Here is a 109610-nt window from a genome sequence, read left to right as displayed (position 1 = left end):
AAATAATAGAAATATAGGAGACTAGGAGATTTGTTTGGAAGGTGGTTGAAGTGAAAATGACTTCTTATTGCAGACAGTGCAGGGTAATGAGAGGTGCATGTGTTTTGATTTTCACGACTAGAAGAAAACTTAAAGGAATCATCAAGCGTCTTATGCTACCTTTAGATACTTACCCGGGGCTTCCTCCAGCCACTTGCAGCCGACATGTCCCTCGCAGCAGCTCTGCCCGCAGCCGCCTACACAGGGCCCCCGCCGTTGCAGAGGCCAACCTCCTCTACTGCGACAGCGCCGCTGTCAATCACTCGCACGTGAGCTTGAGTGTTCTGTGCAGGTGCAGAACTACTGCGACTGAGCAGAACACTCAAGCCCACATGCGAGTGATTGACAGCGGCGCTGGCGCAGTAGAGGACGACCTGGAGGTCAGCCTCGGCACCGGCGGGGACCCTGGGCCCTACGACTTCGAGCGGAGCTGCTGTGAGGGACATGTCGGCTGCAAGGTGCTGGAGGACGCCCCAGGTGAGTATATCTAAAGGTAGCATAAAACGTTTGATGATTCCTTTAAAGAGACACTGAAGCGAAAAAAAATATATGATATAATGAATTGGTTGTGTACTATGAATAATTACTAGAAGATTAGCAGCAAAGAAAATATTCTCATATTTTTATTTTCAGGTATATAGTGTTTTTTCTAACATTGCATCATTCTCTAATATGTGCAGATTATACAACACTCTGCATTCAAAATGATTCTTTCAGAGCAGTCTTTGAACTAATGACCTCTCCTCTGCCAGAGGAAAAGTAAAAAATTAACTAACAGTTGAGATAATAAAAGTCAGAAAACAGCCCTCTCCACAACTTTGAAAGTCGTAGAGCTTAATGGCTTTTTTGTATAGAGATAACAACTGGAGTTTCTTAACTCTTCCTGTACTGGAAACAATTAGACTGATGTATCTGATCTTAATGTTTTATTTCTTAGCTGTACTACACATATAAATCATAATATCATAATTTTTTTTTCGCTTCAGTGTCTCTTTAAAGGATACTTGTAGTAAGTTAAAAAAAATAAAAAGTTAGATACAGCATGACCCCCAGTATCCGGCAGAGGCGGGGCTTGCCTGATGCCGGATACATGTGCTTGCCAGTGGCGTAGCTAAGGAGCTGTGGGCCCCGATGCAAGTTTTACAATGGGGCCCCCCAAGCACTCTATAAATAACAATTGATCAATTGATACGGTGCACCAAAACCTGCCAATGGCAGCTACAGTGTCAGAGGTGCAAGCAGGGGATGCGTAACAGTGTGTTAATGATTACTATTACTCAAAGGGCTTGATTCACAAAGCGGTGCTAACCTACTTAGCACGTCTAAAGTCTTTAGGCGCGCTAACCAGGGTGCTAAGTAGGTTAGCACCGGTTTTCTCAATTGAGAAATCCGGTGCTAACCTACTTAGCACCCTGGTTAGCACGTCTAAAGACTTTAGACGTGCTAAGTAGGTTAGCACCGCTTTGTGAATCAAGCCCAAAGTATCTATAGAAGTGATTATTATCAGCACAGGACCAATAGAGAGCTAATACTGTAGTTGAGGGAGGGCCATTCGGGACCCCTCTGACCCAAGGGCCCCAATGCGGTCGCAACCTCTGCAACGCCTATTGCTAAGCCCCTGGTGCTTGCCGCTTGCTTGAACCAGCATTAAAAAGCACTAACCTTCCCCCCCCCAAGCAGGAAATACTCACTGATCGTCCAGGCACCGTTTTTATGCATACTGCTCCTCCCAGCAGCTTTCCGGCGTCCTTAGTGTACAGCTTCCGGCATGTCACCTGACCCGCACCGTAGCATGGACCGGGAGCCAGAGCGGGTACGTGCTACTGCACATTGAGGCCACAATGTTCAGGGGTCTCAGCGCTGGAATGTCCTGGCGGATTACAGCGGGGTGAGCCTCTGGAGGAACCAGAGCCTTCCCTCCTCTGAGGCATCTAAATTTGCTTTAAACTGAATCTCAACACTTCAATAAAATTGGCTAAAATGCATTAAAAATATTCTTGATGTAATTTGTTTGGTTTAAATTAATTAAAAGTAATCTGAAATTGCAGGAATATGGAGTCTGCCTGGCTGTCCTACTGAGGGGTGAAGTCTTTAGTCCAAATGCAGGCTCCAGGCATAGATGGGCAGGAGTTCTCATGCCCACTGCTCCCTCGTTCACCCCCATCCCTCTCTGTTCCCCTGTAAAAGCACCCGTAATGCTAGGCACACACGGGTCGATCTGGCGGCCGATTAGCCGCCGGATCGACTCCTGCCGCTGCCCTGCTTGTCCACGCGTGCGCCCGGATCGATTCCCACTCGTCCCCGCCGGCGCTTATCTTCCGCTCGATTCGCCGCTATTGTCCGCCCGCGGGCAGAGCGTGGAATCGATCCCCGCGGTGATGGGACACGTCGGATATTATCAATCGAGCCATCAGGCTCGATTGATATGCCTCCCTCGACGCCGTGTATGCCCAGCATTAGTGTTCAACACACACAAGCAATAGAACACAGCAGTACATGCATCCAGGTACATTCAAGTGGTCAGCAGATGCTCGTCAGCCAATCAGGATGCACTATCATACACCCTTTACCTGCCATACCACATCTAGCAGCCATTAGCATTCAGGTGGGAGGCTTCAGTTGGACGCCATCGCCAGCATTAGTGTTCCAAGTCGGCCAGGTTACGCACTACTGCTCAAATGCTGACTTGGCGGCGTGTCCTTGATTGCTATGAGTACACTACTAGTTGTTAGGTAGTACACATGAGCAAAGCACTCCCAGCTACGGGAGTGTGATTAAAGGAGAACTGTAGTGAAAGGTATATGGAGGCTACCATATTGATTTCCTTTTAAACAATACCAGTTACCTGGCTATCCTGCAGATCCTCTGCCTCCAATACTTTTAGCCCTAGACCCTGAGCAAGCATGCAGCAGATCTGGTGTTTGACATTTTTGTAAGATCTGACAAGATTAGCTGCATGCTTGTTTCTGGTGTCATTCACACTACTGCAGCCAAATAGATCAGCAGGGCTGCCAGGCAACTGGTATAGCTTAAAAGGAAATCAATATGGCAGCCTCCATATACCTCTCACTACAGTTCTCCTTTAAGGATGCATGCTGGCAGGCCAGCACTTGTGCTGTAGTGCGCGACCTGGCCACAAGTTGCAGGAACCTATACCCCAGAACAGAGGGGAGCGGAAAATGACCGAAGTGAATGGGAGGCATGGAGGGCATGAGAACTCCTGCACATACATGCCTGGAGCCTGCATCTGCCAACAGACTTGGGCAGATTTTCAGGTGGTGCCAGCGCTGGATTGGTGTTCCATAAGAGGACAGGGGAAGCCTCATTAAAGGATACCCGATGTGACATGAGATAGACATGGGTATGTACAGTGGTTAGCACACAAATAACTATGCTGTGTTCCTTTTTTTCTTTCTCTGCCTGAAAGAGTTAAATATCAGGTATGTAAGTGGCTGACTCAGTCCTGACTCAGACAGGAAGTAACTGCAGTGTGACCCTCACTGATAAGAAATACCCCTTTTTATCTCTTTCCTGCACTCAGAAGCCATTTTCTGCTAGGAAAGTGTTTTATAGTTGTAATTTCTTATCAGTGAGGGTCACACTGTAGTCACTTCCTGTCTGAGTCAGGACTGAGTCAGCCACTTGCATACCTTATATTTAACTCTTTCAGGCAGAGAAAGAAAAAAAGGAACACAGCATAGTTATTTGTGTGCTAGGCACTGTACATACACATATCTATATCATTATGTCACATTTCAGTTCGGGTATCCTTTAAGATCCAGAGGCTTTCCCATTCTGATGTAAGCTCCCCAAGGGGCTCTTTTTTTCCTTACAGGTACTCTATAAGGTTGGGTTTACACATAAAAGGTGTCCAGTTCTGTCCTGTCAGTTGGCATCAGTTTTTTATGAGTTTTCTATGTATGGCTCGGTGCACACATAAAAGATGTACCGTTCCAGTCTAGTTAGTTATATATCAGTTTTCTTTGGGTGCGCACACATAAAAGATGTACAGTTCAAATTCCTTCAGGTAAAACTGATCCAAACCGGACTGGACCGCGACCTATAAGATATGCAACTTGCTGTGCAGCACATTCGCGCTGTAAAGACTGTGCATAACGGCACATGCGCGCCTTCTTATTTACAACCGCTGGTGTTTTTCTCCCTCCGGGGAGGATGGGGGGGTGGGATTTAGTTATTAGTTCCCCTCTGGGGGGGGGGGGGTTATTAGTTCCCACCAAGGGGGTGTTATTAGTTCCTTCCAGGAGGAGGGTTATTACTTGTCCACCAAGGGGGTTATTGAGAGTAGGATTAGGCCAGGTTGCATTGTACAAGAGACGACATATAGTAAGATTTATACATACCTGGGGCTTTCTCCAGCCCCCTCGCCAGCATCCAAAGCCTTTTGGATGCTCCCTTAGTAGTCCAGTTATCTTCAGCCAGTTTGCAAAGTGCAGTCAAGCGCGCTGCCGTGGTTGGGAGCATATTTATTTATTTATTTATTGTATTTATAAAGCGCCAACATATTACGCAGCGCTGAACATTAATTTAGGATACAGACAATATTTAGGGGTGACATACAGCAATATGACAATACAGGAATACAAGAAAACCAGATCACACAGCACAGTATGAGTACCAGGTAATGCTTAGTCAGTCACTGGAGGGAAGCATGGAGATTAGCCAAGTTAGGTTCACTCAGATGCATAGCATGGGTTCACAGTAATGGAGGTGCGTGATCAGGTAGGACACAAAAGGAGGAGGACCCTGCCCAAAGGCTTACAATCTATAGGGAGAGGTAGGGACACGAATGGCAGGGGACCAGAGTTCAGCTGTAGGTTTAGAGCACTTGTGAGGGGTAGTAGGCCAGAGTGAAAAGGTGTGGCCTAATGGGTGGAGGTAGGGAGCATACTCCAAGTGCGTGGCAGGGCTGGCACGCGCAGCTGGGCCAATCAGTTCACCCGACTGGCCACAGAGACCGGGGCTGCTACGGTAGATTCCAGGAGGCTTTGGACGCCAGCGAGTGAGGGATCTGCGCGGAGGTAGCTGCAGGAAGCCCCAGGTATGTATAAAACTTTTACTTTCCATCATATCCGGTTTACAGGTTTAGGTCAATGGTTAGGTTGCACTTTCTGATACCTATAAATTGTTGCAACTGGTTGCAAAATCTGATAACAAGTTAAAAAAACTTTTACCACACCGGAAATGTACACATTTATGTGTGAACCGAGCCTACACTGAACCTGAGGTTACTAGCGCTAATTTATACTTACCTAGGGCTTCCTCCAGCCCCATGAGCATCGTGGCCTCCCTGGACCCCTCCGTTAAGCCACTCCGGGCAGGCTCGGCCACACGTGCACCCCTCGTCACGCTCACGTCCCCTTGAGCGTTCTGCATCTGCGCAGGCAGCTCAAGGGATCGTGACACATGGCGGGGGCACGCGCACAACTGAGCCACGCATGCGCAGAAGACCTTGACTGGCGGCGACTGACCGGATTACATGCAGCTGGTGTAATGAAAAATATTGCAACCTGTTTTGCAACTTGAATGGACTGTGCCCAACCAACTGCGCCTGTGCGCCTTTTTTCACATTTCTCTGCTGTCATTATTTGCAACTGCTGGTGTTTAGTTATTAGTTGCCCACCAAAGGGGGGGTTATTACTTCTCCCTCGGGGGGGGGGGGATTAGTTGCCCAGTAGAGGGTTCTGTGTGAGAATAGGGTTAGGTAGAGGAGGGTTCTGTGTGAGAATAGGGTTAGGTAGAGGAGGGTTCTGTGTGAGAATAGGGTTAGGTAGAGGAGGGTTCTGTGTGAGAATAGGGTTAGGTTGGGTTGCATTTTCTGATAGAAATACGTTGAAATCAATGGTTAGTTTGCACTTTCCTGTATAGTTGCTAAAACTTTCACCACATCCCCCCTGCATCTGTACAATCACTCCAGGCAATAGTGTCCACATGCAGCCCCCCCATGTCTATATAGACACACCCAGCCACGGTTTATGTGCTGTCACCACACACAGAGCCCCCCTCTCCCATCACCTCCACGTCACACACACAGAGGGGAACACGCAGCAGCATCACATCATTCACTCCCCCAGTCACGTGGCGCAGCACCTAGCGGCGTGACGTCACTTCCGCCAGCCTGTCAGTGTCACCCAGCAGCGGCGCCGTCACAGCGGAGATTCCGGGCGGCTCAGGTAAGGTGGAGGCTGAGATTGCCGAGCGGAGCGATGTGATCGGCGGTCTGATGGTACAGATCCCCCTCCTCACCCTGCATTGCACACAGCCTGCCTGAGGGGAGGGGCAGTCCTATCCTAAGGAGGGTATGCGAGGGCAGTTGTGGGCGTGGTTATGAAAAGTGGGCGGGGCTACCTGGGATGAAGGGAGAATGCCAATGTATCAGCATCCCCAAGGAGTGAGCCATCCCCCCTCCCTCCCCCATGTGGTAACAGGCTCCCTATTGCCCCCAATAATCACCCTGGAAACAGTCACCCTGCCCTCCATGGATATACAGCACAGGGACCATATTTATTTAAGTATTTAAAGAAAACTTGTAACAAAAAAAAGTGCCCCTGGGGGATACTCACCTCTGGAGGGGTTGGCCTGTGGATCCTATCGAGGCTTCCCCCGTCCTCCTGTGTCCCACGGCGGTCTCACTGTGTCCCTCCGAACAGCGAGCATGTAAATTTTTACCTTCCCGGCTCCAGTGCAGTAGCGGCTCTCAGCTCGGGAATAGCCGATCCCAGTCGGGTCTGCTCTACTACACAGGTGCAAGTCGCATGCGCAGAAAAGCGAACATGGCTGGGATTGGCTATTTCCGCCTGAGCTGAGACCTGCTACTGCGCATGCGCTGGGAAGGTACATATTGCAGGTGCTACTGCGCCACTAATTGTCAGCTGTGGCTTCGGAGGGGCACAGCAACACCACCGCGGGATGGAGGAGGACGGGGTTTCTTTAAGTACTTATCCGTTAGCCGGGCGCATCCTCTAGGTGGCGACAAAACTCCACCAGAGTAACATCTTTCCCTACTATCCATGTCGGCCTGGAGGGGGAATAGTAATTAGCGCCACCTGCCGGATGCGCCCGGCTAACGGATAAGTACCTATTTTATATAGCTCCGACATATTACTCAGCGCTGTACAGAGTATATTGTCTTGCCGCTGACTGTCCCTCAGAGGGGCTCACAATCTAATCCCTACCATTGTCATAAGTATGTATCTTGTAGTATTTGTATCATAGTGTAGGGTGAATTTTAGTGGGAAGCCAATTAACCTATGTGCATGTTTTTGGGATGTGGGAGGAAACCGAAGTGCCCGGATGAAACCCACACAGACACATACAAACTCCTTGCAGATGTTGACCTGGCTGGGATTCGAATCGGGGACCCAGCGCTGTAAGGCGAGAGCGCTAACCACTACGCCACCCTGCTGCCCATATTTCAGTGTTACTGGGTATCTGTAGGGTAAAAAGTGCCCCTTTTAGATACTTACCCCAATAGAGGAAGCGTCTTCATAATACTGAGGCTTCCCCGCCCCCCTCAGCCGATCCAGCGCTGGGCAAACCAGCTAGTTTTGGCGCTGCCATAGGCTGCATAGCGGCACTCAGTGACTAGTTTGGGCGCCCGGTGAAAGCCAGAGGTCAAATTAGAAAAAAAAAAGTAATTCACCCACCAGCAATAGCCTGTGCCCAAATTATGTATCCTCTCCCCCCCAGTCCAGTATGTCTAGTCTGATAACAATTAAGAAACCTGTCGATTTTGAGCTTGGGATCCAATCGCTGGCAATCAGTGAGCTGTATACTTTTATCCCCAGATCCAATCATTTTCTCAATCAGAAATAGGACTTGAAATTAAAATTGCATGGTGTATTCCAGGACAATTTTTTATTCGATTCATTGACTTGATTCGATTCAATCCGACATGTCCGATTGGGATTCGATTCGATTCAATTTGCCATTGAAAAACAATGGCGAATTGATTCCCGATTGGACGTGTCGGATTGAATCGAATCGGACAAAAAATTGTATGGTGTAGATGGGCCTTATACCTGGTACACACCATGCAATTTCCCATCAGACAGGTCAAATCGATTATTTCCGTCAGGTCCGATCTGATTTCCGATTGTTTTTCTGATCTATTTTGTATGGAACTGATCGGAAAATCGATCAGAAAAACGACCGTAAATCAGATCAGACCTTTTGGAAATAATCAATTCTACCCGTCTATCTGATGGGAAGTTGCATGTCGTGTGCCAGGCATAAAAAACACATCCTCATTCCGCCCAGGGAAATAGCATGCCACGTCATGGAGCGTGTTAGGACAAGTACCTCCATCCCACAGAATTCAGCATAAGTGCCTGGAGGGTGATAAATCTCTTCCAACACTTTCTATCCCTCCCCTCCTCTTTTTAGGCCTGACATACAGATCTGCGGCAAGTTTTAGCCCCCCTCCCAAGAGATGACGCTCCCCATTGAGGTAACACACTCCCAGATTCCCATATATAATTATGTAGTCTTTATATAGCAGCAACATCCTCTGCGGCGCTTTCACAGACTACAGGCTGTCTCCTGCTAACACAGAGGTTCCCGAAGGGTGTAAGTTGAATTTGCTTGTAATTGGAGTAATGTGTTGTAGATAGCGAAACGGGGAAAAATGATTTTTCCGGATAGCTGTAGCTGTATAAATTATATTGTTTGGTTGTCTTCAGTCTGCTCGTAATGTGTTTTAGAGCCATTCTCCACTAGGAAATGCGATCAGGCTAAGATGTGATCGGGTTTCCTTCTATTTACAGTACCGCGATTTTCCAACGATTGCAAAGCGATCCTTAGGCCCCATTCACACTTGCGTTCTGTCACGCAAAAAGGACCAGATCCGCATCGGAGCCGGACCTGATACGCATGGGAGCCGTACTGCACCTATCCGCATGCGATGCGGATCCGGTCCGTTTGCATGCGTATTTCTTGCGGTGTGAACACGGCTGCCATGCGGATCCGGGGGAAAAAACAAAAAACAAAAGTACCTAAACTTGTTGGGGTCTGCAGAAGGTGCACCTGGTGCACCTGTAGAATCAGGTCCTCTGCTGTAGGCCTCACCTCCACCTCCGACATACTGCCAAACAGCTCCAGCACGTAAGTCACTGCTGCTCCACTGCTGCCCATGTGTCCCCATCCGAAATGGCCGCTAGAATCCGCATAGGAAGTGGGGTAGAACGTCAGGTGTTTGCATCCTGTGTGTTCTGTGCTTTCCGCTCCCCATAGGTTTCCACATCCGGATGGTGCAGTCAGGATCCGTTCCGGGTGCGTGAGCCGGACCCAAAAAATAGCGCATGTTGGAAAAGCCTCCGGAGTCCGGATCCGATCCGGCTCCGGAGTGTACGGAACGTACGTGTGTGAACGTCCGCATAGCCTTTGCATTGCTATGCGGAACGTACGTTCCGTTTGTACAGTATAAGGTCCGGATCCGATCAGGCGGATCCGGACAGGGAACGCTAATGTGAACCAGGCCTTAGAGTGAACAACACGATTGGGGTGCGTTTGCATTTCCCAACAGGAGGTGTAAAAAAAACTCAGCGGGAAATAGTGTGAAATTCTGAATCACAGGAAAAAAATTGCATAACGGCACGACTGCTATGCGATATTCCTGCGAGCGCAAACGCACCAAAAATGCAGCAGGTGGGCAATTCGGATTCAGAGAATAAGCAATCTCACTAGTGGAAAAACTGCAATGCGATTTACACATTAATCATGGTTCTGAAGCGATTTTCAAAACGATTCCGGATGGAAACTTACCGAGTGGAAAAGGCCTTTTAAAGTGGACCTGAACTCAGAACTTCCTCTCTGCTCTAAAAGATCAGCAACAGCATTATAACCTTAAAAGGAACACATTTCTTTGTTACAGCTGCTACAAATCCTGCAATACATCTGCCTGCTTTCATGGAAGCAAACATAGGGCTAACATCCTGTGCTTTCAAATGAGCCTATCTGCCATGGCAGTCAGCTGACACAGGAAGAGATCAAATTACAACTTGTGATTAGTCACAGATGAGGGGGAATTAAACAGGCTAAACTCTCTAAATACATACAGGGTGCATTTCTCTAGGTTTCCCTTCTATTCTGTTCCGGTCCACTACTAGCTCTGCTTTCAGAGGAAATAATCATTGTAAATGAAGAATAATATTGTCCCTCTGTAGATATTCTGTTTCCATCCCATAGAGAGCAGTAAGTGTAAGTAGTGACTGGTGCGCCCCCACAGTGGAGCGTGTCTGTATGGACTGTGGTGCAGCTGCTGTGCGTGGGAATCGCTCAACTAAAGACATAAAGGGAAGGCAAGCTAATTTTGTGGTTTCTCCAGATGTAGCCACTCTCTCTTTTTTTTTTTTCAAAGCAAACCTGAACTGAAAATAAACTTAGGAGATACTGTAATTAATTGTACGTGTTTTACAAATGGTGAATAGAATACAGTAGAATATTGTTATAGTAAACCTCTGGATATAGTAAATTGAGTCTGGTAGTGGCCTGACCTTATACTACTGCTATCCTATTATGTGTATCATGTGATATTTACAATGTATTTATTATTTTAGCACTTTCTTCACTCCTGACGAAGTTTCTAATTAGTGAAACGAAACATGTAGGGCAGGGGTCCCCAAACGTTTTGGATCGAGGGCCAGGTCAACATACTTGACAGCTGGGGGGCCGGAGTATACATAAAATGATGTAGAAGTCTTTGTGGGCCAGACAGTAAAGCATACCCAGGTGACAACCTGCAGTCCAAATGGACACCTGATGTAGAATTAGATTGGAACCTAGCGAATTACTGCTTTCGGGCTTCCATGTGGATGGGTGGTGCCAGCACTGCTATTCTATATGCGGACAACCAATATTTAAAGATGTAGCTAACCGCATCTATAAGTAAAACATTTTGTATGTGGGGGGCCAGTACAAAAGCCTCAGGGGGCCACATTCGGCCCGCAGGCCTTAGTTTGAGGACCACTGATGTAGGGTATTATGTGGGGGTTTAATAGATATACAATGTGAGTTTTGAGGGTAGTCCTATTTGACTAATGACCTTATACCCCCTACCCATTGTGTCACTTTGAATCACTTAGTGTGGATAGTATTTGTCCTAACATTTTAATATATCCAATGAAAGTTATATTTTAGATTTTTGTCTCCTCCTATAGGGTTATATCTTGTGTTGTTCTATTGTAAAATCAGGTGTGTTGTTTCTAGTTAAATATATATGTATGGCCAATTCCTATACAGTAAACTCGAGGAGGTGAATGCTTCCCTGGACTCCCAAAGGCGGCAAATTTGAACGGGGGAAAGAGGACACGGAGAGAGGATTGAATTCTAAACAGCAGCCAGGACAGTCTGATGTAAAATCTGTTTCAGCTGCAAAACAAACAGAAGTAATGAGTGACCCTTAAACTTTTCAGCACTCAAGGGTCACAACTTCTGTCAGCAGTCTTTTCTCAGCTAGATAAAAGTGTTTTGCCTTCTATTTCCTTTTCAATAATAAAATATTTTGACAAGCTGTTTGACAGCTTCATTTGCGTAGATAATAGCATATTTTTCTTTAACATTTGCATTTTTCACATGTCACTTCAAGTACCCATTAAATAAAAGATCAACAATTTGCTAATAAGAAAAATCATCAACTGAAGTGAGAGGGATAAGGAGGCTGCCATATTTCTTTCCTTTTAAGCAATACCAGTTGCCTGGCAGCCCTGCTGATCCTCTGCCTCTAATACTTAGCCATAGACCCTGAACAAGCATGCAGCAGATCAGGTGTTTCTGACATTATTGTCAGATCTGACAAGAATAGCAGGGCTGCCAGGGAGGGAACTAGTATTGTTTAAGAAGAAATAATTAGGGAAGCCTCCATATTCTTCTCACTACAGTTGCTCTTTAAGTTTATGTATAAATTCAGATTTAAAGAGAAACTCCGACCAAGAATTGAACTTCATCCCAATCAGTAGCTGATACCCCCTTTCCCATGAGAAATCTATTCCTCTTCACAAATGGATCATCAGGGGGCTCTGTATGGCTGATATTGTGGGGAAACCCCTCCCACAGGAAACTGTGAGGACCCTGGTCCTGACAGTTTCCCGTCTATGAACCTCATTGCATTGTGGGAAATAACAGCTTTTTACAGCTGTTTCCAACAGCCAAAAAAGCAAGCAGCATCTCCTTCCGCTGACATCACCTGCCAGCAGTAAAAATGTCACCATGTGATAAATGTTAGAATGTAAATCAGGGAGAGGAAAGATTTTACAATGAGCAAACACTGACTAAATCATTTATACATAATTCTTGTAAAAATGAAGCACTTTTTTTCTTACATTATTTTCACCGGAGTTGCTCTTTAAACACTTTTGCACTTTCAGGCCCTTATCCAATTCACTGGGCCATATGCAATTAACTTTTTCTCCTGTGTTTTCTCCTAGGTGAGATTTTCAGACTTTTCTATAAAATGCCTTTTAAACCACCAATGAGCAAAAAAAAAAAAAAGTACTCAAAATGATTTTGATAGTACTTTTCAACTACTTTTGGTACTTTTTGGCAAAGCAAAATGCTGAAAAGTTTTTCTAAATTGAAGTTGAAAAATTATCTCCTAGGAGAAAACTCAGGTGAAAAAGTTAATTGCATATGGGCCACTTTTTCTTAAAAGTTTTCTCCTAGATCATTTTTTTGTTTAAAATAACTTTTCAGCCCTCTGCAATTGAAAAAGTACCGAAAAGTAGGTGAAAAGGTACAGTTAAAATGATTAGGAGTATTTTTTTTGCTTGCCTAAAAGGCATTTTATTGATAAGGTGTAAAAACATCACCTAGGAGAAAACATGAAAAATAGTGAATTGAATCAGGTCCGCAGTGTTGAATGTGATATATTTTAATAGGATTTGTTTGTTTTCTAGCTGCAACTTAACAGGCCACGCAACAATTGAAACAGAAAATGTCTGATATCCTTCACGCATTGCTGCGCGCTTCAGAAAAAGCTGCCTGTATCGCCCGAGCCTGCCGCCAGGAGGAAACGCTCTTCCAACTCCTCATCGAAGAGAAGAAAGAAGGGGAGAAAAACAAAAAATTCGTAACCGATTTTAAAACTCTAGCCGACGTCCTGGTCCAGGAAGTCATAAAACACGATCTTGGCAAAAAGGTAACTTCCTGTTCTCGGAATGTTGACACCGGGCTGATGCATGTGACTAGAGATAAGTTGTATCCCCGCCCACCTCTTCTGAGAGAAATACAGAAGGGGACGGGAGCCACATCACTGACTGGCCGGAGCTGGGGGGAGGGGGTTGGGTCTTAGGGAAAGATACACTTACTCTTTGTTAGACAGTTTTGGAGGGCGATTTTTATTTCATCATCACACTATGGAAAACTGTAATCAAAGTAAGGCATTTTTGGAAGAAATTAGCATGCCTACCAGGGAGCATGTTTAGTTTTAGGTTACTAGTATGTTGCCGTGCGTTGCAGCTGACACTGTTTATGCACATTGCAGCTCGGTGCAATCCACAGGAAGAACCCTCTGTATCTACTGGACTCATTCTGGTAGAATCGGTTTATTCCAGGCACAATCCTGGCTGTTAATGAGCACATTTGAACTGGGCATGCTTGAGTAAGATCAGCACATGCCCAGTAGAATAAAGTGCTCATGCATAGAAAAAAAAAAGCTATGCACTGGGCATGTGCGAACCTTCCTCACAGGGGCATAACTAGAAACCAACATAACTAGACCCCCAGCAAAACTGAGCTGGTGGGGCCTCCTGCAAAACCCTTAACTCCCACCCCCTGCCCCCTCCGCTGATCAAAAATTAGTCAATGGCCTCCTGTATTACCTTATAACCAATCAGATAAGTGGACGTCTATGTTTTATGATGCACAGAAGAAAACAAGAGATACTGTACGGCGGCAGCTCAATCTAGTTCTCAAAGAGTGGAAACAGCCCTTTGGCCTCGTTCACATTACAGGCGTTACCATCCATATTTCAGCAACGCGTGTAGGAGGCAGACACGCACAGACATCAGAAGTGCATAGACTGCACTATCCGATGCTCACACTGCATACGGAACGTACCAGTGTGGTGCACGAACGCATGCTGCACGCATTTTTTAGCAAAACGTGCGACTGACCCATTCACTACAGTGAATAGACTCAGCCACGCAACGCATGTAAACGCAGATGGCGTGCAATGGTTTGTGTTCCGATCGCACAACCATCTTCGGGCTTGATTCACTAAACATATCACACCTTATCAATTTATAAAGACGCACAAAAACGACAAATTGCAAGTGGAAAGCGCAATTGAAAATGTGATTTCAGTGTGATCTAAAAAATTAAAACTGGACGCGATCTTGTTTTCTCAAGTGTGTACCCATCCTAAAACATACAGGCCTCGTTCACATTATCACACGCAGGGCTTGATTCACTAAACCGTGATAACTCAAATATCACACCTTATCAAAGATATCACACCTTATCAGCGTTAACGTGCCTTATCAGAGTAGCATAGCAAGCGCTTTGAACCCGCAGGGGCTCAGGGCAGGGCGAGTGCCATTGCCAATTAGCAGGCATAAGTTTGTAGCGCTTTGTGTCACACTGAAATCACGTCTTCATTTGCACTTTCCCCTTGCGATTTGTCGTTTTTGTGTCTTTATAAATTGCAACAAAATTCAGTAGTTATACACACTCGCAGTAGGCATAAACTAGATCCACGCAGTCAGCATTATGAACGCGAAGCTGACGCAAAGATAAGAACGCAAACAAATGCAGAATCTTCTGCGGTCCATAGAAAGACATTGCAGGCGCAGCGCTCTGTGTTTGAGTCTGCCGGCGACAGCCCCCCCCCCACCAAAAATATTGGTACACACATCTACATGAATTATTGCAGTGTTCCAATCACCTCCAAGGTCACAGATCTATAGAATGAAAACAATGTATTTCGAGGTGCCGACTAACGGTACAATTTTATTTTTTTTCAGATTCGATCTTTCGGGCACTTTTTGGGATTCAATTGTATAGAAAACTGTGCAATTTATGGCGCAAATCAATGTGATACGATTTTTTTGTCGAACGGAAAAGGAAAAATTATCGAGACAATAAGTTGCATTTTACGATCAAATTGGAATGTAAAACCTTTCCCTTAATGGAAACAACCGATAACTGCCTTCCAATAAGTTACGATCATTGAAATCATGTTGAAAATTGCATGTGATGAAAAAATTGTACCGTTAATGGGGACCTTAACCACTTTCGCCTCTTGGACGTACTAGCTACGTTCAGGAGGCCATATGCGCTCCCGCGTGCTCCCGGCAGCGGATGGTTAGCCCAGGAATCAAGGAATCAGGCTATGGTGCCCGATCACTGATTCCTCTCAGCCCACAGAAAAAGCGACAACTTCTCTCGGAAGCTTCGCTTTTTCTGACTCCAACGTTCCCCTACATCACTCTAAGCGTACATGTTACGCTTAGAGTGACGTCATGTAAACAAATTCATGGCTGCCATCTTGTGGCCAAAAAGTAGAACTACAACTAAAAAAAATACCCAAATAAAATGATTAATTAAAAAAAAATGTAAATATTCACCTAAGGGTCTAAACTTTTTAAATATCAATGTAAAGATGAAATATTTTTTTTTTTTTTTTTTTTTTTTTTTTATTATAAGCTTGTAAATAGTGATGGATGCAAAACGGAAAAAATGCACTTGTATTTCCAAACAAAATATTGTCGCCATACATTGTGATAGGGACATAATTTAAACGGTGTAATAACCGGGACAAATGGGCAAATACAATACGTGAGTTTTAATTATGGAGGCATGTATTATTTTAAAACTATAATGGACGAAAACTGACAAATATACAAATGAATTTTTTCAGTTTTTTTCTTATTCTTCGTGTTAAAATGCATTTACAGTAAAGTGGCTCTTAGCAAAATGTACCACCCATAGAAAAACGAAAAAACAAGATATAGATCAGTTCATTGTGATAAGTAGTGATAAAGTTATGGGCTAATGAATGGGAGGTGAACATTGCTCGGATGCATAAACTGAAAACGACTGAGGTCTGAAGTGGTTAAGATGCATAGGATAGAGGCTTTCTCAAATAAAGAAACTTACATTAAAAAAATGTTTAAAATGTAGTAAAGCTTTGACAGTGTAGTACTGTAGCATGGATAACAGCAAGTGGATTGTATTCTTTAAAAGTTCAGCATAGCAGTGACTGTCTTGCTAGATAAGTTGAGGTTTTCTGCTATAAAGCTGCCCTTTCTGTCTTGTGCTGCCAGTCACTATCACTGTCTTCCTTCTGCCCGACTGTTTTTATCTCTGCTTTGTACGTTGTTTTTTCCTCCATGTTTTATACAGGAGGGCGGGTGGATGTTGATTAAGAATTTTATATGTACGTCTGTGGCTCTGTGCAGTAGTTTAATTTTTTCATGAGAAAGTGGAACTGTAGCGAAAAGGGGGAAAAAAATAAATCAATATATTGAAAAGTGAGCAGTTACAAAGTAGAAGAGAGCTCAAGAAATGATTAATATTCATCATGTAATTTGTTCATATTATTTGACCCTCAATCAGCCTGCACATCATCATCTTTACTACTGGCAGACAAGAAAAAAACAGATAGCTCCAACTGCCATTACCTAAAACCACACCCCCTAATAATGCGATAGGCTAAAAGGTTGTTTTTACATATGCACAGAGGAGGATACTGGTTGCTTGGCCGTTATTTCCCACAATGCAACAAGGTTCACAGACAGCAGACTGTCAGGACCATGGTCCTGACATCACACTGGGAGGGGTTTTGCCACAATATCCGCCATACAGATCCCCCTGATGATCCGTTTGAGAAAAGGTAAATATTTTTCGTGGGAAAGAGGTATCAGCTACTGAGTAGAGTGAAGTTCAATTCTTGGTTATAGTTCCTCTTTAAAGAGGAACTCCAGCCTAAACAAACATACTGTCAATAAGTTACTTTAGTTATGTTAATTAAAATAGATAGGTAATATAATCTCTTACCCACACTGTTTTAAAAGAACAGGCAAATGTTTGATTTCATGATGGCAGCCATCTTTTTGGTTGAAAGGAGGTGACGGGGAGCATGAGACACAGTTCCAACTGTCCTGTGTGCTGAGCACCTCTCCCAGTTGCTAGGCAACGTGAATAACAACATAGGAAATCCCATCATGCTCTGCACAGCATCAGGGGAAAAAAGGCCGAGCTTTTTTTCTTTGATGGGTGGAGCTTAGCTAAAAATTCTCCTAAAAATGATGCTTTGGTAAGAAAAACAAAGTTGTGATGCTGTGAAACTGTTAAAGAAACACCAAGCCTTTTCAGTTCTGCTGAGTAGATTTTTAGTCTGGAGGTTCACTTTAAGGTTATAGCTACATTTTCAGTCTGATTATTTAAATATGTTCTCAGGAATGGAGAAATGAAGGATCTGGCTGTGATTTATTACAAGATGAATGCTCCCATACCAGGACTGCTGGTACAACCACGGCCACCCTCAGTATATTGAGCGCTCGGCTTGGGCTAGCAGTGGGGTAGTGTGATGACGCAGGGGTCTCTGGGGTACAGTGCAGGTGCATGGCAGAGGGGGAGCAGTCAGGACATAGCCAATCAGAGCTAAAGCACTGCCAACTGCCTTGGGCTCTATGGCTGGATGTGTCATGTGACCCTAAACTTGAAGGTCTTTGGAAGAGAGGAATTAAAAATGAAATAAAACCACACAGAATCAAACCAATAGATATGAAATCATGCAAAATCTAATCAATTGATTTATACAATCGAAATTGTGGCCTGATTAGAGACCAGCAGTACCATTGGTTTCCTCCGATATCACTGATTCAACCATCTCTTCTGGCGACTTTCCCCATTCGCTCTTTATACTTCAAACGTCTTTACAGCACCTGCTAAGCAAAAACAAAAACTGTATAAGCTAAGTGGCCTTGACTATTCCCGCTGTATTATTCATCCTTTATCACAGGGATCTGATTGGCTGGGTGATCATAAAGGTTCTGTAAATAAAGGTGGAAAAATATAGGCATCCTTATGCTGGGAATACACAATGGGCCTGATTCATCAAGCTGTGCTGCTTAGCACCAGTTCAGGACCGTAGGCTTACACCCCCCCTAGTGACCAGGCTGTTTTTTATAATGTAGTGCTCTGCAGCTTTAACTGCTTGCTGCAGGGCCGTACAACTAAGCACCCAAGTTAATCCTCCCTTTTCTGCCCACCAACAGAGCTTTTCTTTTTTTTTTTTTTTTTTTTTTTTTTTTTTTATTAATTTTATTTCCTTTTTTTTATAAATTTTTGTTATTTATATTTATTCTTATTTCCCCCGACAGCCAATCACGGCGATCCTATCTCATAGGCATCAGCCTATGAGAGGGGATCGCGATCGGAGCCTCTCCTGGGGAGAGCCGAGTGACACGGCTTTCCCCAGTACAGCGCTGCAGTAGATTGCAGCGCTGTACAATGATAATATACGCCGGTTTCGCCTTCTAACAGTCTGCTAGCGGTGATCGGTCCGCGCATCGCCGTGCAATCCCCTGTAAAACCCCGACCCAGGACTTGATGCCTTTTAGCGTTAGGCGGTCCTGGGGCTGCAACCTTCCCGACGCCTATTGGCGTTAGGCGGACGGGAAAGGGTTAATGTGAAGGAGCGCCCGCTTTGCCTGCCTTACATTGCTATGTAAGGAGCATGCCTTCCTTAGTTACAGCAGTAGGGTATTGCACCGTGTTAGCCATCAGTAAAAGCAAGACGTTTTAAATCAGGATGACACCATTTATTGGCTAACAAAGCTTTCGGCCTTGCAGCCTTCGTCGGGCTTACATCCTGTTAGTTTGCAAACTAACAGGATGTAAGCCCCGTAAAGTCTACAAGGCCGAAAGCTTGCTTATTCTTTTTCATTTTTAGTTAGCCAATAAATGGTATCATCCTGATTTAAAACTTCTTCCTTAGTTACGCGAGTTTAGTATTGTGGTAACGATACTTTACAGGACCGCCCGCAGTTAAAGTTACTGTTGCTATGTAAGCAAATCGCGTAACTAAGAAAGGCACACTCCTAACATAGCAACGCAGGTGCAATGTAAGGCAGGCAAAGCGGGCACTCCTTCACGCTAAGCTAAGCAGTGCAGCTTGATGAAAAAGGCCCAATGAGTTTTTTCGGCAGATAGAGGACTCGATAGATAATTTCCCGACAGGTCCGATTTTTGATCGTTTTACTGATCGATTTGTATAGAAGTTATCAGAAAAACCGATCAAAATCAGATCGGACATGTCGGAAATTATCTACTGAGTCATCTATCTGCCGAAAAAACTCATGGGGTATTCCCAGCATAATCTTTCCGTGTAGAAGTTTTTGGACTTTTTGCAGTTTTTTCTCACATCCTGGTCACCTGTAAGAGATGGCAGTGTTCAGATTTCAGCCGGAGTTTTTGTGTACACAGCAATGTTGTTATTTTTGCATGACTTGTGTTCAGTAATCCTGACTATTCAAACTGCAGTTTCCAGGCTTCGAGAAAAATGTCAGAGGGGAAGAATCCAATGAATTTACCAATGAACTCGGTAAGTCCCGGAAAATATTTGTGTGTTATGTGACTGGGCATTGTACCCCCTCCCCTCTACCTACACATTTATGCAACTATTTCCCTGCTCACTCCCTGTAATGTAATACTGTCTCATGTTTTGTATACTCATTTAAAAATAAATATGTATCTTAAAGCACACCTGTTGTGTGAGAGAGATATGGAGGCTGACCAATTTATTTCCTTTTAAACAATGCACATTGCCTGGCTGTCCTGCTGATCATATACCGCCAATACTTTTGTCCAGAAACCCGGAACAAGCATGCAGCAGATCAGAGGTTTCTGACATTATTGTCAGATCTGAGAAGAATAGCTGCATACTTTGCTCTGGTGTGGCACTACTGCAGTGAAATAGATCAGCAGAACTGCCAGGCAACTGGTATTGTTTAACAGGAAATAAATATGGCAGCCTCCATATCCTTCTCGCTACAGTTGTCCTTTAAGGTAATGCAATGTTAGCTAATGCAGCTTCTGAGGGGAGAGTCTCTGTGGGTGAGGTATGGGTTTAACGTGTCTGGCGTATTCTGAAGTAATAATGACATGTATTTGTTGTCTGTTATTTGTAGGAGAGAAGATCATAGTTGAAGTCCGCCCGACAGAGCAGGAAACGGCGACTCTCCTGCAGAAAGTGCTGGACAGCAACGAGGCTGCAGCCAGGAAGCTGGCCCAGGCCGTTCATCAGGAGGTCACGTTCACTGATGAGTCTGTAGATACTGTTCATGTGGATGTTCCACTGAGCAACCTCGCAGTGTGGGTGGATCCCATCGGTGAGTGGCTGCAGTACAATATAAAGCCCCACTCTAGAGCCACAGTTGTATTTCTAGTCCTGCGCAGCACTGGGTTGTGTTGCTGATGTCCCATAAATCACCACCACGCACTTCCTGCACTGAGGACTGTCTGTGCCATAGACTGCAATCTTCTCTGAGAGATTCAGTCTGAGCCACGCCCCCTTGCACAAGAGCGCAGACACTGCCCACTTCCTGCACTGAGGACTGTCTGTGCCATAGACTGCAATCTTCTCTGAGAGATTCAGTCTGAGCCATGCCCCCTTGCACAAGAGCCCAGACAATGCTCACTTCCTGCACTGAGGACTGTCTGTGCCATAGGCTGCAATCTTCTCTGAGAAATTCAGTCTGAGCCACGCCCCTTTGCACAAGAGCCCAGACACTGCTCACTTCCTGCACTGCGGACTGCCTGTGCCATAGGCTGCAGTCTTCTCTGAGATTCAGTCAAGCCGCTCCATCCACAGAGCCTAAAACTAACTCCCTTCAGCTCAGCTGCTTCTGGTCATATGATAAAAAGTTTGAGACGGGATTCTGACCATTAGACACCAGGGAACTGTATAAGGGAGGGAGGTAGAGCCATTAAACACCCGGGAGGGAGGTGGCCAGTAGTCATTGAGTTAGCCCGCAACTTTGTCCCAGTGTTCAATCTCAGCCCATTTTGTGGTTGAGATTAACACCCCGGATTTAGCCTAATAGGAAGAAGGTGTGGTTTAGGAAAAGCCGGCACATCAGTACTAATCATATGTCCAGAACCTGATGTATACATTGAGCCTCAGAATAAGTGTACAAGCGTGAAACGGTCGTCAGGTCGCCCCGTGCTGCTTCCCATCTACAACTTCACCAACAGCAACTCATCTAGACTGAGCAGGAAGGATCTATGGATGTTTTACAGTCTAACCTAACCGTTTTTGCTTCCTTGGATTCTTCATTGAAAGTAGATATTTTTTGTTTTTTCTGTCTCTTCCCTGATCAGATTCAACCTACCAATACATAAGAGGATCAGCAGATGTTACTCCAAAGAGAGGCATTTACCCAGAGGGCCTTCAGTGCGTGACCGTGCTGATTGGCGCGTACGCCGCAGACACAGGACTGCCGATTATGGGCGTGATCAACCAGCCCTTCGCATCAAAAGATCCCGCAACACACAAGTACGTTGTTCATGAGCCAGTTTTATGTCTCTATAATAATATTGTTTCCGAAAATGTTACCTCTCCATGGTGAAGCCGCCAGAGATGAGATGATTGGTTTATGCTACAGACTTTCTGCTGTAGGAGAAATCCTGGAGAAAGGCTTGCGATTTTCCAAACGCAGACCAGTTCAGTGTCTGTTCCATTCCATTTTTACGTCACGTCCGCAGGCAGATGCATTGAACCATAGGTGGCTATGGGCAACACATCCACTCGTCTGGAAAGACTGTTTGGATTGCTATGCGCCAAACTATCTTTTATTTAGCAAGTCGAAGCAGATCCTATTTTTAGGATCCGCTTTCTGCATTTCTGTGAGCTGCAAAAAAACTTTCCCAACGGGTACAAGTGGGAGCCAATGCCTTACTGCTTTCTGACCAGCAATCGACCTGACAAGAGCCGGCCAGCAAAGTCCCAAATAAACTTTTGTGGAGTTTGGCAGCGGTGCAAACGGCAAAGTTTAGTGGCAGCATCTAAATTCCCCAGCTCCTCCCTCTACCCCTGTAGCCTCCTCTCATGTCTATCGTCAGAGTACAGATGGGCTGGATGGGCTGCCCTGTCTATTTCCTGCCTTGAGACAGGTGTGAGAACAGAACGCTGGGAAGGACTCTAAAGGTGCGTACACACATGCAACTATAGTCGTTTGTAACGATCGTTCCCCGATCTTTACCAACGACGGTCGTTACAAAAAACGAACCACCGACTATTAAGGCAAACGACGAACGAGCCAAAGCGTTACAAAAGAAAGTTCTGTCTCGGCGGATTTTAACCAACGACGATCGTTTGCAAAAGTAGTACATCGTTGGAAACGGTCGTTCGTACTAGACTTGACATGCGCATTTCACTATTTCTCTGTGAAACTTCTCATTTTTATGCGCAGGCGCAATAGTTGCTTTACGTGATGTAACGTTTGTTCTAACGATCAGATCGTTACACACCTTTTAAAACTATCTTTACATAGGTCGTTCTTTCGTCAATTAAAAGTTCGTTCGTCGTTCTCAACAAACGATCATTGTCGCATGTGTGTACGTAGCATAGGAATGCAGATGCTGCTGCTAAAACTTGTGCTGTTCGCCTTTCTTTGCAATTGGCCGGCCAGGTCCTCTCATTTCACATAAGAGAACAGAGGCGCCAGGTGGATAAAAGGTAATAAAAAAAAATGTAAAATTTGCTGAGAGGCAGTGGTGGACTTGCCTCCGGAAAGCAGACTCAAAATACTGTCTGAATTAAACAAATAAATGTATTATTGGTACCCAAAAAGATGCACGTTCTGGTCAGCCAAGGTCCAAGAAAGTTAAATGCAGTTTCTTTGCATATTGGCTGCATCACATAGTGGCTGGGCAGATACCAAAGTGGCCAGACTTGGGGTTTTGGCTGTAACATATCCACAACGCTTGATAACCGCTCGTGTGACCCAGCAAAACATTTTCAGTTCAGTTCCTCCTTTAGTAAGTTGCTCCTATTAGTACAACTTCCCATAGAATAATAACTATGTACATTTGTTTGTGTTTAGGTGGAAGGGCCAGCGGTATTGGGGTTTGTCCTATCAGGGTACCAACATCTGTTCCGCCAGCGGGTCTCGAGCCCCCGGCAAATCAGAACATTCTTCTCCGGAGGAAGCTGGATCTAAGAAGAACTTGTACGGAGTGGTAACAAGCTCCGGTGAAGCTAAGGATGTCCTAAGGTCTCTCTCTGCTCTGTGCCCGAAGAATCTGTATTTTGCCGCCGGGGCGGGTTACAAAAGCCTCTGTGTGATTCAAGGTCTGGTAGACTTCTATGTGTTTTCAGAAGACACCACATTCATGTGGGATAGCTGTGCTCCTCACGCCATTCTGAGGTCTCTAGGAGGTGGAATGGTGGATTTCTCCGAGTGTGTCAGGACTGTAAAGCAGAAGAAGAAGTTACTCGATGCCCCCCATCTCCTGTACAACTCGGAAGTGCCGGGAGCGACTGGAGCCGACAGGTGGGCTAATAAAGGAGGACTTATCGCCTACAGGTCAGAAGAACATCTCCAGAGCTTTGTAGAACTCCTCATACAGCATTTACCGTCATAAACAGTATCAGTACTGTGCCTTTTGCTTGAAGGAGACCTTCAATCAAGCCTTAAAGTGTTGTCATACTTATTAAAGCCAGACTAAACCTCAATTGATCATGGCAAATTCCAACAGCAATCAAAATAAGAGAATATAAACAATGTATGGAGGAAAGAATACTTGTTTATTGGGCTAAATGTGCGCATTCCTCTCCTAAACAAGTGGGCGGGTCCATCAGGTTTGACCACGTTTATCCCAAAGTAGGAAGAGCAACATGTCCATATTAAAATAGAAACCATGTGTCCACATGAGGAGGCGGGACTTGTACTTTACAGGAAGTAGGTGGTGAGCAATTGTAAGACCTCAACTCTGCTAACAGGAAGTTAGCCAGGCAGTAGAGGTCTTAAGCCTGTATGGAATGGGTGCACAGCTGTATTAAAGTGTACCTGTGAGGGTAAAAAATGAAGTCCTCAGATCAGGAAAACCTCCGTATAGTTCCAAGGCTCCCCCCATCCTCCTCAATCCCACCGATTCAGTGCTGGGTTCCTCTAAACATTGGACAAGGGCTTGTCAAATATGTTCTCTTGGCCAGCCATGGTGGGGTCGAATGGGGCACTGCTTCCAAAGGCTCATCACTGCTTGGGTAAATGGCTAACATTACATTTTTAGCAGAGTTACATGAGTAGGTTTTCTATTTGTCAAGCTTAGTTCCATAGCAGGGTAATAATTCACCATTGATCCACATGACTGCTTTCAGAAATCACCTTGTTGAATTGGGGTTTAATTGTGCTTTAAATAGTACTTCCAGCATAAAAGACAGAGGCTGTCATTTAAGGCTCTCTATCGATACTGCGGGATTCGGGGGGTCTTAGGGTTAATTACTTACCTGATCGGCTGTAATTCGTTAGGCACCCAACCTCCTGGGCAAAACAGTCACGGCCATTTTTTTCAAGTCTTCCGAAGCTCTGTGGCCACTCCCACCTGTGTTTCCTCGGCTCTTGTCCACGGCGTGGGAAGTCCTGGGCTCCCTTGCAGCATGGGTGCTCATCACCTCACTGCATATATGCACACAAACGCAGAAAATGCGCAGTTAGGCACCAGACTCAAAATCTGTATTTAAGGGGCCAGGTGAAAGTATTTCAGTGCAGTTGCTTTGTTGCAGTTAGGTGCTAGTTTTTGCTAGAGACGTCCTTGCTGATCGTCTTTACTGATTATTCCTGTTCCTGACCCGGCTAGTTCGACTACTCTCTGATCCGTGCTCCCTGTTGCTGGCCCTGCCTGTTCCTGACTACCGTATTGCCTGCCTCTGCCCCTTGCCTGTTATTCTTCCACGTCTGTCTGCCGCCTGCCTCGACCCCTTGCCTTTTACTTTACCACATTTGTCTGCCGCCTGCCTCGACCCCTTGCCTGTTACTTTACCTCGTTTGTCTGCCGCCTGCCTCGACCACAAGCCTGTTCCTGTTTACTTTTGTCTACTCAACTATGATTACGACCTCCCATATCGGGCTTAGTTCTCTCTGCCTCTGGTGGGGCAATCATGGGGGCCACGACCTGGTGGCTACTAGGTAGCAAAGTTGTCTATTGCCCTCTAGGGGTAGCGGTCCATCATCCCATGGGAGGTGCTCGGGTGAAGACCCGTAGCCACTTAGACTCTGCACCCCCGGAGAGTCTGCGTCAATCACTGGTGTCAGGGTCAACAGCTCACTTGTCCCATAACAATGGCAGCCACCAACTTGGCCTCGGTTTTGAGCTGGGGGGCAGACCATGACAACATAGGATGGGGGTGACCAGTGCTATAGGAAAACTTTTAAACTAAAGCGTCATGGCTGCTTTTCCAAGGGGGGCGAGTAGAGTGCTCACCTGTCTTATGAATTACATGCGATCAGGTATATTATTAACCCTAAGGACCCCTCCCCCAATCCTGGCAGCATTAAGACAAAGCCTTACATGACAGACTGTCTATACACTGACCCTGATCAATGGTCCCTGCATTATTATTTTACCTCCTTTTTAAAATACTGACATGTCACCCCAGTGTGTAGACTATAGAAGTTATTGCTCCGTGCTTATACTGGTGCAGCGTGTGCTGATCTCTGCTACAGTAATGTGCTTTGACATTAATCCTACTGCTTTTATGTTTGTCACTCGACTCTCTTATATCCATCGTCATCTCTGAGTGCTGGAGTACGAGCAGCTGAGTCTTCAGTGACTCATTCTCACAATGTACACAATGACAAAGTAGTATTTTAGGACTGAAGTAAAATGACAAATGCATGCATACTGCACTATTGGTCAAAGCCTTGTTTTAAGTCCTCTTTAGCACCTTTAAATATCAGTATCCCAACACTTTAAAGCTTACTTCCCCCCCAAAACAAATGAATAGGACAGTAAAGCTTCATAAGAGGAACCCTCAGAGTGTCCCGTCACCCCGCCCCTCCTCAACCTGCTTGAGGTGTTAAAAGAAGTAATTTTTGCCAAGTACAGTGAAATTTTTTTTTTAAAAAAAGTTGTTTTTCATGTAATCCTTTGATATTAAATAAAATATTATTTCAGAGCGTACAGGGCTGCACCTACCTCCTCACCCCCAAACATTTTCCCCCTGTCCTTTTTTAGCAAAGTTATATCTACGTGCCTTCCTTGCTACTTATTAATTTCAGTTAGGTCATTAGATTAGGTTTAACCTTCTTGGCGGTAACCCCGAGCTACGGTCGGGGCGGAAACCCGCAGCTCAGAGCGGTAACCCCGATCTGCACTCTGGGTAGCCACCAGAGGCTCTATGCAGAGCAATGCGCACAGCGGGCGTTTCAACTCGCCTCCCTGGGGGATCCCGACGTCAGCCACCATTCTTCTTCCACTCCTCCGAGGCTCTGCTTCCTTCTGGTGAGATCTCCGTCTGTCGTCATGACGACAGTCTGCAATCACACTTTAGGGTTGCAGTGCCACCCGGAGGACGGAGGGAAAACTGCAGCGCTCGAGCCCAGTGAGGTGAGTCTGTGCCAGCACAGACTCACCTCACTGGGCTCGAGCTGCTGCAGACTCTCTGCTGGTATGATTTTTTTTCATGAAAAATGTTCACCGCTTTTAGACCCTAAAAACAGAAGGAATCCTACCACCGGGGGGGTTAAAGGAAACCTAAATTGAAAAAACAAAATGTCCATTTATTTACCTGGGGCTTCTTCCAGCCCCATGAAGTCCTCCTGCTCCCCGACCATCCCCGCGCACTTCACTCTTCCTCTGGTATCCCCCTCCAACGCTGGCTGTGTGGCCCAGTGCCACGCAGCTCCTCAAACGCACTCCCGTGGCTCTAGGGAAGTCGGTATTCAAAGCTGAATGATAAGTTTTAAGGGATCGTTTTATGAAAGAAGTTGCTGAGTTTGGCTGTGAACTCGCACAACTAAGTATCTACTCAAATAAATATTTATAACTATAACCATTACTCTATGCTAAGTTCTTAAAAAAGGCTTACCTATGGATTATAATCGCCAATGCATTTTATGCTTTTATTATTCCTGTTATTATCATTAATGTGAAACTAACATTCATATACCTTTTTATATTGCACCAGTATCATCTCTGCAGGGATTAACAGGTGACTTGTCACATCACTTAGGGCTGGTGCACACCGAGAGCGCTTCTGAGGGCTTTTAAAACCGCTAGCGCTTTGAAAAGCGCTTGACTAATGTATTTGAATGGGATGGAGCACACCAGAGCGATGTCATTTTCTCCCAAATGCAAACGTGGGTCCTGCAGCATTTCTGCTGATTTCTGAGGCGATTCAGCCTCAATGTTAAGTATAGGAAAGTGGAAAATCGCTCTGGAAAGCGCTAGATTGCAGCGATTTTCCAAGCGTTTGTTACAGAAGCTGTTCAGTTCCAGCTCCACTGTAACATAAAATAAAAAAACTACACCAAAACGCTCCAAAAATCGCTAGGTATGATTAGAACATCACTTGGCACATGCCTAGAATCGTTCTGAAAAAATCACTTCAAAAAGCGCAGAGCGTTTGCGATTACACTTGCGCTTTTTGGTGTGCACTGGCCCTAACTGTTGGGGGAAACTCACACAAACATGGGGAGACCGACAAACTCCATGCAGTTAGTGCCCTGGGTGGGACTCCGGCGTGGCGGGGGGAGAGTGCTGGCCACTCAAACCACAAATGCTGACCTTAGTCCTTCCAGACGGGCAGCAGAACTGCATGCCTGCCTACAGCTGCTACCGCCGGGCCGATGTAAGAGAGACAGCTGCCCGCCTGAAAGAGGCCTTGTGTATATTACTACCATATCCATTATCCAGATTACCTATGGATTCAAGAGGTGATCAATGCGATGCTAATAACTCCAATTTGCATGCAAATTGTATGCAGACTGGAACTGGGCCAGCCCATTTGCTTTGGGATTTTGATTGGTTTAGCGCTGAGCTGCCTACAACCGGAATTAAAGGGATACTGAACAGGGTTTAAGAACATAATTCGGACGTATCTCGGCCTTCCTCCAGCCCACCAGCGTCCTCCTGGCTCCTCTCCCTGTCCCGCAGGCGGCTCCGTTAATTGGCGTCTACCACCTGAAGTCGCCAGTACGGGTCCCCGCCACGTACTTTACGCGTCATCACGCCAGCCACTACGCATCATCACATAGCGGCCTGTGCATGCTTGCTGCAAAGTTAGTGAAACGCGCAAGCGCACGTTACGCATCACCATGCAGGCGGTCGGCTTGATGACGCGTAAGGCATGGCAGAAGTCTCCAATTAACGGAACAGCCTGCAGGGCTGGAAGAAGAGCCTGGAGGACGCCGGGGACCTCACGGCCCACGGTGGGCTGGAGGAAGCCCCAGGTAAGTCCAAATTGTATTTTTAAACCCTGCTCAGTATCCCTTTAATTTTTTATGGAAGCAGAATTTTTTTACATCTCATTGACCCATCTCTAATGGATTATAACTGTTATAAACAGAATAGTTTTGGGAGTGTAACGCAGTTTTAGTACTTAAGCTTTATCTTCAGTTCATGTTTAAAGGAATACTTAAGTCATTTAAAAAAATGACTTTTACTCACCTGGGGCTCCCCTCAGCCCCCTGCAGCTGAACGGTGCCCTCGCCGTGTCCCTCCGATGCGGCTGGTCTCGCCGGCGGCCACTTCCGGTTTGGCCGTCACCGGCCGACAGGCTGTGAACGCGTCTGATTATCCACGTCCCCACACGCAATAGCATTGTAGAATGCGCTATTGCGTCCGGGGACGCGGATAATCAGCCGCGTTCACAGCTTGTCGGCCGGTGACGGCCAAACCGGAAGTGGCCGCCGGCGAGACCAGCCGCATCGGAGGGACACGGCGAGGGCACCGTTCAGCTGCAGGGGGCTGAGGGGAGGTGAGTAAAAGTCATTTTTTTAAATGACTTAAGTATTCCTTTAAAGTGAACCAGAGACGAAGCACCCTCCTGTATTTTACCATATATATCAATGGGAACATGACAGTAAACACCAACCCTGCTCTTTGTTTCATTCTACTCTGCTCAGTCTGCCTGCTATCAGCTCTGATAAGAATCCCGACTGAGCATTCAGTCTAGCTTTGCCCTGTAATGAATATAGCTGAGTCAGTCTTCTGTGATGCAGTGTTGCCAACTCATCCCTTTAATTACTGACACATCTAAGTTATACAGGTTCAGGGGCTACTTACACATAATCAGTGCCTTACCTGCGTCTACCTAGCCACGAAACCTGTATAATTCATATGTGTCAGTAATTAAAGGGATGAGTTGGCAACACTGCTGTGATGTCTTTTCAAGCCCGCCCCCTCCTGCCTCTGCTTTCCTGCTAAGAGGATACATAGCAGGAAATCAGAGCCACAAGGGGGCAGACTTGGGCTTGAAAAGACATCACAGAAGACTGACTCAGCCATTCCGGACAAAGCTAGATTGAATGCTCAGTCAGGGATTTTTATCAGAGCTGATAACAAGGAGACTGAGCAGAGAAGAATAAAACAAATAGCAGGGTAGGTGTTTACTGTCATGTTCCCATTGTTATATATGGTAAAATACATGAGGGTGCTTCGTCTCTGGTTCTCTTTAAGGAGTGACTGTGCACCCCGCAGGTACCTTCAGCTGGTGAGATCATATGATCAGAGATGATCAATGAGATGATGAAACTCAACATTTCATATCTGGTCTAAAGCATTAAACACAGCATAAAACTAGTAGGGACAAAAAGAAGATATAAAAGGTGTTGAAGCAACAGGAAGGGTTAAAACTAAAACCTCTACTTCTCTCAGTAGCTAATTGATAAGATTCCCATTGCTGTACCAAAATGATCAGATTGTGTTCAGCTATAGTTAATAGTAAAGCTGGCTATACACATATACAGTAGATTTCCACCCAAGGTTCCAAAACAATCAATTCCTTTCTGAAAGGAATCTATTCCCACCACACACTGCACATCAGTTTTCAATTGATACCAGCAGGGAATCCATTGAACATGGATCGAGCCGCAGCGGTGCCCTGTTCAATGCACTGCAATGCTATGGACCATCGATCTACCACCTGCCCTGCCTCTCATTGGCCTAGATTTTCCACCCAGTCTGATCAGTATTTTCGATTCTCGATTTTTGCTGAAAATCAAAATTCAAACAATCTGACATTTTGGGAATTTGATTCCCAGCAGTTGAAGGCCCCATTCACACTTATAAAACGCAAAACACCGGTGATTTTTGCAGGAGTGATTTTTCCGCGATTTCACGCAGAAAAATCGCTGAACACTGCGGCGATTTTACCGCAATCGCGTTTAGCGCTTCTATAGCACTAAAACGCGATCCCCCGGAAATCACCTGAAAATGGTGCAGGCGACGCGTTTGCCGGCTTTGCCTGTTTTTGGGCAATTTGCGGCGATTAGCGCAAATTGCCCAAGTAAGAACGGGCCCATAGGGTTTCATTACGCTAGCGCTTTTAAAAAGCGCTAGCGTTTGAGCGTTTTGCCGAAATCGCGGCAAAAAGCTCTCGTGTGAATAGGGCCGAAGTGTATGGCCAACTTCAGCTGCGGAAAGTATATAACTTTTTCCACCTTTTTATTGCACAGCAATTACTTAAATATAGGACAATCTGATAGTTAGTCCTGCAACTACGGTTGCCCTTAGAAGCTAAACACACCTCCAGAACTGCTGGAATGCAATGATGTGTCATCTTGTTAATTTGTACAGAGCCAAAATAATCCAACATGCATACAGACTGTTTCGGATTGGTTGATCCTCATTAGTGCATGGCATGGATTAATGTGGCTTTATGGAGTAGGACATTAATCCATGCCATGCACTGATGAAGATCAACCAATCCGAAACAGTCTGTATGCATGTTGGAATATTATAGCTCTGTACAAATAACAAGCTGACACATCATTACTTTCCAGCAGATCTGGAGGTGTGGCTAGCTTACAGGGGCAACAATGGATAATTTGCATATTTCAGCAGTGATGCATTGTGGGAGACATCTCTGAGCTCACTCCAACCTGAATTATCACAAATACGTTCTGTTTTAAGAAAGCACACTTCTGTTTTTCATAGCATTTTAGTATGGGGGCTTTTTGGACCATTGTGTCCCCTTACACACTCCTAGGAGTTCTGGTTCACCATCCGTTTCTGGTTACTCTGTACTCCTGCAACTATCAAGCGTATTAATTAGCTTCAGTGAAGTGTAATTATGCCTTCAAATGACATCAGACCGGTCTCTTTATGTTTTCTATTTAAGAAAAAAAAAATAGCTGAGTTTAATGCTTCAGAGCAGAAATGTAATATTAAGTTTCATAGCGCATGCAAATGCAGTTCTCCCTGATTTGGACAGGCCTGGTTCCAAGCCTACATTTTGTATGCGAGCCAGAGTTCCTGGCATCTCACTGGCCAACAATGCATATGATATCTTCGTCAATCCATCACAATGTTCTCATCTGTATCCTTTTACAAACTTTGCTCTGAATTCCATATTTAAGTTGTGTTTAACCATCTATTATGTATATTCTGTGTATTCTAATATTATTGTTGTATTCAAGAGGTGATGTTTATCAATCATTTTGTACATAGAAATATTTAATTAATAAAGAGCTCCATACTCTGCCGATCGGCCTCCTTTGGGTCTTTATAACCCCATATGAACTACAATCTGTAACCTTTTTAAAGTGGGATTGTCTGCCATAAAATAAAATTCCTATTACTCACTGATCTTGTTTATTAGGTAGTCTGCATCCTGACCCTGCATTGCAAGCATGCCAATATAGTCATAAATGTGTCTGCTGTAATAAATCTAATCACTGTTATACTGGATCCACACGGTGCGTTCCCTCACTCGATTTCCCGCTCGATTCCCGTCGATTCGTTTATTTCCAACATGTCCGATTTGGATTTCGATGGATCGTTAGGTCGATTCGCATGCAAAGTATGCCGAATCGACCTAACGATCCATCGAAATCCAAATCGGACATGTTGGAAATAAACGAATCGACGGGAATCGAGCAGGAAATCGAGTGAGCGAACGCACCGTGTGGATCCAGTATAAGCCTGGCTCTATTCTGGTACATTGCCGGGAAGAGGGAAGCTTGTTATCTCCCCTCCCATATTCCTGCTCTTCACTGATTGGCTGAGGGCAGTTCGGTGTGATACGAGGCTGAGAAGGGAAATACTCCTCAGCCCTCTGCAGAAGCTGCTGAAATACATGCTCATATGTGTTTACAAAGCAAACTAGATATGGCAGTGCTGTTTCTAGTACAGAGCTCAGTGGGGAGGAGGTCTGGCAATGCATACACCATTTCAGGCAGGAAAAAAAAGAGTAAGGGAGGAAATGACATCAGGATTGGCTTAAGTCAGAAGCAGTAAAGATGGAAAATGCCTGTAACTGTTTTCTCTTTATTTACTATATACCATTCACTGAAATAAAAATCTGGACAGTACAATACATATGCCATGTAAGTAGAACACATGTTTATCTACTTTTATATGTGTGTTTTTTTTCCTGGGATAGTATGGCTGACCCTGCTGCTTTAAAGTAAACATGAGTTGAAGGGGGGTGGGGAAATTATACATACCTGGGAACTCCTGCATCTCCTCCGCCTCCTGGTTCTTCTGCATTTGGCCCCAGAAAGTCCTCTGGTCCGGGGCCAACTGCGCATGCACGGCCTGAACGCATGTGTGCTCCCGTGGCTAACCACAGGAGTGCAATGGGGGAGTGTGCATGGCCAGACTGCGGCTGCACATACTTGCCTTGGCCAATTGCGGAAGATCCAGGAGGATGGCGACGGAACGATCTGTCTGGAGGGGGCTTGTGGAAGCCACAGGTATGTATCTTTTTTTTTTCCTCCTGCCCCATACACTTTAATGAAAAAAAATGTTATCTATTCTTTTATGAAGTAATTCTACCTCTGCCATTTGTTTATAGAAATGTAAAGCCTGATTAAAGAGGCACTGTAGTTTTTTTACAATATTCATGTATAGATTATTTAGTCAGTGTTTGCCCATTGTAGAATCTTTCCTCTCCCTGATTTACATTCTGACATTAATCACTAGTGGTGACCTCTTTAGCCTTGCCAGGTGATCTGGGGCTACATACAGGTAGTCCTCAGTTTACGAACGCCCGACATATGAACGACCCGCCGATATGAACGATCCCGTCGCAATGACGTCATTTCCGGCTGAGGAAGTTTGAAGAAATGGCTTCTAACTTCCCCCGAGTGCCGGCGCATGTCCCCAGCAGTGTTGGACTCACCTCCGAACCGAGTCCAACGATGTCTGTCCTCCGCTCTCTGCCTCCTGCTCCCAATAGCCGTGTACAGCACCGCTAGATGCAGAATCCATTTGCTTCAGGTATGTCATTGGACATAAAGGTTCCTGTATGTCACGTGACATACAGGAAGCGGTGCGATGCTGCATCTAGCGGTGCTGTACCCGGCCATTGGGAGGCGGAGAGCGGAGGACAGGCAGCGTTGTCCATAGGGTAGGGGAGACATGGGCACAGAGGTAAAAACAGAGGCAGAAAGTGGACAAATTTAGGCACAGGGGGTGCAAACGGGGTACAGAGGCACAAGGGGTAAAAACCAAGGCACAGGGGGTAAAAATGGAGGTGGGGGAGTGACAGAGGCAGAGGGGGTGCAAAAATCCACAGAGGGTACAAATGGAGGCACAGAGGGTACAAACGGATTGATTTATAAAGCATCAGCATATTCCGGAGCACTGTCCCCGGGCGCTGAAAACCCTAGCTACGCCTCTGAGGACACAGACGCAGGACAGGTGAGAGGGGGAGCAGGTGGCTGCATGTAAGAGGAGACCTGATGCTGGAGCAAGTAGTACACTTTTTGCTGCACTATTCTGCATGGGGGAGGTGGGGGGAGATGACGATCTTGTCTGTTCTTACGGAGGAGGTAGATTATCAGCAGCACTTGTTATGGGGGGGAGGAGGCCAATGGTCACTACAGTGCAGGATCATCCACCACGCAACTGCGTACCAAAGGGGGCGCCAAATCTACTACCTTGCCTAGAAACACTGCCCAAGAATTGAACTTTATCCCAATCAGTAGCTGATACCCCCTTTTTACATGAGAAATCTATTCCTTCTCACACAGACCATCAGGGGGCACTGTATGACTGATATTGTGGTGAAACCCCTCCCACAGGAAACTGTGAGGACCGTGGTACTCCTGGCAGTTTCCTGTCTGTGAACCTTGTTGCATTGTGGGAAATGGCTGTTTCCAGCTGTTTCCAACTGTCAAAAAAGCATGCAGCAGGTACATCACCTGCCAACAGTAAAAATGTCACCATGTAATAAATGTCAGAATGTAAATCAGGGATTTAAAAGATTTTACAATGGGAAAACACTGACTTAATCATTTATACATAATTATTGTAAAAATGAAGCAATTTTCTTATTACATTATTTTCACTGGAGTTCCTGTTTAATCCATCTGTGATAGGTGGCGGGTAGGGGAGGAATACTGAGGGTACTTTTTATGGGAGGCAGAGGAACATGTAAATGACTCCGCTTTGAGAAATATACACAAGGAAGGAGCTGTATATGACAGTGTTACCTTTGCTTACTAGAGAAGTGAACTGTGATCCATATTTCGGTAAGGAAGGCAAGCAGATGCTTAGTCTGCAAACTTCCCATACCCCCTAAACCCAACATGCATAGATCTGTATCTGTTCTCTGACCTGGTAATCCAGCACAGGCAAGTCCGCTGAGCCCAGTCAGTATTGGGGGAATCCCAGAGGTGAGGAGACAATGCGGAAAACGCACACACACAAAAATGTCCCTTTTCTGCCCGTTCAACCATGACTGTCATACCGCCAATTTCCCACACAAAACACAGCGAGCTGTCCTTTAGAATTTCCGCTTGTTGGAATTTCTGGGTTTAATTAAAGAGGAGCTCCAGACTGTTACAAACTCTTCAAGGCTTATTTATGATTCTCCCCTGGTTGCGTTTGATTTTAAAGGGACACTGAAATGAGAAGTATATGGAGGCAGCCATATTTATTTCCCTACAAACAATATGGCCCAGTGCACACCAAACACCTCTAGCAGATCTGCAAAACGCCAGAGGTTTTTGAAGAAGATTTCAGAGCGATTCTAGGCATGTTTTCTAAACATGTCTAGCGTTTTTGGAGCGTTTTTGTGTAGCAGATTGCAAATATTGTTACAGTAAAGCTGTTACTGAACAGCTTCTGTAAGAAAAACGCCTGGAGATCCGCTCTGATCTAGCATTTTTCAAAGCTGTTTTCCACTTTCCTAGGCGTCAGCAGGTCTTAAGTGGGTTACCATGGAAACGGCCACTCGATCGAGCGGCCTTTCCATGTCAGTTCACGGAGGGTGTCTCCGTGAACAGCCGGAGAGCCGCCGATCGCGGCTCGCCGGCAAAATGTAAACGCAGGGAAGAAATCCCCACTGTTTACATCATACGGCGCTGCAGCAAGCCGGCGGCGATCAGACCCCCCCATGAGGACATCCCCCTAGTGGGGAAAAAAGGGGGTAAGTCTGATCGCCCTGGCTCTATCCTGATCTGTGCTGCGGGCTGGAGAGTCCACACAGCACAGATCAGGACAGGCAAACCACCCCTGGTCCTTAAGTGGTTAAACATTGAGGCAGAAACGCCTCAGAAATCTAAAAAATGCTGCAGCCCCCGAGTTTGCGTTTGTGGAAAAAACTAACCTCTCTGGTGTGCACCAGCCCATTCACTTTCATTAGCCAAGCGGTTTCCCCCTGCAGGCGTTTTAAAAAACGCTCCAGAACCGCTCTGGTGTGCACCAGTCCTACCAGTTGCTGGGCAGTCCTGCTGATTTCCTTGGCTGCAGTTCTGAATCACACGCCTGAAACAAGTATGCAGCAAATCCAGTCATACTTCAGTCAGAAACACCTGATCTGCTGCATGCTTGTTCAGGGGCTGTGGCTAAATGCATTAGAGGCAGAGGACCACCAGAACAGCCAGGCAATCTGCATAGTTTAAAAAGGAAACCAATATGGCAGCCTCCATATCCCTCTTGAGGTTCCCTATACATTTTCAAAACTTAAGGTGGCCTAACATGATACAATAAAATTATCCAATTTTACAGCAATTCGATAAAAATGATTGGCTGTAAGGAAAAATTTAAAGCTCTTTTTTTTTTTTTCATTTGGTTCGTGAAATCTGATCGAATCTCCCGTTTTTCTTTTTTTCATAATTGGGGAAAAATTGAACATAGGTGTGTGGTACATTGGTCAGATTTTTAAAATGTTACAATCAGTCAGAAAAAGAGAGCTCGAGGTTTTTTTTTTTTTTATTTTATGTAAAAATGTACGCAGCATTTCCCTCTGATCTTTATTTTCCACAAATCATGGGGCCCCCAGCAAGACTTTGATAGGGCTCCTGTAATGTTCACAACCCTTCCCTTGCGTTTATCTTACAAGGGTCAGAAAACAAGTGTGGCCATTAGGGGCGGGACTAAAGGGGAGGAGCTCCAGAGTTGTTTTGGGCGCCCCAACTACCAACCTTCCCTTCCTCTGATACAGGGGACTATACGTCAGTTCAGGTGCTTTGTGGCTACACTAGTTATGGGTGGGAATATCACGATGACCACACTTGTTTTATGACCCTTGTGAGATGGGCCCCTGGGCTGTGAAGGGTACCAAGGGGAGGCAAGGGAAGGTGTGTGACCATTGGGGGGGTCTATGAATTGTAGTTATACCACTGGAAGCCATCAGGCTCTTCACACCCATAACGTGTGTAGCCAAAAAAGACCTGATCTGGAGTATCACAGAGAAAGGGAAGGTTAGTGGAGATGCTGCTCCCCCTAGTTACACCCCTTTTCAGAATGACATCACTGAACAGTGGCGTAGCTAGAGAATATGGGGCCCCATTAGGGGCGTAACTAAAAATCACTGTGCCCCCCTGCAAAACTTTGGAAGCGGCCCCCTCCCCAACCCCCCCCCCCCCCCCCCGTCAGAGCGCCCCCTCATCTAAAAACAGCATCCTTTCTGGCATACATGAGTTATGGTTGCCTATGTTTTTTGGCTCGGGATATTGCTGATGTTACTTCTTTGGAATTATCTCTTCTTATTCCCTCTCTGTCCTCTTTTCTAACACTAAGCCAAGTGCACCCTACATATATAAATTAAGTACCCATGTTCCCCAGATAAGAGAATTCATCTGCTCTGAAATCTGAGTCACAGGGGCAGGCATAGCGTTGCAGCACAGTGGCAGGCATGGCGCCCTTGATGCTGTGGCGCCCATGGCAAGAGCCATGCCTGCACCCCTCTAGATACACCTCTGGTGGGAATTCAGGGTGTGGACATTCAGAGTGTGGGATTTCAGGGTGTGGGATTTCAGGATGCGGTAATTCAGGATGCGGGAATTGAGGGTGAGGAAATTCAGAGTGTGGCAATTCAGAGTGTGCGATTTCAGGGTGCGGGAATTCAGGATGCGGGAATTGAGGGTGAGGAAATTCAGAGTGTGGCAATTCAGAGTGTGGGATTTCAGGGTGCGGGAATTCAGAGTGTGGCAATTCAGAGTGTGGCAATTCAGAGTGTGGCAATTCAGAGTGTGGCAATTCAGAGTGTGGGAATACGCGCGCACGCGCTGAGAGGCAGAACCTTTATGACAAACAAGGAGAGATCAGCTGACCAGGTTGGTCAGCTGATCTCAAAGCAAGTGGCTATTGGCTGATCGCTGATGGGTGGCGCCGGAGAGCGCCGCGCTATATATAGTCACTGCTGGTCAGTTTCAGGTTGTCTGCCGTTGCGAACACTTACGTGGAAGCACTCAGACCTTAGTCAGATCCTACAGTGTGTTAGAACTAGGAGGACATGGGAATTCACACTGAGCCAGATTACTTCTGTTATCATTGTGTTATACTTCAGACTAGTTCCAGGGTGTCGAGACCACGGACCTCACACCCAAGATTAGGGACTTTGTGTTATTGTGTCATACTTCAGACTAGTTCCAGGGTGTCGAGACCACGGATCTCACACCCAAGATTAGGGACTTTGTGTTATCATTGTGTTATACTTCAGACTAGTTCCAGGGTGTCGAGACCACGGACCTCACACCCAAGACTAGGGATACTGTGTACCATCATATTATATTCCAGACTAGTTCCAGGGTGTAGAGACCACGGACCTCACACACAAGACTAGGCATTGTTTGATATCTGTTATGACCTATTGCTTTTCTGACTATCCCTCTGCTTTCTGATTCGGTACCTACGCATATTTGATTATCTGTTGCCAACCCTGCCTGCCTTTGGATAGTGAATCAGCCTTCTGTCTCTGTACCTTGTCTGTCCGTGTGTTGCCGACCTGGCTTGCCCGACCTGGAGAGCTATCTCTCTCCTTAAGAGATAGTCTCCAGACCTGCTAGTGACATCCACCTTTCAGGTGTCACTCACTCACTCACTGGTCTTTCCTAATTTCAGCCTGGGACTCCACCCCTTTGGAGGTCTCAGGCTGCTGGAAGGTTTTTGCACTTCACAGAAGGCAGTATCGCCCATACTGCCAAAGACCACCTGCTCCTCGGGTGGTCTTACTCAAAGTCATTACTGTTGCACCAAACACTCACATTATAAGGGTGTCCAGAGGTTAGTTATACTTAGATTATCGGTGATTCTGCAGATCATCAATAATCAGGTATAATCTGTATTCTTGGTGATACTGAAGATCACCAATAATCAGATTCTCTCTGTGTGCTGACACCGATCGTTACAGTGGGAATTCAGAGTGTGGGGATTCAGAGTGTGGGAATTCAGGATGTAGGAATTGAGGGTGAAGAAATTCAGCCTGGGGGATTTAAGGGTGTGGGAATTCAGAGTGTGGGAATTCAGAGTGTGGGAACTCAGGATGTGGTAATTCAGGACGCGGGAATTCAGAGTGTGGGAATTCAGAGTGTGGGAATTGAGGGTGAGGAAATTCAGAGTGTGGCAATTCAGGATGTAGGAATTGAGGATGAAGAAATTCAGGCAGGGGGATTTAAGGGTGTGGGAATTCAGAGTGTGGGAATTCAGAGTGTGGGAATTCAGAGTGTGGGAATTCAGAGTGTGGGAATTCAGAATTGAGGGTGAGGAAATTCAGGCTGGGGGATTTAAGAGTGTGGGAATTCAGGGTATGGGAATTCCGAGTGTGGGAATTCAGGGTATGGGAATTCCGAGTGTGGAAATTCAGGGTATGGGAATTCCGAGTGTGGAAATTCAGGGTATGGGAATTCCGAGTGTGGAAATTCAGGGTATGGGAATTCCGAGTGTGGGAATTCAGGGTATGGGAATTCCCAGTGTGGGAATTCAGCGTATGGGAATTCCCAGTGTGGGAATTCAGCGTATGGGAATTCCCAGTGTGGGAATTGAGGGTGAGGAAATTCAGGCTGGGGGATTTAAGGGTGTGGGAATTCAGAGTGTGGGAATTTAGAGTGTGGGAATTCAGGGTGTGGGTTTTAATGACTCTTTAATAGCAACTTCTTCACCTCTAATAATGGTGAGGAGATTCCTGTGCATTTTATTAGTAGATGTTATTAACTAACTACAGCCAACAATCCGTTATGCAGATGTTCATTGTTAATGTTTTTGCTTGAAGGTGTGTAGTCTTCCTAAATTGGCTAGGTATGTATGTTTATTATTATTCTAGGTTTATGAGAAAAATTGTTTAAGGCTTGGTACACACCATGTAATTTTTACTTCAGATCATACTTCCAATCGAGAAAATGATCGGATCGGGATAAAAAATATGCAGCCTACTGAATGCCAGCGACGAATCCAAAGCTGAAAATCAATCCCTTTCTCGATTGTAAGCAGATTGGACATGCTGTAAAATATCGATTGAAATACTGGCTATCAGTCCTTTCATTAGATTTTCAATCACTATCCAATCATAAATCTGATCAGAATCTTATTAAGTTGGATACATGTGTACGCTAGCTTTCTTCTGTATCCAATCAATGTCAAATCTGAATATCGATTTGATAACTGAATCTGAAGTGAGAATTGCATGGTGTGTACCAGACTTAAAGCGGATCTAAACGTCCTCTGTGCTCTGAAAGAAAAGCAACAGCATCATAACCTTTAAACATTTCCTTGTTACTGATACAAATCCTGCAATAAATCTGCAGTTTCTACTTCCTGATTCATGGAAGCAGACATATTGTTTACAGCCTGTGCTTTCATATGAGCTTATCTGCCATCTCTGCCATAGCAGTCATGTGACAAAGGGGAGAGATTAGATTACAATTTGTGATTAGACACAAATGATTGAATAGGCTAAACTCTCTAAATACATACAGGGTACATTTCTCTCTGTTTTCCTTCTATCCTGTGCAAGAGTTCAGGTCCACTTTAAAGAGAACCCGAGGTGGGGATATGGGGGGCAGGTGGGACACAGAGCCATGTTCTCTGCCTAATGACATGGCTCTGTGTCCCCCAACCGCTGCTCTCTGCCCCCCCCCCCCCCCCCCACCGCCATGCTATAGTCCCCCAAGTTTAGCGATAAGATTTGTCGCTAACTCACAGGTAAACAGAGGGGAGAGGATTTCCCTGTTTGAAACGCCCATCAGGGGCGTTCCTGCAGGGTTTCCTGAGATGCCATTGGACAGCTCTCTCCCCTGGCCACGCCTCCTGCCGCTCCCCCGCCTCAGCTGCATGCTGGATGCTGGATGAGAGACACACAGTCTCTCAGCGCAGAGTTGTGGCCCAGAGGTCATGCAAGTGAAAGTGGGCTATTGCAGCCCACGGGAGCGGCGGGCAGCGGTTTTTGCGGCTACCTGATCCGCTCACCTCTGCGGATCAGGTAGCCTACCTTATTTTATTTTAGCCCACCTTGGGCTCTGTTTAAGGCCACCTGCTCTGTTTAAGGCTAGATGTACCAGTCCATGAACATGGTCTTATTTACCCCTTGTGCTCCCGTTTTCAAAAAGGGACACTGTAGGGTGGTCGGGGGAAAAGGAGTTGAAGTTACCCAGGGCTTCTAATGGTCCCCCGCAGACATCCTGCGGCTGCGTTGCCATGTCCTCGCTCCCGCTGATGGCACCAGGAGTGTACTGCACAGGCACAGACCATACTGGTACTGCACAGTACGCTCCTGGTGCCATCGGCGGGAGCGAGGACACGGCAACGCAGGCGCAGTGCTTTTCAGACTTTAAAGTCAGAAATTCCAGAAGTGAACCGGAGGCGGGGCCGGAGCATTGGGGAGTGGCTGCACAGGCACAGGATGTCTGCGGGGGACCATTATAAGCCCCGGGTAACTTCAACTCATTTTCCCCCGACCCCCCCCCCCCCCCCTACAGTATCCCTTTAACTATTATGCCTGGTACACACCATGCAATTTCCCGTCAGACAGATGAGTCAAATAGATAATTTCCGACAAGTCCAATCTGATTTCCTGTTTTTCTGCTTGATTTTGTATAAAAATGATCAGAAAATCAATCAGAAAAAAAGATCGGAAATCAGATCGGCCCTGTCGGAAATGATCTGTTTGACCTTTCTGTCTGACGGGAAATTGCATGGTGTGTGCCAGGCATAAAGGAGTTAACATCTGTGCAATAGTGTTAAATACCCAGACTGTTGATTGGTATAAGTTACGGCAACTACAATATTCGCTGTCAAAAAAAGAGAAAGCTGTGTAGCCCAATAAAGCACTATTAACCAATTAAAGCAATATATGACAATTTTATTCAATAAGGTTCACTATAAACAATGATCAAATCATTTACAATATTCTCCTCGTCACTGAAGCAATATCTGATAAAATCACAGTATTATATTAATCACGCATCAGTGCTTCCCAATGAGAATCAATAAGATAAACATAAACTATCCCCTGGGGTGCTCATGATCTGAGCTACCACTAGTGAGAGAACCCAGGTTCTGTAAGTACTCTGTATATTAAAGGATACCCGAAGTGACATGTGACATGATGAGATAGACATGTGTATGTACAGTGCCTAGCACACAAATAACTATGCTGTGTTCCTTTTGTTCTTTCTCTGCCTGAAAGAGTTAAATATCAGGTATGTAAGTGGCTGACTCAGTCCTGACTCCAGACAGGAAGTGACTACAGTGTGACCCTCACTGATAAGACATTCCAACTATAAAACATTCTCCTAGCAGAAAATGGCTTCTGAGAGCAGGCAAGAGATAAAAAGGCCCAGAAACACAATTGCTAACTTCCAGCTAGAGCAATATCCTGCCTCTATCTGGCCAGCAGACGCTTGTCAGCCAATCAGGTGTACTGTCATACACCCTTTGCCTGCTGTACCAAATCTAGCAAGAATTACATAAATTAGCATTCAGGTGGGAGGCTTCGGTTGGACGCAATCGTGAATTGCATCGTTTACAGGGATGCCCCGTGTAGGCACATCTCCCACACGGTCCCCTCCCTAACCACTCACCTGTCAACCGCATCCTAGAAGCTGCAAAAAAGAAATGTATGTTTGTGAAGAGATAAAAAGGGTCAATAGTTCATAGATTTTAGCTCTGGCATACTTGAATGTGTCATTGAGCAAAAACAATAAAACAGTTAAAACTTAAAAAGTAGATTTAAACATAAAATAAAACTGTGGAATATCTTAAAAAGTCATTTTTAGGAGAAGGAAGATAGATTGTTTATTTAATTTGTTTATTTTCGCTTCGGGTGTCCTTCAAAGTGCATACGTGTTATGATGGCAATACAACAACATACCAATAATGCTAGACCAATGAATCAATCAAAAGTGGAAATACAAAAATAATTAAATCGCAGTTACACTTTACAGGCAGTTTTGGACATTCTTAGCTGGTTGCAGATTGAAATGTAAAGATATTACAAAACAACCTGTGCAGATACACTCTAAGATACAGCGACAACATAAAAAGTTATACAAAGTATGGAATTTCACTTTAAAAGACAACTGAAGTGAGAGGTATGTGGAGGCTGCCATATTTATTTCCTTTAAAACAATACCAGTTGCCTGGCTGTCCCGCTGATCCTCTGCCTGTAATACTGAACAAGCATAGGCAAATCAGGTGTTTCTGACATTATTGTCAGATCTGGCAAGATTATCTGCATGCTTGTTTCTGTTGTGATTCAGACACTACTGCATCCAAATAGATCAGCAGGACTGCCAGGCAACTGGTATTATGGCCACCTCCATATCCCTCTCACTTCAGTTGTCCTTTAAATGAAGAATATAAATAAAATTAAAAGTGCTCATTTTAAGCTGCTTTGTCTGATGACAATAAAGAAAAGATACCCTCCAGTTCATTATATATTGAATTCCACTAAACCTATTAATAATCACAAGGTACCTGACATAAAGAGGAACTGTACTGAAAATAATATAATAAATACATTTGCTTATTTTTTTACAATATTCATTTATAGATAATTTAGTCAGTAGTGTTTGCCCATTGTAATATCTTTCCTCGTTCTACTTTACATTCTGAAATTTATCACAGTCATCTTTAGTCCTGTTGGGTGCACCGCTGCAGAATGTTTTACTGTATGTTCCGAAGCCAGTAGAAATAATACCTGGTCTCCCAGAGGGCACTGGGAAGAGAACTCCGCGTATGTTAACAGTCTAGGCTGTGACATCACTGGAAGGGCATGGATACATAACAATACACTTTAATGTCATCATAGTTTTAATTAGGTATCATAATTCATGAAAGAACAGACTCCTCTTTAAGTTTCTAAATTCTGTTCAAGATTCTCACCCAAGCATCCTCATGAACAGTGAAAGCAGCATGAAGGGGTTCTTTGAAGGTTGCTTCAAAGGTGTGTAAGTGACTGATGGGGTTGCTGAGCTGGTAGAAGGACAACTGTCCCACCTCATAGTCCAGATAGATCAGGAATTTCTGACAGGATGGTTCAACATCAATGAGGGTTTCTGTGTGGTTGTGTTTCATTGAGTAGATCTGTTGTGACTTTTGAAGACACCAGGACTTATCGTTCATCCCAAGGTAGGAGAATGTACTTTTTCTTTCTATGCTTGGATAAGTCATTCCGATCATCCAGTCCCCGGAGGATCCAGCTTGTACCTCCCAGGCAAGTCGTCTTGAGAACTTCTCAACGCTGAGGGCCTGAGAGCAATAAAACGTCTCCGGTCTTTCTTCTCGAAGCTGGTTTACTTTCGATTTACAGGAAGTTATCATGTCTCCCGCAACAAAAACAAAGTCCCCAGCAGTGTTCATGTCCAGAGAGATATTGGGGGTCTCAGCCAATGAGAAGTCTTTCCTCTGACTTAAGCTGTTCACAACAGCTTGCAGGTTCCTCTGCAGAGTCAAAGAAATGAGAACCTCGTCCAGATCCTGTAAATCACATCCCTTGGACTGTTTCCTTACGGTCTCCTGGTCGAGGCTAGCATCCGAGCTGCCACACTTTTGGGCCTGCATGACCGTTAACGGATCAGTTACTTTACAGAGCTTTTCCGCGTAAGTTATCTGTCCAGATAAGACCTTCAGCTTATTCTCCTGTTCTTGGATCTGTTTCATAATGTTTTCTATAAGCTTCTGCTCCTGATCTGAGACCTCCCTTAGGAACTTCTCCTGTAGGGCTTCAAGCTTCTCCTTGAGGTCCATAAATATGGCAGTTACATTGCAAGTTATCTCACTGGCTTTTCTGTGAACGTTGCTTGTCTGCTCCTGCAGCCTCAGGATTCTATTTTGAGTCCTTTCTTTCCTCAAATGGCGTTTCCTCAGAACATTTTCCAGTTTGTTCTTCTTCTTCTCAGAAGCTACAAATAAGGTGTCCACAAAGTGCCCCTTATGTTCTCCAGCAAGAAAGCAAGCTGAACATATGATAGAGGCATCGTTGGAGCAATAGTAGCTCAGGGGGTCTCCGTGGATGGGGCATTTTCTTCTAGAGAGCGAAGACGTTGGTTCAATTAAGATGTGGTCGGGTGAATCTACATGCACCCGTAGGTGTTTCTGGCATAGAGAGGCGTCACAAGTCACACACGTCTTCTCAGCAGGTTCAGAAGAGTGGATGCAGTAAGTGCAGGAAACCGGTTCTTGAAGGGAATCATCAAAGCCTTCACTAAAAGGGTAGTCCACAATTCCCTCCACGTCCTCCTCACCCTCGTTAGGTCCGTTTCTCAGAGATACGGTATCGAAGTAAGAATCCATATGGTTGGAGGATTTACCAGACGCCGTCATGCAACACAGCTGTGAAGAATGAAACAGGCTCTTTTCTGTTGCTATATATACACCTTGCTCTACCAGAGGCATTCAGGAAATTCTCAAGTGTGCAAACCCCTTGAACTTCCCCACTAAGAATTGTATTTTTTTTCTGAGGGTTATTGTGAGACTTATGTAAAAGTTACTGGAACTGGGCTGTTATACAGGTGCATCAGCATGAAGACAAAACAAAGCTAAGGTCAGACAAAGAGAGCAAACTGGTGTTCTGTCTAGTTGTTATACTTTGTTGAGTTCTACTACCCAGTCTAAACTGTTAGGGTCAATCAGGATGTCAAAATATTCTACTTTATTGGGTAGTACTACCAGGTAGGAGGGCTGGCTGGGACTAGTAGTGCTCTAATAAGGGTTGCTACTAGGAACTGTAGTGCCACCATACAGTTTGTTTATAGGAGGGCTGGCTGGGACTTGAAGTGCAGTAATAGGGGCTACTTTTTGCATATGTATGGTTCCAGTGGTGGTGATTTGGACGTAGGGATTAGCTGAGAAACAGCTCTCCCTGCACTAGGCAATGTAGGGGTATATAGCAATATATTTCCCTATTTCTCTACTGATGTATCCATTTGAACACATAATTTGGGGTCCTAGTTACAGTGATTTGACAAGAAATCCCTCCTGCACTGGTATAGCCGTAATTAAAATTACAGTCTATGGCAGAACCCAAGTCAGACGCTACACTGTCATCAAACAAGTGACAGCGCTCCAGGATGCAAACAGAATCGAAATCCAACAGTGGCATGCAGAGCCCCACAGGGGCTAAATACATGCCTTGAATGCAAATCAGATGCATCCTTGGGAGCACATCTGGCTATACTAGGGAGAAACTACCTATGGCCGCGATGGAAGTGGGTCGGGGGGTACAGTGATGGAAGGGGTCGGGGGTTGCTCAGGAGGGCCCCAAGTTACTTTTGCCCCCGGGCCCCACTGGATCTAGGACCGACCCTGTGAATGCAGCTAGCCAAAAAGTATACTTATGTCAATTTTGCACAGCAGGAGAAATTGGCAGCGGTTTCAGTATAAATAATATGTGCACAAATTTTTCCCTGTTTTTATCGTTAGAGTAGCGGTAAGTCTTCCTCCTGAGGGCCCGTCATCGTCGTGGGGAAGTCTAGTAGGGAATAATTCGTGCACATACTGTATTATTTATACTGAAGCTAACGCCCTCCTTTGCTGTACTTGTACTTTGAATGCATGTTGTGTAAAATTGTCCATATTGTGGAGCTCTGCACATCTTTGCGAATAGCTAATTCGGGGACAGCCTCTGTCTGAAAGCGCTGCCGATTTCTCCTACTGTACAAAATAGACGCTACACTGTGCAATGCAGGCGCCGAGATGACCTGACTTGTATTTTTCCCCTAAGAGGCTTCTGTAGTGTGCTGCTCGTGCCCCATAACTGTGTCCATGACCCCCAGTCCTGGCTGGGACTTGTAGTGCAGTAATGCTACACTCTGCTCCAATAAGGGCTTGTTCACACCTAGTGTGTTTTGTGGTTTTTTTTAACGCCGGCGATTAAAAAAAAAACGCCCTAAAATCGATTGTGCAATGAATCCTTATATCTGAGCGGTTCGTCTGCTTTCCGCTCAGCAAAGCGTTGCATGTACCATTTTTAGGGCGTTTTTGCTACAATGGAAGGTATAGGAAAAGCGCAATGCAGCGATTGCGTTCACGTTTAAGAATAAATACATTGTATTTATTATTTTCCGGGTCAAAGAGTTCACTTCCTGACTTGTGTCAGGAAGTGAAAAAACAAATCGCTCTGCAAAAGCGCTTTGAAAAGCGCTTTACAAGAAATCGTAGCACGCAGGTAAGCGCCGAGAGGGGGAAAAAAAATCACTCACAAAATCACAAAACGCTGGCCTCAGCAAATTGCGATTTTAGATTGGAACAAAGCCTAAGTGCAGATTAACAAGTCATGGAGGGATATGAAGTAATTTGCTAGAGATTGAACTGCGCGTGTGCAGAATGGCTATGCACCAGCGCACAACAGTCAGTATGACAGTTCGAGAAGGGGATAGTTTTGACTGGACTCCAGCATAAGAAAAGTGTGAAGTACTTTACTTAAAGAGAATCTGTAACGACAAAACGTCCCCTGGGGGGTACTCACCTCGGATGGGGGAAGCCTCAGGATCCTAATGAGGCTTCCCACGCCGTCTGCCGTCCCTCGGGGGTCTCGCGGTAGCCCTCCGTACAGCGGTGACGTAATATTTACCTTCCTGGCTCCTGCGCAGGCGCTCTGGCGGCTGTCGGCTCCGAAGGAGGCGGAAATACCCGATCGCCGTCGGGTCTAGAGCGGACCCGACTGAGATCGGGTATTTCCGCCTCCTTCGGAGCGAAAGCAGCCACAGCGCCCCCGCTGGAGCCAGCAAAGGTAAATATTAAATCTACAGTCGGGCCTGTCGCCGGCTGTTCAGAGGGCTGCAGCGAGACCTCCGTGGGACAGAGGACGGCGTGGGAAGCCTCATTAGGATCCGGAGGCTTCCCCCACCCAAGGTGAGTACCCCCCAGGGGACGTTTTTGATGTTACAGAGTCTCTTTAAAGAGAACCTGTACTGGGTAAAATTATTTAAAATAAACACAAGAGGTAACTTCAAATGAACATTGCATAGTTACCTTGCCATCAGTTCCTCTCAGAAGCTCACCATTTTCTTCTGACAATAATCCCTTCCAGTTCTGACAATATTTTGTCAGATCTAAAATATATCAGTTGCTGTCAGTTATATATCAGTTGCTGTCAGTTATACCTGAGAGGAAAACTGATGTACCAGGTAATGTCCATGTTCCCCTATGGCTCAAGAGGACGATGTTACAGTTTAACTGTGTGCTGACCAGAAAGCTGTTATGGGGTAATGGCCATTTTCAAAATGGAGGACGGAAAATTCCCTTGATCACAGTGAACAAACAGGACGCGGGACAGGAGAAAGACACTGAGGAGAAGACTACATGGGAGGTAAGTATGACTTGTGTATGCTTATTTTGACTTTTAATGTTCAGTTCAGGTTTTCTTTAAGGATGTAAGCAGAGGTGAGTTGCTAATTAGAATTTATGGTCACTTCCTGTTTATGTTAATCCTTTCAGAAAGGTCTAATGCCTCCCTTGTACAAGGAAAGAAGTAATAAGGAAGCAGTACGGTGGCGTAGTGGTTAGCGCTCTTGCCTTGTGTGGGTTTCCTCGGGGCACTCCGGTTTCCTCCAACATCCCAAAAACATACAGATAAGTTAATTGGCTTCCCCCTAAACTGGCCCTAGATTGCGATACATACACTACACAGTACATACAAAGACATATGACAATAGTAGGGATTAGATTGTGAGCCCCTCTGAGGGACAGTCAAAGTGACAAGAAAAATATTCTCTGGACAGCGCTGAGGAAGATGCCGGCACTATAATAAATGATAATGCGGTGACTGTTCCCAGCAGGCTAAACATGATAACTGTTCTGTGAAAAGGGCTGATGTGACCAGCAAGATGGCCTCTCCCATGCAGGCAATAAAACAGACAGCTGAAGTCAGCTATGGCAGGCCTTCTCAATCTGTGGTACGCTTCCCACTGGTGGTACCTTGCTGTTGGCCAGGTGGTACACATCAGGTTTGCCTGCCACTTTATTTCCCGCCTGCCACTTGTCCTGGTCCCGTACTGCCTCCACAAAGTTCAGCTCCCCCTCGACCACTCCTGGCTGTGCTGTCCTGCAGCCTACTTCAGACCTCAGTGAAGAGACAGCCAGGTGAACATTGCACAGTGATAGAGCATATACAGGAAGTGACATCACTGCTCACTTCCTGTATTTGAAGTATACGCGCCATCACTGGACACTGTTCGCCTGGCTGTCTCTTCACTGCGACCGTGTTACCGCCGATATGAGGTCTGAACCAGAGCTGGGACAAGGTCCTCGAGCACCCAAGGCTGAGACACCAAAGTGCGCCCCTCCATCCCTCCCACCCCAACCGTCACACACTGATTGCTATTAGACTAAGAGGGCCACAGGGCCCACAATGTCCCCAACACCTTAATATCTAGTTATCTGGCTTGCAGTCACTGCTATGTATCCCCTTTTTTTATTTCTTTCTGCTTCATACACAATTAGGAATGACAGCTGAATGAATTGTGCGCCCCCTCCTACACTGCGCCCTGAGGCTGGAGCCTCTCTAGCCTATGCCTTGGCCCGGCCCTGGTCTGAACTATCCAGCAGGGCAGCACAGCGAGCTGCACTTTGTGGTGAGTCACTGCTCAGCTCTCTGGCAGCTGGGGGAGGCAGGGCCAGGCCGAGGCATAGGCTGGAGAGGCTCCAGCCTCAGGGCGCAGTGTAGGAGGGGCGCACAATTCATTCAGCTGTCATTCCTAATTGTATTTGAAGCAGAAATAAATAAGAAAAGGGGATACATGGCAGTGACTGTAAGCCAGATAACTAGAAATTAAAGGGATACTGTACGGGGGTCGCAGGAAAATGAGTTGAATTTACCCGGGGCTTCTAATGGTCCCCCACAAATGTCCTGTGCCCGCGCAGCCGCTCACCGATGCTCCGGCCCGCCTCCGGTTCACTTCTGGAATTTCAGACTTTAAAGTCTGAAATCCACTGCGCCTGCATTGCCGTGTCCACGCTCCCACTGACATCACCAGGAGTGTTTAGCACAAGCCCAGTATGGTCTGTGCCTGCGCAGTACGCTCCTGGTGACATCAGCAGGAGCGAGGACACGGCAACGCAGGCGCAGTGGTTTTCAGACTTAAAAGTCTGAAATTCCAGAGGTGAACCGGAGGCGGGGCCGGAGCATCGGTGAGCGGCTGGGCGGGCACAGGACATCTGTTGGGGACCATTAGAAGCCCCGGGTGAGTTCAACTCATTTTCCCCCAACCCCCCTACAGTATCCCTTTAAGGTGTTGGGGAGGTTGTGGGGCTTCTTAGTCTAATAGCAATCAGTGTGTGACGGCTGGGGTGGAGGGATGGAGGGGCGCACTTTGGTGTCTCAGCCTTGGGTGCTGGAGGACCTTGTCCCAGCTCTGGGGGGAGGCTACCTATATTGAAGCAGAAGGGGGGATGGAGGAACTGGAAAGGCTACCTATAGTAACAATCTGCCTACAGATTGCCAATAATTGCAATCTGTAGGCTAGAAATCTAATTGTAATCCTTTTCCCCACCAGTGCTTCCTTCTATTCCCCTCCCATATGCCCCCCAGAAGCCCATGTGAAGTAGCCCTTGACAGTTTCCAAGCATTCACTACTATTGCTTTTAATTAGTTAAAGGACTACTGTAGGGGGGTCGGAGGAAAATGAGTTGAAGTTACTCGGGGCTTCTAATGGTCCCCCGCAGACATCTTGTGCCCGCACAGCCACTCCCCAATGCTCTGGCCCCGCCTCCGGCTCACTTATGGAATTTCAGACTTTAAGGTCTGAAAACCACTGCGCCTGCGTTGCCATGTCCTCGCTTCCCCTGATGTCACCAGGAGCGCACGGGTGCAGACACAGACCATACTGGGTAACTTCAACTCCTTTTCCCCTGACCCCCTACAGTGTCCCTTTAAAATATTAATTTGGTGTTGTTTATATAGGATTATCATTTTCTAAAACTCTAACGCAGGGGTGCTCATTGTGTAGATTGCGATCTACCGGTAGATCATGAAGGACTTCATGGTAGATCCCAACTGCACTACATTTTCAATTCTGTATATACAATTGTGCTCCTAAAATTGTACATGGCTAGATCATTTTGCCTTGATCATTTTTTAAAGTAGCTCACAAGCGTAAAAAGTGTTGGCATCTCTGCTCTAATGTACCACTGGTTAACCATTTTGGTCTTTTGGACGTTACTGTCACGTTCAAGAGGCTGCTGCCGCGTGCTCCCGTGCCCCCGTCCGTTAGCCAGGAGATCAATAAATGGGAACACAGTTCCCATTCATTGATCTGAGTCTCCGTTAGAAAGACCAACAGCTTCTATGAGAAGCCACAGTCTTTCTGAACAACAACAAAAAAACCATGTTCTCCCTATACTTCCTGTAAGCGAAAGTGCTCGCTTACGGGATGGAATTTAAAACAAATGACTGTGGCCATCTTGTGCCCAAATAGTAAAACTACATGTACATACATTTTTTTTCACACAAACACAATATATTACATTTAAAATTAACTGTTTACCTCCCACACCCAAATAATACCCAAATACAATTTTTTACTAAAAAGAATTTTTAAAAAATTTCAATAAAAAAAAAAACATAAATAGTTACCTAAGGGTCTGAACTTTTTTAATATGCATGTCAAGAGGGTATTTTACTAATATTTTGTAAATTACAAGTTTGTAAATTGTGATGGACACAAAACTGAAAAAATGCACCTTTATTTCCAAATAAATATTGGCGCCATACATTGTGATAGGGACATCATTTAAATGGTGTAATAACGGGGACAAATGAGCAAATACAATATGTGGGTTTTAATTATGGTATCATGTATTATTTTAAAGCTATAATGTTTTTTTCTTAATATTCCTGTTAAAATGCATTTAGAAAAAAATAATTCTTAGCAAAATGTACCACCCAAAGAAAGCCTAATTGGTGGCGGAAAACATAAGATATAGATCAATTAATTGTGATAATTAGTGATAAAGTTATTGGCGAATGAATGGGAGGTGAAAATTGCTTGGATGCATCAGGTGAAAAACGACCAAAGGCTGAAGTGGTTAAGAAACCAGGTACGGCATGCTTCAGTCTAATACTTTTCTGGAATTTCCACCAAGCGGCACCACACAATTCACAGCCGCATAGACGCAAGACTGCGTGTGCACAGCAAAAAGTGAGAGTGAGGGCTGGTGCACACCAGAGCGGTTCTGAAGCGTTTTTTAAAATGCTTGCAGGGAGAAAACCGCTTGGCTAATGAAAGTGAATGGGTTGCTGCACAGCAGAGCGGTTAGTTTTTTCCAGAAACACAAACTCGGGGGCTGCAGCATTTTTTGGATTTCTGAGGCGTTTCTGCCTCAATGTTAAAGAATAGGAAAGTGGAAAACCGCTCTGAAAAACGCTAGATCAGAGCGGTTTTCCAGGCGTTTTTGTTACAGTAGCTGTTCAGTAACAGCTTTACTGTAACAATATATGAAATCTGCTACACAAAAACGCTTCAGACAACGCTAGGCATGTTTATAAAACATGCCTAGAATCGCTCTGAAACCTTCCTCAAAAACCACTAGCGGTTTGCGGATCTGCTAGAGGTTTTTGGTGTGCACTGGGCCTAACTAAGCACTGGTCCACAAGCACTTTCTTTCAGTGCACTTGTGTACTTTGCAGCTGGGGCAACTCTTGTTAAAAAGCGCGTGGGATTTCACCCAACGCATCTCTCACAGTGCTTTTCATTGGCGACGTGTGCATTGGTTTGCGATTTATCCAGACGCAATACGCGCATGTTTAAAAAACGGATCCCCAGCCGCATAAAATCACAAAACATGTACAATGCCCATAGACCGTTAACAGGTGCCGGCAGTCTGTGGTGCGCGTGTGCAACTTCCGGGGGCTGCGGAGAGACAAGGACCAGTTACGGGAAACAGGAGGGACCCCGACGACAACGTGCCGCATCAAGACACTCAAGAAGAGGTAATCTAACTTCATTCAGTATTTTTGCCCCAATACAGGGGTACCTTAACAACCAGCACCAGGGAATTAGTCTTTAGATTGTGGGAACATGGATTAAAAAAACTTTTGAAGGAGGTTGGAGTGATATGTCCATATTTACCCCATTAGAGGAATATTCCCCTTACTTCACAGATGGGGACATAGGACAGCAATAAAATCCAAGAAGAGGTCCTCCTAACCCATTTCCAAATGATAGGTTTCCTTGGAGGCGGGATTGTTAGGAAAAAAAAGGTTTATATTTACTGTAATCTACATCTTCCACCAGACCCTTCAGTTTCTGCTTATTATCAGTTTCTGCTTATTATACTAGCTAGAGACCTGAACCTGAGATGAAAGCCATCTCAGGTTCTATACTTACCTGGGCCTTGCTCAGAGGCCGCTCAGTACCTCACCATCTGCCCGGGTGGCGCCTGTCCCCCTCAATACGGCCCGAGTCACGCTTCTTCGCGCATGTGCGGCCCGCCACGCTTCCCTGCTGCATTTCTGTGGATGGAAGCTTTCTGTGCTTGCGCAGTAGTACTGCACAGGCACAGAACACTCCCAGGGACGTGCGATGGGGGAGCGTGCCTAGCTGTGCATGTGCCACAAAGCATGACTTGGCCAGGCTTTTGGGCCGTATTGCGGAGGACATGAGCCACCGGGGGAGACGGCGAGGTACTGAGCGGCCTCAAGGGGGCTTAAAGGGAAGGTCTGAGCTAATTTAAAAAAAAAGATCTATTTACCCGGGGCTTCCTCCAGCCACATGCAGCCGTCCTGTGCCCTCACCGCAGCTTCGCTTTCAGCAGGTGGCCTTGGGTCCCCTCCGGTGCAGAAGCCGACCTCGCCAGTTTGGCATCTCCTGCCCCTGCGTGAGAGCCGCTCTCGGTCGTGTTTACGTGGTCTGGAGTGTGTTGCACAGGTGCAGTACATTCCAGACCATGTGAGCTCCACCACGAGCGGCTCTCATGCAGGCGCAGGAGATGCCCGTAGGCATCTTGCACCGGAGGGAACCCCGGGCCACCGGCAGGGAACGGAGCTGCGGTGTGGGCACAGGATGGCTGCCAGTGGCTAGAGGAAGCTCCGGGTAAATAGATCTTTTTTTTTTTTTTTTTTTTACGAACAGCTTGGATCGTTCCTTTAAAGCTAGTGGGAACCCATGTGTAAATAAAAAAAAGTCAGATACTCACCTAAGGAGAGGGTAGGCTCGGGTTCTAATGAGCCTTCCCTCTCCTCTCCAGGTGCCCCCGGTGCTGCGTTGGCTCCCCCGTTCACATCCCCCGCCGAAGGGACTTCGGAAGTCTTTGGGAGCCGAGTCCTCCCGGAGACAGGCGGCTCCATACTGCGCACGTGTGAGTGCGTCATAGAGGGCGCTCGTGCGTGCGCAGTGTAGAGCGGCCCGTCTTCGGGAGCACTCACGCTCCCCTGAAGCATTTCCGAGGCCTCCCTTCGGCGGGGAAACATCGGTATTTGACCGCAACGGACGAATACTGCTACAGGGGAGCCAGCGCAACATCGGGGACCGGGAGAGAAGAGGGAATGCTCTATGGGACCCAGAGCCTCCCTTTACTTAGGTGAGTATCCAGTGGCGTAGCTAAGGAGCTGTGGGCCCCGATGCAAGTTTTACAATGGGCCCCCCTCAAGCACTCTACACATAACAATTAATATGGCGCACCAAAACCTACCAATGGCAACTACAGTGTCAGAGGTGCAGGAAGGGGATGGGGAACAGTTTGTTAATGATTACCACAATTCAAAGTATCTATAGAAGTGATTATTATGAGTATAGGAGCAATAGAGAGCTAATACTGCAGTTAAGGGAGGGCCCTTTCGGGGCCCCTCTGGCCCAAGGGCCCCGATACGGTCGCTACCTCTGCACCCCCTATTGCTACGCCCCTGTGAGTATCTGACTTTTTTTTTTTTAAACGGGTTCCCATTCACTTTAAGGAAGCCCCAGGTAAGTATAGAACCTGAGATGGCTTTCATCTCAGGTTCACTATAAAGAGGCCCTGTAGTGACATATAGTAGAATGCAGTAAATTATTCAGGATACCCACTGTTACCATAATTTTTCTGGTTTCAGCATCAGAAACACTTGCTGTATACTGGTATATTACCCCGACCTCCCAGTGATGTTTAGCCTAGGCTGTTTAGGTATGCAGAATTCTCCTTTCAGAGCATTCTTGGAGGTCTTGTGTTATTTCTACTGTCTTTGGAGCACACAACAAACATTCCAGAGAGCTACACCTGCCAGCAGTAAAGATGTCGCCACATGTGATACATTTCAGAATGTAAAACGGAGAGGAAAGCTTTTACAATGGGCAAACACTGACTAAATCATTTATAAATTAATATTGTGGAAAAGAAAAAAAGGAAAAAAACATTTTTATTCATTACGTTATTTTCAGGACACTGCCTCTTTAAATAGAAAAATAACGTAACTAAGAATTGAACTTCATCCCAATCAGTAGCTGATACCCCCCCTTTCCCATGAGAAATCTATTCCTTTTCCCAAACAGATCATCAGGGGGCTCTGTATGGCTGATATTGTGGTGAAACCCCTCCCACAGTGTGATGTCAGGACCATGGTCGTGGCAGTTTCCTGTCTGCGAACCTCATTGCATTGTGGGAAGTAACAGCTGTTTTACTGCTTACAGCTGTTTCCAACTGCCAGCAGTAAAAATGTCACCATGTGATAAATGTCAGAATGTAAATCAGGGAGAGGAAAGATTTTACAATGGGCAAACACTGACTAAATCATTTATACATTATTGTAAAAATGAAGAACTTTTTTATTACATTATTTTCACTGGAGTTCCTCTTTACTCTTTACTCCTTCACTCTCTACATAGACAGATACCGGAGACAGGTGTTCCTGCCAGTCACTCACTGACAGATTCCTATTTTCCATCACGCCCATTAGGTGACGTAATGACAGGGGAAGGTGTAACCGGCATTTTGGCTGCGGATGCCAATGACGCGAAGCCCCGCCCACACGCCTTCTCCTAGACAGCCGTGGTCGCTGTGGAGACGGTAGGGCGGGGTGCCGCACCGCGCGCATGCGCAGTATGCCGGCACTGGGGAGCGTTTCCTGGTTGCTGCGCGCTCCGCCTGCACTGTGCGGCAGGTTCCGCGGCTCGTGCCAAGGAGGGAGTGTTAGCCAATCGCGGCTCTCCGCTAACGGCCAGCAGGTAAGATGTGCCAGCCGCTGCCTCGCCAATGACGAGCCGCGCTATGAGTGACTGGCACCTGCGCTGGCCAATCAGCTCCCGGGGGGATTGCAGGGGTGTAGGTGTGAGGGACTGGCAGTCCCAGCAGGGGAACTTGTATATCCAACCACTGCATAGGTTGCCCATACACTAAAAACAGCCCCCCGAGGGATTGAATTTCTCAAGCAACTCTAACTTATTTTCAGCACTTATCTCGATTTTTTTCTACTGCTTCTCCATTTTTGTGTGTATATGTATCATAGCTCCCAACTGTCCCTCTTTCCTCCTCATTTGTCCCTCTTTCAGGACTTTGTCCCTTTTTCTATGTAATTATATATTTCTCTACTACAAAATGTGTTTGACTCTAAACTTTATTCCCATCCTTTAAATTGATATATTACTAATTTTAAAATGTTATTATGAAGGAAAATGAACCAGGATAGCAAGGACCAGTGTGGTCTGAACTATAAAACAACCTATTTTTCTTATGAAATGTATGGTATGCGTGACTAGGAGTGTGATGGGGCGTGATCAGGGGTGTGGCTTAAGTGTCCTGATTTATCATCTTAAAAAGTTGGGAGGTATGATATATACAGTGGTGATCTAAGTCATGTCCTCTTTCTTTAAAGTGGACCTGAACTCAGAACTTCACTTTGCTGTAAAAGTTAAAGGAGAACTGTAGTGAGAGGTATATGGAGGCTGCCATATTTGTTTCCATTTAAGCAATAACAGTTGCCTGGCAGCCCTGCTGATCCTCTGCTATTAATACTTTCAGCCATAGGCCCTGAACAAGCATACAGCATATCAGGTGTTTCAAACAATTTTTACAGATATGACAAGATTAGCCGCATGCTTGCTCCTGGTGTGATTCAGACACTTCTTCAGCCAAATATACCATCAGGGCTGCCAGGCAACTGGTATTGCTTAAAAGGAAATACATATGGCAGCCTCCATATACCTTTTCACTACAGTTCTCTTTTAAGCAACAGCATAATAACCTTTAAATAAAAACATTTCTTTGTTACAAATCCTGCAGTATGTCTACTTCCTGCTTTCTTGGAAGCAGACATAGGGTTAACATCCTGTGTTTACAAATTAGCTGCGCTGCCGAGGCAGCCAGCAGACACAGCGGAGTGATCAAATTACACTTGTGATTAGTCACAGAGGGGGAATTACACAGGCTAAACTCTCTAAATACATACAGGGTGCATTTATTTCTGTCTGTTTTCCTTCTGTCCTGTGCAAGAGTTCAGGTCCACTCTAAGGCACCCTTCACACATCAAATATCGTTAGTGTAATTTCGCATTGGTCGCACATGCAAGTCAATAGCTTTGCATTAGTCGTGCATTGTAATGCAATTTTTTGGGTGATCTAATTTTTTTTTTGCAGAAAAAAAAGCCTGCACATATTTTTTTTTTTCCCGTAATGGAAATTGGAGTAGTGTATAAAGTAAGTCAATGGAAATGCAGAAAAATCCAATTTTGAAGTTAGATACGTTATGTAAATTAACATCTGTGATATGCATGAGAAAACTGCATTCTGAAAAAAATGCATAAAAAATGTAATTGAACAAACAAACGAATCGCATCCGAAAAAACGCAGAATTGCAAATACGAAAAAAGCGTGGCCGATAACTGCAGGGATAAGTATGAAGGCTGGCTTATAGTCTTCAGCATTTTTATAAATCAGCTAAGCATTGTTTTCTCTCTATCATAGATCTGCAAAAACAAAACTGGTGACCAAGTTTTGATAAATTAAACGTGTCCCCCTCTTTTATAAATCGACCCCTCAGTATATTTTGCCTTGTGCAGTCCATGATGAGGTGTATAAAGGGTTACCTAGCCTGTATGGTGCTCATTTCATACTTCAGTGTGATATTTTCCTAAGCTAAATTCCACCCATTCGCCCGGGGGGGGGGGGGGGGGGGGGGGGGGGATAGAGGTGGTCAGACTGGTTTTTCACATTTGTAGCCTTTTTACCGCCCACTTTGCTTACATGAAAAAAGGGTGCAGGTGATTGCCGCATATTCTACTGCAGGATTCCAATAGTAATATATCGCTAATGTTTACTGCTATTTTACTGTGGCTAAACCTAACCCTACTCTCACACAGAACCCTCCCTCTAGCGACACCTAAGCCTTAACCTCTCTGGTGATGCCTATCCCTAAGGATCGCGCCCCAACCCCCCCCCCCCCCCCACCCGTGGTACCTAACCCTAAGACTCTTCCTCCAGGTGCCTAACTCTAACCCCCCTGGTAGCTCCTAACCCTACCTCCCCCTTCTAAACCTTAAAGAGAACCCGTGCTGCTGACACACAGCTTGTCAGAGCTGGCTGTGTTTATCTCTATAGTGTCAGTCTGCTGCTCTCCCCGCCTCCTGCAGAACTCCAGTCCCCGCCTGCATCCCTTCCCTCCCTGCTGATTGGACGGGGGCAGGGACCGGAGCTATGCAGGAGCCGGGGGAGCAGCTGAGACTGACACTACAGATGTAAACATAGCCTCACAGCACGGTTGTGATTTATGGGGGATTGCAGAGTGCAGGAGGACGTTAGGGGGGTTTGGGATAGCAACAGAGGCTGGGCTGTATAGGCAGATCCAGCCTCTGTATGCAGATAACATTCTTTAAACACACCTCGGGTTCTCTTTAACCCTCCTCTTCCGAAAAGCTGCATATGCAGAAGGAAGGTAAATTTCTGCTCCGCATGATTAGTGGCAGACAAAGTAAATTTCAGCGGCTGACAGCATTGCGGGCACTGGGGGCTTGCGGACATGGCAATTGTGGGAGGAGCCATCAAGTTCTGTGCAAGCGTGCACGTGACCTGCTCGGTGTTCCACCCGGCCATGCCAACACTAGTACAGTGAAGCTGTAGCTGCAGCTTGTGAGCGATTTTGAGCGCCCAGCCTACTCCTATTGAAGTGTTGACAATCCTGCTAGGAACTTACAACGGAGAGGTAACATAACTGCTGTAACACGTGAGGGGACAAAAAGCAGAGCGCATAACTGCGGGAACTTGTGATAACATTATACTGTATACCGCAAGTATATTGACATTTAATACTATCGATGCACCAAAAGCTTGCTGTGCATTTAATAGCTTCCTGCTTCTGCCTGCCATTAAATCAATACGCTGTTATTTAAACTGGCCATATGGAGGGAGAGCTGTCTTCACTCAGCCGGCCATCTATATAGGCATGCTATCTTGTTTTATATATAGATTTATCCCTCTAGGGAGGCAGCTGCTGGATGTATGTGTTGGAAGGATGTTTGCCTGAGGAATCAGCAAGTGGCCCCTTGACTGCAGGGACTGCAGCGATTGCCATCCCTGCAAGCAAGTAAAGCCATTATTGCGGTGAACTGATGATTCCTGTTTGTAAGATGTAGGGCTGCACGATTTTAGGTAAAAATTGAAATTGCGATTTTTATCTCAGTAATTGCGATTTCGATTTTTTTCATGATTTTTTTTTCGCTACACTGCATTACATTACATAAAACCCCCTCCCCCTCCCAGCTACAGTAACTAACCACTACAGTTATATTACATGATATCTCACCAGCCTGGGTGGCAGTAGCTGGGTGCTGTCTGGGGGTCCAGGCTGGTCCAAATGTTCCCAATGAGGTGTGCAGTGGGGCGGCAGCAGCAGCGTGATCCATGGTGGCTCCAAGCGGCAATAGCCGCGGTAATGATCCACAATGTGGCCCTTTGATCGTACCCGGTTACCGGCATTAGCCCAGCAGCAGCGTCATCCCCAGCCGGTGGTTCCAAGTGGGATAGGAGTAGCCGCTGTAATTATCCTCCCCGCTGGCCCTTTCATCTCCTTCTTTGATCATGGGAGGCATCAGCACGATCCCGCCGGACACATGCATAAGATTGCTGCTGATTGGGCAGAAGCTGCGTACAGCTCCGCCTACCGCCTGTTAGCACATGCTGCGGGTCATGGGGTGACACAAGTGAACTAGGAAGTACGGAAGCCCCTGAGGACTCTGCCGCTATAGCGGCTATCTCAGCCGCTATAGCGGCAGAGTCCTCAGGGGCTTCCGTACTTCCTATAGCGGCAGAGTCCTCCCTCCGTACTTCCTAGTTCATTTGTGTCACCCAATGACCGGCAGCATGCGCTAACAGGCGGTAGGTGGAGCTGTACGCAGCTTCTGCCCAATCAGCAGCAATCTTATGCATGACAGCTGTGGATCCGCCCCCAGCCTCCCTCCGCATTCAGAATTTAATGCATTCGGGCGGGCAGAGCCGTACGGGCAGGCGAAACTGCGATTTACAAAAAACTGACGATCAGAAGATCGTCTTCTAATGAATCACGGTTTCAATTTAAAACCGAAAAACCGTGCAGCCCTAGTAAGATGTATCTTTCTGCGCAGAAATATCTTTAATGCTGGGTACACACCATACAATTTTCTGTTCGTTTTTCCGTTCGATTGATTTGCTGAATCGATTTCCATTCACTTCTATGAGAAATCGACCAGAAAAACGATCGAAAAAACGGTGGGATCGAACATGACGGAAATGATCTATCGAACAGGGAATTGTATTGTGTGTACCTAGCATTAGATGTTTTGTACTGTTCTGGCTCTATGTAAAGAGCATCACAGTGCTTTCTATATGTGCAATAAACAGAATCAACTGGATTAAGCTAATTAGTGGTGCGTATACCATTTTCTGTTCCTTTTCTGATGTTTAATTATAGCGGTTGCAACAATATACAGTAGCTATCCATAGTTAAAGGGACTCCGAGCACTCCTGATGGGTATGCCTTTAAGACTGCAACCCGTACTGCAAAGCACTTACAGATGCATACCATTCTGTAGCTTGTGCTCTCCTCTTTCATTTGATGCCTGAATCGCCATTCTACACCAAATAGTTTTCGTTCGATTTCAATTTAAAAATTGCGGCTGCCATCTTGGCTATGTTATAACTTCTGGGTCACCCCTGTCTTCTCTGTTAGAGAAGTGCATCACTGAATGAAGCAGGAAGAGGAAGTGACACGCATGGCCATTGCAAGAGGCTCCTCCAGAGGGGTCGTAGCACGACTTTGTTGGAAGTCGTCTGTCTTAAAGGCATGTCCCTGAGAGGTGCTCTTTAACTCTTTAAGTTATGCTTTTGAAATATTTGTGTACATATGGTAGTCAGATACTTTTGTAAGCTTAGATCCTTTTCCATGGCGTCCTCTTCGTTCTGGTTATTGCCCCAATCGGGAGGACACTTGCAAATCGCGGGCTCCCTTTCCACATGCGTTGCAATGAGCTGCGATTCTTGTTGAGTTGCAACGCATTGCTCGGTGCAGTTGTCATTCGGGGAATTTTAATAGGACTTTCCAATTGTACCGGAACAAAAATCGGAGAGCAAACGCAGAAGGAAAACGATTGGAAATGGGCCATAAATATGTTACTATTTTTTTTTTTTTTTTGGAGAGGAGATGTCACTGGAGGAGTCACAAGGTACAAGAACCCAGCAGGTGACTCCGGCCCATAAGACCCCACCTATAAATGAAATATCGCTTTTGGACTCCCCCTTATGGAGGGGGCACTATAGGAGAATGTAGTTTGGGTACAACCATGTCAGCCATTTTGTTTTTGTCTCTCCCATGCTATTAGGGGAACATGGTGATGTCCATTCTGTTTGTTCACAACCTCACCTCAGGGTCTTCATGTCCCCTTCCTTCACAGCTACGTCCCCTCAGGAGCACCTGTCAGAGGCTGACTGTTGACGTGGATGGTTGGACGCACCCTGTCTCGTCTCCTCACCACAGCTTCCATCACAGCTGCGCTAGCTGCTTTGGGAAGGTGCGAGTACAATCTAGGTATATCATATAATGTAGATATGTAAAGTGCTGTGATGTCTCACTCATAGGTGGGGTCTGATGGGCAGAGTCACTTGCAGGCCTCTTTTTTTCGCAGTAGGGCTGCGCTGATGAGACCCAGATCCATACTACTGATCTCAGTCAAATATGGTACTTCTTCAGCTTTGTGAACTGGATAAAAATAATCCCATTTTTTTTAAAGCACAGATTAAAGGCAGTTTCAACAGGCAATTGCCAGTACCATGCATGTCGCTAACCTGCGTCCTGCATTGAGATGAATTCCAGCGTTCCTCTCAGTGCGGTTACTGTAGATTGTGCAAGCACCGCGAGCTGTCAGATTTTTCGAGATGCTGCCTGTAGCTTCTAGTGTCTGCTGCATTCGCGTTTACATATCCTCCTAGGGCAGAGGTTCCCAACCCATGTGTCGCTGTGTCCCACCTCTGGCTCTCCCTTAAAGCTGATCTGAGATGAAAAACTAACTATAGCGAGTAACTTGTCTATATGTCTTATCTAAAGTTTAGATAGTTTACACAGCAAATCTAGCTGCAAACAGCTTCAACAGTTTATGATTATTTATTCATGTGATACAATGACAGCAGCCATGTTGTTTGTAAACATTACACACAGGCAAGCTGCTCTGCATCTTCAGCCTGTGGGCGAGGCTTGTTTAGTTTATAGGGAATTAGAGTATTAAAACAAAACAAAACAAGTATTTGGCTTGAGGAATGCCCTATAAACAATAGGAAAAGGAACACAATTATGCAATGAGTAAAAGTTCATCATTGATACACTTTAACTGTTTAGCTAGCTCTGTAACTCCTCCTCTGCTCCATTTTTAAAGCAGGGCTACAAGAAAATGGCTGCCGGAGTCCACATTCATGGACATCGGTGGCCATTTTTTTGTAGCCCTTCTTTAACTACAATCAGAGCAGAGGCAAAGTGGGAGGCTGAGCAGTAAATAAGCAGCTGTGTGGAGCCAGAGCGGATATAGGGCTACAACCAAGCTGCACCAAAGGAGGAGGAGCGAAGGGAAAGACAACAAAGGCCAATGGTGAGTGAAAGAAGATCATGTATGGCACAGGAATCCTTAGGCTGGGTCCGCATTGCACCGCTAATGCAGTGTAAAAGATAAGCAACATCATAATAACCTTTAAACGAAAAGACATGTATTTGTTACAGCTGATACAAATCCTAAAATAAATCTGCACAGTTTCTACTTCCTGATTCATGGAAGCAGACATATTGTTTACAGCCTGTGCTTTTAAATGGGCTTATCTGCCATCTCTGCCATGGCAGTCATGTGACACAGCGGAGAGATCAGATTACAACTAGTGATTAGACACAAATGAGGGGGAATAAACAGGCTAAACTCTTTAAATACATACAGGGTGCATTTCTGTTATGTTTTCCTTCTGTCTTCTGCAAGAGTTCAGGTCCACTTTAAGGCCAGATATACATTTTGGTTAAACTCTTCAGCAACCTCCTAATACCAACATATCAGTTTTGGACTGATTCTTTAAAATGGCCAAATTACCAAAGCTGCCTTGAAGGGCCATTCTATGCTTATCCCTTTTTTTGTTTTTTAAGGTGCCCATTAATTGTACAATTGTTTGTAAACTGTTGTATTTTTGATCATTTCTTTAACCTTCTCGCTGGTCTAAAAAATCCGGCAAGGAGGCAGCGCCGCACTTTTTTTTTTTTTTTAAATCATGTTAAATACATGATAGCCGCTGAGCGGCGGCATCCCCCCACCCACTCCGATCACCTTCGGCGATTAGAGTAAGCAGGAAATCCCGCTGAGAACGGGATTTCCTGCAGGGCTTCCCCGGTCGTCATGGCGACGGGGCGGGATGACGTCACCGACGTCATGGACGTCGGGACGTCACAGGGAATCCCGAACCGCCCCTCAGCGCTGCCTGGCACTGATTGGCCAGGCTGCGCAGGGGTCTGGGGCGGGTAGCGGCGAATCGGCGGCGAGCGCGTACTACACGCAGCTAGCAAAGTGCTAGCTGCGTGTAGGAAAAAAAAATTATGCAAATCGGCCCAGCAGGGCCTGAGAAATCCTCCTGCGCAGGTTACCGGCAAGGAGGTTAAGACACAGAACATTTATATCGCGCTTTTCTCCTGGTGGGCTCAAAGCACCAGAGCTGCAGCCACTAGGGGGAGCTCTATAGGCAGCAGCAGTGTTAGGGAGTCTTTCCCAAGGTCTCCTTACTGGAAAGGTGATGGCTTATTGAACAGAAATAGCCAAGATTGGAATCCTGGTCTTCTGTGTCAGAGGCAGAGCCTGCTGCCATATTTAAGCAATACCAGTTCCCTGGCTGTCCTGCTGATCCTCTGCCTCTAATGCTTTTAGCCATAGCCCCTGAACAAGCATGCAGCAGATCAGGTGTTTCTGACATTATTGTCAGATCTGACAAGATTAGCTGCATGCTTGTTTCTGGCTTTATTTAAACTCTCCTGCAGCCAAAGGAATCAGCAGGAAAGCCAGGCAACTGGGATTGTTTAAAAAGAAACAAATGTGTCAGCCTTCATATCGCTCTCACCTCGGGTTCACTTTAACCAATACACTATCCAGCTGGTTGATCGGCGTACCTGATTCTTCCTAGATACGATCGCCAATACAATCCTATGTTGTATTTCATTTGTTTACGCTGTGGAACTACAATCTTTTTTTTTTTTTTTCAAACTGAATGATGTCCTCGAAAATACGATTATTGGCTACAAAATAGCCATGTGCACCTTCATTCTCATAGATGTAAAATGGTTGGTTCGGCACACATGAAGTTATATCTGCTATCTCCATCTTCCCGCAGCATCGTATTTGCGCGCTGGTACCGTAGCCGCAGTGGTCAGCCCACCATGGCCGGTCATGTGAAGGCCCTCACCTCCCCGTACCCGGGCTCACGCGTAGAGAGGTGGCCGGTGCCCCCCGAGAAGGTCAGCTGGTCGGTGGATTGGCCGGAGTATCAGCCGGTGGAGTACACCGCCCCTCCTGTGCTCGCCGGACCCGTGTGGGCGGACCCTCTGACGAGGTGAGAGATGTACCGCCCCCTTGTTACCCACCTCACCCACTCTGTGATGGTTTTTACTGTTACTAACATCATATCTAGTTATCGTCCTGTTTGGTTTTTCTTCGAGTCACTCTTTGTGTGTGATGTGGCGTTTGTGCACTGCGAGTAGCTACTCGTTACCGACATTGAAATTAGCGCTGCCCGCGACAGTGGGGGGTTAACTTACTCATGCTGCCGCCAATGCATTACATATTGTGTTCCACGTCACTCATATGCTTCCCCCTTCAACCCGGAAGAATGAAGCATAGGACTGGTGTGAAACTCGAGTGAAGCGCATCGGCTAAGGAGGCAGCATGGGTAAGTTAACCCCCTGCCTGCCGCTGGCAGCGCTGTCTAATTTCAATGTCAAATATGAGTAGCACTTGGGAGTGCACAACACTATTAGAAAACCACTTCAAAGTGTACCCGTTGTGAAAAAAAAATTGCCCCTACAGGGTATTCTCCTCGGGCGGGGGATGCCTCTGAATCATCTAGAGCAGTGGTTCTCAAACTAAGGCCCGCGGGCCGAATGTGGCCCCCTGAGGCTTTTTTACACACATACACACCACACACACACACACACACACACACACACACACACATACACACACACACCACACATACATACACACACCACACATACACACACCACACATACATACACACACCACACATACACACACCACACATACACACACCACACATACACACACCACACATACACACACCACACATACACACACCACACATACACACACCACACATACACACACCACACACACCACACACCACACACACCACACACCACACACACACCACACACACACACACACCACACACACACACACACACACACACACACACCACACACACACACACACCACCCACACACACACCACCCACACACATACATACACACATACACACACACATACACACACATACACACACACACCACACATACACACACCACACACATATACACACACACACATATACACACACACACACACACATGCACACCACACACACATACACACACCACACACACACACACACACACACGATGGTCCGCATATAGAATGAAGCCAGAAAGCAGTAATTTGCTGGTTTCCAATCAAATTCAACATCAGGTGTCACTGCTGTCCAATTGGCCCTGCAGGTTGTCACCTGGGTATGCTTCACTGTCTGGCCTGCAAAGACTTCTACATCATTTTATGTATACTCCGGCCCCCCAGCAGTCTGAAGTATGTTGACCCAGCCCTCGACCCAAAACGTTTGGGGACCCCTGATCTAGAGGCTTCCCCTGTTTTATTCCAGCACTTGGACCCCAGAAAATCGCTTCTCGACAGCTCAGACTAGTATGGAACCGCCAGGCTTCCTTCAAAAAAAAGTCAAACCCAATCAGGTCCATGCTACTGGGGGGAGGCTATCTGCACCTTGCGCAGTAGCACGGAGCTGATCAGGATTGCTTTTTTTTTTGCCTGAGCCTGAGTGGGTCTGTGGTACGGCACAGGCACAGTGCAGCCATGCTTTGGGGGACTAAGTGCTGGATTGAATAGGTGGAGGAAGATGGGGGAGGAAGTCAAGTAATTAATATCTGCATACACCAATACGAACTCCCTTTCATTTTTCAAAAAGTAAAAAAAATGCTGCTAACTGAACTCTAAAGAGGAACTTTAGTGAAAGACAGTAATGGGGGCGGGGGGATTATTAATACTCCCCATGTAATTCAGTCATGTTGTTTGATCCGGCTGCATCAACTGCCATTATCTATACACACAACCGCTAACAGTGTGCACACCGGGACATACTGCTTGCTTGGCCATTGTAAAAATACATTATATCCCACAATGCAACAAGGTTCACAGACACACTGTGGGAGGGGTTTCATCAGTCATACTGACCCCTTTGATGGTCTGTTCGAGAAAAGGTCAAGATTTCTCCATAATCTCCATGCTCCCCTCCAGTGACTGACTAAGCATTACCTGGTACTCATACTGTGCTGTGTGATCTGGTTTCCTTGTGTTCCCGTATTGTCATATTGCTTTATGTCACCCCTAAATATTGTCTGTAACCTAAACTAATGTTCAGTGCTGCGTAATATGTTGCCGCTTTATAAATACAATAAATAAATAAATAAATAGATTCTCATGGGGAAGGCAGTATCGGCTGCTCATCGTGATGAAGTTCAATCCTGGGTTAAAATTCCTCTTTAAAGAAAACCTGAACTGAAAATTACAAGTCAAAATAAGCATATTCAAGTCATACTTCCCTCCTGTGTAGTCTATTCCTCAGTGTCTTTCTCCTCTCCTGAGGCCTGTTTGTCCTCTGTGATCAAGGAAATTCTCCGTCCTCCATTTTGAAAATGGCCATTACCACATAACAGCTTCCTGGTCAGCAACTGTAACATCGTCCACTTGAGCCATAGGGAAACGGGGCATATCAATTGTCCACTCAGCTATAACTGACAGCAACTGATATTTCAGTTCTGACAAAATGTTGTCAGAACTGGAAGGGATTATTGTCAGAAAAAAATGGTGAGCATCTGAGAGGAACTGATGGCAAGGTAACTACGGTATGTAATGTTCATTTGAAGTTACCTCATGTGTTTATTTTAAATAATTTTACTCAGTACAAGTTCCCTTTAAGGTCATTTTATAAAGTTCCTGCTGGCTCGTAGAGTGAATTATGTGTCATGTGACTGCCTCTGGTTACTGCATTTTTCCAGGCTGGCCTGTGTACTCTGACCTTGTATCTTGCAGTGATGATGACTTCCACCCGAAGTACAACACTCTGGACAGGAAGGTGCAGAGGGAGAGCTTTCAGGGAGTTTACATTGTAGAGAACAAGACCCCAAGGTGAGTGTTACAGGTTTAACAACTTTGTTACCTTAATCTGCAGTATGGTAAAACAACCACAAGATGTCACTGTGTGTAAAACTTGATGGTAATCTGAATGGGATTGTTATTTCCTGTATTCACTCTATATTCTCTCTGTACTAAGTAAGCTGCATTTGCTGATGCTGGTGTATGATTTAATCTCTGCATGTTTTGTCCAGTAAAGACTTATAACGTGTTATACTGGGTGCCTATCTGCGTGTACAAAATACTTTGCTCCAACAGTGAAGAGCTGTGTATGTTGCCTTATTACAATGACACCTATCGGGATGGGAGGCAGCAAGTGAACTGTTGATCGTGAAGGTGATTTGTTTGAAGTAGGATAAATGGGTTTGTCTAAAGGGGCCCATACACTGGTCGATTTCAGCCATCGATCGATCGATTGATTCTATAGAATCGATAGATCAGAAATCGATTCTATCAAATTCCCCATTTCGATCGATTTGATCTATCTGACAGGATGGAAAATCTAGGTCGGTCTTCTGCTGGCAGCAGATCGATGGCGCATAGAGTTGCATTCGATCTAATGGTCCAATAATGCATTTAGATCGATTTCCAATAGATTTCATTCTGAAATCTATTGGAAATCTGTTCCTAGTGTGTGGCACACATCAGATAGGACTTGGCAGGCTTCTGCCAGAAATCTGATGGTCAAATCTGCTGCAAATCTATAAGTGTAAGGCCTCCTTGGAGCTAAGGGATGACTAGACGACTAGACAAGAGCAAAATGGCGGGTCTTGTGGGGAATTCTAGGCAGGCTGTGGTTGGTAGCCTAAATTGCAGAATAACCCAATGTTGGCCATGAGAGAGGAGTGTCGGTACTTACAGTACAGCATAACTTGCTGGGTAGTCACAGACCAGTCGGAGAGCCCATACTATCTACTGCCCAACACTGAAAGCCCCTACAATGTCACAACTGGACCATGGCGCAATGCAAGAACGTGGCCTGGTCTCATGAAAATTGGCCCTAGACTACAATGTGATGGTAAAAACAAACTCAATCCATGGAGGCCCCACCTCACAACTTAAAGGGATACTGTAGGGTGGTCGGGGGAAAATGAGTTGAACTTACCCGGGGCTTCTAATGGTCCCCCGCAGACATCCTGTGCCTGCGCAGCCACTCACCGATGCTCTGGCCCCGCCTCCAGTTCACTTCTGGAATTTCTGACTTTAAAGTCAGAAAACCACTGCGCCTGCGTTGCCGTGTCCTCGCTCCCGCCGATGTCACCAGGAGTGTACTACGCAGACACAGACCATACTGGGCCTGAGCAATACACTCCTGGTGACATCAGCGGGATCGAGGACACGGCAACGCAGGCGCAGTGGTTTTCTGACTTTAAAGTCAGAAATTACAGAAGTGAACCGGAGGCGGGGCCGGAGCATCGGTGAGTGGCTGCGCCAACACAGGATGTCTGTGGGGGACCATTAGAAGCCCCAGGTAAGTTCAACTCATTTTCCCCCGACCCCCCCCCCCTACAGTATCCCTTTAAGATGCCCATGTATCACTTTTTGTAGACCAATCGATTGATTCGATAATTGATTAATGATGAGAAAAATGTATTCCGCAACATGGCCAGCAGATCGATTTTTTTTTTTTTCAATTTAATATCAAGCTGAAATTGGTTGTAGGTATCGATCAGGAATGCTGGTAAAATCTCGGTGGCAAGGGCTCGATCAGGTGAGCAGCGGTAATGGCATTCGATATTGTAACAGCTGATGTACACAACAGGCCCCAGGCTGGTGTCCCCCTCCAAGTGTATGTGTGTCCTCACCTCCCATGCACATATGCAGTGTAAAAAGCCTTACCTCTCTGCCAGCGTGACTCCTGGCCTACTTGGGTGTCCACCGACAACGTCACCATGAGTGCCTGTACCCCATGACACGGCACATGTGACATCACACGTGCAAATGCCACGTGGTACAGGCGGTGACGGAGGATTCCCGAAGGAGGCCAGGAGTCACGCAGTTAGAGAGGTGAGCCGTTATGGTAGGGGGGGGGGGGGGGGGAACATACATCTGGGGGATGGGCGCTGGAGGTGGCAACGCTAGCACAATTTCTGATAGATTCCATGCTGAAATCTATCGGAAATCTGTCTGCAGTGTTTGGGCAGGCAACAGATCCCTTTTTCTGATCAGATTCGATCAGGTAGTGATCTATCTCATGTTTGACCTGCTCATACATTGTGGTTACCTCTACAGGACATAAAAGATCTGCTAATATCTTGGTACCAGATATCACCCGACACTTCAGAGGACTTATGGAGCTTTTGTCCCAGTGGTTCAGAGCGGTTTGGGCAGCACATGAGGGACCTGTACAGTATTAGGCTAGGGGTTGTTCTGTACTTTGGTTCGTTGGTCGGTGTAAATCGCATAATGATGTTTTATTTTTACCTACAATGTCTTAACACACTTTTCTTTATCAGAAACCCAATAGGACGCACGGGGCTGATAGGAAGAGGCTTGCTGGGACGATGGGGACCCAACCACGCAGCAGACCCCATCATCACCCGGTGAGGACAAACTCTCCCCAATCGTTATGCAGAACATGTTTTATTATTTCAAATACAATCTCTTCAATATTATTCAATGCCAAGCAGCTGCAGCTAAAGCAAATAAAATTTTGGGATGCTTTAAAAGGGAAATAAAAACTCGGGAGGCTGGCATATTATTGCCCCTGTTTAATGCTGGGCATACACGGCATTCTGGTCAGGGTTATCAATAGAGCCTGATGGCTCGATTGATAATATCCGACAGGTCCGATGACCTGCCGGATAGATTCCCTGCTCGATCCCCGCCGACGGACAATGGAGGGGAATCGAGCAGCTGATTAGGAGTGCCCGCAGGGAAGATCGGGGATCGATCCGCGGGGACGCGGCGGGGGTCGATCCGGCGGCTAATCTGCCGCCGGATCGACCCATGTATGCCCAGCATAACTCTCTAGTAAGGCCACATCTGGAATATGGAATTCAGTTATGGGCACCACATTACAGGAAAGATATTGCAGTTTTAGAGCAGGTGCAGAGACCAGCAACAAAATTGTTTAGAGGGATGGGAGGTCTCACTAAGGGGTTGTTCACACCTACGGCGCTTTCACTTTTTTTTTTTTTTTTTAAGCGCCGGCGATTTAGAAAATCGCCCTAAAAGCGCTTGTGCAATGATTCCCTATGAAAGTGTTCACATCTGAGCGGTTTGATTCCGAACAAGCGCTGCCTGTACCATTTTTGGGGCCATTTCCCTATAATGGCAGGTATAGGGAAATCGCTAAACGCTTGAAAAAGTGCTCGTTATAGCGATTTCCCCAGCGATTTTCAGAATAAATACATTGTATTATTTTCTGGGTCAAACAAATTGCTCTGCAAAACCGCTTTGAAAAGCGCTTCACACAAAATTGCAACATGCAAGTAAGCGCCGGGAGGGGGGGAAAATTGTGCAAAAAAAAAATTTTTTTTGTCCCCTATTCAGGAAGGTGTTCTTTACAGTAAGGGTAGTAAAGATGTGGAATATATTACCACAGGAAGTAGTTATGGCTATTTCTGAAATTCAAATCCAAAATAACTTTTTTGTGTAATCTGTTGTCTCTAAATACAGCAAGTGAGAAAACTACTATTATTCTTCGCTGTAAAAGTGAAGAGCCCTGTTAACTGTTCTCATTGTTTCCGTATGAAGTTTTTTGTTTTGACTTCCTTAGGGAGGGTTACTCAAGCTTACAAGTTCCACTTCCCTTAGTTAGTGTTGACTGTGAACACTTTCCGGTCTGTTGAATTATGTCTAGTGGAAACCTGTCTCCCCCTACAGGTGGAAGAGGGATGCTGCAGGAGAGAAAGTCACAGACCCAGAGAGTGGAAAGCCCATCTTACAGTTTGTTGCTATACAGAGGAAAGACTGCGGACAGTGGGCAATCCCCGGAGTGAGTATACACAAATCATTATCTCACCTCTGTCCTCAGCCTAATACCATGGGCATTCCCCCCTGCCACCTGTAGACCTCCTACTCACCTCTAGGCTGAGGACCGGGATTAAGAAGACATTAAATGACCCCACCCACACCAGCAATGGCTACTTAACCTTTTGGGGACCAGTTGCTTAACCCCCCTTAAGGACCAGGCCATTGAACATGCGGGGAGGGGGGGGGCACGTTTGGGTGGGTCAGCCAGCCGGATCCCCAGTATTGATAGGTGGGCATGGTGTCCCCAGTGTAGCCAGGTGTCCCCTGTATTATACACAATCGTTTAAGCACACATCCTAATTCACGTAAAAGTCCACATGGAAATCACAAAGTCCACATATGCAGTATCTTGATTTCTTGTGCCACCATCACCACGGACACCCAACAGTAAACGGACTCACCAGATGTATTGGCCACTGCTAGACTGGCCGACCATGCACAAATCCAGGAGCCTCAGTACTTCAGGATCCTGGTGCCACTTTAATGCTGTCCCTTAGACCACCATCATTCTCCACATTATCCATGCATAGTACCTCAAAAAAATGGCCTCCATAGCATAACTCCGTATAACACTTAAAACTTTAATTATAAAATTGCACTCACATGCTCCAAAAGTATTGCACACATAGAGTTTATGGGCTCTCCCCCGTTGCCAGGTAGGGCTCTGCTTGTGTTGGGTCCTCCAGCTCCCCCTCCGCTCATTTTGCAGACACCACCGCCTCCACCGGCCGTTCACTTCCTGATATGTCCAACCTCCCGCCCGATCGATTTCGTCACTCCCTTGTGACTCATCAGGGGCACGGGGGTTGGACTCATTACCAGGATACTTATACTCTTTTCCTTGTCACTGATTGGCCACTTCCCCCCGCTTCCGTCTGCGTCATACGCGTCAATACGTACGCGTGATCACGTATCTTCTTCCTATTGTGTCATTGGTCGCGTCCGCGAACATCATATGCGTCATTACGTCCGCGACTAATCACCCACTTCCGCATCACACGCGGCAATATGTACGCGTCATCCTTCTGCGTCCCACGCGTCATCACGTACGCATCATCACATGTTGTCTTTCGGGCTACACTAACTGGCTGCTTTTATCCGCGTCGTACACGTCATTACGTACGCATCATTTTAAATGTATTCAATGGTCTGCATGCTGATTGGGTGCCCCTACCCCCACTTCCTATTGGCAGAGCCTGTCCCTATTCTACTTCGGTTGGTCACCAGTGTAGGTGCATTCCCCACCGTGATCAACTATCCTTCATACAGGAGTTGTTGTTAGAGCATGTTGCCAAAGGGCCACCCATATCTTCGCTCCTAAGATGCAGCCCACCCTGCAAAGGGGAAGGGCCCATTCACATCATCTGACCACATTTCATTACATTCAAAATTCAATAATAAAAAAAAAAACCAAAAGATTCCCCCTCTGTCAAAAAGCTCGTAGTGTCCTAGTTTATCTTATTCCTTTGTTTCCTTTTGTCCTTTATATGGGTGGAGGGGCTGCCACAAGGTATGATATATATCTAGGAAAGAGACAAGATGGATATATGGGTTGGGGAGTTTGCAGCCAGGAGGGCTTAAAGAGACACTGAAGCGAAAAAAAATGATGATATTATGATTTGTATGTGTAGTACAGCTAAGAAATAAAACATTAAGATCAGATACATCAGTCTAATTGTTTCCAGTACAGGAAGAGTTAAGAAACTCCAGTTGTTATCTCTATGCAAACAAGCCATTAACTCTCCGACTAAGGGCTTGATTCACAAAGCGGTGCAAAGTGTTTGCACGCCTGTGAAAAGCCCTTTATCACGCCTAAACTCAGTTTAGGAGTGATAAGAAGAAACTCGCGCGATCTCCCGCGCGCAAAGTTTTGCGCGCGTAGCGCACCGCGCTGCGCGCGCAGTGTGCCGTGCTTCGCGCGCAGCGTCCATTGAGCCCTATGGGACTTTGCGCGCGCAGCGCGCAAAACTTTGCGCGCGGGAGCTTCGCGCGTAGAGCAGCACAAATCGGTGATAACTCAGCTTTGCACCGCTTATCACGCCTAAAGTCTTTTAGGCGTGATAACTGAGTTATCACCGCTTTGTGAATCAAGCCCTAAGTCTTAGTCGTGGAGAGGGCTGTTATCTGACTTTTATTATCTCAACTGTAAGTGAACTGTTTACTTTCTCTCTGGCAGAGGAGAGTTCATTACTTCACAGACTGCTCTGAAAGAATCATTTTGAATGCTGAATGTTGTGTAATCTGCACATATTATAGAATGATGCAATGTTAGAAAAAAACACTATATGCCTGAAAATAAAAGTATAAGAATATTTTCTTTACAGCTAATCTTCTAGTAATTATTCATAGTACACAACCAATTCACTATATCATATATTTTTTTTTCACTTCAGTGTTTTTTTAATATCGACCTGGACCTCAACTGTTTCATAGCTGATAATTAAGTAATCAAATGATCATGACAAAGAGTTTAATAGGATGTATGTAAGCATTATACAAAAGGAATAAGATAAACTAGGACACTACGAGCTTTTTGACAGAGGGGGAATCTTTTGGGTTTTTTTTTTATTATTGAATTTTGAATGTAATGAAATGTGGTCAGATGATGTGAATGGGCCCTTCCCCTTTGCAGGGTGGGCTGCATCTTAGGAGCGAAGATATGGGTGGCCCTTTGGCAACATGCTCTAACAACAACTCCTGTATGAAGGATAGTTGATCACGGTGGGGAATGCACCTACACTGGTGACCAACCGAAGTAGAATAGGGACAGGCTCTGCCAATAGGAAGTGGGGGTAGGGGCACCCAATCAGCATGCAGACCATTGAATACATTTAAAATGATGCGTACGTAATGACGCGTACGACGCGGATAAAAGCAGCCAGTTAGTGTAGCCCGAAAGACAACATGTGATGACGCGTACGTGATGACGCGTGGGACGCGGAAGGATGACGCGTACATATTGACGTGTGTGATGTGGAAGTGGGTGATTAGTCGCGGACGCAATGACGCATATGATGTTCGCGGACGCGACCAATGACACAATAGGAAGGAGATACGTGATCACGCGTTCGTATTGAAGTGGGCGTAAGTGGCCAATCAGTGACAAGGAAAAGAGTATAAGTATCCTGGTAATGAGTCCAACCCCCGTGCCCCTGATGAGTCACGAGGGAGTGACAAAATCGATCAAGCGGGAGGTTGGACATACCAGGAAGTGAATGGCCGGTGGAGGCGGTGGTGTCTGCAAGATGAGCGGAGGGGGAGCTGGAGGACCCAACACAAGCAGAGCCCTACCTGGCAACGGGGGAGAGCCCGTAAAACTCTGTGTGCAATACTTTTGGAGCAAGTGAGTGCAATTTTATAATTAAAGTTTTAAGTGTTATACGGAGTTATGCTATGGAGGCCATTTCTTTGAGGTACTATGCATGGATAGTGTGGAGAATGATGGTGGTCTAAGGGACAGCATTAAAGTGGCACCAGGATCCTGAAGTACTGAGGCTCCTGGATTTGTGCGTGGTTGGCCAGTCTAGCAGTGGCCAATACATCTGGTGAGTCCGTTTACTGTTGGGTGTCCGTGGTGATGGTGACACAAGAAATCAAGATACTGCATATGTGGACTTTTATGTGATTTCCATGTGGACTTTTACGTGAATTAGGATGTGCGCTTAAACGATTGTGTACAACTCTTCTAGGTCCTGCCTGACCTTGTGGTAGCGCACTCCGTTTGGACTTTTTATTTTCTTTTTAGTTATAGCGCTTTGATATATTTTATAAATGTCCCCTGTATTAGCAGCAGCCTTTACTCACCTCCCAGGCTCTAGCAATGAGCAGCTCTAGCCCTCTCCACTCTGGCCAGCATCTCCGCTCGCACTGCCGTTAAGTTCCAGGTCGCGACTTGATGACATCATCAAGCCGGGACCTGACACTTACGTTAGCGTGAGCGGGGACGCCGGCCAGAGCGGAGTGGCTTGACGATCACCATGCGAACATAAGGAAGGTGAGTGGATCCTCTTCCCCTCCTACCACCGCTGCTCTGATAGTGATCACTCCGCCGGCGAGCATAGTGATCACGTGATCAGGAGCCAATCGCGATGGCTTCTGATCACTGAGGGGAGATGTCAGCTGTCATATTACAGCTTAATCTCCCCTCCAGGCTGCGCACGATCGCGTGGGGAGCGAAAATGACAGGTGGTGTAAATCCTACGCCGCATCAGGCTTAGGCAGCCACAAGTGTGGAATAGGATTTGCTAGCAGTGGTCCCCAAAAGGTTAAACTTTTGCCGCTCAGGCCACCGCTACAGAACCATTCCCACCACAACCACCAGGCACAGGAACACCTTCCCCCAAGCTGTCCTTCTCCTGGACTCTTGTCTCCACCCCTGCAAATTTCAAATTTCCCTTAGCCCCCCCCCATACCCACCTCCAAGGCACCCTCTGCATTGCTGATTCTATCATGTCTAAACCTTCTCTGTATGTCTGTAATATATTAATGCCTGTCCTTAAATTGAATCTGAAGCAAAAATAAAACAAAAAATATATATACCATTGTGGGAGGGGAGAAGACACAAACTACTGCAGGCAGATCTCACCAGTGTGGGAGGGAAGGGGACACAAACTACTGCAGGGAGATCCCACCAGTGTGGGAGGGAAGGGAACACAAACTACTCCAGGGAGATCCCACCAGTGTGGGAGGGAAGGGGACACAAACTACTGCAGGGGAGTATAACCATTGTGGGAGGGGAGGAGAGACACACTACTGCAGGGAGATCTCACCAGTGTGGGAGGGAAGGGGACACAAACTACTGCAGGCACATCTCACCATTGTGGGAGGGGAGGGGACACAAACTACTGCAGGGAGATCTCACCATTGTGGGAGGGGACACAAACTACTGCAGGGAAATCTCACCATTGTGGGAGGGGAGGGGACACAAACTACTGCAGGGAGATCTCACCATTGTGGAAGGGGAGGGGACACAAACTACTGCAGGGAGATCTCACCATTGTGGGAGGGGAGGGGACACAAACTACTGCAGGGAGATTTCACCATTGTGGGAGGGGAGAAGAGACAAACTACTGCAGGGAGATCTCACCATTGGAGGGGGGGGGAGAGGAGACACAGAATACTGCAGGGAGCTTTCACCATTGGGGGGGAGGGAAGGAGACACACACTACTGCAAGAAGATCTTACCATTGTGGGAGGGGAGGAGACACAAACTACTGCACTGAGATCTCACCAGCGTGGGAGGGGAGGAGACACAAACTGCTGCAGGGAGATCTCACCATTGTGGGAGGGGAGGAGACCCACACTACTGCAGGGAGATGTCACCATTGTAGGAGGGAGGAGACCTAAATTAATGCAGGGAGATCTCAGCATTGTGGGAGGGGAGGAGACACACACTACTGCAGGGAGATCTCACCATTGTGGGAGGGGAGGAGACACACACTACTGCAGGGAGATCTCACCATTGTGGGAGGGGAGGAGACACACACTACTGCAGGGAGATCTCACCATTGTGGGAGGTAGGAGACACAAACTACTGCAGGGAGGAGGAGACACAAGATCTCACCATTGTGGAAGGGGTGGAGACACAACTACTGCAGGGACATCTCCTCATTGTGGGAGTGGGGGGGGGAGACACAAACTACTGCAGGGAGATCTCACCATTGTGGGAGGGGAGGAGACACACTACTGCAGGGAGATCTCACCATTGTGGGAGGGGAGGAGGCACAAACTACTGCAGGGAGATCTCACCATTGTGGGAGGGGAGGAGACACAAACTACTGCAGGGAGATCTCACCATTGTGGGAGGGGAGGGGACACAAACTACTGCAGGGAGATCTCACCATTGTGGGAGGGGAGAAGACGCAAACTACTGCAGGGAGATCTCACCATTGTGGGAGGGGAGAAGACACAAACTACTGCAGGGAGATCTCACCATTGGAGGGGGGGAGAGGAGACACAGAATACTGCAAGGAGATTTCACCATTGGGGGGAAGGGAAGGAGACACACACTACTGCAAGAAGATCTCACCATTGTGGGAGGGGAGGAGGCACAAACTACTGCACTGAGATCTCATCAGCGTGGGTGGGGAGGAGACACAAACTGCTGCAGGGAGATCTCACCATTGTGGGAGGGGAGGAGACCCACACTACTGCAGGGAGATGTCACCATTGTAGGAGGGAGGAGACCTAAATTAATGCAGGGAGATCTCAGCATTGGAGGGGGGGAGGAGACAAACTACTGCATGGAGATCTCACCATTGGAGGGGGGGGGGAGGAGACACAGAATACTGCAGGGAGATCTCACCATTGTGGGAGGGGAGGAGACACACACTACTGCAGGGAGATCTCACCATTGTGGGAGGGGAGGAGACACAAACTACTGCAGGGAGATCTCACCATTGTGGGAGGGGAGGGGACACAAACTACTGCAGGGAGATCTCACCATTGTGGGAGGGGAGGAGACACAAACTACTGCAGGGAGGAGGAGACACAAGATCTCACCATTGTGGAAGGGGTGGAGACACAACTACTGCAGGGACATCTCCTCATTGTGGGAGTGGGGGGGGGAGAGACACAAACTACTGCAGGGAGATCTCACCATTGTGGGAGGGGAGGAGACACACTACTGCAGGGAGATCTCACCATTGTGGGAGGGGAGGAGGCACAAACTACTGCAGGGAGATCTCACCATTGTGGGAGGGGAGGGGACACAAACTACTGCAGGGAGATCTCACCATTGTGGGAGGGGAGAAGACGCAAACTACTGCAGGGAGATCTCACCATTGTGGGAGGGGAGAAGACACAAACTACTGCAGGGAGATCTCACCATTGGAGGGGGGGAGAGGAGACACAGAATACTCCAAGGAGATTTCACCATTGGGGGGAAGGGAAGGAGACACACACTACTGCAAGAAGATCTCACCATTGTGGGAGGGGAGGAGACACAAACTACGGCACTGAGATTTCATCAGCGTGGGTGGGGAGGAGACACAAACTGCTGCAGGGAGATCTCACCATTGTGGGAGGGGAGGAGACCCACACTACTGCAGGGAGATCTCACCATTGTAGGAGGGAGGAGACCTAAATTAATGCAGGGAGATCTCAGCATTGGAGGGGGGGGAGAGGAGACACAGAATACTGCAGGGAGATCTAACCATTGGAGGGGGGGAGGAGACACACACTACTGCAGGGAGATCTCACTATTGTGGGCGGGGAGGAGACACAGAATACTGCAGGGAGATCTCACCATTGTGGGAGGAGACACAATGATAATAAGTCTGAGTGAAATGTTCCTCTGCCCGCAGGGGATGGTGGATCCGGGGGAACTGGTCACAGCCACCCTGCGCAGGGAGTTCTGTGAGGAGGCGCTGAACTCTCTGGAGAAGACGGAGGCGGCGGACACACGGAGCCGGATACAGAGTCTCTTCTCGCAGGAGTATTTACCGGTATGTGGTACACCGTGCGGATAACCTCTGTATTGTCTATGTGGACTGCACACTGTGACTTTCTCTCCTGCAGCATCCCTCTTCCACCTGTAGGGGGAGGCAGGTTTAGTGATGCCCTAAAAATATAATGTGACCCAATAATGTCTTCCTGTTCTGTAACCTCTTTCCATGCACTGCTCCAAGACTTTTAACAGCTGATCCCACTTTCTGGAACTCTCTCCCAGGGTTTGACATGTCCCTACTTTTAACACGTATAAACAGGCTCTCAAGGCCTACTTCTTCAGACTCGGCTACCTGTCTATCCATTCGCCCTAACCCTTTACCAAGACCTTATCACACCTTCAGCTTAAAGTGGCTATACTGTACATCAGGCGACTTGGCGGCCGGGCAACCATCCAATACGATTAATATAATTGAATTGGATGAAAATCTGTGCTTCCAAGTGCATGCCCGATTGACTGTGTGACCACTTTCGGGCTGAAATTGGTCACATGAATCGGTCGGGCGTGCTGCAAGATGTAGCACGTCCGACCGATTCATGTGACCAATTTCAGCCCGAAAGTGGTCACACAGTCAATCGGGCATGCACTTGGAAGCACAGATTTGGTCGATCAGGTGCGAAGCGATAACGGTGAGCGAAATTAGGATGAACGCTATGAAACCCCCGACGCTGTCCCCCTAATGCTCAATGTGCCCAGTGTAGTATACATTGCTTGTCCCCTGCTGGCTTTGGGAGCAGTCCTTGGTCCACATACGTGCCCCTGGGACTGGTCGTGGTCGCTTCTTTTTTAAAAGACAATAACTACTTCAAAACTGGTCCGTTTTTGAACCCCACCCACAACAGATGTGGGGGGGGGGGGGGGTGACTAAGCACACTGAGGGTAAAGAAGCACCCAGGGGTTAATAAAACGGAGTTAAAAACAGTAAAAATGATAAATGAGGTGGCTTACCTCAATAAGGACATTCTCATAGGAAAAAAGGGATTTTTTTTTTTACGGGTCTAAGCACGCTTCCTCAGGCCAATAAGAGTGCCAGAGTATGTAGAGCCAGTATGCATGGAGTGCTTCCTTGCATACTGGCTCTACATACTCTTGCACTCTTATTGACCTGAGGAAGCGGGCTTAGACCAGTGAAACGCGTTGCCTGTGCAAAAATTCCCTTTTTTTCCTATGAGAATGTCCTTGTTGAGGTACTGTAAGCCACCTCATTTATCGTTTTTACTGTTGTTTTAACGCAGTTTTATAAACCCCCTAGGCGCTTCTTTACCCTCATTGCATTTTCCTCAATGTAGGTATCTTAACTTTTTTTTTTATAAAGTTGCCGGTTTGCTTTCATTACTTAATTACGAGACAATCTGAGAATTTGTCCTGCAGTCAGCAATGTTATAGGTTAGCTTCCGTGAAGTGTAAATGTGGCTTGAAATGACATCAGACCAGTCTTCTACTGTTTTATATTTGTTTGTTTTTTTACTGCATTTAATATTTTAGAGCAAAAATTTAATTTATAAGTTTCAGCCCATTTTTATGACACCCAAATATGGTATCCATGCCCATAGTGGTCTCCGTCTTAAAGTCCAAGACCAGGTGGAAATAAAATTTAAAGCGGACCAGAAGATTAAAAAAAAAAAAAAAGTTTCACTTACCTGAGGCTTCTGCCAGTCCCCTGCAGCTGTCCTGTGCCCGCACCGTTTATAAACGATCCTCCGTACCCCTGCCGCGGCTCACTTTCAGTCACTGTGCCTGTGCGGCCCTGGGTGCACGTATCCTCGTACGCGCTTCCGTGGCCAGGAGTGTCCTGCTCAGGCACAGTACGAGGAAATCTCTACTCCGCCTGCGCAGTATGCTCCTGGGTGTAGGGATGCATGCAAGGACGCATGCGGCCAGGGCAGCAGCGGGGAAACGGAGGATCGTTTGGTAACGTCGCAGGCACAGGGCGGCTGCAGGGGGCTCGATGAAGCCCCAGGTGAAACTCGATGCTACCTGGCAAAGCATGATGGAAGCTGAGTATCTGCAGAGCAGTTGCTACCTTTGGGCCACAGCTAAGTAGCTCCACCTTGAGTCCAGTGTTGTGACTAGCAGCATGGAGAATGGAGAAGTCCAAAAACCTTCCCCTTTTCTTCCTTGCCCAGACTAAAGCTGTAACTTTCAGAATGGACAGTAGATGGCAGTCTAAGTCTCTTAAAGTGTAACTGTCGGGCATAAATTCAAAACTCAATTCTTGATTTTTATTTGGTAAACAAGTAATAAGGATGCTAACCAGGCAATCCAAAAGTTAAAATCTCTATTACTTTTCTTGTTGATAAATGATCATTCCCCAGTTTACCTAACTCTTGCATGGTACATTGCCACACAAAAGAAGTTGCAGGGCATGCAGCTCTTGTTAATGTAATGCTATGGCTGTGATCCAACTTGAGTGATGTGATTTTTTTTTTTTTTTTTTTTTCAAACATCCATAGCATTGCATTAGCAAGAGCTTTTCAAATCACTAGTGCTTAGAAAAGCGCTGCTGGTGGGTCCCAGGCGTTAAAGCTGTAGATTAACCCTTACAGTGAGGAAAAAAGAGTAACGATACACAGGCAGTTTCTAAGTAAGACTAGGCGTGTACATGGACTATCTGTATAAATGATATGCCACTTCTGGTACCTGTTAGGTTGTATCCTGTCAGTGCAGTACACAAAAAAGTTTTGGTGGTTGGGTGGTGAGAAGGGGGGACGGGGTTTGAATGTAAAAAAAAAAAACCGTACTAGCCCTCAAAAACCTTTTGGTGATGAGGGGAGGGTTGTATGCTTTGAAAAAAAAAAAAAAGAAAAGAAAGAAAGACATAGAAAAAAATTACTAGCCTAAAGCTGTGCGTCATCAAGGCCGGTTCTAGACTTTTTGCTGCCTGAGGCAAATTTGTAAGGATACACGCCCCCCCCCCCCCCCCTATAGGTAGTCTAATTGCCCCCAGAAATAGGTGACCTGGAGGGGGTAGCAGCCAGGAAGGGGGAGCAGCGGTGGGGAGGGGGGCAGACCCCCCCTCCCTCACCTGGGGCTCCTCCGGCCGCGCTCCCACTCCAGCTATTTGCCCAGCATATAAGTAATCCGAGAGCGGGCCAGGGAGGCGATGGCTTGCCTTCCTTTTTCTGTTCCAGCAACGTTCCGACGCTCGTGTCAGTTCCTGCAATGCTGCCCTCTGGTCAGTGGTGGAACGCAATGCTGGAGCGGAAGAAGGAAGGTGAGCCATTGCCTTCCTGGCCCGCTCGCTGATTATTTAAATGCTGGGAAAACAGCTGGAGGGGGAGCCCCAGGTAAGGCATGCCCCCCCCCCCCCCCACTTCCCCTGCCTGAGGAACCTGCGCACCCCGCCTCATGGACGGCCCAAGGCTGCATGTGATGTCACATAGTAAGAGGGTGTGACCAGTACTTCAAATTTAGACTGAAACGCTACCTGTTTAGCCTTTCATTTGTGGACTTATAGAGTTCTTCCTTGGTACCTCAATTTACTAATCAACCAATTATTTGTCTGAGCCTTGCTTAGGTGCATTCAGTCCTGCGGGAGAACACTTTACAAATTTTATTTGTTGTTGTAAGCTTTGCAGGCAGCACAGCTGTAGGAAGAAGGGAGTTGTGCTTCCTCGGAGGCTTGTATGAATAGCATGCAGCTCTTCTCATTGTGGTCAGCCATTAGCTTCACTCTTATCATCTTTTAGGAACGCCTGTGATGAGATCTCTACACTGCGCATGCACAGCTTGACACACATTCCCCAGCCATCCAGAGGTGCTCCCCCTGCTGGTAGATATTCATACTTTGTAGAATGCAACAGGTGAAAACCCAGCATGCATAAAACACAAGGGGAAAGTGGATACTTGTGGAGGATCTGAATGCAGCAGAACAAGTTCCTGTCTGTCTGAGCTGTGTCTGTCTTTGTCTTCAGCAAAAGCTCCAGCACTGTCTGCTGTCTGGGTTGAAAAACAGCCACAACCACATGCCACAATGTCATCAATGTATCTTTGTTAGAATGTTGAGAGTATCCTTAGACTCAGTTTCCCACATTCAGAACAGACCTGCAGCCACCCAGCGCTCAGATATCAGATAAGTGGCTAGAGGCGTAACAGCCCATGAGGCCCCCCTGCGAAATTGTCATGGGTCCCCTGGAATCCAAACTTCCATTTTGCATGCAAAGTGCATCAGATTTCCCATTCTCCAGCCCTACCGGTTTCGTCCTTGTACTGTCGTCAGACTCAGGGGTAGTCGTAATCGGATGTTGTTGTCTTTCAAATAGTATGCGCAATACAATTTTCCCCCTGCTTTACAAATCGGCACCTGATCACAGCCTGTGGTTTTGGTGGTGGTGGCCACCTGTCTGATATCTGAGTGCTGGGGGGCTGCAGGTTTCTGCTCTGAGTGTGGGAAACTCTGATGATGCTGTATTCAGAGCCGGAACAGGGTCCTCCAGCACCCAAGGCTGAGACACCAAAGTGCGCCCCTCCATCCCTCCCACCCCAGCCATCACGCACTGATTGCTATTAGAGTAAGAGGCGCCCCAGGACCCCCAACACCTTAATCTCTAGTTCTCTGGCTGCAGTCACTGCCATTTATCTCCTTTTCTTATTTGTCTCTGCTTCAAATACAATAGGGGAATGCTGCTTCTCCCCCCTCCCCTCTCCATAGTACAGCACATGCTGCTCCTCTCCTCTCCCCTCTCCATTGTACAGGCACTAATCTAGTTTAGGAGGCCCAGCAGGAGACCTCATTGGGAGCAGTTTGCCAATCACAGCGCCCTCTACAGTACAAAAGTGTTGTGATTGGTTGAATAATGTGGGCGTAGTTTACTACAACCTATCCGAAACGTAAAAGTTTGAGAGGGTGGCATTCATCCAATCACAGCAGAATTTTCTTATGAGGTTTCCTGCTGGGCCCCCTAAACCTGACTAGTGGCAAACTTGCAACTGCGCATGTGCAGAACTCTTCCAGGCCACACGTGCACAATCCTGTGACTAAGCCAGTTGCACGGTCTAGTTGGGGGCACAACGGCATGGACTGTGAGGACAGTGAGGGACCGGATAGCCTGTGGGAGGCTGGAAGAAGGTAAGTTCATCTTTTCCCCGCTTAAAGGGGTTCTGTGGATATTTCTAAAAACAAAAAACGGACACTTACTACCGGCCCCCTGCAGCTGTCCTGTGCCCGCACCGTCCTCTACGATCCTCCGTTCCCTGCCGCTGGTCACCATCTAATTATTCATCTAACTAGACGGATGCAACTGCACCTGCACAGCCGCGCACGTCCTAGCTCCCGCTCGTGTCTCCGGGAGCTTCCTGCGCAGGCGCAGTACAACGGTTTTTCTTGTGCTGAGCAGGAAGCTCCCAGAGACACGAGCGGTGCAGTTGCATCCGTCTAGTTAGAGGAATAACTAGACTGGGACCAGCGGCAAGGAACAGAGGATAGTAAAGGACGGCGCGGACACCTGACAGCTGCAGCGGGCCGGTAGTAAGTGTCAGTTTTTTGTTTTTAGAAAATATCCACAGAACCCCTTTAAGAGTTCCTTTAATGGTTGTTAGAAAGCAGAATACAGTGCAGCACGTTAGGCCTCCCTCCTGAGGCTGAGGCGTTCCCAGGATCACCAACAAAGGTCAGCTGTAGCCTGGTCTGATGAACTGGGATTTCTGCAGAGGCCGCAGACAGTGGGGACAGAGTCTAGTGACAGCAGCGTGACTCTCTGGAACCTTGTGTCAGCCGTCCAGCATGGCCGTGGGTTGGGATGTGGTAGAAATGGAGTTTCATACCAAGAAGGAGCAGCTGACAAACCTACAGACATCGTGTGACGCAATCACCTCAGTGTCCAGCGCCTGCTGGAGTCCACACAATAGAGAACTGAGAGTGGCGTGAGGGGAAGATGAGGCCCGTCGCAGTATTGGTGTTCTGGTTACAGTGCTTAGAAAGATCTTTCTCAGAGCGATACAATGGCTTCAATTCCCAAAGCTTTACCGCATTCAGTTAAAGGATACCCAAGGTGACATGTGACATGATGAGATAGACATGTGTATGTACAGTGCCTAGCACACTAATAACTATGCAGTGTTCCTTTTTTTCTTTCTCTGCCTAAAAGAGTTAAACATCAGGTATGCAAGTAGCAGTTCCGTCAGGACTGGGAGAGACTACAGTGTGACCCCCACTGATAAGAAATTCCAACTATAAAACACTTTCCTAGCAGAAAATGGCTTCTGAGAGCAAGAAACAGATAAAAAGGGTCAATACTTCATAGATTTTAGCTCTGGCATACTTCAATGAATGTGTCATTGAGCAAAAACAATAAAAAAGTAAAAACTTAAAAAGTAGATTTAAATATAAAATAAAACTGTGGAATATCTTAAAGGGACTCCGAGCAGTGCAGAAACTATGGAAAGATGCACATCATTTTAAAGCTCTCTTTCTCCTCTTTCCAATGATATATAAACCACCACCCTACGTCTTTTAGTTTTCGCTATTTTCGCGATTGAAATTGCCGCGACCGCGATTTCGAACGCGAAAATAGAGAAAACTAAAAGGCGTAGGGCAAATATTTAGGTGTAGTCAGAAAGAGGAGAAAGAGAGCTTTAAAATGGAGAATGGAGCTGCTGACACTGGGGAAAGTGTCGTCCTGTGTAATACAATATAACTATGGCTTGATGGATATCATCAATTGCGAAAACTAAAAGGCGTAGGGTGGCGTTTTATATATCATTGGAAAAAGGAGAAAGAGAGCTTTAAAATGATGTGCATCTTTCCATAGTTTCTGCACTGCTCGGAGTCCCTTTAAGTCATTTTTTAGGAGAAGGAGGATAGATGAAATTGTTTATTTGATTAGTTTATTTTCATCACGAGTGCCCTGTAAAGTGATTTAAGCAACTTATAACATCCATACAATGCTGTAACATAGCAATAAAAATATGTAATAAAAAGCAGCATTGGATAATTTGTACGTGAAGACAACTTTGCATCTCTGAAATGTTGTAACTTAAATTGTTTGTAAGTGGGGACAGTCTGTACTGCATGAAATCATGTATTTTAGCATATATATCAGTGGGAACATTAGAGAAAACACCTACCCTGCTCTCTGTTTCATCCTTCACTGCTCAGCCTGCTTGTTCCCAGCTCTGATAAAAATCCCCGACTGAGCATTCAGTCTGGCTTTGCTCAGGAATCATTATAGCTGAGTCTGTCTTTTCTGATGTCTTTTCAAGCCCAAGCCCGCCCCCTTCTGGCTCTGCTATAATGACTCAGCTATAATGATTCCTGAGCAAATCCAGACTGAATGCTCAGTCGGGGATTGTATCAGGGCTGATAACAAGCAGGCTGAACGGTGCAGAATGAAACAGAGAGCAGGGTAGGTGTTTTCTGTAATGTCCCACTGATATATATGGTAAAATACATGAGGGTGCTTCGTCTCTGGTTCACTTTAAACTTTCCTGTAGTGATTTGTCATGCAGTTTTCTGGTAAATAACCAAACTGTTACTGCATGTGTCAAAGTATTAATTGGATTTAAAAAAAAAAAATAGGTCTGGAACGCCTAATGTGGTATTTTACCAATCCTTTATTTTTTACCGAGCATGTCTTAGTGAATTGAGGCCAATGTGTGATAACTGTGCGTTTAGTATTTTGGCTGCAATATGCTTCTCCTCACCCGCTGTAGGTGTGGTGCAGACAGAACATGACTTCATTATTGTTCCTTCCAGGGAAAGTTTGTAGTTTTATAGTCCTGTAACATCTGTGCTTTGTGGAGAGCATTGTCATTTTATTAAACTTGGAATCCTACTTTTTACTCTTGTCATGTTCACACGAGGAATCCTTTCCTTTCAGGTCTACCGCGGGTATGTGGATGACCCCCGAAACACCGACAATGCCTGGATGGAGACTCAGGCGGTCAATTACCATGACGACACAGGTGGGGAGTGTTCCGCGTGACATCACATCCTCTAACTGCTGCACTATGTTGTGGAGGAGCCCCACCCATGGGTCCTCTGACTACGTAAATTCAGCACTGTCTTTCTGGGGACATTCTTGTCAAGTTTTATCCTTACTTCAGAATCAGAATCATTTATTTCGCCAAGCATGACAGGATCACGCCTGGAATTGGGTTTGGCACATACAGAGCTCAACATCTACAAGGACATGAAAAATAGTGCACTAAACAAGAGACATACATGATAAAGCATTTAACAAGATACAACAGAAACAGGAGGCAGGCTATGAGGGCTCGGCCCATAAGTCCCAAGCACGTCTGCGAACCTAAGAAGGATGGGGTGGTGGTGAGATGTGGGTGGAGTTCAGGAGATTGACTGCTGAAGGGAAAAAAGAGTTTCTATGCCTCGTGGTCCTGGTGGGGATGACCCGGAATCTTCGCCCTGAACGCAGGCGACTGAAGTAGCAGTGGCCCGGATGTGAGGGGTCCATGGCTATCTTCAGCGCCCTAGTGCGTAGTCTCGAGTTGTAGAGTAGATCAAGTGGAGGGAGGGGTTTCCCGATTATTCTCTCTGCTGATCTAATGACCCTCTGAAGTTTTTGTCTGTCGCTGATGGAGGAACCAGCGGAGAAACTTAATATCTGCCCTACCCCCTCCCCCACTCCATACCACATATCGCTGTATTACTTGCTTATTTAAAGCCCCATCTACACCATACAATTTTTTTTTTCCAATTCGATTCATTTAATTCAATCTGACCTGTCCAATAGGGATTCGATTCAATTTGCCATTGCAAAACAATGGCAAATTGAATCGAATCCCGATCGGACATGTCGGATTGAATTGAAACAATGAATCAAATCAAACAAAAAATTGTATGGTGTAGATGGGGCTTAAAGTGAACCAGAGACGAAGCACCCTCATGTATTTTACCATATATATCAGTGGGGACATTAGAGAAAACGTCTACCCTGCTCTCTGTTTCATTCTTCACTGTTCAGCCTGCTTCTTATCAGCCCTGATAAAATCCCAGACTGAGCATTCAGTCTGGCTTTGCTCTGGGATTTTTATAGCTGAGTCTGTGTTCTCTGGTGTCTTTTCAAGCCCAAGCCTGCCCCCTTGTGGCTCTGCTCAGGAATCATTATAGCTGAGTCATTATAGCAAAGCCAGACTGAATGCTCAGTGGGGGATTTTATCAGGACTGATTAGAAGCAAGCTGAACAGTTAAAAATGAAACAGAGAGCAGGGTAGGTGTCTTCTCTAATGTTCGCACTGATATATATGGTAAAATACAAGTGGGTGCTTCGTCTCTGGTTCACTTTAAGAATTGTGTGTGTTTGTAGATCAAAAAGACATCTGAACAGAGAAGGTGGCAGGGATAGTTGATCTGCATGGGGTGGTGGGGTATTAGGGGTGGGACATAGGCAGGGATCACAGAAAGATAATATGATAAAAATAAAGCACATGTAAGAGATAAAAAGAAATGAGTTGGGGCTGGCACAGACAGAATCCCTCTGTAAGGATTGCAGCCTGGGGCTAGCTCACGCTCGGCGCTTGGAGCGCCGCTAGCCCGAGATTGTGTTCGGCTTCCAATCGCGATTTTACAAAAATGTTTGTGCGATTTGCGCTTGTGATTCCCATTCAATAGAACGGGAATCACATCACAATCGCCCTCAAAATTCTGCATGCAGCGCGTTTGTGATTAATCGAAATCACAACCGCTGCAGTGTGAGTATATCTCCATGGGGATACATTGTAGCAGCGCTTTGCTGATCACCGGCGATCAGCAAAGCTCATAAGAATCGCCCCAGTGTGAACCAACCCTAACATTGCCAGTCTGTTGTACAGAAAGCGACTAATGATACATTCCACATCAGCTAAACAAGCTACGTAAGCATAAATCATCTGTGCGGCTGCCTGTTGCACACGGCTAGGAGACATTTGTGGGCCTTTAAAGCACACCAGAAATAAGAGGGGTGTGGAGGCTGCCATATTTATTTTCTTTTGAACAATACCAGTTGCCTGGCTGTCCTGCTGATCTCTTTGGTTGCAGTAGTGTCTGAATCACAGCTAATCCAGTCACACTTCAGTCAGCAACAGCTGATCTACATGATTGTTCAGGGACTATGGCTAAAAGTATTAGGGGCAGAGGATCAGAAGGACAGCCAGGCAATCTGCACTGTTTAAAAGGAGATAAATATGGCATCTTCCATATCCCTCTCACTGCAGGTTTCCTTTAAAGCAAACCTGAAGCGAAAATAAACTTATGATATAATGAATTGAAAGTGTAAGTGTAGAATTGAATTGGAAGTGTAAGAAATAGAACATTAGTAGCAAAGAAAAGATTCGTATATTGTTTTTCAGTACAGGAAGAGTTAAAAAAAAACTTCAGTTATGTATGCAAAAGAGCTTTTCTGAGCTATTTGACCCACTGAGTCGAATACAGTCCTGTTTTCTGAAGCACTTAAAGGATACCTGAAGTGACACGTGACATGATGAGATAGACATGGGTATGTACAGTGCCTAGCACACAAATAACTAGGCTGTGTTCCTTTTTTTTCTTTCTCTGCCTGAAAGAGTTAAATATCAGGTATGTAAGTGACTGACTCAGTCCTGACTCAGACAGGAAGTGACTACAGTGTGACCCTCACTGATAAGAGGGTCACACTGTAGTCACTTCCTGACTGAGTCAGCCACTTACATACCTGATATTTAACTCTTTTAGGCAGAGAAAGGGAAAAAAAGGAACATAGCATAGTTATTTGTGTGCTAGGCACTGTACATACACATGTCTATCTCATCATGTCACATGTCACCTCGAGTATCCTTTAAATAGCCAAGAAACGGTGAGAAACAGCTTGAGATAAGGTTTTACTGCAGGGGGGTTTAAGGTGTCATTACCTCTGCTTTGCTTTATAGTTTAAAAGACAGTGTGGTTTTTAAACCTGCAACTGTGACAGTATGATGCAGTGTTATTTAAAAAAAAAGCTTAAAACTAAAAATAAAAATTCCTTATCCATAGTACACATACATTTCACCATATCATGTATTTTTTTTTTTTCTTCAGGTTAGCTTTAAAGGGGAACTGAAGAGAGAGGTATATGGAGGCTGTCATGTTTATTTCCTTTTAATCAATACCAGTTGCCTGGCAGCCCTGCTGGCCTATTTCTCTGCATTAGGATCTGAATAAAACCAGAAACAAGCATGCAGCTAGTCTTGTCAGATCAGACTTACAAGTCTGAACCACTGAAACACCTGATCTGCTGCATGCTTGTTCAGGGGCTATGGCTAATAGTATTAGAAGCAGAGGATCAGCAGGGCTGCCAGGCAACTGGTATTGTCTAAAAGGAAATAAACATGACAGCCTCCATATACCTCTCTCTTCAGTTCCCCTTTAAAGGCAACCAGAGGCCCCAGGAAAAAGATTCTATACATACCTGGGGCTTCCTCCAGCCCCATACGCCTGGATCGCTCCCACGCCGCCGTCCTTTGCTGCCTGGATCCGCCGGTACCGAGTCCCGTTATGGCCGGCGGACGCGGGCAATTGTCCGCATCACACGGGGCTCCCTCCATATACGTACGTGTGAGGCTGCTTACTGCGCAGCCGCATGCGTACGGGTATGGAGGGAGCCCCTGTGATGCGGACATTTGGCCGGAAGTGACGGGACTCGGTAAAGGCGGATCCAGGAAGCGGAGGATGGCGGCGTGGGAGCGATCCAGGCTTATGGGGCTGGAAGAAGCCCCAGGTATGTATAAAAGCTTTTTCTTTTTTCTTACGTTCCTCTCTGGTTCCCTTTAAGTCTCATTCTTTATGTTCTGTGTTTTTCTCCTCACACTAACGCCTCCTCCTCCCGCAGGGCACATACTGGACCAGCTGGCATTAGAAGCGGGTGACGATGCCGGGAAGGTGCAGTGGGTGGACGTCAGCGGAAACTGCAGCCTCTACGCCAACCACGCCCACTTCATCCAGATCGTGGCAGAGAAGAGGGGGGCTCTCTGGTAGCCCCCCCCCCCACACATAGGATCATCTCATGACGGTTCTGTTTATCTTTAGCATCCGCACGCCCAGTCTGAGGATTTTAACACTAGGGGGGACTGAAGCAGAGAGGATGGATCTTGCATGTGATTGGTGAGATGGTCAGAGGAGTGGCCACAGGGAGTAGCAGCAGAGTCGTCACTAGGGCTGGTGTCACCGGTGCTGAAACTCATGGTGTCACCCCTGTCTTACCCCATGAACCTCCAATTTCACCAGGCTAAACAAATACAATATAACAGAATCCCTTTATAATACACTCCAAGGCACCAGGAAAAGTAGTTTTAGAAGTGTCAGAAGTTTACTCTATCAGAATTGGTCACACACTGTAGATTTATACAGACGCATTTGCTGGGACCTGAGGGCTGAGTTTACTATATCCAGAGGTTTACTATATCAGAGTTTACTTAAGATTTTACTGTAATACTTTTTTGCAGTAACTTTACTTGTTACTAACATTTGTTAAGAGGAACTTTAGCCTAAACAAACATACTGTCATTAAGTTAAATTAGTTATGTTAATTAAAATAGATAGGTAATATAATCTCTTACCCACACTGTTTTAAAACAACAGGCAAATGTTTGATTTCATGATGGCAGCCATCTTTTTGGTTGAAAGGAGGTGACAGGGAGCATGAGACACAGTTCCAACTGTCCTGTGTCTTGAGCACCTCTCCCAGTTGCTAGGCAACGTGAATAACAACATAGGAAATCCCATCATGCTCTGCACAGCATCAGGGGAAAAAAAGCCTGAGCTTTTTTTCTTTGATGGGTGGAGCTTAGCTAAAAATGCAGCTAAAAATGTTTTGGTAAGACAAACAAAGTTCTGATGCTGTGAAACTGTTAAAGAAACACCAAGCCTTTTCAGTTCTGCTGAGTAGATTTTTAGTCCGGAGGGTCACTTTAAGAATGGGGTTTGGAAGGGGTTATACTGGACCCATTTGCTACAAGAAGAGAGAGAAGTTAGGGTTAAGGATTGTTATACTGGCCACAATTTGGGAGTGGGGTGGGGAGTTGCTTGCTATGGGGGTGAGGGAGCAGTACTACACTGAATACCCTCACTATGGGAGGAGATGGGGGATTGTTACCATGCTGGACACCCTTGGCATTGGGGGCGGGAGGTTGGATGGGACACCTTTGCTAAGGGGGGAATAAGGGGATGTTAAGGTGGTCACCACATGGCCCTGGTGGCCTCTGGACTTCATTATCAGCTCAGTACAGAGCAGCTAGACAGGAACTAGACTGATGGATATTTACTCTCCCTTAGCCTGGAGCTTGGTGTCACCCCCTCTGCTGGTGACACTTGGTGCAGTCCGCTCCTACCACACCCCCCTAGTGACGCCACTCAGTAGCAGCCGAAACTCCGCGGGGGAGATTTACTGAGGGAAGAATGCTGCAGTGCCGCCAAACATCCAATCCTCTGCTGAGAAAACCTGCTTGGTTTTATTCCTTCCATCCTTCCTTCATTTGTTCCCCTGCCTGTGATTGGATGCTGGAGGATTCGCTGCCCTCAGTGGCGTCCCCTCAGTAAATCTCTCTCATCCGCGCTGAACTTTGGCACCGACGCCTCTGACGCTGAATGTTCCATCTCCTCTTGGCAGGCATTAAATAATTTCTTTTCCAACCTTTGGAATGGAGAGGTAATAAAATGTTTCTTTTAAAGGCGTATGTTGTCTGCGGCGTCTGGTCTGTTTCCAGGGCGAAAAGTGAAAGAAGAGAAAATAACATTCCCTCAGGCAGCCTGCAGAGGTTTCTGCTACCGTTTCGGCATCTCCGAATAATATTTAGGCAGACTAAAGTCGCTCACCAGCTGCTGCTTCTACCGCTCCTCTCTGGTGGGAGGTCAGCTGGTACATTAGGTTGGCCTGCACATCTTCTATCAACAGACGTCTGGCATTATAATATACCTCTGGATGGGAACTGTCCTACCTGCATTGGTGAAATATGGCAAAAGTTAATGGGGATCTGGAAATGACCATTTGAAGCTGTTCCGACCACCGCCGTGGCGTCGAAGTGTTATTATGCTCGTCAGGTAATTAAAGAGGAAATGCAGTAACATATTTTTTTACAATAGTCATTTATAATTAATTATTTAGTCAATGTTTGCCCATTGTAAATCTTCTCAGCCTGATTTACGTTGTGAAATTTCTCACAGGCGGCGACATCTTTAGTGCTGTCTGGTTTGTTCACTGAGAGTTCCGCAGCCAGTAGAAAATACACCTGGTGTAAAGGACATATTTATTTTATTTTAAAAAGCACCAGAGATGAAGCACCCTCATGTATTTTACCTTATAAATCAGTGGGAACATGACAGTAAACACCTAATCTGCTCTTTGTTTCATCGTTCTCTGTTTATTCTGCCTGTTATCACCTCTGATAAGAATCCCTGACTGAGCATTCAGTCTAGCTTTGCTACGGAATGATTATAGCTGAGTCTGTCTTCTCTGGTGTCTTTTCAATCCCAAGCCTGCCCCCTTGTGGCTCTGCTATAATGACTCAGCTATAATTATTCCCTGCAAAGCCAGACTGAATGCTCAGTCCGGGATTCTTATCACAGCTGATAACAGACACTTTTAGCAGCGAGGATGAAACAGAGAGCAATAGATATGGTAAAATACACAAGGGTGCTTCGTCTCTGGTTCCCTTTAAATAATACCAGTTGCCTGGCTGTCCTGCTGATCCTCTGCCTCTAATACTTTTAGCCATAGACCGTGAACAATCATGCATATCAGAATTCTAACAAAAATCTGACAAGATTAGCTGCATGCTTGTTTCAGGATTGTGACTCAGACTATACTACATCCAAATAGCACAGCAGGGGTACCAGGCAACTGGTATTGTTTAAAAAGGAAATAAATATTGCAGCCTCCATATACAGTACCTTTTACTTCAGGTTGCCTTTAATGGACATCCAAAGTGAAAATAAACCGATGAGAAAAACAATTGTATCTATCCTCCTTCTCCTAAAAAATTACTTTTTTCAATATCCCACAGTTTTATTGTAGATTTAAATCTAGTTTTTACGGTTCTATTGTCTCTGCTCAATGACACCTTCATTGATATATGTCAGAGCTCAAATGTCTGAATTATTGACCCTTTGTATCTCTGTCCTGCTCTCAGAAGCCATTTACTGACAGGAAAGTGTTTTATGGCTGTAATTCCTTATCAATGAGGGTTATGCTATAGTCTGACCCAGTCCCGACCCGGACAGAAACTGTCACTTGCATACCTGATGTTTAACTCTTTCAAGCAGAGAAATAAAAAAAGGAACACAACCTAGTTAAGTGTGTGTTAGGCACTGTACATACACATGTCTATCTTATCATGTCACATGTCACCTCGGGTATCCTTTAAAGAGAAACTGTAACCAAGAATTGACCTTCATCCCAATCAGTAGCTGATACCCCCTTTTACATGAGAAATCTTTTCCTTTTCACAAACGGATCATCGGGGGCTCTGTATGGCTGATTTTGTGGTGAAACCCCTCCCACAGTGTGATGTCAGGACCAAGGTGCTGACATCACACTGTGGGAGCCTTGTTGCATTGTGGGAAATAACAGCTGTTTCCAACTGCTAAAAAAAAGCAAGCAGCATCTCCTTCCAGTGACATCACCTGCCAGCAGTAAAAATGTCACCATGTGATAAATGTCAGAATGTAAATCAGGGAGAGGAAAGATTTTACAGAGGGTAATACTGACTAAATCATTTATACATAATTATTGTAAAAATAAAGCACCTTTTTATTACATTATTTTCACACTATTTTACTCACCTGGGGCTTCTTCCAGCCCCTACAAGTCCTGTGTGCCCCCTCACCTTAGCTCCGGTCCTCTCCCATCTTTCGCTGAAGATTGCTGACCCCCGGATGGCGTCTGCTGTGCATGCGCCTGTGAACATGCCCACATTATCGGGACTGCACAGGCACAGTGTGTGCACAATGCGCACGGTGTGGGTAGAAGCCTGTTTGTGTGCGCAGAACACGCCAACCCATCCGGGGGTCAGCGATCTTCAGACGCTGCAGCGGGAGATGGGAGAGGATCGGAGCTGCGGCGAGGGGCACACTGGACTTGTAGGGGCTGGAAGAAGCCCCAGGAAAGTAAAATAGTTTTTTAAGCTGATGTGAAGTAAATTAATTCATACCCAACTGCTTTCTGCAACACGGATCCTCTAGTGCTTCAGGCTGTGATCTTCCCAGGAAGCTCTCCCTGCCTTTCCACCAGATGGACTGAACAGTCTCTGTTCTCTTTGTGTCAACAACAATAAAAACAAGTCCGGCATTCTGACTCTTCTACCAAAATGTTTTATGTGTTGCTGTTTCTGCCTTTATTTGGAAACCCCTTCCCTTTTTGGACAGGAAGTGGAAATTTTCACAGATGAGGAGACGGGACAGCAATAAATATTGGAAATCCAGGATGTAGCCCCATAAAGCCCGGTCCACACACTCAATTATGATTGCCAATCACTGACCAATTTTACTTCCTCCATGTAGTATGAGAGTTCACCTACACAATCTGCTCCTAGTATTCAACATCTGCTGGCCCTCATATTACATGGAAGTAGTAAAACTGGCTAATCATTGGGCAATCAAAATTGAAGGTGTGTACCAGGTCGAGAATCACGTTGGTTGAGAATCTATTGTGTGTGACCTTAAATGATCCAATGACAAGTGACAGTTGAGTGCATTGTCTTCTTTCTCTGTGCTGGCGGACACCGCTCACTCATTCACTTCCCTTTGCCCCTCCTCCCCTCTTCACAAAACAGCATGCACTGGCGGGTTACAGTCAGTGTGTCCGCACAGCACTAAGCTGTCCCCCTAAAGATCACGTGACAATCAATAAGGTTGACAGTACAGCCAATTATGAATTTGCCAATCACTGACGAATTTTCCCACCTCCAGGTAATATGAGGGTTTACCTGCACAATCTGCTTATAGTATTAAATATTTGTTGACACTGAGGGTCCTTTTACACTTGATGCGATGCAATATTCGTGCTGCAATATGGCTGCCACATCGCACCATGACACATGCTTTAGTATATGCGGCAGACTTCGTGGACAGGAAACTGGAGGCTGCCTGCCTTCATAAAGTAGCATTCTTCAGTCTCGTGTGATCTCAATCCGCGTCAGCACATGCGGCCTGTCAGTCAGTCAATCTGTGTCAGCGCATGCGTCCAGTCAGTCAATCTGCGTCAGCGCATGCGTCCTGTCAGTCAGTCAATCTGCATCAGCGCATGCGTCCTGTCAGTCAGTCAATCTGTGTCAGCGCATGCGTCCAGTCAGTCAATCTGCGTCAGCGCATGCGTCCTGTCAGTCAGTCAATCTGCGTCAGCGCATGCGTCCTGTCATTCAGTCAATATGCATCAGCGCATGCGTCCTGTCAGTCAATCTGCATCAGCGCATGCGTCCTGTCAGTCAATCTGCGTCAGCGCATGTGTCCTGTCAGTCAATCTGCGTCAGCGCATGTGTCCTGTCAGTCAATCTGCATCAGCGCATGCGTCCTGTCAGTCAGTCTGCATCAGCGCATGTGTCCTGTCAGTCAATCTGCATCAGCGCATGCGTCCTGTCAGTCAGTCTGCATCAGCGCATGTGTCCTGTCAGTCAATCTGCATCAGCGCATGCGTCCTGTAAATCTGCATCAGCGCATGCGTCCTGTCATTCTGCATCAGCGCATGCGTCCTGTCAGTCAATCTGCATCGGCGCATGCGTCCTGTAAATCTGCATCAGCGCATGCGTCCTGTCATTCTGCATCAGCGCATGCGTCCAGTCAGTCAATCTGCATCAGCGCATGCGTCCTGTAAATCTGCATCAGCGCATGCGTCCTGTAAATCTGCATCAGTGCATGCGTCCTGTCATTCTGCATCAGCGCATGCGTCCTGTCATTCTGCATCAGCGCATGCGTCCAGTCAGTCAATCTGCATCAGCGCATGCGTCCTGTAAATCTGCATCAGCGCATGCGTCCTGTAAATCTGCATCAGTGCATGCGTCCTGTCATTCTGCATCAGCGCATGCGTCCTGTCATTCTGCATCAGCGCATGCGTCCAGTCAGTCAATCTGCATCAGCGCATGCGTCCTGTCAGTCTGCATCAGTGCATGCGTCCTGTCAGTCTGCATCAGCGCATGCATCCTGTCAATCTGCATCAGCGCATGCGTCCTGTCAGTCTGCATCAGCGCATGCATCCTGTCAGTCTGCATCAGCGCATGCGTCCTGTCAGTCTGCATCAGCGCATGCATCCTGTCAGTCTGCATCAGCGCATGCGTCCTGTCAGTCTGCATCAGCGCATGCGTCCTGTCAGTCTGCATCAGCGCATGCATCCTGTCAATCTGTCAGCGTATGCGTCATGTCAATCAATCTGCGTCAGCGCCTGCGTCTTGTTAGTCAATATGCGCATGCATCCTGTCAGTCAGTCAATCTGCGTCTTGTTAGTCAGTCAATCTGCGTCAGTGCCTGCGTCTTGTCAGTCATTATGCGCACTGCAAACACTCCGAAAATTAAAAGCGTTAACGTTACCAATTATTTCTGGTGCCGTGCAGTGGTGATAACGCACTGCAGCTTCTGCGTCAGCTGGAGGAGGTCCGTCACTATCACAGTAAGTGTAACATGTTCCATTGACTTTAATACCCATTGCGATGAGGTGTGTTCGTTGGAAGCAATGCAGTAAGTGTAAAAGGGGCCTTATACGACATGGAGGTGGTAAGATTGATCAGTGTTTGGCCAATCATAATTGAAAGTGTGTACCAGGCTTTAAAGCCAATTTTACCACTTTCATGTATTTAAGGTAGCCATACACTGGTCGATTTGCCATTAGATTCGACCAACAGATAGATCCCTCTCTGATCGAATCTGATCAGAGAGGGATCGTATGGCTGCCTTTACTGCAGACAGATTGTGAATCGATTTCAGCCTGAAACCAATCACAATCTGTGGAGCCGCCGCTGCCGCCTGTCCCCTTCCCCGATCATACATTACCTGACGTTGGCTCCCGGGCGTCTTCTCCACATCTTCTCCACGCTGCACACGCTCCATCCCGGCGCTTCCTGTGTCACTCCGTGACCAGGAAGTTCAACTAGAGCGCCCTCTATTTGAACTTCCTGGTCACTGCAGTGACAGGAAGCGCCGGGATGGAGCGGGTGCAGCGCGGAGAAGATGCGGAGAAGACGCCCGGGAGCCAGCGTCAGGTAATGTATACCGGATCTGCCGCCGCTAGCGACGCGCTACCTACCCGCGGGCGATCGAGGGTAATTTCCCGCACGGCGCGATCGACAGACCGATCCGATTTCGGGAGGAAATCAGATCGGCGGGTGCGTTTAGCGCGAATGATTGGCAGAAGATTCGATCCCAGGATCGAATCTGCTGTCGAAACGGCCGCGAATCGGGCCAGTGTATGGCCACCTTAACACACATTAAAGCTAGTACACACTTTCAATTATAATTGGCTAATCTCTGACCAATTTTACCACCTCCATGTAGTAGTAGAGCCAGCACATTTTGAATAGTAAAGCTTGCTACACACAAGATAAGTCTTTGAAAAATGAAAGATCAAAGATAAAATCTGCAGATAATCTTTCACGAAAGACCTCCAAAGATAGTAATAGATGATTTCCATGTCCAATCTGAATTCCGATCGATTTTTCATAGACTTAAACGGAAAATCGATCAGAATTCGGATCTGACATGTTGGAAATAATCTATCTGGCAGTAAACCTGTCAAAAAATCTCATTGTGTGTACCAGGCATATGAGATCTACAGATATTTCTTAGCTTTTGTGTGCACAGGCAAGCGTGAAAAAGAAGTAAGTAAGTAGACTGAGGGCTGGTGCACACCAGAGCAGTTCTGGAGTGTTTTTAAAAATGCTAGTGGTTTAAAAACTGCTTGGGTAATGTATTTCAATGGGCTGGTGCACACCAGAGCGGTTTGTTTTTTCCACAAACGCAAACTCGGGGGCTGCAGCATTTCTGCTGATTTCTGAGGCGTTTCTGCCTCAATGTTAAAGTACAGGAAAGTGGAAAACTGCTCTGAAAAACGCCAGATCAGAGCTGTTTTCCAGGAGTTTTTGTTACAGTAGCTGCTCAGTAACAGCTTTACTGTAACAATATTTGTAATCTGCTACACAAAAACACTCCAAAAAACATTAGGCATGTTTAGAAAACCTCTCTACCTCACACCGACAAAACGCTCAATCGCTAGCGCTTTTGAAAGCGCTAGTGCCATAATACCCTATGGGCCTGTTCTTAACTGGGCGATCACCGGCGATTAACGCAAATCGCCAAACGCAAACGTGTAACCTGCACCATTTTCAGGCGATTTCCCAGCGATCGCGTTTCAGTGCTATAGAAGCGCTAAACGCAAGCACGGAAAAATTGCTGCAGTGTTCAGTGATTTTTCCGCGTTAAATTGTGGAAAAATCACTCCCGCAAAGTGTGAATAGGCCCTAAAATGGCTCTGAAAATCTGCTTCAAAAACCTCTAGCATTTTACAGATCTGCTAGAGGTTTTTGGTGTGCACTGGGCCTATGAAAGCATTTTGCAGGAATGGATCTTTTGCATATGTACAGCATTTCTACAAAGATCAAACCTATATGATAGATTTACCTGAGTTTGCTATGATTTTTATCTGATGGGTGTATTCAGCTTGAGAATAGACTGTGTAGATATGCTCTCATACTACATGGAAGGGGGTATAATTGGCAATAAGGTGGCCACACACGATACAATAAAATGATCCGTAAAATTCAATAAAAATGATTGCATTTTGTGAAAAATCAAAATCTTTTTTTATTCGAGCAAGAAATCCGATCTGGTTTCCCGTTTTTATTCAATAAAAGTCTATCGGGAGTGCTGGATTTGTCTGATCAATTTTTATGAAAATTGAATGGTGTGTGGTAGATTGTAATTTTCCTTATATATGTTACGGCCAGAACCCGAAGTTTGGCCAGAACTAGAAGTGGCCGGCCACTTCGGGTTCTGGCCGGCCAATGCGCGAACTGGCCGCTGCGCTGCGGCCAATGTGAGAAATGAAACAATTCCTGTAAGGTTAATGTGATGTTGTGGCCGCAGCGCAGCGGGCAAATGTATCCCACATCTTTACTTTATTCAATGGCATTAAGCCGCCCGGCTTTTTCTCTGCCTCTCTCTCTCCTCCCCCCGCCTCTCTCTCCTCCCCCCCCCCCCCCCCCCCGCCTCTCTCTCCCCTTCTCTTATGGGCAGCCGGGCGGGGGACACGCGTGTCCAGGAGAGTCGTTCCTCGCGGCAGGAGAGCAGAGCGGGGAGGCTGCAGACATTGCTTCTGCCAGCACCCGCTCTGCAAGAACGGCAGGATTCCCCTGCCGCGACGAACGACTCCGGAGGGACACGCGTGTCCCCGCCCGGCTGTGCCCATAAGAGAAGGAGAGAGAGAGGCGGGGGGAGGAGAGAGAGGCGGGGGGAGGAGAGAGAGGCGGGGGGGGGGGGGGGGAGGAGAGAGAGGCGGGGGGAGGAGAGAGAGGCAGAGGAAAAAGCCGGGCGGCTTAATGCCATTGAACAAAGTAAAGATGTGATACATTTGCCCGCTGCGCTGCGGCCACAACATCACATTAACCTTACAGGAATTGTTTCATTTCTCACATTGGCCGCAGCGCAGCGGCCAGTTCGCGCATTGGCCGGCCAGAACCCGAAGTGGCCGGCCACTTCTAGTTCTGGCCAAACTTCGGGTTCTGGCCGTAACATATACACTTCCAAGCAATTTTCTCAGTTTTCAATCATTTTGGGTAAAAATTGACCACGTGTGTGGTACATTCGTCAGATTTTTTTTAAATATTACAATCAGTCAGAAAAATGTATTTCAATTCTTGAATTGAAAAGATATTTTAAAAATTGTATGGTGAGTGGGCCACCATTAGATCTTTTATTTTCCAAAGACTTTTATCTCATGTGTGCACCTAGCATAAGGTTGACAGGAAGGGCCTTTTCCCACTACACAGCTGAATGGAAAATCACTAGGGTTGCTACTTTATCATAGAAATCATGAGAAGTATTTTCCACTATAGTGATTCCATTTGCAAATCGCAATCGCTTTCTGGAGCGATTTTAAGCGTGATAATGCAATGCAAATAAAACAAAATCGCATAACAAAATTAATGAAAAATCGCAATCGCTGGCGTTTGTGATTGCGATTGCTAGCGGAAAAGGGCCCTTAAGCCTGGTACACAACTTTAATTTTGATTGGCGAATGATGGACTAATTTTAGCACCTCATGGAGTGTGAGGGCCAATAAGTTTTTTGGTTTTTTTTGAATACTATGAATAGATTGTGTAGATGAGCCCTCATACTACATGGAGGTAGAATTAGCTAGTCAGTCGAATCAAAATTGGATGTGTGTACACACTCTAATTGAGCATGTACATAACTTTTATAACGCTGACCAAACCGTGAGCCTGGTACGCACTTTTAGGCCCCGTTCACACTGCACGCGTTTCCAGCCGCGTTTTGGAAACGCGTGCAGGTGGCCGACACGCACGACATCAGACATTGCATAGAGTGCAATGTCTGATGTTCACACTGCATGCGTTCCGGACCTGTGCGGTCCGGAAACGCATGCTGCACGCATTTTTTGTAAAAACGCATGGCTGTCCCATTCACTTTTCAGTGATGGGATCAGCCACGCAACGCATACGAACGCGGATGGCGTGCGTTCGTACGCGTTGCGGTCCGCATGCGTTGCGGTCTGCGTTCTGCAGTCTGAACGGGGCCTCAGTCATGATTGGCCAATCACTGACCAATTTGACCACCTCCATGCAGTATGAGGGTTTACCTGCACAATCATATAGTACTCAGGTGATAAAATTGGCTAATAAAAATTAAATAAAAGGAACCCAAGGTGAGAGACCTATGGAAGCTGCCATATTTATTTCCTTTTAACCACTTGAGGACCTAGGGCTTTCTACCCCTTAAGGACCGGCCACTTTTTTTCCATTCAGACCACTGCAGCTTTCACGGTTTATTGCTCGCTCATACAACCTACCACCTAAATGAATTTTGGCTCCTTTTCTTGTCACTAATAAAGCTTTCTTTTGATGCTATTTGATTGCTCCTGCGATTTTTACTTTTTATTATATTCATCAAAAAAGACATGAATTTTGGCAAAAAAATGATTTTTTTAACTTTCTGTGCTGACATTTTTCAAATAAAGTAAAATTTCTGTATACATGCAGCGCGAAAAATGTGGACAAACATGTTTTTGATAAAAAAAAACCCATTCAGTGTATATTTATTGGTTTGGGTAAAAGTTATAGCGTTTACAAACTATGGTGCCAAAAGTGAATTTTCCCATTTTCAAGCATCTCTGACTTTTCTGACCCCCTGTCATGTTTCATGAGGGGCTAGAATTCCAGGATAGTATAAATACCCCCCAAATGACCCCATTTTGGAAAGAAGACATCCCAAAGTATTCACTGAGAGGCATAGTGAGTTCATAGAAGATATTATTTTTTGTCACAAGTAAGCGGAAAATGACACTTTGTGAGAAAAAAAAAAAAAAAAAAAAGTTTCCATTTCTTCTAACTTGCGACAAAAAAAAATGAAATCTCCCACGGACTCACCATGCCCCTCTCTGAATACCTTGAAGGGTCTACTTTCCAAAATGGGATCATTTGTGGGGTGTGTTTACTGTCCTGACATTTTGGGGGGTGCTAAATTGTAAGCACCCCTGTAAAGCCTAAAGGTGCTCATTGGACTTTGGACCCCTTAGCGCAGTTAGGCTGCAAAAAAGTGCCACACATGTGGTATTGCCGTACTCAGGAGAAGTAGTATAATGTGTTTTGGGGTGTATTTTTACACATACCCATGCTGGGTGGGAGAAATATCTCTGTAAATGACAATTTGTTAATTTTTTTTACACACAATTGTCCATTTACAGAGATATTTCTCCCACTCAGCATGGGTATGTGTAAAAATACACCACAAAACACATTATACTACTTCTCCTGAGTACGGCGATACCACATGTGTGGCACTTTTTTGCACCCTAACTGCGCTAAAGGGCCCAAAGTCCAATGAGTACCTTTAGGATTTCACAGGTCATTTTGAGAAATTTCGTTTCAAGACTACTCCTCACGGTTTAGGGCCCCTAAAATGCCAGGGCAGTATAGGAACCCCACAAATGACCCCATTTTAGAAAGAAGACACCCCAAGGTATTCCGTTAGTAGTATGGCGAGTTCATAGAAGATTTTATTTTTTGTCACAAGTTAGCGGAAAATGACACTTTGTGAAAAAACACAATTAAAATCAATTTCCGCTAACTTTTGACAAAAAATAAAATCTTCTATGAACTCACCATACTCCTAACGGAATACCTTGGGGTGTCTTCTTTCTAAAATGGGGTCATTTGTGGGGTTCCTATACTGCCCTGGCATTTTAGGGGCCCTAAACCGTGAGGAGTAGTCTTGAAACGAAATTTCTCAAAATGACCTGTGAAATCCTAAAGGTACTCATTGGACTTTGGGCCCTTTAGCGCAGTTAGGGTGCAAAAAAGTGCCACACATGTGGTATCGCCATACTCGGGAGAAGTAGTACAATGTGTTTTGGGGTGTATTTTTACACATACCCATGCTGGGTGGGAGAAATACCTCTGTAAATGGACAATTGTGTGTAAAAAAATCAAAAGATTGTCATTTACAGAGGTATTTCTCCCACCCAGCATGGGTATGTGTAAAAATACACCCCAAAACACATTGTACTACTTCTCCCGAGTACGGCGATACCACATGTGTGGCACTTTTTTGCACCCTAACTGCACTAAGGGGCCCAAAGTCCAATGAGTACCTTTAGGATTTCACAGGTCATTTTTGTTTCAAGACTACTCCTCACGGTTTAGGGCCCCTAAAATGCCAGGGCAGTATAGGAACCCCACTAATGACCCCATTTTAGAAAGAAGACACCCCAAGGTATTCCGTTAGGAGTATGGTGAGTTCATAGAAGATTTTATTTTTTGTCAAAAGTTAGCGGAAATTGATTTTAATAGTTTTTTTTCACAAAGTGTCATTTTCCGCTAACTTGTGACAAAAAATAAAATCTTCTATGAACTCACCATACTCCGTACGGAATACCTTTGGGTGTCTTCTTTCTAGAATGGGGTCATTTGTGGGGTTCCTATACTGCCCTGGCATTTTAGGGGCCCTAAACCGTGAGGAGTAGTCTTGAAACCAAATGTCGCAAAATGACCTGTGAAATCCTAAAGGTACTCATTGGACTTTGGGCCCCTTAGCGTACTTAGGGTGTAAAAAAGTGCCACACATGTGGTACCGCTGTACTCAGGAGAAGTAGTATAATGCGTTTTGGGGTGTATTTTTACACATACCCATGCTAAGTGGGAGAAATATCTCTGTAAATGACAATTGTTTGATTTTTTTACACACAATTGTCCATTTACATAGAAATTTCTCCCACCCAGCATGGGTATGTGTAAAAATACACCCCAAAACACATTATACTACTTTTCCTGAATACGGCGGTACCACATGTGTGACACTTTTTTGCAGCCTAGGTGCGCTAAGGGGCCCAACGTCCTATTCACAGGTCATTTTGAAGCATTTGTTTTCTAGACTACTCCTCGCGGTTTAGGGCCCCTAAAATGCCAGGGCAGTATAGGAACCCCACAAGTGACCCCATTTTAGAAAGAAGACACCCCAAGGTATTCCGTTAGGTGTATGGCGAGTTCATAGAAGATTTTATTTTTTGTCACAAGTTAGTGAAAAATGACACTTTGTGAAAAAAAAACCAATAAAAATTAATTTCCGCTAACTTTTGACAAAAAATTAAATCTTCTATGAACTCGTCATACACCTAACATAATACCTTGGGGTGTCTTTTTTTTCTAAAATGGGGTCACTTGTGGGGTTCCTATACCGCCCTGGCATTTTACAGGCCCAAAACCGTGAGTAGTCTGGAAACCAAATGTCTCAAAATGACTGTTCAGGGGTATAAGCATCTGCAAATTTTGATGACAGGTGGTCTATGAGGGGGCGAATTTTGTGGAACCGGTCATAAGCAGGGTGGCCTTTTAGATGACAGGTTGTATTGGGCCTGATCTGATGGATAGGAGTGCTAGGGGGGTGACAGGAGGTGATTGATGGGTGTCTCAGGGGGTGGTTAGAGGGGAAAATAGATGCAATCCATGCACTGGGGAGGTGATCGGAAGGGGGTCTGAGGGTTTGGCCGAGTGATCAGGAGCCCACACGGGGCAAATTGGGGCCTGATCTGATGGGTAGGTGTGCTAGGGGGTGACAGGAGGTGATTGATGGGTGTCTCAAGGTGTGATTAGAGGGGGGAATGGATGCAAGCAATGCACTGGCGAGGTGATCAGGGCTGGGGTCTGAGGGCATTCTGAGGGTGTGGGCGGGTGATTGAGTGCCCTAGGGGCAGATAGGGGTCTAATCTGATAGGTAGCAGTGACAGGGGGTGATTGATGGGTAATTAGTGGGTGTTTAGGGTAGAGAATAGATGGAAACACTGCGCTTGGGTGGTGATCTGATGTCGGATCTGCGGGCGATCTATTGGTGTGGGTGGGTGATCAGTTTGCCCGCAAGGGGCAGGTTAGGGGCTGATTGATGGGTGGCAGTGACAGGGGGTGATTGATGGGTGGCAGTGACAGGGGGTGATTGATGGGTGGCAGTGACAGGGGGTGATTGATGGGTGGCAGTGACAGGGGGTGATTGATGGGTGATTGATAGGTGATTGACAGGTAATCAGTGGGTTATTACAGGGGAGAACAGATGTAAATATTGCACTGGCGAATTGATAAGGGGGGGTCTGAGGGCAATCTGAGCGTGTAGGCGGTCGATTGGGTGCCCGCAAGGGGCAGATTAGGGTCTGATCTGATAGGTAACAGTGACAGGTGGTGATAGGGAGTGATTGATGGGTGATTGATGGGTAATTAGTGGGTGTTTAGAGGAGAGAATAGATGGAAACACTGCGCTTGGGTGGTGATCTGATGTCGGATCTGCGGGCGATCTATTGGTGTGGGTGGGTGATCAGATTGCCCGCAAGGGGCAGGTTAGGGGCTGATTGTTGGGTGGCAGTGACAGGGGGTGATTGATGGGTGATAGGTGATTGGCAGGTGATTGACAGGTGATCAGTGGGTTATTACAGGGAAGGACAGATGTAATTAATGCACTGGCGAATTGATAAGGGGGGGGGGGGGGTCTGAGGGCAATCTGAGCGTGTGGGCGGGTGATTGGGTGCCCGCAAGGGGCAGATTAGGGTCTGATCTGATAGGTAACAGTGACAGGTGGTGATAGGGGGTGATTGATGGGTAATTAGTGGGTGTTTAGAGAAGATAACAGATGTAAACGATACATTTGGGAGGTAATCTGACGGCGGGTTTGCGGGCGATCTAATGGTGTGGGTGGGTGATCAGATTGCCCGCAAGGGGCAGGTTAGGGGCTGATTGATGGGTGGCAGTGACAGGGGGTGATTGATGGGTGATAGGTGATTGGCAGGTGATTGACAGGTGATCAGTGGGTTATTACAGGGAAGAACAGATGTAATTAATGCACTGGTGAATTGATAAGGGGGGGTCAGAGGGCAATCTGAGCGTGTGGGCGGGTGATTGGGTGCCCGCAAGGGGCAGATTAGGGTCTGATCTGATAGGTAAAAGTGACAAGTGGTGATAGGGGGTGATTGATGGGTGATTGATGGGTAATTAGTGGGTGTTTAGAGGAGAGAATAGATGTAAACAATGGATTTGGGAGGTGATCTGATGTCGGATCTGTGGGCGATCTATTGGTGTGGGGGGGTGATCAGATTGCCCGCAAGGGGCAGGTTAGGGGCTGATTGATGGGTGGCAGTGACAGGGGGTGACAGGGGGTGATTGATGGGTGATAGGTGATTGGCAGGTGATTGACAGGTGATCAGTGGGTTATTACAGGGAAGAACAGATGTAATTAATGCACTGGTGAATTGATAAGGGGGGGTCAGAGGGCAATCTGAGCGTGTGGGCGGGTGATTGGGTGCCCGCAAGGGGCAGATTAGGGTCTGATCTGATAGGTAAAAGTGACAAGTGGTGATAGGGGGTGATTGATGGGTAATTAGTGGGTGTTTAGAGGAGAGAATAGATGTAAACAATGGATTTGGGAGGTGATCTGATGTCGGATCTGTGGGCGATCTATTGGTGTGGGGGGGTGATCAGATTGCCCGCAAGGGGCAGGTTAGGGGCTGATTGATGGGTGGCAGTGACAGGGGGTGACAGGGGGTGATTGATGGGTGATAGGTGATTGACAGGTGATCAGTGGGTTATTACAGGGAAGAACAGATGTAATTAATGCACTGGTGAATTGATAAGGGGGGGTCAGAGGGCAATCTGAGCGTGTGGGCGGGTGATTTGGTGCCCGCAAGGGGCAGATTAGGGTCTGATCTGATAGGTAAAAGTGACAAGTGGTGATAGGGGGTGATTGATGGGTGATTGATGGGTAATTAGTGGGTGTTTAGAGGAGAGAATAGATGTAAACAATGGATTTGGGAGGTGATCTGATGTCGGATCTGTGGGCGATCTATTGGTGTGGGGGGGTGATCAGATTGCCCGCAAGGGGCTGGTTAGGGGCTGATTGATGGGTGGCAGTGACAGGGGGTGATTGACGGGTGATTGATGGGTGATTGACGGGTGATTGACAGGTGATTGACAGGTGATCAGGGGGATAGATGCATACAGTAAACAGGGGGGGGTGGTCTGGGGGGGGGGGTCTGGGGAGAATCTGAGGGGTGGGGGGTGATCAGGAGGGGGCAGGGAGCAGGGGGGGGGATAAAAAAAAAATAGCGTTGACAGATAGTGACAGGGAGTGATTGATGGGTGATTAGGGGGGTGATTGGGTGCAAACAGGGGTCTGGGGGGTGGGCAGGGGGGGGGTCTGAGGGGTGCTGTGGGCGATCTGGGGCAGGGGGGGGAGAAATCAGTGTGTTTGGGTGCAGACTAGGGTGGCTGCAGCCTGCCCTGGTGGTCCCTCGGACACTGGGACCACCAGGGCAGGAGGCAGCCTGTATAATACACTTTGTAAACATTACAAAGTGTATTATACACTTTGTATGCGGCGATCGCGGGGTTAACATCCCGCCGGCGCTTCCGTATAGCCGGCGGGATGTTGCGGCGAGCGAGCGGTGACAGGCGCCGGCGGAGGATCGCGTCACGGATGACGCGATCGCTCCGCCCATGCCCTTAAATGGACCGCCGCCTCTGTGGGTGAGGCCGTCCTGCAGGGCTCCACTTCCCCGCCGCCCCTGTGTAGTGGGCGGTCGGGAAGTGGTTAAACACCACCAGGTGCCTGGCAGTTCTGCTGATCTTTCTGATCTGTAGGGTCTAAGTCGCACACCTGAAACAAGCATACAGCTAATTTTGTCAGATTTGTCAGGGCTCTTTCACATTAGGGCAGACTTTCTGCGTTAACGCAAACGGAAGCCGTTTGCGTTAACCAAGGTAAGATGAAAGTCCATAGACTTTCATTTTACCTTTCACACTCGACGCTGCGTTTCGATGCGTTGCGGTTCCGACGCACCCGGGCGAAGTTTTTCCTCCAACGCACCCGCGAGCCGGCGTTTTCCTTCGGGTTTAATTACCAGCTACCGCCGCTAATTGCGTCGCACCGCAGATACCCGACGACACGCCGCAGGCAGACAACGCGTGCAGGAGAACGGCTCCTGTTCGCGTTGTCTGATGTGAAAGAGCCCTTAGATATCTGATCTGCATATGCTTTTTTAGGGTCTATGGCTTAAAGTATTAGAAGCAGAGGATCAGCAGGACAGCCAGGCAATAAGCATTGTTTAAAAGGAAAGAAACATTGTCAGCCTCCATATCCCCCTCACCTCGGTTCCCTTTAAGTGTACCAGGGTTTACTGTCAATCTTAAAGTGGACCTGAACTCTTGCACAGAACAGAAGGCAAACAGAGAGAAATGTACCCTGTATGTATTTACAGAGTTTAGCCTGTGTAATTCCCCCTCATTTGTGTCTAATCACAAGTTGTAATTTGATCTCTCCCCTGTGTCACATGACTGCCTATGGCAGAGATGGCAGATAAGCTCATTTGAAAGCACAGGCTGTTAGCAATATGTCTGCTTCCATGAATCAGGAAGTAGAAACTTCCTGATTTATTTCAGGCTTTGTATCAGCTGTAACAAATAAATGTTTTTTTTGTTTAAAGGTTATTATGCTGTTGCATTACTTTTAGAGCAGAGAGACGTTCATAGTTTAGGTCCGCTTTAATGACTGTTAATACATGGAGGTGGTATTTATAATATTCAATAGATATTGACCCTCATACTACATTGATGCGGTAAAACTGGTCAGTGATTGGACAATCACAATTGAACATGTGTACCACGCTTGAAGCCTTGGCACACACTTTCAAGTTCTGTGGCCCAATTTTTCCACCTCTGTGTAGTATGAGAGTCAACAGATATTGATTACTCTGAATACCACCTCCATGTAGTACGGGGGTCAATATA

At 46.3% G+C, this 109610-nt stretch overlaps 3 protein-coding genes across 9 annotated transcripts; 2 read left to right on the top strand and 1 right to left on the bottom strand.

Annotated features, from left to right (window-relative positions):
- The first annotated feature begins 6159 nt into the window (after window positions 1–6159).
- On the top strand, window positions 6160–23734 carry INPP1 (inositol polyphosphate-1-phosphatase). 3 transcript variants are annotated; one of them, XM_068243824.1, is made up of 6 exons: window positions 6160–6230; window positions 12948–13189; window positions 19540–19600; window positions 20187–20387; window positions 21379–21553; window positions 23103–23734. In XM_068243824.1, exons 2-6 carry the CDS (start codon window positions 12986–12988, stop codon window positions 23641–23643), a joined length of 1182 nt encoding a protein of 393 aa, XP_068099925.1. In that variant the 5' UTR covers window positions 6160–6230; window positions 12948–12985; the 3' UTR covers window positions 23644–23734. The 3 variants fall into 3 exon arrangements, with proteins under 3 accessions (XP_068099925.1, XP_068099926.1, XP_068099928.1); XM_068243825.1 differs by lacking the exon at window positions 6160–6230 and adding an exon at window positions 8443–8506; XM_068243827.1 differs by lacking the exon at window positions 6160–6230 and adding an exon at window positions 8570–8625.
- A 20015-nt stretch (window positions 23735–43749) lies between these two features.
- Window positions 43750–45213, bottom strand: LOC137525961 (tripartite motif-containing protein 14-like). Its single transcript, XM_068247171.1, has one exon. The coding sequence runs from the start codon at window positions 45211–45213 to the stop codon at window positions 43750–43752; it is 1464 nt and encodes a 487-aa protein (XP_068103272.1).
- A 10620-nt stretch (window positions 45214–55833) lies between these two features.
- On the top strand, window positions 55834–92811 carry NUDT9 (nudix hydrolase 9). 5 transcript variants are annotated; one of them, XM_068243828.1, is made up of 9 exons: window positions 55834–56024; window positions 61715–61848; window positions 64665–64883; window positions 67667–67762; window positions 70225–70311; window positions 71597–71708; window positions 79051–79191; window positions 87011–87095; window positions 90971–92811. In XM_068243828.1, exons 1-9 carry the CDS (start codon window positions 55893–55895, stop codon window positions 91114–91116), a joined length of 1152 nt encoding a protein of 383 aa, XP_068099929.1. In that variant the 5' UTR covers window positions 55834–55892; the 3' UTR covers window positions 91117–92811. The 5 variants fall into 5 exon arrangements, with proteins under 5 accessions (XP_068099929.1, XP_068099931.1, XP_068099933.1 ...); XM_068243830.1 differs by having other exon boundaries at window positions 55841–56024; window positions 61715–61831; XM_068243831.1 differs by lacking the exon at window positions 55834–56024 and adding an exon at window positions 56154–56176 and having other exon boundaries at window positions 61715–61831.
- Window positions 92812–109610: the final 16799 nt, after the last annotated feature.

The sequence above is a fragment of the Hyperolius riggenbachi genome, chromosome 7, assembly GCF_040937935.1.
Source record: "Hyperolius riggenbachi isolate aHypRig1 chromosome 7, aHypRig1.pri, whole genome shotgun sequence".
NCBI lineage: Eukaryota > Metazoa > Chordata > Amphibia > Anura > Hyperoliidae > Hyperolius > Hyperolius riggenbachi.
Note: the sequence above shows the minus strand (reverse complement) of the source record. Positions and strands in the feature narration are given on the sequence as shown.

Bases quoted from the DNA above. Each gene is read 5' to 3' on its own strand.
- INPP1 (XM_068243824.1), top strand. From the start codon at position 12,986: ATGTCTGATATCCTTCACGCATTGCTGCGCGCTTCAGAAAAAGCTGCC. The intron at 19,601-20,186 runs GTAAGTCCCGGA...TGTTATTTGTAG, and splicing joins TGAATTTACCAATGAACTCG to GAGAGAAGATCATAGTTGAA. The intron at 20,388-21,378 runs GTGAGTGGCTGC...TTCCCTGATCAG, and splicing joins AGTGTGGGTGGATCCCATCG to ATTCAACCTACCAATACATA.
- LOC137525961 (XM_068247171.1), bottom strand. From the start codon at position 45,213: ATGACGGCGTCTGGTAAATCCTCCAACCATATGGATTCTTACTTCGAT.
- NUDT9 (XM_068243828.1), top strand. From the start codon at position 55,893: ATGCGCAGTATGCCGGCACTGGGGAGCGTTTCCTGGTTGCTGCGCGCT. The intron at 67,763-70,224 runs GTGAGTGTTACA...TTTCTTTATCAG, and splicing joins GTAGAGAACAAGACCCCAAG to AAACCCAATAGGACGCACGG. The intron at 70,312-71,596 runs GTGAGGACAAAC...CTCCCCCTACAG, and splicing joins GCAGACCCCATCATCACCCG to GTGGAAGAGGGATGCTGCAG.